Below are 135,775 nucleotides of genomic sequence, written 5' to 3' on the forward strand. Positions count from 1 at the left end.
ATTTAATCAATTTTGTGTGAGATATTGCAGTTGCAGATACCACGTTAAAGATGAAGAGAATTTTTTCTCAGGGTAAGCATATGACGATTATAATTAACAACGAGAAGTATAGCACGTACTTCAAAAACAGAAATAAGATAAAGTTGTCTCTGGTTTGCTTATTCGGAATATTTTGATAATCTTGCTATGATTATTGGGAATATTTTGATAATCTTGCTATGATTATTCGGAATATTTTGATAATCTTGGTATGATCATTCGGAATATTTCGATAATCTTGCTATGATGATTCGGAATATTTCGATAATCTTGATATGATGATTCGGAATATTTCGATAATCTTGCTATGATGATTCGGAATATTTTGATAATCTTGCTATGATTATTGGGAATATTTTGATAATCTTGGTATGATCATTCGGAATATTTCGATAATATTGCTATGATGATTCGGAATATTTCGATAATCTTGCTATGATGATTCGGAATATTTCGATAATCTTGCTATGATGATTCGGAATATTTTGATAATCTTGCTATGATTATTCGGAATATTTTGATAAACTTGCTATGATTATTCGGAATAATTTTGCTATGATCACAAAAGAGCTCGTTAAGACTATTGACAATTTTTCTAATCCAATATTGCATAAAACAAATACACAAAAGTTAAAGTAGACGATGAGCTAATAAAAGGTTACGTTAATAAGACAAGAGTTTCTCATGGAAATTTTATCAAAATGTTAGAACCTGATTCTCTTATCAGCGGCAAAAATTAATTTGTATTTGTTCTGTCTTGATGAGAATTATATTATGAAAAAGCTGAAACGTTAAAAATATTTCGAGCAGTCTCTAGAAATTTTATGTGAAATATCAAAAAATAGATGCATTGAAATTGATAGCAATTACTTAGTAACATTTTGTGTGAAATATACAAGTAGTCTTGTATAAGGGGTGTTTTCGGATCAATTCCCTATTTTGTTTGACGACGGCGACAATTCAATAACATGTCCTCGATTGGTAACCGATTATGAAATACATTTTGTTTTCTCAACAATAGTCTGTTTTCGTATTAGTTTAGAATTACTAGAGGGGGCCATGGAGGGGGGGAAGACTCATGCTGTGGTCCAATACAAAATAAGGTTTTAGGCCAGAAACACCCCTTATATAAGATTACTGATGACTATGGAATTAGATTCTTCTCATGAAGATGTGCGTGTATGTCTCTCTGCGTGTGTGTGTGTGCGTGTGTGCGTGTGCGTGCGCATGTGTGTGTATATAAATGTATGTATGTGTGTGTGTGTGTGTGTTAAAACCAAAATGATAGACGATATGGTCTGAACAATTGCTAATTTTGTCATTTTTTATTTTGTTAGATAGAAATTTGTTCCGTTTAAAAAAAAGGTATTTACAAAAAGATATATTCTCCATTTCAGAGATTTAGTGAAGCATATAAAATGTTTTTCATCATACGCAATTAAAAATATATGTCTTTCTATATTCTTGGGGTAGCGATTCTTTTTCCTTCTTAATCATTTAGTGTACTCGTTGTATGGATGGCACTTTATAATTTCCTCTTTATTTGTTTAAAATTTTGCTTTTAAAAGACTTCAATTTCATAAGTTAAAATGTAAGCTTGATCAATGTGAACATCATTCTAAAAATGGGCACAAATCAATAAAAAGACTTTGGACACAAATCTATAAAGACCTGTATCGTGTTTGGCCGATTAATAGGATGCAAGCTAATACGAATATTACAGTTAGGTCAACCTTCGCAAACAGCAGACTCATTGTAATCAGAAAAAGAGTACCTCAAGTCATATTGACAACCAGTTGAACAAATTTCTGAATGAGCCATGTATCCCGAGGGATAATGATCCGGTGTCATGGTGGCAGATCAATATGGACAGGTTTTCTTTACTCAGTTATTGTGCTCAACGTTATCTAGAAGCGCATCCAACACGTGTCCCATTTGAATGTCTGTTCAATGCTGCTGGCAACATCATGTCAGAAAATAGATGTTGTCTACTGGCAGACATAGCTGAGAAAAAATTTTTTCTCATAAAGCTAACGCATTCTTCATGCAGCAGTAACTGTTGGACTGCATTTGAAAATTTGAATCTTGCTATGCATTGGTTAACATATAAAGCATTATCAGACGTTGAACTGTAGCACTTTGATATTTTGGCAATGCCTTAGATTCTTTGAACCTTCATGATTAATTAATCTCTTTTCATATTCCTATTCGTATTCAACCTAATAGTTATGGGTCTATATTCGTATTCCTATTAGTATTAAACCGAACAGTTATGGGTGTCTATTCGTATTCCTATCCATATTCTACGTAATAGTTATGGGTCACTATTCGTATTCCTATTCGTATTAAACCGAATAGGTATGGGTCTCTATTCGTATTCAACCGAATATTGATGGGTCACTATTTGTATTCAACCGAATAGTGATGGGTCACTATTCGTATTCCTAATCGTATTCAACCTAATAGTTATGGATCACTATTCGCTTTCCTATTTGTATTAAACTGAATAGGTATGGGTCTCTATTCGTATTCAACCGAATATTGATGGGTCACTATTTGTATTCAACCGAATAGTGATGGGTCACTATTCGTATTCCTAATCGTATTCAACCTAATAGTTATGGGTCACTATTCGTATTCCTATTAGTATTCAACCTAATTGTTATGGGTCACTATTCGTATTAGTAGTTAAGTGGGGTACATTAGCGACAATGGGAATTAGCATTACAGAGACCCCTGGGTCAGATTAGCGACAAGGGAAATTTAACATGGTGAAAAATCGTGGGTCAGATTAGCGACAAGGGAAATTAACATGGAGAAAAATCGTGGGTCACTCTAGCGACAAAGGGAATTTAACATGGAACTATAGTGTGGGTCTGTCTAGCGACAAGGGGAAATTAACATGGGGAATAGAGTTTGGGCTTTTGGGATTTTTTTAAAATTTTTTTAAATTTAAATTTAAATTTAAATTTAAATTTTAAAAAAGGGTAGGCAATGGAAAGGCTATCTCTTTTCGAGAAATATGGCTGGCCCTGAAAAGGGCCTTTGGGTTTATGTTAATGTATTCATTAACATAAATGGTACCGCATTGGTCTTCTTCTTGTCCTTAGGCTACGTCTCACTGTTGGTCCGTAAATCAGCACTCTTTTCAGGCATCCTTGTCTTTCAACGTAGATCCTACGTATCCACAGGCTGGTGTTTGTCCTGTGGAGAACGGTCCACTTGGCTCGGACATACATGAGCATGTCCGTCCGGAACATCATGGAAGACACAAGCGTAGAAGATTGCACATCGGTCCACATCTTGAAGCGACGAGAACAAGTGAATCAATGCAGTGAACTGCGCTTATTTATAGGTACAGGAAGGATTGAAACGGATTGAATTCATTTACCAATCCGAACACGCGTTACAAAATTCAGTCAGCTCGCATCCAATCCGAAGAGAGCAGTCTGTGACGTCACGTGGTCTATATAGATTCGTTAGCGCTTGTGTGCAGTCAATCTATGCGACAGTGATTCAACATGACGGAAACTCAGAAAACGATCCATTGGGGTGCAACAGCAGGGGAGACTGCCCAAGGGAACCCGGACTTACTTTCAGAAGAGGTACATTGGGATTTTGTGGATTTTCTTACCTCGCAAGAATTTGTTCCGGAACCTTCGTTACCTTCTTCATTACCGCAAGTGGAGAATTTTAGACAGAGACAGAAAGAAGAATTGGAGAAATTTATGCAACGACAAAAGGAAGCGGAACAAGCTTTTCTCCTACAGCAACAGCAACAGCAACAAGAAGAGGTAAGAAAAAAACAACAGCAACAACAGCAAGAAGAAGTAGCAGCAAAGAAACAAGAGGGTGAAAATCAAACGGCTACGGTACTGTTGGACATTTTAGCGGAGTTAAGAAGTCTGAAACAAATGTATCAGACTTCTTTATCACGACCGAAGAGAATACGACCTTCCCGAGCTAAACACGCCAACCCTGTGACTAAGCCTGTCGTACCACCCTTAGTGATTTCAACCCAATCATCAGAAGTAGGCCTTGGCCGTGGCAAAGGCTTAAGGCAGTTAAAGTTGATTGGTTAAACTCACCCCTACACCAAAATAAAAAGGCCCTTTTCAGGGCCACCCACATTTCTCGAAAAGAAATACAATTTCAATTTGCCAATAACTCAAGAATAAACCCCACCCATTTTACCTTATAGTACGTGTCTGTGTATGAGTGCGTGAGTGTAGCTTCTTATTTTAAAATCAGAACTCAAAGACACTTACCTTATATCATTCATGTATTCTTTTATCCATTTTTTTACAATCCAATTCACAATTCACCACAGAACACTTTAATTAAAAGTTCATTGACTTCTTCTTTCTCCTTGTTTAGTCTCTCTGTTTTTTTAATTTCTTCACCGTTTTTTCCTCATTTTCTTCCCTTCTTCTTTTCTTCTCCTGTTTCTTTGCTTCTTGTAAATAGAATTGTCTTCTTTCTTCCTCTTCTTCCTCTGAAGAATCCCTCTCTTCTTTCGAAGAATCCCTCTCTTCTTCCGAAGAATCCCTCTCTTCTTCTGAAGAATCCTTCTTTTCTTCTGACTCCTCTTGTTTCTTTTTTGGGCAATCTGGAGACCAATGTCCTTTTTCTTGACAATAATAACAGGTATCTTGACTTTTGTCTTTTTTAGCCCCTGTTTTTTTTCTTTTTTTGACGGTCTGGACACTCTGAAGACCAATGCCCTTTCTTCTGACAATTATAGCAAGTATCTTGACTTTTATCTCGAAAGGAAGGAGAGTAGTCCGTCGGCTGGTCTGAAGAGAATTTTCTAATGACCCCTCGCAAAGCTCTGACGAAACGTTCCATCTGGGTAGTCTCTTCCATTGTTGTGCTCAGCTTGAGAGTGAAATGAATAGTGAAAGGACAAGACACACACCCTTTTTATATACGCTGGTTTGCCAAGACTATAAATTAGTCTATGGTGTTTAAACTTGAGTCATTTGACGTTTTGCACTCAAGATGAAACGATCCCATTCATTCGAGAAGAAAGAAGAAGAAGAAAGTAAGAGGCAGAAACGTGATCTATCGCCTCGTACCAGGGGTGAAATCTTGGCACAAATTCATGCCAGTGATTTTGAAGAGGACATGAGTGAACCAGATTCCGAACCCTCTAAACCAAGTTCACCACCCTTAGTCAACCCTGAAAAGTTACTATTCCATTCGAGAGACGGAAAAGCGCTCCTCTAGAAAATTTAGAACCACGGCTTACACCTACACGGTGAAGTTTAAAGATTTCAAGGCCGACGTACCTTTGGAGAAAGCAGAAGGGTTTATCACCGAGATGTGGGATTCTTTGCTCACCGCACTCAAGCGACAATGTCAAGCCAAAGAAGACGATCGCTTGACACTATCCATAGATCACGACGGTTTGAAATCCCCTGTTTGGATCGAGTTTAGCAGACCCGCAGAACTGACCCCTTCCAAAGTCATGGACAAGATACAACAGGTGCAACAATCTAATGACCAGTTTGACATCACCGATGGTAAAGCCACACTGAAAATGGCCCACGTCTCTCCTCCTCAAGGAACTGGATGCAAAAAGATGTTATTGGTGGACGACCTTCGCAACACCAAAAAGAGTCTCGTCCGAATTAACAACCCTCAAGACCAGATGTGTTTAGCCCGTGCCATCGTGGTGGGACGAACCTATGCCAACAAGAACGACACGGTAGAATGGAAAAGAACCTGGAAAACTATTCAACGATGCGATCGAGCCAAACAACGAAATGAAGCAGAACTCCTGTTGCAACAAGCCGGACTGTCCAAAGACACACCCTGTGGCATTCCTGAGATGCAAAAATTGCAAGATGCCCTAGCTCCACGCTACACCTTGAAAGTGCACCCTCAAGAAATGCGTGGAACTCTGTTGTTTCGAGGCCAAGATTTTAAGGAAAATACATTCATGTCTATCATCACGATGACCATTTCGATACCATTACCAGTATCACTGGATTCCTGGGATACAGTTATTATTGTGAGAAATGTGACTATGGTTATAACAATCGAGAGCAACACAAGCATTGTGGAATGAAATGCCCAGGATGTTTGGCCTCTCCACCCTGTCTGAGCGAAGGACCAGTGCCTTGTTCGACTTGTTTGCGCACGTTTGTCAGTCCTACCTGTTACCAACAACATTTGAAAACACAAGGTTCACAGAAGAAATGTGCTTGTCAACTCCTGAGATTGTGCCCTACCTGTGGACAAGGCATACTTACCAATAATGCCAAGGCAAGGCAAAATGTCACATTTGTCACCACATCGTGGACTTGGAACACCAATGCTACGTGCAAAAATACCAACCCCCACCAGAGGAAGAGGACGGTCACAAGAAGAAAGGCAATTTCATCTTTTTCGATTTCGAATGCATGCAAGAGACCGGCATTCAAATTCCTAATTTCTGCGTGGCTCATCGAGCGTGCGAGAAGTGCATTCAAGAACCTATCTTCAGTCATTGCCCTCACTGCAGCAAGATTCCTGGAGGACGTGAAAAAATCTTTCGAGGACCAAACACGTTAGCCGATTTTGCCCGATGGGTCTTAAACCCCATCGACAAGACGTGGAGCCAAGAGGACATCGAACGTTACGGAGATTGTCATCGTCATGCCACGGTGATGGCTCACAATTTCTCCGGATACGATGGACAGTTTCTTTTGAGGTACTATACGGAACATGGCACCGTACGTCCTAAAGTGATTTTGAACGGAGCCAAAATCATTTTCATGCAAGTGGGACAAGTACAGTTTAAAGATTCGATGAGTTACTTAGCCATGCCTTTGAGTCGAATGCCTAAAACGTTTGGAATGACAGAAATGGCTAAAGGGTACTTTCCACACTTTTTCAATACGGAAGCCAATCAACATGCCGTTCTACCCCATTTGCCTGAGGCTCACTATTACGACCCCGACAACATGCGTACCGAACAACGAGAAGCTTTCTACGCTTGGTACCAGGCTCATGCCTCTGACTCCTTCGACTTTCAGGAAGAAATGTCAAAGTATTGTCGTTCCGACGTGGACATTTTACGGCGTTGCTGTGGAAAATTTCGAGAACTGTTCATGGAACACGGAGGGGTCGATCCTTTGAAAGAATCTTGCACCATTGCCAAAGCGTGTTCCTTAGTGTACCGCCAACGATTCATGCCTGAAAACACCGTGGCTGTCATCAGTCCTCAAACGACCCACTATGTCAAGCGTCAATACTCGGTCAAAGCCCTACGTTGGTTACATTACTTGTGCGACAAGGAAGACAAATGGATTCAGCATGCCCGCAACGGAGGAGGCGAAAAGACCATCGGAACGTATTCGGTCGATGGCTGGGACTTAGAAAACCCCAAGATCGTGTACGAGTTTAACGGTTACTTATTTCACGGATGTCCCGTCTGCTACCCTGACCGTGACACTAAAAATCAGTTTTTGCAACGAACCATGGAAGACTTGTACCAGGACACTTGTCAGCGACGCCTAAAGTTAGAACAGCAAGGATACCAAGTGGTGGAAATGTGGGAACACGAGTACGATCACCGTTTGAAAACCGATCCCGAGTTTAAACGCCTCGTGGAAAGTTACCAGTTCATGGACCCGCTGAACCCGAGGGATAGTTTGTACGGAGGAAGGACCAATGCCACCTGTTTGCTGTACCAAGCCGACGAAGAGAAAGGAGAAGAAATCAAATACTTGGACGTGTGTTCGCTGTATCCCTACGTGTGCAAATATTGTCGCTTTCCTGTAGGGCACCCGCAATTGCTGACGGAACACATCGACCTGAAAAACATTCGACAATACGAAGGCTTGATCAAGTGTAAAGTTTTGCCTCCCACGAACCTATACCATCCCGTCTTACCTCACCATTGTCAAGGCAAACTGATGTTTCCCTTGTGCCGTACTTGTGCCGAAACGTGCAACCAGGACCAACCTTGCCATCACAGCCAGGAAGAACGTGCCTTGACGGGAACCTGGGTCAGCGTGGAATTGTTCAAAGCTCTGGACATGGGATACCAACTGTTAGAAGTGTACGAAATTTGCCACTTTCCCAAGACACAACAGTACCACAAGGGTGACCCTACTCAGAAAGGCATTTTCGCCGACTACGTGGATGCCTTTTTGAAACTGAAACAAGAAGCCAGCGGCTATCCTTCCTGGTGTCACACTCCCGAAGACCAAATACAATTCAAAGAGAAATACTATGCACAAGAAGGCATCTCTTTAGACCACATCGAGAAAAACGAAGGCAGGCGATCGTTTGCCAAAGTGATGTTAAATTGCTTGTGGGGTAAAATGGCACAACGACCGTGTTTACCCAAGACGGAATATTTGACAGAACCTTCCCGCTACTTCCAGATGATTCACGACAAAACCAAATACATGAAACACGTGGACGTCGTTCGAGAGGATTTGATCTTGGTCAATTACGAAGAAGATCTGGACTTTGTACAAGACGACCCTTTTGGAAATGTCATCATTGCGGCTTACGTGACAGCTCATGCTCGCTTAAAATTGTACGAAGCTTTAGAACTGTTAGAAGAACGCGTCCTGTACTTTGACACGGACAGTTGCATTTACATCCATCACCCGATTCAACAGCACCCTGACATCGAAGGAGACCGTTTAGGAGCCTGGACAGACGAGCATCCCGACGACAAGATTCTAAGTTTCGTCAGTGGTGGTCCCAAAAATTACGGCTACGAATACCGGGACAAACAAGGAGAAGTGCACACGACGTGCAAAGTGAAAGGACTGACTCTGAATCATCGTACCAGTCGAGTGGTCAACTTTGGGGTATTGAAAGAAGCCTTGCAATCGGGAGAGGATGGAAACTTTAAAGTGACCACCTATCAACCGAACAAGATTGTACGTTTACCCACTCACCACATCGTCAGTCGACCCTTGGAAAAAGTCTATCAAATTGTATACCAGAAGCGAGTGCGACTTCCCAATCACTTCACCTTACCGTACGGTCACGTCGGTATTGGTCTGTATATGAAAAGGAACCCTAGGCAAGATCGATAGTTCATTGTTCATTGAAGTAACTTACCATGTCGTTGACGAAGAAGAAACCAGATTGGTTAGGAGTCAAATGTTGGACATCACCGAGACCAGGGTTTTGAGGCTTGGACACAAGAGGTGGCCCAGTATGCACGAGAGTTATTCAAGGAAAAAAGTTACTTTTCAACCTGTGTTAGTGACGGTGCCAGAAGAACCCGTCACCCAGGACAGGACTGTCGTGGACAGGCCTGAAAGACCCTTTCGGGAGGACACTTGTGTGACCTTACCCCCTACTATAGAACTGGTTAGAACTTTACCCAAAACATGTTGTACAGACACTTGTGTTTATTCCACGTTCATGGTTATCATGTGCCTTTTATTCTTGTACTTAAGCCTTTGGCTTTTATGTATTTTTGTCTTTCGTATTCATGTTTGAAACATTCAATAAACGTGTTCTGAAAAAGTATATAAACTCTTGTCTTGTTTGTTTTTCGTGTCACAAGTGACATTTCTCACACCATGGCTACCTCTGCTGTCTCTGCTCCCTCTTCCTCTACTGTCAAAGTCATCGACGAACACTTAGATCGTGCCAGTTGGGAGGCTTTGTATCTTCGCCATCCCTTTAACATGCTCATTGCTGGACCTAGCGGTTCTGGCAAAACTGAATTCGTCAAACGTTTGATCGAACATAAACATCATTTGATCGATCGGCCACCTCAACGGATCGTGTGGTGTTACAAAGAGTGGCAATCGGCGTACAGCCTCTTGCGAGAAAGTCAAGGCGATATCATCGTGTTTGTGGAAGGCATTCCTAAAGAAGACGACGGCATCGTCTCTGACACCCGTCTAACCCATTTGGTCATTTTCGACGACATGTTATGAGAAGACGAAGAAGAAATTAAACTGTGGTTCACGCGCAAAGGGCATCACCGTAATGCCAGTGTCGTTTACATCACCCAAAATTTGTTTCAACAAAGTAAAGCCCATCGCACCATCAGTCTCAATGCGCATTACGTGGTCTTGTTTAAAAGCCCTCGAGATAAATCGCAAGTGCAAGTCTTAACCAAACAGTTAGGAACGCCTTGGCTGACTCAGGCGTACGACGATGCCACTCAAACTCCACACGCCTATTTACTCGTCGATTTGAAACCTACGACTCCCGAGGATTTGCGATTTCGTACCCACTTGTTTCACCACTGGTGCCAAGACGGAGGGCCTGTCCTGTACACGTCTCCGTCCTCGACTTCATTTCACTCCCCATAAAAAGTCTATAAAAACCTCAGACACTTTTTCGTCTGTCTCACTCTCAGTGCGAACATGACGTCCCTTCAGTCGCATCTTCCCGTCAAATTGATTCGTGCCTTGTATGGCATCAGTCGAGAAAAAGATCCACAAACACGAGCTCGTGTCTTAGAAGCTAGTCTCAAAGAAGTCTTACGATGGTTCACGGTGACGGCACGTCAATTACTCCAAGGAATCATTCAGATTCCTCATCAAACCAAACGCTTTTTCGATCGAAACAAAGTCGCTTTGGTCCAACTGGCCGATCCCCGCATCGACACTCAAACCAAAAAACAAATCATTTTGAAACCTGGAGGGAGCGGTACTCTAGGAGGGGTCATCATTCGCTCACTCTTAAGATGGGATCCTAATGCCCCCAAAGTTATACCCAAGACAAAAGTCCAACGAAGCCCCAAGAAGAAAAAGACCAGGTCCCCAAGGAGAACTTCTCCAGTGGCAGGACCCTCCTCTGACCAGACACCACCCCGGAAAAAGAAAAGAAGCCCCCAGAAAAAGAAAAGTCCACAGAAAACTAGTCGCAAGAGAGGCACTTCGGCCAGGACGCAACCTTACACTCGCAAACCACGACCTGCCACGGCGGTGACTGCGTCTCCGGCAGCTTCACGTTTGTCCACTTCTCCGTTAATGACACCCAGAACGGAAGAGTACTTGGAGACGTTGATCACACCAAGAACTTCTCCGTTGATGACCCCCAAAAGAACTTCCCCAGTGGCAGGACCTTCCAATTTAGTGGCAGTGGCTGCTGCTCACAAAGTACCTTCTCCCAAAATCAAAGTTCAAGAAAGATCGGGCATGTTACAAAGTTTACTGGATTTGTCCAAGCAAGAACTGGCTCGATTTAGTCCGTTGCGTACCCCTGCACGACGTGTCATGCCTGTCCTCAAACTGATACGACGTAAAGACAATCAGTGGCGACGCGTTCCAGTATAAAAAAGGCCTGTGACCAAGTCAGGTATCAGTGTTTTTTCGGTGCTCCTGAAGACTCAAAGATGTCACCCTCCAGAAAACCCCAAGGAAAGAAAAGGAAAGGACTGCCACCACGTTTAGCCAAACATGGGGACATATTATCTGTCCTGTCCAAAGCTTTTCCACCCCTACGAAAAAAAACTCATTCAAACGGCCTCCAAAGAGGTCATCGATACCGTGTGCGAATGTTGTTTGAACGTTTTGAAAGGCACGATCCCTTTGTCCAAACACCAGAAACAATGCTTAAGCAAACATCGTCACGTTCTTCGCCAAATGGTTCGAAAGAAAATTCCCATTCGTCAAAAAAAGAAGATGTTAGTGCAACGTGGAGGCATTTTACCTCTCTTGTTAGGCCCCATACTGAAAGGAGTCTTGGGAACCATGTTGGGAAGACTGGTGGGAGCAAGATAAAAAGGCCTTCGGAAGTCCCAAGATCTCAGAATCGACCCCTGACAACCCCATGGAAGGACGAAAACTAGCTTTAGTGCCTTACAAACGATGGATGGAATACCATCGGTGGCAAGAACAACGCACCCCGCATTTACCTCCCAATCCCCATTTGAGCGAGATGTCCCAGTTACAACACGAATTGCAGTCCTTGATGGATCGCCAAGATTTGTCCGAAACAGAAAAATCGCAAAAGTACGGTCAACTCTTGCAACAACTGCAACTCTTTCACCAGAAAGCTTTAGACGAAACAGCTCTACCCACTCTGAAAGATTTTAAGACCTTGATGAAAAGTCCAGCACCATCACCAGTACCAGTACCAGTACCAGTACCACCAGTACCCGTGACCAAGACAGAAAAAGGAGAAGAAGAGGAAGGGTTTCAAACTCCACCAGAAAAAGTACGCAAGTTAACAACACCACCTACCTCCAGAATTGGATGGATTAAAAAGATGATGGCCACCCCTTCTTCCTCACAAGAGAAAAAGAAAGTGAAGACAGAAGTGAAGACAGAAGTGAAACAAGAACCGATATCCCCCGCTCAGACATCCTTCTCCTCTTCGACGCCTATTGCTGGCCGCACACGCAAAGCATTGCAATCCAAGAAAATACCCCAAGAGAAAAAGAGTAGCATCCTCCAAGAGTGGGTGTCTTATTAACACACCAACCAACACAAAAAAAAATGGAAAAAGTCTTAGCCAGCATTTACTACGATCCCTCGCATCCTGCAGGTTACGCAGGAGTTCAAAAATTGTATCGTGCTGCCAAAACTCGACTGAAAAGTCTCCGTTTACCTCAAGTGCAACGATGGTTACAAGAACAAGCTACCTACACTTTACACAAACCCATTCGACGCAAGTTTGCCAGAAGTCGCACCCGAGTGGAAGGCATCGATCATCAATGGCAAGCCGATTTAGCCGATGTCTCTCATTTGGCCAGCTACAATCGTGGCAACAAATATTTGTTTTGTGTCATCGACATCTTTTCCAAATTTGCCTGGGTCGTGCCGTTGACTTCCAAATCGAGCAGCGAGTTAGTGCGAGCCCTGCAACGAGTGTTGAAACAAAGCGGTCGTCACCCTCTTCGATGGCAAACGGACAAAGGTACCGAATTTCTGAACCAAGCTTTCCAAAAAGAATTAAAGAAACGTGACATTCATTTTTTTACCACCGAGAATCCCGAAACCAAAGCCAGCATCGTGGAACGTTTTCAACGCACTTTGAAAGAACGCATGTGGAAATATTTTACGCATCACCACACTCTGAAGTACATCGACATCTTACCGCACCTGGTGCAAGCGTACAACCAATCTTACCATCGAAGCATCGGACGTGCCCCGCAAGACGTGACTCCCGAGAACGAAGTGCTGGTGTTTGAGCGCCTGTTCGGTACGTCCCCGACGAGGGCTGTCCCCAAGAAAAGTGGAGAGTTGGCCGTAGGAGATTGGGTGCGCATTGGCAAAACCAAACGCACTTTCGACAAAGGTTACTTACCTAACTGGACGACCGAATTGTTTCGCGTCACTGGACGAGTGCATGGCCGTCATCCTGCCGTCTATAAATTGGAAGACATGAACGGAGAAGTGCTCAAAGGAACGTTTTATTTGCCCGAGTTACAACGTGTGACCAAAAAAGAAGACGACGTGTACGACATCGAAAGCATTCTCGAACGCAGAACCCGTAAAGTGGGCAAACGACGTGTCAAAGAAGTCAAAGTACGTTGGAAAGGATATCCACCCAGTTTTGATTCTTGGATCGACGCTTCGCAAGTCATCGACTATAAAAAGAAGTGACCATCATGCCTTTTCACACAGCAGACGCAGCTACGTCGACCACTCCTCCTTCCCCTAGTTCTTCTGTGCAAGATTTACAAAAACAACCCTTGTGGGTGTGGTGTGGAGAACGTGTGCCTAAAACGCAAATCGTCTTTTTCTGCCAAATCTTCGTGGTGTATTGTGTCATCAGGGCAGCCATCGCCAATTTGAGTTTGCAACAAGGAGACAAACAATTGTGGACCATTTTATTGAGCAGTTGCATCGGTTACCTGCTTCCTAATCCCTCCCTGAAATTCACCTCGAACGGGAACCCCGGGAACCTTGTGTCCAGTGCCAGTGCCAGTCACCAATTCAATCACAACCAGAACCCCATTTTAGACGGAGACACGCCTCTGACGTCCAGTAATATCCCCTCGGACAGCCACAGAACTCTGGAATTATGAGTCACCAAAACCAATTTTACTTAACTTTACCTAGTGACAGTTCCATGGAGGTGTTTCCCAAGAACACGTTCTGCTGTTACACGGCCAAATTACCTCAGGCCATCCAGTTAGATCACGAAGCCCATTGGGAAGTGGCTTTAGGAGAAATGATTCACCCGACCCAAGTCCTCAATGTCCTTCCCAATCAAAATTTTTTTGATGTGGAAGTTCATGACGAGCAAATGCAACAGTGGATGGATAGCAATGTCAAATATGACAAGAAAACCCGTACACAAAAGTACACCACCTATCACTTGTTCATTCCCCCAGGCTATTATTTTAGTGGTCAACATTTGGTCAGCACCATAACCTCCAGGTTTAATGGCGTGTTTCTGAAAGCTTTGGAGCATGTCAACAAAAATGTCACCATGGAGTACCACAAAGCAGCTCGTCGCTTCTTGATGAAATTTGAACGAAGTAAAATCGTGTCCATTTTATTTTGTCCTGAATTGTTTGACATGTTGGGCGGAGACATGGACATGAGAAAGGCCATGCTCAAGAAAAACGAATTACCCATCGTTTACGACAACGAGTCTTTTAGCAAGTTATTTCGTGCCCCGGTAGAACTGAACCAAGGACTGAATTTGATGTTCGTGTATTCCGATGTGGTGGAGTACAACGTGGTGGGACACACCTCCGTACCGTTACTGCGTGTCATTCCTTTCAAAGTGGATTCTGCCACGAACGCTGACGAGGAAGGTGGAAACACTTACCACGTCCACCGCGAATTTGTCCATCCTCACTATTTGCCTGTCAGTAAGTCGTATTTGGACACGGTCAACATTGCTATAAAAGGAGATCTGGGACAAAATATTTCATTCACCAAAGGAAAAGTCACGGTGAAACTCCATTTTCGAAAACGGTTCTCTCACGACTCGTAAGTAAGTCATGTATCCAGTGTACCGAGGGGTTGCTCGACAGCGAGGACACGGTTTAGGAGACATGTTAAAATCGGCCTTTCGTTCGGTGGCCCCGGTGTTGAAACCGATGGTGACACGCGGATTGCACGCCTTGAAAGATGCGGCACTGACGCAAGGCAAAGAATTTCTCCAAAATGTCATCATCGACAAACAAAACCCTAAAGAAGCCTTCATGAGGGCAGGCAAAAATGTCTTGCTGCAAACGGGCAAAGACATTTTAGGCCAACGAGAAACACCTATAAATGCCCTGCACGCTAACAAGTCAGGCATTCAGCAAGGACAAGGCAGAAAGAGACGACGAAGAAAACACCCTTTCACCAGACTTCAAGCGAGAAAGGCCAAGAAAAGAAGAACCGTTCGAGACTTAGACGTTTTCGATTATTGAGAAAAGAGACAAAAAAAAAAAATGATGCACCGAGAATCTTGTGCTTGTTCCAAGACGGAACTGGATCTGTTTGCCATGCCCCTCACCATGATGACCATGCAAGAATCCCAGTGGGTGGAATTTCACCCCGTCTCCTCACTGACCGATTCCGCTCCCATCGAGTTTGAAATCAAAGGACAGCCCGAAGATTACATCGATCTGAATAGCAGTTACTTGTACCTGAAAGTCAAAATTCTAGATAAGACTGGAGGTGCTATAGACGATGAAGCAGTAGCTCCCGTCAACAATTTCATGCATTCCTTGTTCAGTGGAGTGGACTTGTACTTGAATAACAAACTGGTCAGTAGCAGCATGGATACTTACCCTTATCGTGCCTACCTGGAAAATCTCTTGACGTACGGAATAGATGCCAAGAACACTCATCTCAATGCCTGTGTGGTATGGGAAGCTGACGAACCTACCAAGTTTGAAATATTGGAAACTGATGAAAAGAAAGACAACAATGATGGATTTCTAGAACGAAGAAAGAGAATCACGGGAGCCGACACAAGTTTAGAAGTGATGGATCGTTTGCATTTGGACATGTGGTTGCAAGAAAAGTATTTGCTGAACGGGGTGGATGTCCGCCTGAGACTGAATCGTAGCATTGCCGCTTTCCATTTGATGGCTGATAGTGACGGTTACAAAACCAAAATCCTAGAAGCCAGACTCTACGTACGCCGTGTGGAAGTGTTACCTAAAGTGGGAAACGACATCAGTCAGACGTTGAGTAGAACGACCGCCAAGTATCCCATACGACGCGTGGAAGTGAAAACCTTCACCATTCCCAAGGGACAGCGATCCATGATCGAAGATCATCTGTTCCAAGGACAGTTACCCAAACGTTTGATCGTTGGTATCGTCGAGAATACAGCCTTCAACGGAGCTGCCGAAAAAAATCCTTTCTACTTTCAACACTTTGGCGTGTCCAAAATCGAAGTCAGTCGCGATGGCAAGACCTTGTGTACCCGACCTTTCGAACCTGACTTTACCAAGAAGAATTACTTGAGATCGTACTTGTCCCTGTACGAAGCCACCGGACAGTTAGGAGCCAATACCAGTCACGGTATTACGTACGAGGATTATGCAGGAGGCTACGCTTTGTGGGCTTTCGATTTCACTCCAGACCAAAAGCAGCGACGAGGGACATTTCCACCCTATAAAATCCGGCCAGATTCGTGTGGAAATTCAGTTTAAAGACCGAGACCCTGATGAAACGGTGAACGTCATCCTGTATGCAGAATTCGATAATACCATAGAAATCAACAGTTTGAGAGAAGTCATCCTAGATTACTAGAAACCATGGAAGACTGTTATCCCTCTTTACCTAGTGGAGAAACTTTTAGTGTTGGATTATTGTTAAAAATGTTAGAGTTCTTGTTGTTTAGTGTTAAGTGATTTTTGAATTAAAAAATGTTGTGTTTTGAAAAAAATTGTTGGATGTTATATTGTTGGATTATTGTTAAAAATGTTAGAGTTGTTGTTTAGTGTTAAGTGATTTTTGAATAAAAAATGTTGTGTTTTGAAAAAAATGCCTTTGTCTTTTGTTTAGCTATAAGAATGTTGGATTGATGCTCTTTCATTTCTTACTATCCCTCTCATGACACTCACTAAACGTTGCGACTAAAAAACCGTGTGGGGGATGTTTTCCTTCACGTCCGCGCTTTAACTTTAAGAACCGGGTTGTTTCCAGTCTAACCATCCATTGTCGACTCATCCTCCTAAGAAGATGTGCTCCAAACTAGCTAAACTCAACGAAGCCTACGTGAATTTGCATAGGGTCAGACACAGTCTGATACCGAAGCCAGAAGAAATAGAGAATGTGAGAATGTTAAAAATCACTGAAGACCTGATAGAAGAGCTCTTCAGAGAAGAAATGAACAGGGAGAAAGAAGAATGGACAGAGAAGTACAGACTTCAGAGACAGCAGCAACAACAACAACAAGAGCAGCAGCAGCAGCAGCAACCTGAACCTGACAGAGGCTTTGTCGATTGCCGTATCGACACCAAAGAGTTCTTCTTTTCTTTCCGAAGAAGCAGACCTATCGCCAGAAAGTCTATCCTCAGAGGACATCGCATTCTTAGAAACTAAAAAAAGAATGCCATAGCAAACAAAAAAAAAAAAACAGCCCTTTTCAGGGCTACCCCAATACTCTAGAAAAGAAATAACGATCGATTTGCCAATGTGTGTAGGTAGAGTAGTGTGAAAATAAACACTAACTCTTTTTTAAAAAATGTGAGGGTATGTGTTTGTGTGTTAGTAAGTGCTTAAGTAAGTTGGTATGAATAGTAGATTAAAATCATGTTTTTTTGGTGTTTGAGGTGTATATTTGGAGTTAGATTGGATTGCTTTGCGTATGTGGATAGTCTAATGAAGTGATTTATAAAAAATTTTAAAATAGTGATGGGTAGCATAAAAAAGTGAGTGAGTGTTTCTTTTAGGTCCGCGCGTTGTTGTTTTTGGTCATGATGTAGGTAACATCAATTTTATGTTTTTTAGGGGGATGTTTTCCTTCACGTCCGCGCTTTCACTATAAATTGAAACTCGCTGGGCAGTCTAGCTACCCTTGTTGATTGATCAACACCAAAAATGAACACGAGACTGTCTAAACTGTTGGAACTTCATGTGCATCTGGAATATGCCAGGCGCCTGTTGAATGAACTGGCCGCGGAAGCCATTGTGGAGGAGGGAAGGATAAGAGAGGAGGAGGAAAGAAGAAAAAAAGAAGAGGAGGAGAGAAGATATAAAGAAGAAGAGGAAAGAAGATACAAAGAGGAGGAGAGAAGAAACAAAGAAGAGGAGGAGGAGAAGGAAAAGAAGAGAAGAAGAATAAATTTCAGAATCCCAGAGAGCGAAAATTGGGATTCTGAAGCGACATATCCTGCCTCTGCTCTCTCCCCCAAAAAAGTAAAAAGTAACTGGGGGATAAGATGTGTATGTGGCGCCAGGCCTGGAAGGTGCCACCATTAACCAGGTGTCCATGAAGTTCCAAAAAAACAGCCCTTTTCAGGGCTACCCAATACTCTAGAAAAGAAATAACCATCAATTTGCCAGTGTGTAGGTAGAGTAGTGTGAATATAAACACTAACTCTTTTTTAAGATAGTGTGAGGGTATGTGTTTGTGTGTTTGTGTTTGTACCCGCTCACGTACGATTGTGTGGATAGTAGATTATGGATTTGTTTATTGTTTCTTAGCGTATGTGTTTGTGTTTGTGTGTTTGTGTTTGTACCCGCTCACGTACGATTGTGTGGATAGTAGATTATGGATTTGTTTATTGTTTCTTAGCGTATGTGTTTGTGTGTTTGTGTTTGTGTGTTTGTGTTTGTGTGTTTGTGTTTGTACCCGCTCACGTACGATTGTATGAATAGTAGATTATGGATTTGTTTATTGTTCTTAGCGTATGTGAAGAGTATAGTTTGGGTTTTGTAAGCGCTCACGTAAGATTGTGTGGATAGTAGATTATGGATTTTGTTTATTGTTTCTTAGCGTATGTGGAGAGTATAGTTTGGGTTTTTATTATATGAAATGAGAAAGTATAGTTTGGGTTATTATATGAAATGAAAAAGTAGGGGGATGTTTTCCTTCACGTTCGCGCGTTGTTTGGTCATGATCTAGGTAAGATCAATTTTACGTTTTAGGGGGATGTTTTCCTTCACGTACGCGCTTTAAGTATAAGAACCCACAGTATTCGTCGTTCAAACCATTCTGCAAAGAATAAAAAAAGAAGATGGCTTCTAACCAAATGGACAAAATACAAACATTACAAGACGTTTTAGACAACTTAGGAATGATGGAGCAGATGTTAATAAGACTGGTTGAAGACCATTATTCCTATAGTCCCCATCGTGTAAAGATGGAAATTAATAATTTAAAAAAGGTAAAGGACAAGATTAGTGGTGTCATGAAAGAGATAAAGGAGGAGAAGGAGGATGAAGAGGAAAGAATAAGAATAAGCAAATGGAACGAAAAGATTGAAAAAGAAGAAGAAAATGAGAAGAGGAAGAAAGAAGAGGAGGAAGAGAAGAAGAAGAAAGAAGAGCAGGAGAAAAAGAAAGAGAAGAAGAGAAAGAGTGTTGGAGATAAAATAAGAACTTGGTGGAGAAAAAGAAGAAATTAGAAGCAGAAGAAGAAGAAAACCCAAAGGCCCTTTTCAGGGCCAGCCATATTTCTCGAAAAGAGATAGCCTTTCCATTGCCTACCCTTTTTTAAAATTTAAATTTAAATTTAAATTTAAATTTAAAAAAATTTTAAAAAAATCCCAAAAGCCCAAACTCTATTCCCCATGTTAATTTCCCCTTGTCGCTAGACAGACCCACACTATAGTTCCATGTTAAATTCCCTTTGTCGCTAGAGTGACCCACGATTTTTCTCCATGTTAATTTCCCTTGTCGCTAATCTGACCCACGATTTTTCACCATGTTAAATTTCCCTTGTCGCTAATCTGACCCAGGGGTCTCTGTAATGCTAATTCCCATTGTCGCTAATGTACCCCACTTAACTACTCGTATTCCTATTAGTATTCAACCTATTAGTTATGGGTCACTATTCGTATTCCTATTAGTATTCAGCCTAATAGTTATGGGTCACTATTCGTATTCCTAATTGTATTCAACCTAATAGTTATGGGTCTCTTTTTGTATTCCTATTCGTATTCAACCTATTAGTTATGGGTCACTATTCGTATTCCTATTAGTATTCAACCTAATAGTTATCGGTCACTATTCGTATTCCTAATCTTATTCAACCTAATAGTTATGGGTCACTATTCGTATTCCTAATCTTATTCAACCTAATAGTTATGGGTCACTATTCGTATTCCTATTCGTATTCAACCTAATACTTATGGGTCACTATTCGTATTCGGCCGAATATTACTATTCGTTACAGCTCTTAAATCTTTAGTTCAGGTAAAATTCATCATAACGAATAAAGATACAATCTCAGTCGCACATGCCCTTCTGGGCGTACGCGACGTAAATCCGATCAATCAATCAATCAATCAATCAATCAATCAATATAATCTCAGTATGTTAAGGCACCAACTTTTGGGTTGAGAACATAAACACCAGGAAAGCTTCGTGTACAAATCGTACAATAATTCCTTTTTTTCTCTTTGATTTCTGACTATTTCTTAGTTTTTTGCGTCTTGAACAGTACCCTTCTCTTCAAACATTTTTTCTTTTTCCTTGCACTAAAACATAACACCCCAAAATAAGTGTATTGTATCTGATAGCTTTGATGACGTGTATTCTGTGCGTTAGCTTTGAATGCAGAGTTCTATAAAATACAACCCCCAAAGACCCTTATTTTATCAGATATATTTCATGACGTGTATTCTATCTGATATCTTTTATCACAGTTACGTAAAATGCAGCCCCCAACAGACGTGTGTTAGTCACTCCACAAATTACTGTTACAAGTGTTTGTATAAGAAAATGCGTTGATTTATTTTTAGTAATATTTATTCAAACCTAAAACATAACTGATTGAGGTTGCCTGTTTTGAATGCAGTTGATTATAAATCAGTTTTGAATGAGTATCAGTTATAGAATAGATGAACATTTACCATACGATCTAATATCATGTGTACTTCTGAAATCAATCCAGATGACTGTAGTCCAAGTAAACAATTTTGACACTTATGTTACAAATGTATGTGTATTTTCATATCCATGAATTAATTGGAAACCCTGGGAATAAACCATATTCAGCTTGCATTCTAGAGTTTCTGATATCGTTTTCTATTGCCCATTTGTACCATGCTTCTTGATTCCTTTCATCACATTTTGGCCGATATCAGAATACCCTTTAAACTCTTCTGCCATAATAAAATATGAGATTCGTTAATGTTGCTGTGGCTGCATTGTCTATAAACTCTATGCTTTGTAAAGCAATTATAAATAAAAGCTATGCCATTTCTGTACTTGTAATTCACTGATTTCACAAATGATTCTAAAGTAATCTTATTGTACTGGATTCAGATGTTTTCCAGTTTATAGTTATGGTTCAGAGGCTTTTGCAAGTGTCATGTTAAATCTGAAAACCAGCAAAAGAGCACAACGACATAGTGGACAATAATGTTAAATCTGAAATCCTGCAGAAGAGCACAATGACATAGTGGACGATAATGTCAAATCAGAAATTCAGTGGAAGATTACAATAATGTAATATCTGAAATCCCGTGTAAGATCACAACGGTACAGGCGACAATAATGTTAAATATGAAATCATCAGGAATATCACAACGATAAAGGAGACACTAATGTTAAATCTAACATCATGCGGAAGAGCACAACGGTACAATGGACAATAATGTTAAATCTGAAATCCCTTGAAGAGCACAGCTATGCAGTGGACAATGATCTCTTTGTATCTAAAAGATACGTGGTATTCAAAACATTTTACCGAATACCATCAACCGTATCGCCGAGTACTGTACAAGTGGTATTGTGCATTACCTACCTCTAATTTGTAACTTTCAAAATTTAGTATTCCTGATACCTTACTCAATGGTATTTGTTGTAAGAGATTCAGAAACAAATACCCTTGTATGCCGTAAATATGGCGCAGTCACTGAGTTTTAAAATAAACTCATCGCGTCTGTAAGATACAGCCATGTCTTTCACAAGCACTAGAATTTAATTGTTTGCCATTAAATTGTAAGCTTCTGTCTTTACCGTCATGTCAATTGTCAGCATTTGTCTTTACCGGTATATCAGTTATCCTCATCTGTTTTTACCGTCATGCCAATAAACAGCATTTGTCTTCAAGGAATATCAATTGTCAGCATCTGTCTTACCGGCATATCTATTGTCAGCATCTGCATTTACTGATCTATCAATTGTCAGTATCTGTCTTTTTCAGTATATCAACTGTCATCATCTCTCTTTACCGGAATATCAATTGTCAGCATTTGGCTTTTATGATCTATCAATTATCAGCATCTGTATTTACCGGTATATGAATAACTACGAAGAAGAAAAAACACAGATGTAATCAACATATTTTGAACCAAGCTTTGAATTGCTTTATGACGTAGAGGCGTATAGAACAATATCATTATTAATGCTGGTCAGTACATAGCTAGCAAACCATAATCTGCCATTCAAGTAATGAAATGTCTAAGCTCAGTTTTTTTATAAACTTGGCCTTTTCATGTTCTCTTCTTGATATTCAGCTAAATCGAATTAATTACCGCGTCACCGATTCTTATTGCTGCTGCCACCATTGTTATGCTCACTGAACGTGAACATGTGCAGATGAGTAGTAAAGAGGGGGCACCATAGGGCAAATGAGAACATATAAGGAAAAACAGGAGATGTACCCTGTGGCAGTATATGGGAATTTAACATGGTGGACTTATCTGGACACTAGGACACATGGATAGGCCTGTATATGAAGAAGGGGAAATTGAACAGGGGTGACGTCACGGTACTGGACACTGGGAGACAATGGCAACAATGTTGCAAGTGGCTGACCTCAATCGAGCGGAACAGTGTTGCAAGGGGCTGACCTGAATACGAGCTACTCTAGGGACAAATAGAGACATAGGCATAGATATGTGGTTAGAGACACAGTTTGGGACAGGGTTGATGACATAGACAGACATATATTTATGGACAGAAATCTATCACACAAAAAGCGACTAAAAATTTTGTTGGCAAGAGGGAATAGGCATCTTTTCGAGGCATTGGAGTGGCCCTGAAAAAGTCATTTGGTGTTTTTGTTAACACCATTCAGTTAACACAGGTGGCCACGTACGGATCTTCTTCTTTTTCTCAAACTTCGTGTGAGCTTTGGACCGTAGATTAAGACTTTCTTCAGATATGTTTGTCCCTCCACATAGATTCTTCATTTCCAAAGGGCCGTCTCGGTGATCTGGGTAATAGCCCATGATGATTTGACATACATGGGATAGTCCGGGTTGAACAGCATCGACGATAGGAGGGTAGACAATTCTACGTTAGTGCACATCTTGTGGCGAGAATAGGTGAATGGAATGAGGTGATCTTCGGTTATTTAAAGTGGAAGAGTCGATCGAAACGGATTGAGTTCTTTCACCAATCCCAACACCCGTTACAAAATTCAGCCACAGGGCGGATTTGGTCTTCCAATCCAAAGAGAGCTGCCTGTGACGTCACATTCCCTATATAGGCGCACTAGCGTCTGTGCGCAGTTAATCAATGCGACAGAGTAAGAACATGACGGAAACTAAGAAGACGATGAACTTAAGGTGCACCGGCCGTGAAGGATGAAGGAATGATGGCATAGCAGCGAATATTTAAACAACAACAGTCCTACTTCCAGAAGAGAACAATTTCAAATGGGATATAGCGGATTTTCTCTCACCACAAGAACTTGTTCCGGTGATAGTACATTCGCCGCTTTCTCATTCCTTACGTTCGTCGCGGATTTTAAACAGAGGCAGAAAGAAGAACTGAATAAATATTTGCAACATCAGAAACAATCACTCGCGTGTACTTCAACGTGAATTAAGGAACCACTTTCTATTTGTAGACAAACAATGAACGCAGACGCCAGCACTTTTGATTTACTTGATCTGTCTGTGGATGAAGTAAACCTACTGTTTGAGCCATTTGAAAGTTTAGATGCCAAAGTTGACAATGTGGATAAATTCATAAAAGAAACTTTCAACGAAGCAGATGACTAAACGTGATATCAGAAAGGTGCAGCGATGGCTGTATGATAACTACTTTGTTAACAAATCATGTACACTCACGTAGTTGGCGCTTTACGTTTTGGTTCATTAAATTTTTATTTTCTGAGCGAACTAAGCCAGATGTTTCGTGGACTGCCACATAGCAGCTGCTTTGCCTTATTCCGCTTTAACTTTTTTAATACATTGTTTCTGATTTAGGCGGAATTCATATAATTTCTGGGTCCCTACAAATAACATGCAAGTGACAAGGCATAAACTGTCTTTTTTAGCTGGTAATATGAATGGCAAAAATATACTTACAATTTTACATCCTGAATTTCCTCAAAATGTACTTTCTTAGTTCTGCAAATCCAAATTACATGAGCCACGTCATAGGTTCTCAAGCTTGGTTACACCTTTTGAAATTGTACTATAGATTTGACTATATTCCAGGTGCAATAGCATCCTCCTTACTGCACTCAAAATGAAATAAACATTATATTCCATAGTGTCTTTTTCATAATTGCAATTGAAAGGCTTCATATTTTTCCCACTTTTTGATTTCAAACATTCAATGACAGAACAGAGACGCACTTGCAGATGTCAACACGCAGCTCGGTCGCCGCTGAAATCCGATGTACTTCTTGTAGAATTGGCACATACAAATCCATTCCATATTCACGAAATTTCGTATATACGACAGAAATACCAAATATTTATTCATTCCAGATGAAATGGAAAAGTTGTTGCAATGCGCATTCATTCACAATATGACTCCAAATTTCAATTTTATGTGTCCGAAAAACGCCATTTTCTTTCGAAAGTTATGTCTATCGAGCAACTAATTTAAATTTATCTGGGTAGAGTTACATGCGCATTAATAATATTGTTGTGTAATGATGACTCAGTGTTTGTGTATTTAGTTTAGAATACGGCATCAATTTAGTTACTTTGTTTATTGTAGAGTATTTTTGTTTATATATATAAGCCTATGGCAGAATACGAAAATGAACATATAATAAAAAGGTTACTGCATTTGCATGGGAAAATATGAACTCGTTTTGTCGGATGGATATACTGCACTCCCAAGGTCGTGCAGTATTTCCATACGAAAATCTTGTTCATATTTTCCCATACAAATGCAGTAATCCATATGTATGAAGTATTTTTCCTATGTAAATTGAAAATTTTACACCTAAGAACTATTTTATACACTTGTTATCACTTATACTTTCTATGACCTTTAGGAAACAAAAACCACCATATGGAAACCTTAGTTCCACGAAATAGTGTACAGTGGGTAGAATATGTATGTAGGACAACAAAAGAGTATTTACAACAGTGTAAGTCCGGTTTTGGGGCAATGTGTAAGTCATCTAGACGCTCCCGCCCCTCACGAGTCTTCCAGCTATGTATAAATAGTGTGATGTTAAGACAGCATCACTGGGCGGAAGAACTTCCGAGACGAAGTCAACGGCCAAACGGAAAGGCTGCCAAACAGCTCAACAGCGACGTGTTCGTGACCAAGGCGAGCCACCAAGTTAGAGGAAATTGGCTGTGGTTAGGCCTGGAGAGGGTTGGGCTTCGCCAGGTGGCAGCTGTCCTAGACACATCACACGAAAAACGACAACCAGTACTCATCCCATACCGGCTCGTTCGTCGCCCAGTTCAACAAGTTACGCGCCTTCCTTTGTGCACCAGGGCGGAAGTGGAAAGTATATGACTGGTGCTGTAAGCAGCAGGATTCTTGTCAGGAACAACATCACCATTGGCACCTGGAGTGTGAGAACAAGGAGTGCAATATGCAATCTTAAGGAACTTACATATGAAATGAACAGATACCGCTGGAACATTCTAGGACCATGTAAGATACGATAGAAGAACATTGGAGAAACAACTACTTTGGAAGGCCACAAACTGTACTTCAGTGGCACAGAAGACAAACATGAGCAGGGAGCTGGGCTCCTTGTACAAGGACAGCGTGCATACTCTCATGGGATGTCGGCCAGTCTCCAGCCGACTCATCAGCATCCGTCCCAGGGCAACTCCATTCAATATCACCATAATACAGGCATACGCCCCAACTTCAGTCTATTATAACGGGGATGTGGAAGACTTCTACGATCAGCTGCAAGAAGTTATAGATAAAACAACGAAGAAAGACATTCTGGTTGTGTACATTAACACAATGTATTATCATGCCATACAGCCAATATAAAGATGCTGACATTGTTCATAAAGAGAGATCAAAAAGATGTTTACTTATTCTCAAGCGAATGTTGTTAGGTAGAACAAAGACTTTTTTGAAGCTATCATGCAAAAGTTTGTTAAGATTATTGCCTTAATTTTACTCAACGATGTAAATTGTTACATTAGTAAATAGTCATGTGTGTGTGTGTGTGTGTGTGTGTGAAGAAAGACCCGGATCAGGAAGTGACCCCAACTAATAATATGAAGGTCTCGAGACAGACGATTGAGATCGGCAAGCGTACTGACCTGATGTAGAATACAGGCCTGAGTAGACATCGCCAAGAGAATTTGTTTAAGAATGTGACAGGCTTTGTCAGGTCCTACAGTCAGGACCTCACGTGTCTAAGACCCTCAGAGGAGTCAGAAACTCTGTAGCATACATTTTAAAAGACTATGTTATAATAATAAAATTTAATTTTGGCATCGCCATATATTATTTAATAATGTTAATATAAAAACATTCGTTTCACTGAAGAATATGTAATAACTCCAATATTATATCCCTAACACACTTAAAAGATATACGCGTCGATAATAAAAGCTGCATCACATATATTTAACCCAGTCAACTTACATTTCAATATTTAATAACTTAACATCATTTTACGCCGTGAAATAAGTTTTTACAACAGCTGGAATAATTATCGTTTATGTCTTTTGTACAAAAAAGCCATAAGATATAAAAGGATACGATACGAGAAAGGAAACATGAGAGAAGAAAAAATGAAACAAAGAATAAATGAAGGAATGAATAAATAAAGTTTAAGAAAGGAAGAGATTATAAACTTTGTTTTTTTTTCTTCTTTCGATGGTGTCATATCTGGAGCTTAGCTAATCATCAGTAGGACCAACAATGAAAAGACGCATCGAAATCATATAACTATTACTATTTGTTTTCGACCAATCGCAGATGACGTTCCTTTGGAAAGTTTGTTTCTGACTGGCTAATAAGGAAAGCAAATTTCTGATTGGCTAATAATTAAAACTCAATCTAAGAGTTTTTGTGATCGCTAGGCCTGATTTGGCGACAGTCGGCCGGTGCGTTAAGTGACGAAAGACCTGGATCTTTTCTTGTTTTTGAGTTGCTAACAACTATACATGTAAAACAAGAGTCACTTGAAGTGGCTGAAGCTCTACTAACTGAAATAATTACCAGGAATACAAAATAAAATAATTTTTTCTCCAACTACTTAGTGTTGAAACCATTTCGGATATTTTTGAGCAATGACAAGATTTTCAGATCTGCCGCTGCTGTGGCCCTATTTGGTGTAAGATCTGCACCACTTTAATTCAGGACCAACAAGAAAAACTTAGACTTCTTGGAGAAAACCTTACGTGAACATGACAATCGATTCAGATGGAATAGCAATAACAAGATCTTTGTCAACCAGACTTTCCAATTAGGACGAGTAGCAACAACATGGTCTTTGTCAACAAGACTTTCCAATTAGGACGAGTAGCGACAACAAGAGTTTAATATGGCCAGCATTGCGGCCATACTGGACATAAGATCGCCATCGTTTTTATAAGGACCAACTTGACACAATAATGATGGCCATATTGGATGTCCATGCGGTACTATTTTTATGTCTGACTAACTAGACAAATTAAAACTCTTCAGGTAAAATCATGATATCAGTATGAGCATCCATTAGGTAGGGTTAGCAATGAGACTGTCAGGACGGCCCCTATGACGACAATCTCTGATGTCTGTTTGTTTCACTCAAGACCAACAAAACATTATAAAAAGTCTTCGGGTAAAACACAATATGACATTACGTTCAGTAGTAGATGCAATAAAAAACATTAATAAAGATGACTGCCGAACCGGCCATATTGTACGTCAATTCGATACCATTTTAACCAAGTTGACGTCATAAAAATATCATTCAGCAAAACGTCCAGACAGAAGGAGAAGCGATAACAAGATTTTAAAGATGGTCACTGTGGCGGCAATATTATTAGAACCAACTAGACCACGAAATGAACACGCTGGTAAAGATTCATCTCGATTCTCCAAGTATTCTAAAAGAAGTAGCGAAATAAAACTTGCGCTAACGGAGGGATGGACGGAACGGTCAACAGACCATCCAATAGGTTTTTCTGGTCCATTACCAGTGGAGCCAACACACGCACACACACACACACACACACATTTCCAACAACACTAGGGGTATGTGTGAAAAGAGGTCGCATTTATTTGGTCTTAAGACTTCACCGAATCAGAATTTTTTCTTCTCTTATGAAAAGACAGCAGAGAGGGGATGGTGTGAATAATGAATGCTACATCTTCGAATGTCTTGGCTTCATGTTGATATTATAAGACTTCCAATGAGGTACATTTCTCTCTGAAATAGTGTGGGCAATATTGAAGACATTTATGGTCAGTCTACGTCAATCTACATTAATCAATCAATGGTATTTAAAGCCTGCTATAAACGGTCCATATGCTTCCTTGCTATTGGTTATAAATTTTACAAGAGTACCACAAACGGCACCAGATACGACCGTTTCGTGACCTTTACTCCACAAATGACCTTGATTCTGAGCCATTGTTTGAATATCGTATGATAAAGTGTGAACCTAACATTTCGCCAGGGATTAAATCGTTAAAGCCTGGATAAGGAAATAATCCACTGACTTAGTTTATCTCATGTTGTCACCTTTACCTTAGGGCAATGTATATGACTATTGATACGCGAGACCCTGGCATGTCAAGATATATAAAAAGGCTAAGGTTTCATTAAAATATACTTATAGGTTCCAACGTTATACCCGTACACAGGGGTCAATGATGTATCTGTGAACTTTAACATAAGGCAGACGGCGTAGTTATGATGCCTGATACACTGTCTCTTACCGATAAATAATTGGTTAACGTTTCATTCAAATATTAAAAGTGGTTCACACGTTATACTCCAGACAAGACTAATATTTAGAGTTACGTTTTACCTGCTTTGACCTTGATCTAGGATAATGAATGGATACAGTACGCAATACATTCTAGTTGTGATATATGCTCAAATTTTCATGGAGGTCTTTCCAGTCGTTAAAAAGTTATTGGCTGGGCAAGTAAATTGTAATGAATTGGACCTACAGACAATACCATAATATAATGTTTTGATGTATTGCGCACAGCAGAGTACCTCCGCAACACATCACGTTATGATAATTCTTTATTATGGTATTATATGGGAAAGATTACAAAGTTATTCCAATGTACTCTACAGTAATCTCTGCTTTCAATGTTGTTGTTGTTGTTCCTGTTGTAGGGTTTAACGCCATTTTCAGCACACGATAGGCTATACATGGCGACCAGTATTAATGGTGGAGGAAGAACCAGGGAAAATCCTGGAAAGAACCACCGACCCACGAGAAGCTACTGGCAAGCTTTCTCACATACCTACATTGGCTGAATCCGAGACTCGAACCCACGCAGACAGAGGTGAGATGGCAGTGATCCGTAACGGTGAGCGCTTTAGACCACTCGGCCCTTCAGTGTTGAAAACCCGCATAAATTTCACCAAAAACAAAAATGAAAGCCTATCATATGCTTTTTTAACTTTCAATTCTTAGTTCAATCTCTTTTGTTTTGGTCTATTTTCGTTTTAACGATTCTGTATGTGATACCTTTAATATTTTATTATATATACATTTTAGTGAATTTTAACATCATTGCGATATTATATATACATTTTAGTGAATTTTAACATTGCGATATATATTTCATCTTGTTGTTTGTACTGTTTACACTAATTTGTAAGAGTTTATCTTTCTACGTTTTTGTGGAAATTGTTTTACTTATATAATTATTTTCGAACTTTGGCACCATATAGGCACTATTTGTTTGGAGGTACTGTAAAACGCTATTGCATAAATTTGTCTATTTTCGAACAATCGCGGACGTTGAAGGCAAAATATTCCCAGGAATTTGTCTTCTTGACTCATTACAGTGTTCATAACTGACTGCTTTGGAAATAAATTTATATTAAGTTCATATTTGTACATTGTAAGTAAATGAAACGCAAAGTGAATACCAAGTTCGCATTTGACCAATTTATGGCATTTGGCTTGTAGACGATGTTTACAATGCCACATTCAATCAAAGCAGAATCTGATTTCTACTGCAAATGTAGTTGAAATTACAATACAATTTTGCGGCGTGTATCAAGTTTTGGAACCCATGCCATTGGTCTTGTAATTGGATTTGCAGATCTGAGAAAGTACATTTTTAGCAAATTCACGATGTAAAAATGTAAATATATTTATTAACAATCTTATTACTATCTAAAGAAGAAATATGTGTATGCCCTGTCACTTGCATGCTCTCTTGTTGAAGAGACCCTAGCTACGTACAAGACCTGTATGACATCTATCGCTAGCCTTCACCCAATCATTTTTATATCAACAAAACAAAAACTTAAACTGGGAAATTTGCAAAACAGCTTCGTCGTCTTGGTTTATTTGCTCCGAGGCTCTTAGTTCTATACCAAAACCTTCTGTTCTATTTTTTTTCCCTCGAATTTAGTATTATGACTGACTTGCAAAATGGTACGTCTCTGATAGATATGCGATTGACCTTGGCCTCAATATGCGTTTCTATGTTACTGTTACAGACTCTAGAGAGCTGCTCTTAGCCTGAACCATTATTGTTTGAGAAAAATTACGAATATTTATCCTAACTAACTGTTTCAATGATGATAATGGTATTTTCGATACTGCCTCTCTCACGTTTGTTGTGAACATTGCGAATATTACGCTCAATCATTGTCTTTTTGAAAGTTTTATTGGTGACCAAGTCCTTGGAGCCCCAAAGTGATCGAGTAATCAAAGCTGCTCGCCTTCTCTGACATCTCAGGTTTGTTCACGTGGGTTTGAGTCTGGGGTTGGCCAATGTGGAGATGTAAGAATGCTTGTATTTAACTTCCCGTGGGTCGGTGGTTCTTCCTCCACCAAATATATGAGCCACAATGTCCTGTAAAAATGGCGGCCAACCCACAAAACCAAACTTGAACCAATCGCTAATTGACATTTCAAGATTAAGCAGTCAATCAAAATTATGTCAATATTTGTTCATTCGATGTTGCTTGGAATTCTTCCATAAGTTTGAGTGAAATCGAGTCTATCCCAGCAAATGGAACGGACTAGAGCTTTGGAAATTACCGCTCATTTGGTGACTCAACCACGTAGTTAACTTTATTATACCTACTTTCAACTGGAAGAAACAACGTATTTAGTTTTTTTCACAAACAACTCTAATAAACCTAAGGCTTAAGCATCTGCTACATGAGAGTACCTGTTTACAATCATAGTTCCTAATACACGATACTATTTTTAGACACACGTGTCGTGCAATATGTAGTCAAGCAGTGTGGAAAAATACTGCCCTATTCCAACATGTAAAGTTAACGGAGGAAAGAAAATGAGTACATAACAAAATGATATTTTGATCGAATACGGAAATCTTCAGTTGGTATTTACCTGGTGTGTCAAGAAGTAATTGTATCAACATGAATTTAGAATAAAGTTGTTAATTTCGTTCCCTTTTCTTTTATTGTTTGCATGAACTGACCATACTGTTGGATACCTGGTGTTGTGTTCCATCTTGGAGTCTTATTTTTGTAATTGTTTTTGCTGAAATCTCTAGAATTATTTCTATGGGTATTCCTTTTAAGAAAGCGTCTGCATATTTGGTTGATATATTTCTTCCAATACTTGGTAGGTTTCTTCCCATTTCTATTTTCTCCTTGATCTTTATGACACTCTCGTCCAATAATTCTTTCCTCCGTTCGTGTGTAGTACGTAGACCCCTTTTCCAACATGGGTTAACGCCTGCATATTTTCTGTGCCTATTTCTTTTGCTACGAGGTAAGCCAGTATGCTCCCGCATGTTGGTCTCTCCTTTGTCTCTACAGCCGACAGACATGTACCCTGTGTGCCAGATTGCCTGGCGAGTCTTGCGAAGTTGAGTTGCATTACTGATATTACATATAAACCTCCACTCTGAAGAGTGCAGAATTTGAGATGCTTCTGTTCATGAAATATCAAGTCAATCTACATGACGATTGTATTCAAAAGTGAAATTGTTCTCTTTTCACTAGCGATTCGTCTATATTTAGAAACTGCTTTTCTCACTTGTTTAGTAGATTAATTAATTAAATATCATTCGTACTTGATTCTTAATATTTTTTACGTCTTAAATCCTAATGTTGTACGTCTTACTGTTTTTGCCTTTTGCTTAGTCCCTAATCTTGGAAGGCTTTGTACATGGCTGCTAGATCATTCAGATCTTTTTGATAGATCATGGCTGATAGATCATTCGGATCTATTCGATATAGCATGGCTGATAGATCATTCGGATCTATTCGATATATCATGGCTGATATGTCATTCGGATCTATTCGATATATCATGGCTGATATGTCATTCGGATCTATTCGATATATCATGGCTGATAGATCATTTGGCTGATAGATCATCCGGATCTATCCGATAGATCATTTGGTTCTATTCAATAGATCATTCAGATATGATCCTCCATTCGACAAATCTCCTTTAACCAGGTTCCGAGATGTCTCAACCAAGCAAGGGTCTGGTAAAAGTCTATACTACTGAATGTAACGCCCAAACGAGGCTTGCTCAAACGCAGTAAAGCCAACATGTTATTAACATGGATAGTTATGAAAGACCCAGACCACTGAATACACACATATATATTTTAGTTTATGTTAAGGACCACACACTTAGTAGTAGACGTATGAAGGTTTTCGCTTCCACACGAAAATCTTGCCAACTGTTGGAATGAGACATTCGTGGGAATAGAAAAAATGGACGTTTTATACGTAGTATCACCAATACATTTGACCACTCCTTAGTAACATAGCAGAAATATTAAGACTTATTTGTCTGTGCACAAAGAGTGTAAACACACTATATTGTTAGCAAAACCAGAAAGCTAAAGAAGATAACTCATTTGCAGAGACTTTAACCTGATTCTCGTTTGGAGCAGAGAACTATTAGCCATATAAATGTCTGGGTGAACGCGACTACAATTCGACTGTTTAAGAATTTAAAATGCAGCTCGTTTTAAGGTTTAAAGATAGGGCCTTATTTTAATATGACTGATAAAACTGTCGTCCGAAGGTGGCATGAAAAGTTTTAAAGACAACGTTTAGGTGACTGTCTGAGCATAACGTCTTACCATTCTATTTTATTCGAAGTTTTGGTTTTTCTCTGACGAAATTACCAGTACGTAATCAATTACCTTAGCGTAACTTTATACGCACAGTGAGACCACCTGATCACCTAGACTCATTCGAGGTCATTCGGTTTCGCAATCATGATGTACGGAAAAGAAAAAGAATGATTTAATCAATTTCATTTTAGTCAGTAATTCTAAATATAAACTGATACTTTAAAAAATATCCACACATAAATTGAGTCAATCTATGCACAATAAAATGCCAGTGGGTTGCTAAGGCAACTGTTTTCCCAAGGTATAGTCCTGGAGTTATAATAAATAACATCTTTGACTGCTCTTGGAGTAGAAAAGCGCTAATGTGTTGTCATGGCAACTACCAATCCAAGGCGTCCTTTTGGAATTTTAGTCTGGGACTATTTTCAGAGTAGAACTGGGAATACCATCTCCTGTGCCTTGCGATCAAGGAGTCCTCTTTGGATTTGACAAATAATGGTTTGTCAATATACTTCTTATTGTTCCATACCATAATGTCTCGCTCAACCTGTGAGAGAACGGAGATAAACTTGGTCATTAATTTTGGAAAAACAATCTTAAAACCGAACATGGATCGACTTGGTAAAATTACAGGATGCAGTTTACATACGCAGATCAAAAGAGAGCTAAAACTATTCGTGAAATGGTATATGCATATTGATAATTTTAAAAATAAATAAAGAATGGCGCAACTTAGTATTTTATAAATACAGAGAGAGAGAGAGAGAGAGAGAGAGAGAGAGAGAGAGAGAGAATGTTTCGAAGATGAAAATAGAGAGAGAGAGAGAGAGAGAGAGAGAGAGAGAGAGAATGTTTCGAAAATGAAAAACCCAGGAAGATTCCGGGAAGAATCACAAACGCACGGGAAGTTACTGGTAAGCTTTCTTGCATATCTGTGTTGGCTGAGCCGAGAATCGAACCCATGCGTACACATATGAAATGCGAATGATTTGTAAAGGTGAGCGCCTTAGACCAGGCAGTCACTTGGGCCCATATCATGAAATAAAATAAAACGTGTGTGTGTGTGTGTGTGTGTGTGTGTGTGTGTTGGGGGTATACACGATATAAAGGACGATAACGGATACAATTAAAATTATGCACAGACTCAGGCTCATGAAGAAAGAATGCGTACCTGAATGGCTTCTCCAAGCATGAAGAACTTGGCTACAAATGTTGGATAGGTCCAGCTGACATAAATGTTGTGCACCATTTTTTGAACCATCGGTTCTATTGGCGTCAGATTGTGAATAAATACTCCTTTACCAAATAAACTCACAAACTCCAGATATACAATACCAGGACCGATCTGGGAAAAAATATGAATATAAATGAAATAAAGCTGTGCTCGTAATGTACCTAGTATACCCCAGTGTTCGTAATGTACCTTGCATACCCCAGTGTTCGTAATGTACCTTGCATACCCCAGTGTTCGTAATGTACCTAGTATACCCCAGTGTTCGTAATGTACCTTGCATACCCCAGTGTTCGTAATGTACCTTGCATACCCCAGTGTTCGTAATGTACCTAGTATACCCCAGTGCTCGTAATGTACCTTGCATACCCCAGTGTTCGTAATGTACCTAGTATACCCCACTGTTCGTAATGTACCTAGTATACCCCAATGTTCGTAATGTACCTAGCATACCCCAGTGTTCGTAATGTACCTAGTGTACCCCAGTACTTGTAATGTACTTAGTATGCCCCAGTACTTGTAATGTACCTTGTATATCCCAGTGATCGTAATATACCTTGTATACCTCAGTGTTCGTAATGTACCTTGCATACCCAGTGTTCGTAATGTACCTAGTATACCCCAGTGATTGTAATGTACCTAGTATACCCCAGTGCTCGTAATGTACCTTGCATACCCCAGTGCTCGTAATGTACTTAGTATACCCCGGTGTTCGTACTGTACTTAGTATACCCCAGTGCTCGTAATGTACTTAGTATACCCCGGTGTTCGTACTGTACTTAGTATACCCCAGTGATTGTAATGTACCTAGTATACCCCAGTGCTCGTAATGTAATTTGTATTCACCAGTGCTCGTACTGTACCTTGTATACCCCAGTGCTCGTAATGTACCTTGTGTGCCCCAGTGCTTGTAATGTACCTAGTATACCCCATTGCTCATAATGCAATTTGTATACCCCAGTGCTCGTACTGTACCTTGTATACCCCAGTGCTCGTAATGTACATTGTATGCCCCAATAATGAAACATTGCTGTTTACATTTAAATTGGGGCTACGTAAAAAATAATGAAAGCGAACGAGCTACATTTACATTGGGTTGAGACCCTTAATAGAACTCCAATACACGTAATGAAACAGTGTTGACAGTTAACATGGGCTCGAGGTCCTTCATGCAACATTGTTGTCTACACTTAACATGGGGCTAGAGTCCCTAAATTAAACATTGTTTAAAATAACATGAGCCAAAGACACGTAATGAAACATTGTTGTATACAATTAACATGGGGCTAGAGTCCCTAAATTAAACATTGTTTACAATTAACATTGTCTCGAGACACGTAATGAAACATTGTTTACAATTAATAATGGGCCGAGACACTTAACGAAACAGTGTTTACAATTAACATGGGCTCGAGACCCTTAATGAAACATTGTTTACAATCAACATGGAGTCGAGACCCGTAATGAAACATTGTTTACAATTAACATGGGCTCGAGACCCTTAACGAAACATTGTTTACAATCAACATGGAGTCGAGACCCGTAATGAAACATTGTTTACAATTAACATGGGCTCGAGACCCGTAATGAAACATTGTTTACAATTAACATGGGCTCAAGACCCTTAATGAAACATTGTTTACAATTAACATGGGCTCGAGACCCTTAATGAAACATTGTTTATAATCAGCATGGAGTCGAGACCCGTAATGAAACATTGTTTACAATTAACATGGGATCGAGACCCTTAATGAAACAAATTAGTATAACTATTTCTTTCAATCGATTTTTTTGGTTAAGTTACTATTTAATGTTGTATGATTGTTCACAAGATCAATTTTTATTGTTATAACTAAAAAAATTGTAATTTTAATAAAGGCAGATTCGTAGTGGTGAGCGTTGTAAAAATACGTTCGAGATTTGGATATATATATATATATATATATATATATATATATATATATATATATATATATATATATATTACAGTGATTCCTCCTATATTCTACATTATTGAGTTAAGCACACACACACACACATGCTACAAGAACATTCTTCTACGTTCACGTCTGTGGGTTGGAAAATAAAAATTGGAAGGTCATAAACTCTGAAGTCACGTGACCATTCTTGGAAAAGGAATGCATTATGCACCAATCTCGTAACATCTCTGAACTCCAGAGCACAAGACCCAGACCACTGCTTTAAACTTTTATGAAGCAAAATATGCATTGCAACCCTCAAGACTCTCAAAATGACCGCCCAAATCCTTGGCAAAAGCTGCTCTCCTTGAACGCCATCTCTGAGTTTTGCCTCGCTTACAGGTAAATGAGAAATAGAATTATTACATATTTTAAAGACGTTTATATCAATGACTTCATGTAATTATTTGATGTTTAAAGACATTGTGGACAGTAATTCAATTTTCTCTTGAAACCTGCTGTTTTCTTTATTTAGTATATAAACTCAGATTTAATCGATATTGTAAGATGGCTTGTTTTAACTTAATTAGGAATTTATATGTATTTTTAATGATAGTACTAAAGTATTGTGAAATAGATTTCTCTACAAACTTCAAGCTCCATAAAAATTAATTTAGAAATAAAATACCTAAGGAATAAAACGTGATATTTCGGTATTTAAGGTCAAGCATTCAATAAATTGTTTTTAGTACAAAACAATTTTAGTATTAGTTTGAAATATAGAAATCCAAAGCAATTTGACTGTCTTTAGTTAAGTCCATATCTAATTATTTACATTATATTCTAAAAGAAAGAAATTCCAAAAGTATATGAAGTTGGTAAGTTTTACAAATATATAATTATTTTATGTGGAATGTTATATCTAGAATGAATAACTTAAACATGTGTAATTTTCTATATATTGTACAGTTTTGGATTGATAATAAAAACAAATGCTGACTGCAGTCTTAAGAGTTTTGCCATTGCTTACAGTTCGAACCTGGTACCCGTATTATTGAAAGGATTAGCATGCTGTATTATTCAAAAGATTAGCCTGTTATTTGTAGGATTAGTATGCAGTATTATTGAAAGGATTAGCATGATGTATTGTTGAAGGAATTAACATGCTGTATTATTCAAACGATTAGCATCCTGTATTATTCAATGGGTTATAATGATGTATTATTTGAAGGATTAACATACTGTATTATTGGAAGGATTAGTATGCTGTATTATTCCAAGGATTATCATGTTCAATGTGTTAGCATGCTGTATTATTGAAAGCATTAGCATCCTGCATTATTCAAATGATTAGCATGCTGTATTATTCAGAGGATTAACATACTGTATTACTGGAAGGATTATAATGCTATATTATTGGAAGGTTAGCATGCTGTATTATTCACAGGATTAGAATGTTATTCGAAGGATTAGCATGTTATTTTTTTGAAAGGATGATCATGCTGTATTATTCAAAGAATTAACATGTCGTATTATTCAGAAGATTAGCATTTTATATTTTTGAAAGGATGATCATGCTGTATTATTCAAAGAATTAACATGTCGTATTATTCAGAAGATTAGCATTTTATATTTTTCAAAGATTAGCATGTTATTCAAAATAATTACCATGCTTTATTATTCCAAGGATTAGAATACTATATTATTGAAAGAAGTATCATGCTATTCGAAGAATTACTATGCTGTATTATTGAAAGGATTAGCATGCTGTATTATTCAAAGGATTGTCCTGCTGTATAATACAGAGGATTATGATGTTATTCGATGGATTACTATCTGTATTATTCGAAGGATTGCCATTTTGTATTATTCGAAGGATTAGCATGCTGTGTTATTCAAAGATTAGCATGCTGCATTATTCAAAGGATTATCATGCTGTATTATTCAAAGGATTAGGATGTTATTCGAAGGATTAGTATCTGTATTATTTAAAGGATTAGCATGCTCTATTATTCAAAGATTAGCATGCTGCATTATTCAAAGGATTATCATGCTGTATTATTCAATGGATTAGGATGTTATTCGAAGGATTAGTATCTGTATTATTCGAAGGATTAGCATGTTATATTATTCAAAGGATTAGCATGCTATATTATTTAAAGGATTAGCATGCTGTATTATTCAAAGAATTTTACTCCTGGAAAATACAACTGCAAAAATCACGCGTTACTCAAAGACGTTACCGTTTAAAGTATGACACAGTTGGCAATGCAGTTCTCATTATGTGACGTTATGTGGAAATTTTTTTGATGAATTGTAATTCAAAATGATATGATGGGAGACTAGAGTGGACATAGTTCCGCCCACTAATTAACATTACATTTCAACTATTACCAAAAGCCTAACTGCCATCAAAACTTCTCGGTGTACATCACACAATTTCGAGATACAGGGTGAGAAACTTATGACCATCTGATTTTTTACGTTGTGTTGTGAAAATCTCGCAGATGTCAGTGCTGCTTCAAACAGCTGTTTGCGCGCACACAATTATGTAGTCATTCTCACCTGGCAAGCGATGGAATTAGTTAGTTAGCCATTATTAATTGCAATGTTGTAATGTTTAACCGATATGAAGACGGTGTTGACCATCTGCTTCTTACCTGTCGAGCGGAAACATTCAAATCCAGGGGTGCCAGACTTTTGCCGAAGAATTTCATACTATGGGATAGGCTAAGAGTGCTGATGTGCTCTTCTGGTGCTGTGTGTGGCTCCCAGCTGGCGTTCCATGCGTGATGGGAGAAACTCCATAACATATTCCACATCTTGCTGAGATCAATTCCAGCTGCAATGCTTGGTTCGTGCACGTGCCGTAAATGTACCACGTCCGCTCCATTCTCTGGGACTTCCTGAAAAAGCATGAAAGATTCCAAATCTCTCTTGACTGTTTCTTTGGGGGTGGGGGTGGATTGAATTGCAAGTTCACTTAACCAGCCGCTTCGACGGCTCAGATGTTGTGAGTTGATTTTAAGGACAAAGAACACGGAAGAAATCATGATATTGGATAGCAAATTATGCAACCTTTAACTGAACATTAGATCTCAAAAGGTGTAAAGCATGCAAGCAGCCACATGTATTGTAATGTTTTTCAAAACTGCTAGTAAACTACAGCAAAACTGAGTGGATGGGGTCATGGGAATAAAAACAGGAATTCATTTTGTTACATCGATAGAAAATAGCCTGATTTGGTGAAAAGTAAAGAAAAACTAAATTTTATTGTGATTCATCCTATGTTCAATGCCTCACAATATACCGCCCCCCCCCCCCAACCCCGCAGTAATAGCCCCTGAGTGAGGAACGACATAACATCAATCTGTCTTGTACAGGCAAAATGATAATTTGTTATAATGACCCTAGTCTGTATTTCCAATTGACGGATGTTCACATAAACATGAGTTTTGAAAGGCATGGATATCAATCAATCAATCAATCAATCAATCAGTACATACATGCATAAAACATGCACATACATTCATAAACACATATGCATGCATGCACACCCAGACGCACATACATACAAACATACATACATACATACATACATACATACATACATACAGACATACATACATACATTGTATCACTGAGATGCACCGGAATAAATAAATAAAACAAATTTTTAAAAAAAAGCATCTAGTCTCTGTGATACCTCTATGTGACAATTTATGATATGTTCAGTTCGACCCCTATAAGTCCAGTTGCCATTGGTAATTTCCTGTATCTCTGGTGGGGTCCAGTTGGGGTCAATACCCTCTGCGTGGTGCCACATGTAAATCCAGCCATTTATCTCCACTGAAGGCCAGGACTTCACCTTCGCTATGTCTGGAACTAGAGAGGATATCGTATATGTTATCTATCTATCTATCGATCTATCGATCTATCTATCTATCTATCTATCTTCATTTTGCTTTGTATCTTTTTATCGATAATGGGAAAAAGATAATTTTTTTTGCTAGCTCCACCGTTCACTGATTTTTTTTCTTCTTCAACTACGCGACTTCGTCTTTGCAATACCCAGGTCTGTGCATCTGCAAAATAGGAAGTTTTTCCCTCAATTGCATTATTCACTGAATTAGCTCATCTTCAATCGGAGCAGCCTCAGTCTTTTCCGTCACATTCTAGAGACAAGAGGAAGAAAATGACAACTCTCCAAGTGAGGTCGAGGGTACATCGATTCTCTTTAGCAAGATGCAAAGTTTATTCCTTATACTTAAAAAAGAACTACTTTATAATACGAAAACTATACATTTCCTGGAGCTCATTGGAGAGTTCTCATTGAAAAAGCAATACTTTCTGCACCATAAAGTGCATGTAAAACATTTGGACCGGCATTGACAATCTAGTCAAATTTCCAGATGTAAGAAACGGCGGTGTCGGTTTTTTGGGCAGTAAATAGCGCAAAGAAATTATGCTTACACATTCGAATAACTGCGGCTGTTACCGTACAAACTCGTGACTCCATGTAAACATTAAGAATATCGAAGACCCACACATCTCAGACGAAGAAATGTGTTTTGTGGAAATCTGCCTGTATATACAGGATTATTTTGACCAAGGAGAAAGATAAAGAAGAAATAGAAGTCAGGTCAAAATATACAAGGAAGCTAGTAGTGAAGTGGGACACTATATGGTCTATGGGACCTACCATTAAAAACACCCCTGGGACACTATAGGGTCTATGTAAATTTAACATGGACAAAACCTCTGGGACACTATAGGGTCTATGGGAATTAACATGGACAAAAACCCCTGGGACTGTATAGGGTCTACGTAAATTTAACATGGACAAAAACCCCTGGGCCTGTATAGGGTCTATGTAAATTTAACATGGAGAAAAACCCTGGGCCACTCTAGCGACAGGGGGAATTTAACATGGAGAAAACCCCTGGGCCACTTTAGCGACAATGGGAAATTCACATTGGGGGGAATAGATTGTGGGCCTGTTGAGCGACAAGGGAAATTGAACATGGGAATAAATCGTGGACCTGTTTAGCGACAAGGGGAAATTGAACATGGGGAATAGATCGTGGGACTGTCTAGGGACAATGGGAAATTTAACATTACGGAAACCCCTGGGGGGATATAGCCTCAAGGGAATTTAACATGGGAAAGTCTTGGGCAACTCTAGCCTCAAGGGGAATTTAACTTATGGAAATTGAACATGGTGGGTCTGTATAGCGTCAAGGGGAATTGAACATGGTGGGACTGTCTAGGGACAATGATGGTAGAGGGTCAAACACAACAGAGACAGAGACATACATACACTAGTACAAGCGTGAGATTTATATATAAAGCATTACCAAGACCTGAAATCTTGCTGGGGTGTTCAAAAATTTGCATAAATGTAATGATGCAAACGCATACAAACCCCAGATATACTATCCATACAAACGTACGCGAACGCATACAAACCCCAAATATACTATCCACACAACGTCGCTAACGCGTACAAACCCCAAATATACTATCCACACAAACGTACGCGAACGCATACAAACCCTAAATATACTATCCACACAAACGTACGCAAACGCATACACACCCCAAAATATACTATCCATACAAACGTACGCGAACGCATACAAACCCCAAATATACTATCCACACAACGTCGCTAACGCGTACAAACCCCAAATATACTATCCACACAAACGGACGCGAACGCATACAAACCCCAAATATACTATCCATACAAACGTACGCGAATGCATACAAACCTCAAATATACTATCCATACAAACGTACGCGAACGCGTACAAACCCCAAATATTCTATCCACACAACGTCGCTAACTCATAAAACCCCCAAATATACTATCCACACAACGTCGCTAACGCATACAAACCCCAAATATACTATCCACACGACGTCGCTAGCGGATACAAACCCCAAATATACTATCCACACTCGGGAGGAAGAAGAAAAAAACAACCAAATATACGATCTACACAACGTACGCGAACACACGCACACACACACACACACACATACACACACACACACAGGGAAGAGGAAAAAACAAACCCCAAATATACTATCAACACAGAAGGGAGATAATACAAACCCCAAATATACTATCTACACATGGAAGAGGAAGAATACAAATCCCATACCTACTATCCACACGGAGGTGAGATGTAAAAAAAATAAACCACATATCTACAATCCACGCAGAGGGAAGAAGAAATAAATAACCCAATATACACTATCCTCAAAGAGGGAAGAGGAAAAAGCCATAATATACTAACCACACAGAGGGAAGAAGAAAACCATTATACACTATCCGACGTTGTGCGCACCAGAAACTGAAAGCCTGAGGGTGGAACTGTCTTCTTCTGGAGGAATTATGACGCTGTGTGGTGAAAGTCCGCGGACGCCATTAAGCACACCACTCTTCTATAAAACAGGAGAATTAACATCGCAACATGGAACGTGAGGACAATGTATCAGGCAGGAAAAACAGCACAGGTAGCAGCAGAAATGAGAAATTACCACCAATCCATACTGGGCATTAGCGAGACAAGATGGACTCCATCTGGGCAAAGAAGACTGGTTACAGAAGAGATGCTACTGTATTCAGGACATGAGGAAGATGACGCGCCTCATACACAGGGGGTGGGGCTCATGCGTTCGAAGCAAACATATAATGCACTGATAGGATGGGAACCACACGAGCCCAGAATCTTCACGGCAACGTTTAGGGCCAAGAAGGAGAGAAAAAAGATGAACTTCATACAGTGCTACGCTCCAGCAAATGACGGCGAAGAAAAAGATAAGGACCTGTTTTACAACAGACTACAGAACGTAATAGAGAACTTCCCAGACAAAGACATCAACATCCTCATGGGTGATTTCAATGCTAAAACTGGGTCAAACAACACAGATTACGAACAAGCCATGGGATCCACGGCCTGGGTGAGATGAACGAGAATGGAGATAAATTCGCAGACATTTGTGCACTGAATAACCTGGTCATCGAGGGTACCATCTTTCCCCACAAGAGAATCCACGAGAACACATAGATATCACCAGACCATGTGACAGAAAATCAGATTGACCACATCTGCATAGCAAAGAAGTTCAGAAGATCCCTGCAAGATGTGAGGGTGAAGAGGGGAGCATATGTGGCATTTGGCCACCACTTATTTGTCCCAAGGCTGAATCTTAAACTGAAGAAGAACTGGATGGGCACAAAAGAGAAGAAAGCAAAGTAAAACATCAGCCTTTCAAAGATGCAAAAACTAAAGAAGAATACAGACTGATGCTTAACAACAAGTGCCAAGTGCTACAAGAGCTTTTCGAAGATGAGGAAGACAATGTGAACAACACATGACAGAACGTTAAGGAGGCTATAAAATCATCATACCAAGAAGTACTAGGCCCCATGAAGCACCAGCAGAAAGAATGGATTTCAGTCGGGATAAGAACTACAAAAGTAAAGGTACAAAAAGAGTATGTACACTGACGCCCACAGAGAAGTGAACAGAAGCATCAAGATAGACAAGAGAAACTACGTTGAAGGACTGGCAGCAGAGGCAGAAGAAGCGGCCGGAAGTAAAAACATGAAGAAGCTGTACGACATTACCAAGAAGCTGTCTGGCAAGTACAGCAAAACAGAGAGACCCGTAAAGGACAAGCAGGGAAAGTCCATAGCAAGTACAGAACACCAAATGAATAGATGGGCAGAACATTTTGAAGAATTGTTGAACAGGCCAGCACCACTAAATCCCCCAGAAATCCACCCAGCCAACTCAGATCTCCTCATAAGCTGTGACAATCCCATCAAAGACGAGACCAGGAAAGCCATCACCCAGCTGAAGAACAGCGAGGCAGCTGGACCTGATGACATCCTAGCAGAAGCCCTCAGAGTAGACCTACAGGCTTCAGTGGAAATGCTATACCCCCTCTTTGAGAAGATCTAGGAGGAAGAAGAAATGCTGACTGACTGGAAGGAGGGATACCTCATTAAGATCCCCAAGAAAGGCGACCTCAGCAATTTTTCCAACTACAGAGGAATCATGCTCCTGCCAGTAACCGGGAATGTCTTCAACCGGGTCCTCTTGGAGAGGATGAAGGAGGCCGTCGACCCAGTTACGAGACGAGCAAGCGGACTTCCGGCAGAACAGATCGTGTAAGGACCAAATAGCGACACTTCGCATCATAGTCGAGCAATCATTGAAGTGGAATTCTTCGCTCTACAACAACTTTGTCGATTATGAAAAGCCATTCGACAGCATGGACCGAGAGACACTCTGGAAACCTCTTCGCCACTACAGCATGCCAACCAAGCTGGTGAACCTGATCAAAAACGCTTACAACGGAATGTCCTGCATAGTCATTCATGTAGGACAACACACAGACAGCGTCTTAGTGTAGACTGGCGTGAGGCAAGGCTGCTTTCTGCCGCCGTTTCTCTTCCTTCTTGCCATCGACTGGATTATGAAGACATCCACCAGTGGGCGGAGAAATGGGATCCAGTGGACATTGTGGAGTCAACTTGAGGACCTGGACTTTGCCGATGATCTAGCGCTCTTGTCCCAGAGTCAGCAGCAAATGTAGGACAAGACCGACGTACTAGGAGCCACACATGCACAGGTTGGCTTCAACATCCACAAAGACAAGACCAAGATCCTCAAGATCAATTTTGTCCGTAACAACTCAGTAACTCTGCATGGAAGTCCCCTGGAAGTGGTGGAGTCCTTTACGTACCTGGGCAGCATTATCAACCAGTAGGATGGCACAGACGCAGACGTCAAGGCAAGGATCGGAAAAGTGAGATCAGCGTTTATACAGCTGAAGAACATCTTCAGCTCCTAAATAAATTTCCTTGACTACCAAGATCATCCTGTTCAACTCCAATGTGAAGTCACTCCTACTGTTTGGAGCAGAGACCTGGAGAACCACCAAGTCGACCGTAAAGAGAGTTCAGATCTTCATCAACAACTGCCTAGGAAGTATTCTCCAGATCGGCTGGCCAGACACCATCAGCAACGCCAACCTGTGGCAGAGAACCTCTCAGCTTCCGGTAGAACACGATATCAAGAAGAGAAGGTGGGGTTGGATAGGACACACCCTAAGTAAGCCACCAACCAATATTACCAGACAGGCATTGAGGTGGAACCCTCAAAGCAAGCGGAGAAGGGGCCGACCAAGAAACACCTGGCGACGTGACCTTGAGGCGGACATCACTAAGCTGGATCACACCTGGAGTCAATTCGAGGGGAAGGCACAGAACAGAAGTCACTGGCTTACTTTTGGGCGGCCGATACCCCGGTAGGGGTGACGGGCATAACTGATAGATTTTATCCTCATGCATCTTTTAGAAAGGTGGGGATTATGTCCTCCTGCCTGTTTGTCTGTCTTTAGTAATGTATTGTATGTCTGATTACATTTAGACTTCAAACTTTGGAATGTGATTGGGCAGTCTTTACGTGTACACGTTGGTTTCAAATTGATGGTTAATAGTTCCACAAAAATCTAAATATTTGAAGTAATGTAGGTGGAAATCTAATAGTCGGTTTTTGTCATTTTCAATGCCAGAGCTATGATATATGTAGTGGGCTTTTGAGTTTGGTTCTCTGATCTGCCCATTGATCATCTTCGCTAATCAAGGTTCCCATATATTAACCTATCTACATAGATCGATTCATATATTTCAGTGTTTCAGTTTTGTGAATTTTATTGAATGCGGCGATAAACCACTGCACCGAATCAAAACATAGTTGTTCAAATTTGAATACTGTTCCTACATGATCGAGACAAGGAGAACATACAACCTGAATGGATTCATAAATATGCAATTTTCAACTGCCGAACCGTGTTGGCACCAATACATCCTTTCTACTTTAATAGCTTCTCTCTGGATTCATACTTTAGACATTAAACTTACAAAGTATCCATTTGAGGTCAGTTGTCTCCAGCATTTTCGGCTGATGTACAAAGTACCGCTATTACACGCTATTGGTTAGTTTGCATTACATATTAAGGGAGGCAACTCATGAAATCCAAAAGATGTCGCTAGAAGATTTAAAGACTACGGTAGAGAATCATGGAACAAACGCATAAGAAATTTGCCCCAAGACCTTTCGCGGTAGATACTTTCACACTTCCGAATCAGGAATCCATACAACTCGTCAACAAAGGACTCGGACTTTAACATGACACTCGTATACCAGAATCCAAAGTTCCATCAACGGGAACGATTGATAAAATTTGGAGAATTATTGTAAAGATTTAAAGCAAAACAACTGACAATACGGGAGTTGTTGTTTAAGCGATCCCTCATTTAGTAGAGGTGAAAGCTCGGTCTTTATCCATCATGCTATCATGTTATCCTTCACTCAGTCATCAAGTTTAGGACATTTTCTTGCAGTGACTTGCGGATTTGGTCAAATCCTTATACTTTATACCTGTAAAGACAGAGTAATTCGCCGTAACAAATGTGGCCCTCCTCACAGGGGAGATAATAAACAATAGCTATTGAATAAGCTCCCCTCCCTATACGATATCATTATCATCAAGAACTTCGGAGATATTTTATCTTATAAATTTCAAATCTCAATTCCATTTCTTTATAGAATCATACATTCATTTCCAGCCATTTCTGACAGGTAGAACGCTTCTTTTTTTGTAAATACGAAATGGTTCATTACGAGGCATGTACACAATGGATCATTTTGCATTAACCGTAAGCACCTTCCTTAAAATATCGTGTTTTTTTACACTAGAAATAAAGGTTCAATCAAAATACATCTACATATATTTACCTGTTATATATATATATATATATATATATATATATATATATATATATATATATATACAGAGAGAGAGAGAGAGAGAGAGAGAGAGAGAGAGTTTAAACTTCCAATCCCCAAAGTAAGCAAGAGGAGGAATATTGTCGCGGTTGTATTTAAGATTTATTGTTCTTTAGTGACATCAAATCTTGCATGACATTAAGCGCTCTTTGTTGATAATGAAGCAAACACCAACCACTTACTGATGATCTTAGGCAATTATTCCTTTAATTGATAAAATAAATTTGGAGACAGGAGGACAAACAGCTAGAATCTCGAATTACATATTCTATTATATTGATGATTCAACATAAGTGCCCATGAGAATTGTTCGATAAGTTTGCGCACTGTGATAATTGCTAACAATGTATGCTAAGCACGTGTGTTGATTTGCGGTTTTTTTAAATAAAAAAAATTAAAATGTTTCTCACCATTTCCCCAGTAAAATTAATTAGATTTTATGAGATTTTGCCGCCAGACCGTAAAGCTAACCTGTACTTCCACGCATTGTTCGAACACATGTTGAGAGTGAAGGTGCTGTTTATTGGTCCATTCATAATAGGTGATGGCTTAATGTAAACATACATTCAGCACCCACTGACAAATTTTACAACGCAAATCTCTCGAGTTCAAGTATTGACAAATACAAATATTTCAGATCAGGGTCATCGCAAGTTTGCGCTGGACAAAACGACGCCCTAGGCGATCGTTGCCTTCTGCAGTTGTCCCCATTCCCGCTCGAAAAAATATACCAAAACTCAGCAAGCATTTTTTCGTTCTTGTTCTTCTTAATGGGATGGTCTTGAGACGCATTTAAATAAACCAATCATTTCAATGATAGAACAAAAAACAAAAAGAAAAATAACGTGTCCGGCATGGCAGGGAAATACAAAAATTATTAGTTTAAGCTTCATGGACACATCATTTCGTACGACACGCCCACCCCCACTATATATCCTTACTGTTATCAGCATACGGAATGTACGTGCACTTTCCGTCGTGTCCCCTAAACCTCCAGCCGTGGAAGGGACACTCAAGGCAATCCCCGACAACTCGTCCCCCTACGGACAGGTTAGCCCCCATGTGGGGACAGTAAGCATCCAGCACGTGCGCCTCGCCTTTTTCATCCCTGAAGACTGCCAAGTTTAGTCCTGAAATAAATTACAATACTTGGGTAATAAATTACAATACTCGGTTAATAAATTACAATACTTGGTTCATAAAGGTACCATAAACAGTTGAGAACATTTGTATGACAACAAAGGCTAGACATAACATAACCAAAGATTTCCAAATGGCGTATAGTAAATAAGAGTGTTTGCAAACACGTGTTCAGTTGATCGGACAGTTATAATGTTATGATACGGTTTGTATCATAACCTTCTTCTCATCTCTTGCTATGAGAAGGAATTACTCATAAGTTAAGAAGTGTCTTTGCCCATGTTCAGAGAGAGAGAGAGAGAGAGAGAGAGAGAGAGAGAGAGAGAGAGAGAGAGAAGGAATTCAGGCTCTCTAACAAGGGTGTCACCAATAACCGTGGAGATTGATTGGTAACTTTTAGAATGTAATATAGATAGTTAAATCTCGATTAACTTTATGATATCCAACGAGTATAAAATTCAATAGTTGCGAATAATGCAACGATCATTTTGAAGAAATGTATCGTGCTAAAATAGGATACTAATTTGGAATAGGTTACTAAACATTACTCAATATTACTTAAAGAATCTTTTATTTGTAAATTAAATCTAAACGTGAAGTTGGTAGCGAATTCATCCTTTCCAATAATACATACCACAAATACAAATAAACATTCCATTATATTATAATATAAAATATAAGAACTCACAAAAATGTTGGAAATTATGAACTTTACCGTTAAAGTCTCAAATATTAAAAAGTACACATTCTTTAAAGAAGTTTGTGAACACAGACGATCCTTACCTGTAAGGAAAAGACAGAGCTGTTCTGACTGGAGCAACGAATTAATTCTTCGTAAGCCTGATTCGTTATTTATACAGTTTTTTCGTTCGCTCAGTCTAGTGAGAACATGCCCCTTGAACGTTTCCATGGCGATCGTGTGAACCATCTGCGCAACGCATCCAATATTGATATTATAATTTGTACGTTCTGCAGCTTCCCCCAAATCTAAATTGATGACATTTAGATACGACCGAAATGTATTTTGTGCTGACAGTTGTTGATTTTTAGTTACGAGCAAAATGTATTTTGCGCTGATAATTGTTGACCTTTAGTTACGAGCGAAATGTATTGTATATTTTGTGCTGACAATTGTTGACATTTAGTTACGAGCGAAATGTATTGTATAGATTTTCTGCACCTGGTCATAAAGTGCGATCTTTATAAAATAGCATACAGTTATATTACACAATTATATAAATTTTATCTCCATATATTTTAGTGGAAAATTATTGTCAATATAAATTAATAAAAAATTACTTTTAATACAATTTAGAATAAATTTCAATCGTAATACTTTTACTTAAAAGTTCTTTCCTAATAAAAACATGAATTGTATAACATCACATGCATTTACCACGAGCCTTCTTCAGCGAGAGACATAATGTATTACTGAAATTTGGGATTCATGTCAAATAATGTATATGGGTTGGAGATTCTATTAATAAAATAGCTTAAAATAGCTTTAGTAACTTAACATAAGTCTCTAATGTTGCTATACGGCACTGCTAAGTGTTACGACAGTGTGAATAACTTAACTCCATATGGTTGTTAAATAGCACCGTTAAAGTGTTACGAAACAGTGTAATTTAAGATTTATATGACGTGATGTTATGCTGCGAATAAATGTGGACGTTTTATCATATAATGAATTATTATATACTCATTTGTTTCTCTCCGTTAACTTTACATTGTCAGAATCGTTCAGTATTTTGCGATACTGAGCACCTTAATATTGCACGTGTGTTTGAACTTCGTCGTGCGCGCGCTCGACATTAGTGTAAAAAAGAATTGTCCTTTGGGTCTACTTCAAATTGAAATTTAGAGTCATTTTGTGAATAAATGAGCATTGCAACAGCTTTTCCAAATCGTCTAAATGAATTGGTCCCAATTCTGCTGTTTACGGACTAGATTTAAATGTGTCAATTCGACACGAAGTACATGTGATTTAGCAGTGAGAGACGTGTCTTGACTCAGCTGCATGCATGTTTCTATTCTGTCATTGAATTTTCGGAATGATAATGTGGGAACAAATATGAACTCTTTCAACTGAAATTATCAAAAAGACGCTATGAAATATCAAGTTCATTTCATTATAAGTGCAGTAATGAGAATGCTATTACAGCTGCAAATGTAGTCTAAATTACAATATAATTTTGCGGTGTGTAACCAAGTTTTAGAACCCACGACAGCTCATGTAATTCGAATTTGAAAAACTAAGAAAGCACAGGTTGAGGAAATTCAAGATGCAAAAATGTAAATATATTTTTGCCATTATTTTTACCAGCTAAAGAAGACATGTTAATACCTTGTCATTTGCTTGCTATTTGAAGGGACACTAATTATGTTATGACGTGTATGACGTTTATCGCCAGTCTTCAGCCAAATCGTTGTATCAAAAAAGTTAACTTGCAATTTGTGTGTGACGGTATAATCAGTCAACAGAAATAAGAATTCGTCGTCGTCTTGGTTTATTGGTTCTGAGGCCCTTCCTTTTCTACCTAAAACTTTTGTTGCATTTTCCCCCTCGAATTTAGTACTTTGACTTATAAAATGGTACGTCTCTGATAAATACGCGAAAGCCCGTGGCCTCAGTATGCTTTTGTATGCGGTTGGTCTATACACTTGGGAACACTGGTCATAGTCTGAACCATTCCATTTACGAAAAGTTACGAACATTGTTCCTAAATAACTGTTTCAATGATGAGAACAGTATTTTCAATTACTGCATCTCTCGTGTTTGCTGTTGACATTGCGGATATCGCGTTTATTTGTGTGCTTGTTTAAAAGTTTTGTTTCTGACTTAGTCAACGCGTCCACGTCGTCAACTTTTTCATCTCTACTTTCAAATGGACGAAACAGCTTGTTTAGTTCATTCACAAAGAAATCTAATCAAACAAAACCTAAATCATTTATTAGATGTGTGTACATGGTTTGTTTACAAAGTATTTACTAGTGCATAATACTAATTTTAGTCACAAGTGTCATGCACGTGGGTGCAATATCAAGGTGTTCAGTATCGTAAAATACTGCACAATTCTGACAATGTAAAGTTAACGGATACAAAACTGAGCATATAATAAAGTGTATTAGGAACTACTGTGTAAACAAAACATGTACACTTGTAGTAGACGCTTTTGATTTTAGTTGATTAGATTTGCAAATGAACTAAACAGTTAAATTTATTTGAAAGCAGAGATAATAAAGTCAACAATATGGACGCGTTTACTGAATCATAATTGCAATGCCAGTTGCTGGTACAGGAAAGTAACTTTTCCATTGGTCAGAATGTTACCACGTGATCAAAACGAATTGCGTTCATTTCTGTATGAACTGCAAGGAGAACTACTTTTCCACTTTTATAAATAGAGTCACGTGTACACAATAAGATAAACACCGCCAGTTAAGGCAGACATGAAGTAAGCATTAAAGAAAAACAACATTCTAACGAACAAACAAAAAATAATTGAAAAAATTGGGTTCCATTGGTTGAAGGACTGGTATTATGATGACCTTATTGAGATCAAGCTGGACATCCCAAGTGCTATAAATAGCTACGCAACAGAAAAACCACAAACATGTATTACTACGATCAATTAAGATTTCTGTTTTTTAATGATGCAAACAAAATAACATAACAAATAATTAAAATTTCAATTATAAGAGTTTAACGTTGTTTTTTCTGAGCTCATCGTGGTATAAACTGTCAGTTGCCGACTCACACGGTTTACATAACGCCCTTCGGGCGTTATTTGCCGTGTGAGTCGGCAACTGACAGTTTATACCACGATGAACTCAGAAAAAACAACATTAAACTCTTACATAAATGAAACTTTCAAAGAAGCAAACGTATGAACGTGATATTCGCAATGTCAACAACAAACGTGAGATGCAGTAATTGAAAATACCGTCCTCCTCATTGAACAGTTATTTGGGAGAAATGTTCGTAACTTTTCATAAATGGAATGGTTTAGACTACGGCCAGTGCTCTGGGGTATACAAGCGAGGCAGCTACCAGTACCATTTTGTAAGTCTTTTGTATGACTCGGCCAGGGTACGAACACGCGACCTACCTCATCCGAGGCGGACGCTCTAACCACTTAGACTACCAGAGCGGTCTTTTGAAAGATTGATTTCATGTCTGAAATGTAAAGCAGTTTCCATGTATTTGTTCTGGCTCACAAAGTAATCGTTTTTGTTCTCTGCAGGCACAACTTCTGTAGAAACACAACATCAGGCGTCGCATGACATGATGGGAAATCTGATATTTTCACATGTGAAAATGAAAATGAAACAAATAGATAGCCAATAAGTCTTTATATATATATATATATATATATATATATATATATATATATATATATATATATATATATATAGAGAGAGAGAGAGAGAGAGAGAGAGAGAGAGAGAGAGCAATCTTACAATATTACGGAATAATATGTTACATTTCCTGTGATCATTTTCAAATGATCTTTGTAAACTTGTTTTTGTCTGATTTAACTTTTCGTTTAACGAAGGAAATAAAGATCGTCCACACCTTATCGTATAGTCTTTGAATATTCTACATCTATGGAAGATTCTCCCACAACAGGTCAAATTAAACTATTACGTTAGGAACACGTAACTACAGAAGGTACATATGCGTGACTTCTCATTTTATTGGTTCGTGTCTAAGCAGGTATAACTAGACGTACTACTACTATTTGTACTTTATGTATATCTCGGTGTCAATTTCACCAACCAAATACCATCACTGGAAAAGGGTCAAAAATGGGAACGTTCAAAGGTGTATGATGTGAAGATAACCTTACTAAATTAGTTTGACAGCTCGATTTACTTGTGGAAATGTGATAACATTTGACATCTTTAGCTGATACATATAAAAATATTTCACTGTTATTATTTTTCGTTGCGGCAGTGGTTGGAAATTGTTTTGTGAATTTAGCGGTACGAGGTCGAGGAAAAGAGTTTTATACACAAAACGTCTATCGTTTACAGCATAGTTATGCGACTTGATGGAAAATTTTATGTCGTACCTACGAGATGTATTTCTTAGTTCCAAAAAAAGTCGTAATACGTCTACGCATCATTCAAAATAAAGACAACTCCGTCGGACATACAGTTGTAGTGTGGTTCAAATCGTGAAGATTTGTATGATGTGGACGACACCATTGGCGTCACCAGGGTTGGTGTCACCCAGTGCGGTAACTCATGGTGTCATCCCCCCCCCCCCCGACCTCCTTCCTGAACAAAAATTCAACAACAGTATGGACTGTCACGTGCGGTAACTCATGGTGTCACCCCCCTTGACCTCCTTCCTGCACAAAAATTTAAATAACAAGATCTTTGTCAACCAGACTTTCCAATTAGGACGAGTAGCAACAACATGGTCTTTGTCAACAAGACTTTCCAATTAGGACGAGTAGCGACAACAAGAGTTTAATATGGCCAGCATTGCGGCCATACTGGACATAAGATCGCCATCGTTTTTATAAGGACCAACTTGACACAATAATGATGGCCATATTGGATGTCCATGCGGTACTATTTTTATGTCTGACTAACTAGACAAATTAAAACTCTTCAGGTAAAATCATGATATCAGTATGAGCATCCATTAGGTAGGGTTAGCAATGAGACTGTCAGGACGGCCCCTATGACGACAATCTCTGATGTCTGTTTGTTTCACTCAAGACCAACAAAACATTATAAAAAGTCTTCGGGTAAAACACAATATGACATTACGTTCAGTAGTAGATGCAATAAAAAACATTAATAAAGATGACTGCCGAACCGGCCATATTGTACGTCAATTCGATACCATTTTAACCAAGTTGACGTCATAAAAATATCATTCAGCAAAACGTCCAGACAGAAGGAGAAGCGATAACAAGATTTTAAAGATGGTCACTGTGGCGGCAATATTATTAGAACCAACTAGACCACGAAATGAACACGCTGGTAAAGATTCATCTCGATTCTCCAAGTATTCTAAAAGAAGTAGCGAAATAAAACTTGCGCTAACGGAGGGATGGACGGAACGGTCAACAGACCATCCAATAGGTTTTTCTGGTCCATTACCAGTGGAGCCAACACACGCACACACACACACACACACACATTTCCAACAACACTAGGGGTATGTGTGAAAAGAGGTCGCATTTATTTGGTCTTAAGACTTCACCGAATCAGAATTTTTTCTTCTCTTATGAAAAGACAGCAGAGAGGGGATGGTGTGAATAATGAATGCTACATCTTCGAATGTCTTGGCTTCATGTTGATATTATAAGACTTCCAATGAGGTACATTTCTCTCTGAAATAGTGTGGGCAATATTGAAGACATTTATGGTCAGTCTACGTCAATCTACATTAATCAATCAATGGTATTTAAAGCCTGCTATAAACGGTCCATATGCTTCCTTGCTATTGGTTATAAATTTTACAAGAGTACCACAAACGGCACCAGATACGACCGTTTCGTGACCTTTACTCCACAAATGACCTTGATTCTGAGCCATTGTTTGAATATCGTATGATAAAGTGTGAACCTAACATTTCGCCAGGGATTAAATCGTTAAAGCCTGGATAAGGAAATAATCCACTGACTTAGTTTATCTCATGTTGTCACCTTTACCTTAGGGCAATGTATATGACTATTGATACGCGAGACCCTGGCATGTCAAGATATATAAAAAGGCTAAGGTTTCATTAAAATATACTTATAGGTTCCAACGTTATACCCGTACACAGGGGTCAATGATGTATCTGTGAACTTTAACATAAGGCAGACGGCGTAGTTATGATGCCTGATACACTGTCTCTTACCGATAAATAATTGGTTAACGTTTCATTCAAATATTAAAAGTGGTTCACACGTTATACTCCAGACAAGACTAATATTTAGAGTTACGTTTTACCTGCTTTGACCTTGATCTAGGATAATGAATGGATACAGTACGCAATACATTCTAGTTGTGATATATGCTCAAATTTTCATGGAGGTCTTTCCAGTCGTTAAAAAGTTATTGGCTGGGCAAGTAAATTGTAATGAATTGGACCTACAGACAATACCATAATATAATGTTTTGATGTATTGCGCACAGCAGAGTACCTCCGCAACACATCACGTTATGATAATTCTTTATTATGGTATTATATGGGAAAGATTACAAAGTTATTCCAATGTACTCTACAGTAATCTCTGCTTTCAATGTTGTTGTTGTTGTTCCTGTTGTAGGGTTTAACGCCATTTTCAGCACACGATAGGCTATACATGGCGACCAGTATTAATGGTGGAGGAAGAACCAGGGAAAATCCTGGAAAGAACCACCGACCCACGAGAAGCTACTGGCAAGCTTTCTCACATACCTACATTGGCTGAATCCGAGACTCGAACCCACGCAGACAGAGGTGAGATGGCAGTGATCCGTAACGGTGAGCGCTTTAGACCACTCGGCCCTTCAGTGTTGAAAACCCGCATAAATTTCACCAAAAACAAAAATGAAAGCCTATCATATGCTTTTTTAACTTTCAATTCTTAGTTCAATCTCTTTTGTTTTGGTCTATTTTCGTTTTAACGATTCTGTATGTGATACCTTTAATATTTTATTATATATACATTTTAGTGAATTTTAACATCATTGCGATATTATATATACATTTTAGTGAATTTTAACATTGCGATATATATTTCATCTTGTTGTTTGTACTGTTTACACTAATTTGTAAGAGTTTATCTTTCTACGTTTTTGTGGAAATTGTTTTACTTATATAATTATTTTCGAACTTTGGCACCATATAGGCACTATTTGTTTGGAGGTACTGTAAAACGCTATTGCATAAATTTGTCTATTTTCGAACAATCGCGGACGTTGAAGGCAAAATATTCCCAGGAATTTGTCTTCTTGACTCATTACAGTGTTCATAACTGACTGCTTTGGAAATAAATTTATATTAAGTTCATATTTGTACATTGTAAGTAAATGAAACGCAAAGTGAATACCAAGTTCGCATTTGACCAATTTATGGCATTTGGCTTGTAGACGATGTTTACAATGCCACATTCAATCAAAGCAGAATCTGATTTCTACTGCAAATGTAGTTGAAATTACAATACAATTTTGCGGCGTGTATCAAGTTTTGGAACCCATGCCATTGGTCTTGTAATTGGATTTGCAGATCTGAGAAAGTACATTTTTAGCAAATTCACGATGTAAAAATGTAAATATATTTATTAACAATCTTATTACTATCTAAAGAAGAAATATGTGTATGCCCTGTCACTTGCATGCTCTCTTGTTGAAGAGACCCTAGCTACGTACAAGACCTGTATGACATCTATCGCTAGCCTTCACCCAATCATTTTTATATCAACAAAACAAAAACTTAAACTGGGAAATTTGCAAAACAGCTTCGTCGTCTTGGTTTATTTGCTCCGAGGCTCTTAGTTCTATACCAAAACCTTCTGTTCTATTTTTTTTCCCTCGAATTTAGTATTATGACTGACTTGCAAAATGGTACGTCTCTGATAGATATGCGATTGACCTTGGCCTCAATATGCGTTTCTATGTTACTGTTACAGACTCTAGAGAGCTGCTCTTAGCCTGAACCATTATTGTTTGAGAAAAATTACGAATATTTATCCTAACTAACTGTTTCAATGATGATAATGGTATTTTCGATACTGCCTCTCTCACGTTTGTTGTGAACATTGCGAATATTACGCTCAATCATTGTCTTTTTGAAAGTTTTATTGGTGACCAAGTCCTTGGAGCCCCAAAGTGATCGAGTAATCAAAGCTGCTCGCCTTCTCTGACATCTCAGGTTTGTTCACGTGGGTTTGAGTCTGGGGTTGGCCAATGTGGAGATGTAAGAATGCTTGTATTTAACTTCCCGTGGGTCGGTGGTTCTTCCTCCACCAAATATATGAGCCACAATGTCCTGTAAAAATGGCGGCCAACCCACAAAACCAAACTTGAACCAATCGCTAATTGACATTTCAAGATTAAGCAGTCAATCAAAATTATGTCAATATTTGTTCATTCGATGTTGCTTGGAATTCTTCCATAAGTTTGAGTGAAATCGAGTCTATCCCAGCAAATGGAACGGACTAGAGCTTTGGAAATTACCGCTCATTTGGTGACTCAACCACGTAGTTAACTTTATTATACCTACTTTCAACTGGAAGAAACAACGTATTTAGTTTTTTTCACAAACAACTCTAATAAACCTAAGGCTTAAGCATCTGCTACATGAGAGTACCTGTTTACAATCATAGTTCCTAATACACGATACTATTTTTAGACACACGTGTCGTGCAATATGTAGTCAAGCAGTGTGGAAAAATACTGCCCTATTCCAACATGTAAAGTTAACGGAGGAAAGAAAATGAGTACATAACAAAATGATATTTTGATCGAATACGGAAATCTTCAGTTGGTATTTACCTGGTGTGTCAAGAAGTAATTGTATCAACATGAATTTAGAATAAAGTTGTTAATTTCGTTCCCTTTTCTTTTATTGTTTGCATGAACTGACCATACTGTTGGATACCTGGTGTTGTGTTCCATCTTGGAGTCTTATTTTTGTAATTGTTTTTGCTGAAATCTCTAGAATTATTTCTATGGGTATTCCTTTTAAGAAAGCGTCTGCATATTTGGTTGATATATTTCTTCCAATACTTGGTAGGTTTCTTCCCATTTCTATTTTCTCCTTGATCTTTATGACACTCTCGTCCAATAATTCTTTCCTCCGTTCGTGTGTAGTACGTAGACCCCTTTTCCAACATGGGTTAACGCCTGCATATTTTCTGTGCCTATTTCTTTTGCTACGAGGTAAGCCAGTATGCTCCCGCATGTTGGTCTCTCCTTTGTCTCTACAGCCGACAGACATGTACCCTGTGTGCCAGATTGCCTGGCGAGTCTTGCGAAGTTGAGTTGCATTACTGATATTACATATAAACCTCCACTCTGAAGAGTGCAGAATTTGAGATGCTTCTGTTCATGAAATATCAAGTCAATCTACATGACGATTGTATTCAAAAGTGAAATTGTTCTCTTTTCACTAGCGATTCGTCTATATTTAGAAACTGCTTTTCTCACTTGTTTAGTAGATTAATTAATTAAATATCATTCGTACTTGATTCTTAATATTTTTTACGTCTTAAATCCTAATGTTGTACGTCTTACTGTTTTTGCCTTTTGCTTAGTCCCTAATCTTGGAAGGCTTTGTACATGGCTGCTAGATCATTCAGATCTTTTTGATAGATCATGGCTGATAGATCATTCGGATCTATTCGATATAGCATGGCTGATAGATCATTCGGATCTATTCGATATATCATGGCTGATATGTCATTCGGATCTATTCGATATATCATGGCTGATATGTCATTCGGATCTATTCGATATATCATGGCTGATAGATCATTTGGCTGATAGATCATCCGGATCTATCCGATAGATCATTTGGTTCTATTCAATAGATCATTCAGATATGATCCTCCATTCGACAAATCTCCTTTAACCAGGTTCCGAGATGTCTCAACCAAGCAAGGGTCTGGTAAAAGTCTATACTACTGAATGTAACGCCCAAACGAGGCTTGCTCAAACGCAGTAAAGCCAACATGTTATTAACATGGATAGTTATGAAAGACCCAGACCACTGAATACACACATATATATTTTAGTTTATGTTAAGGACCACACACTTAGTAGTAGACGTATGAAGGTTTTCGCTTCCACACGAAAATCTTGCCAACTGTTGGAATGAGACATTCGTGGGAATAGAAAAAATGGACGTTTTATACGTAGTATCACCAATACATTTGACCACTCCTTAGTAACATAGCAGAAATATTAAGACTTATTTGTCTGTGCACAAAGAGTGTAAACACACTATATTGTTAGCAAAACCAGAAAGCTAAAGAAGATAACTCATTTGCAGAGACTTTAACCTGATTCTCGTTTGGAGCAGAGAACTATTAGCCATATAAATGTCTGGGTGAACGCGACTACAATTCGACTGTTTAAGAATTTAAAATGCAGCTCGTTTTAAGGTTTAAAGATAGGGCCTTATTTTAATATGACTGATAAAACTGTCGTCCGAAGGTGGCATGAAAAGTTTTAAAGACAACGTTTAGGTGACTGTCTGAGCATAACGTCTTACCATTCTATTTTATTCGAAGTTTTGGTTTTTCTCTGACGAAATTACCAGTACGTAATCAATTACCTTAGCGTAACTTTATACGCACAGTGAGACCACCTGATCACCTAGACTCATTCGAGGTCATTCGGTTTCGCAATCATGATGTACGGAAAAGAAAAAGAATGATTTAATCAATTTCATTTTAGTCAGTAATTCTAAATATAAACTGATACTTTAAAAAATATCCACACATAAATTGAGTCAATCTATGCACAATAAAATGCCAGTGGGTTGCTAAGGCAACTGTTTTCCCAAGGTATAGTCCTGGAGTTATAATAAATAACATCTTTGACTGCTCTTGGAGTAGAAAAGCGCTAATGTGTTGTCATGGCAACTACCAATCCAAGGCGTCCTTTTGGAATTTTAGTCTGGGACTATTTTCAGAGTAGAACTGGGAATACCATCTCCTGTGCCTTGCGATCAAGGAGTCCTCTTTGGATTTGACAAATAATGGTTTGTCAATATACTTCTTATTGTTCCATACCATAATGTCTCGCTCAACCTGTGAGAGAACGGAGATAAACTTGGTCATTAATTTTGGAAAAACAATCTTAAAACCGAACATGGATCGACTTGGTAAAATTACAGGATGCAGTTTACATACGCAGATCAAAAGAGAGCTAAAACTATTCGTGAAATGGTATATGCATATTGATAATTTTAAAAATAAATAAAGAATGGCGCAACTTAGTATTTTATAAATACAGAGAGAGAGAGAGAGAGAGAGAGAGAGAGAGAGAGAATGTTTCGAAGATGAAAATAGAGAGAGAGAGAGAGAGAGAGAGAGAGAGAGAGAGAGAGAGAGAATGTTTCGAAAATGAAAAACCCAGGAAGATTCCGGGAAGAATCACAAACGCACGGGAAGTTACTGGTAAGCTTTCTTGCATATCTGTGTTGGCTGAGCCGAGAATCGAACCCATGCGTACACATATGAAATGCGAATGATTTGTAAAGGTGAGCGCCTTAGACCAGGCAGTCACTTGGGCCCATATCATGAAATAAAATAAAACGTGTGTGTGTGTGTGTGTGTGTGTGTGTGTGTGTGTTGGGGGTATACACGATATAAAGGACGATAACGGATACAATTAAAATTATGCACAGACTCAGGCTCATGAAGAAAGAATGCGTACCTGAATGGCTTCTCCAAGCATGAAGAACTTGGCTACAAATGTTGGATAGGTCCAGCTGACATAAATGTTGTGCACCATTTTTTGAACCATCGGTTCTATTGGCGTCAGATTGTGAATAAATACTCCTTTACCAAATAAACTCACAAACTCCAGATATACAATACCAGGACCGATCTGGGAAAAAATATGAATATAAATGAAATAAAGCTGTGCTCGTAATGTACCTAGTATACCCCAGTGTTCGTAATGTACCTTGCATACCCCAGTGTTCGTAATGTACCTTGCATACCCCAGTGTTCGTAATGTACCTAGTATACCCCAGTGTTCGTAATGTACCTTGCATACCCCAGTGTTCGTAATGTACCTTGCATACCCCAGTGTTCGTAATGTACCTAGTATACCCCAGTGCTCGTAATGTACCTTGCATACCCCAGTGTTCGTAATGTACCTAGTATACCCCACTGTTCGTAATGTACCTAGTATACCCCAATGTTCGTAATGTACCTAGCATACCCCAGTGTTCGTAATGTACCTAGTGTACCCCAGTACTTGTAATGTACTTAGTATGCCCCAGTACTTGTAATGTACCTTGTATATCCCAGTGATCGTAATATACCTTGTATACCTCAGTGTTCGTAATGTACCTTGCATACCCAGTGTTCGTAATGTACCTAGTATACCCCAGTGATTGTAATGTACCTAGTATACCCCAGTGCTCGTAATGTACCTTGCATACCCCAGTGCTCGTAATGTACTTAGTATACCCCGGTGTTCGTACTGTACTTAGTATACCCCAGTGCTCGTAATGTACTTAGTATACCCCGGTGTTCGTACTGTACTTAGTATACCCCAGTGATTGTAATGTACCTAGTATACCCCAGTGCTCGTAATGTAATTTGTATTCACCAGTGCTCGTACTGTACCTTGTATACCCCAGTGCTCGTAATGTACCTTGTGTGCCCCAGTGCTTGTAATGTACCTAGTATACCCCATTGCTCATAATGCAATTTGTATACCCCAGTGCTCGTACTGTACCTTGTATACCCCAGTGCTCGTAATGTACATTGTATGCCCCAATAATGAAACATTGCTGTTTACATTTAAATTGGGGCTACGTAAAAAATAATGAAAGCGAACGAGCTACATTTACATTGGGTTGAGACCCTTAATAGAACTCCAATACACGTAATGAAACAGTGTTGACAGTTAACATGGGCTCGAGGTCCTTCATGCAACATTGTTGTCTACACTTAACATGGGGCTAGAGTCCCTAAATTAAACATTGTTTAAAATAACATGAGCCAAAGACACGTAATGAAACATTGTTGTATACAATTAACATGGGGCTAGAGTCCCTAAATTAAACATTGTTTACAATTAACATTGTCTCGAGACACGTAATGAAACATTGTTTACAATTAATAATGGGCCGAGACACTTAACGAAACAGTGTTTACAATTAACATGGGCTCGAGACCCTTAATGAAACATTGTTTACAATCAACATGGAGTCGAGACCCGTAATGAAACATTGTTTACAATTAACATGGGCTCGAGACCCTTAACGAAACATTGTTTACAATCAACATGGAGTCGAGACCCGTAATGAAACATTGTTTACAATTAACATGGGCTCGAGACCCGTAATGAAACATTGTTTACAATTAACATGGGCTCAAGACCCTTAATGAAACATTGTTTACAATTAACATGGGCTCGAGACCCTTAATGAAACATTGTTTATAATCAGCATGGAGTCGAGACCCGTAATGAAACATTGTTTACAATTAACATGGGATCGAGACCCTTAATGAAACAAATTAGTATAACTATTTCTTTCAATCGATTTTTTTGGTTAAGTTACTATTTAATGTTGTATGATTGTTCACAAGATCAATTTTTATTGTTATAACTAAAAAAATTGTAATTTTAATAAAGGCAGATTCGTAGTGGTGAGCGTTGTAAAAATACGTTCGAGATTTGGATATATATATATATATATATATATATATATATATATATATATATATATATATATATATATATATATATATATTACAGTGATTCCTCCTATATTCTACATTATTGAGTTAAGCACACACACACACACATGCTACAAGAACATTCTTCTACGTTCACGTCTGTGGGTTGGAAAATAAAAATTGGAAGGTCATAAACTCTGAAGTCACGTGACCATTCTTGGAAAAGGAATGCATTATGCACCAATCTCGTAACATCTCTGAACTCCAGAGCACAAGACCCAGACCACTGCTTTAAACTTTTATGAAGCAAAATATGCATTGCAACCCTCAAGACTCTCAAAATGACCGCCCAAATCCTTGGCAAAAGCTGCTCTCCTTGAACGCCATCTCTGAGTTTTGCCTCGCTTACAGGTAAATGAGAAATAGAATTATTACATATTTTAAAGACGTTTATATCAATGACTTCATGTAATTATTTGATGTTTAAAGACATTGTGGACAGTAATTCAATTTTCTCTTGAAACCTGCTGTTTTCTTTATTTAGTATATAAACTCAGATTTAATCGATATTGTAAGATGGCTTGTTTTAACTTAATTAGGAATTTATATGTATTTTTAATGATAGTACTAAAGTATTGTGAAATAGATTTCTCTACAAACTTCAAGCTCCATAAAAATTAATTTAGAAATAAAATACCTAAGGAATAAAACGTGATATTTCGGTATTTAAGGTCAAGCATTCAATAAATTGTTTTTAGTACAAAACAATTTTAGTATTAGTTTGAAATATAGAAATCCAAAGCAATTTGACTGTCTTTAGTTAAGTCCATATCTAATTATTTACATTATATTCTAAAAGAAAGAAATTCCAAAAGTATATGAAGTTGGTAAGTTTTACAAATATATAATTATTTTATGTGGAATGTTATATCTAGAATGAATAACTTAAACATGTGTAATTTTCTATATATTGTACAGTTTTGGATTGATAATAAAAACAAATGCTGACTGCAGTCTTAAGAGTTTTGCCATTGCTTACAGTTCGAACCTGGTACCCGTATTATTGAAAGGATTAGCATGCTGTATTATTCAAAAGATTAGCCTGTTATTTGTAGGATTAGTATGCAGTATTATTGAAAGGATTAGCATGATGTATTGTTGAAGGAATTAACATGCTGTATTATTCAAACGATTAGCATCCTGTATTATTCAATGGGTTATAATGATGTATTATTTGAAGGATTAACATACTGTATTATTGGAAGGATTAGTATGCTGTATTATTCCAAGGATTATCATGTTCAATGTGTTAGCATGCTGTATTATTGAAAGCATTAGCATCCTGCATTATTCAAATGATTAGCATGCTGTATTATTCAGAGGATTAACATACTGTATTACTGGAAGGATTATAATGCTATATTATTGGAAGGTTAGCATGCTGTATTATTCACAGGATTAGAATGTTATTCGAAGGATTAGCATGTTATTTTTTTGAAAGGATGATCATGCTGTATTATTCAAAGAATTAACATGTCGTATTATTCAGAAGATTAGCATTTTATATTTTTGAAAGGATGATCATGCTGTATTATTCAAAGAATTAACATGTCGTATTATTCAGAAGATTAGCATTTTATATTTTTCAAAGATTAGCATGTTATTCAAAATAATTACCATGCTTTATTATTCCAAGGATTAGAATACTATATTATTGAAAGAAGTATCATGCTATTCGAAGAATTACTATGCTGTATTATTGAAAGGATTAGCATGCTGTATTATTCAAAGGATTGTCCTGCTGTATAATACAGAGGATTATGATGTTATTCGATGGATTACTATCTGTATTATTCGAAGGATTGCCATTTTGTATTATTCGAAGGATTAGCATGCTGTGTTATTCAAAGATTAGCATGCTGCATTATTCAAAGGATTATCATGCTGTATTATTCAAAGGATTAGGATGTTATTCGAAGGATTAGTATCTGTATTATTTAAAGGATTAGCATGCTCTATTATTCAAAGATTAGCATGCTGCATTATTCAAAGGATTATCATGCTGTATTATTCAATGGATTAGGATGTTATTCGAAGGATTAGTATCTGTATTATTCGAAGGATTAGCATGTTATATTATTCAAAGGATTAGCATGCTATATTATTTAAAGGATTAGCATGCTGTATTATTCAAAGAATTTTACTCCTGGAAAATACAACTGCAAAAATCACGCGTTACTCAAAGACGTTACCGTTTAAAGTATGACACAGTTGGCAATGCAGTTCTCATTATGTGACGTTATGTGGAAATTTTTTTGATGAATTGTAATTCAAAATGATATGATGGGAGACTAGAGTGGACATAGTTCCGCCCACTAATTAACATTACATTTCAACTATTACCAAAAGCCTAACTGCCATCAAAACTTCTCGGTGTACATCACACAATTTCGAGATACAGGGTGAGAAACTTATGACCATCTGATTTTTTACGTTGTGTTGTGAAAATCTCGCAGATGTCAGTGCTGCTTCAAACAGCTGTTTGCGCGCACACAATTATGTAGTCATTCTCACCTGGCAAGCGATGGAATTAGTTAGTTAGCCATTATTAATTGCAATGTTGTAATGTTTAACCGATATGAAGACGGTGTTGACCATCTGCTTCTTACCTGTCGAGCGGAAACATTCAAATCCAGGGGTGCCAGACTTTTGCCGAAGAATTTCATACTATGGGATAGGCTAAGAGTGCTGATGTGCTCTTCTGGTGCTGTGTGTGGCTCCCAGCTGGCGTTCCATGCGTGATGGGAGAAACTCCATAACATATTCCACATCTTGCTGAGATCAATTCCAGCTGCAATGCTTGGTTCGTGCACGTGCCGTAAATGTACCACGTCCGCTCCATTCTCTGGGACTTCCTGAAAAAGCATGAAAGATTCCAAATCTCTCTTGACTGTTTCTTTGGGGGTGGGGGTGGATTGAATTGCAAGTTCACTTAACCAGCCGCTTCGACGGCTCAGATGTTGTGAGTTGATTTTAAGGACAAAGAACACGGAAGAAATCATGATATTGGATAGCAAATTATGCAACCTTTAACTGAACATTAGATCTCAAAAGGTGTAAAGCATGCAAGCAGCCACATGTATTGTAATGTTTTTCAAAACTGCTAGTAAACTACAGCAAAACTGAGTGGATGGGGTCATGGGAATAAAAACAGGAATTCATTTTGTTACATCGATAGAAAATAGCCTGATTTGGTGAAAAGTAAAGAAAAACTAAATTTTATTGTGATTCATCCTATGTTCAATGCCTCACAATATACCGCCCCCCCCCCCCCCAACCCCGCAGTAATAGCCCCTGAGTGAGGAACGACATAACATCAATCTGTCTTGTACAGGCAAAATGATAATTTGTTATAATGACCCTAGTCTGTATTTCCAATTGACGGATGTTCACATAAACATGAGTTTTGAAAGGCATGGATATCAATCAATCAATCAATCAATCAATCAGTACATACATGCATAAAACATGCACATACATTCATAAACACATATGCATGCATGCACACCCAGACGCACATACATACAAACATACATACATACATACATACATACATACATACAGACATACATACATACATTGTATCACTGAGATGCACCGGAATAAATAAATAAAACAAATTTTTAAAAAAAAGCATCTAGTCTCTGTGATACCTCTATGTGACAATTTATGATATGTTCAGTTCGACCCCTATAAGTCCAGTTGCCATTGGTAATTTCCTGTATCTCTGGTGGGGTCCAGTTGGGGTCAATACCCTCTGCGTGGTGCCACATGTAAATCCAGCCATTTATCTCCACTGAAGGCCAGGACTTCACCTTCGCTATGTCTGGAACTAGAGAGGATATCGTATATGTTATCTATCTATCTATCGATCTATCGATCTATCTATCTATCTATCTATCTTCATTTTGCTTTGTATCTTTTTATCGATAATGGGAAAAAGATAATTTTTTTTGCTAGCTCCACCGTTCACTGATTTTTTTTCTTCTTCAACTACGCGACTTCGTCTTTGCAATACCCAGGTCTGTGCATCTGCAAAATAGGAAGTTTTTCCCTCAATTGCATTATTCACTGAATTAGCTCATCTTCAATCGGAGCAGCCTCAGTCTTTTCCGTCACATTCTAGAGACAAGAGGAAGAAAATGACAACTCTCCAAGTGAGGTCGAGGGTACATCGATTCTCTTTAGCAAGATGCAAAGTTTATTCCTTATACTTAAAAAAGAACTACTTTATAATACGAAAACTATACATTTCCTGGAGCTCATTGGAGAGTTCTCATTGAAAAAGCAATACTTTCTGCACCATAAAGTGCATGTAAAACATTTGGACCGGCATTGACAATCTAGTCAAATTTCCAGATGTAAGAAACGGCGGTGTCGGTTTTTTGGGCAGTAAATAGCGCAAAGAAATTATGCTTACACATTCGAATAACTGCGGCTGTTACCGTACAAACTCGTGACTCCATGTAAACATTAAGAATATCGAAGACCCACACATCTCAGACGAAGAAATGTGTTTTGTGGAAATCTGCCTGTATATACAGGATTATTTTGACCAAGGAGAAAGATAAAGAAGAAATAGAAGTCAGGTCAAAATATACAAGGAAGCTAGTAGTGAAGTGGGACACTATATGGTCTATGGGACCTACCATTAAAAACACCCCTGGGACACTATAGGGTCTATGTAAATTTAACATGGACAAAACCTCTGGGACACTATAGGGTCTATGGGAATTAACATGGACAAAAACCCCTGGGACTGTATAGGGTCTACGTAAATTTAACATGGACAAAAACCCCTGGGCCTGTATAGGGTCTATGTAAATTTAACATGGAGAAAAACTCTGGGCCACTCTAGCGACAGGGGGAATTTAACATGGAGAAAACCCCTGGGCCACTTTAGCGACAATGGGAAATTCACATTGGGGGGAATAGATTGTGGGCCTGTTGAGCGACAAGGGAAATTGAACATGGGAATAAATCGTGGACCTGTTTAGCGACAAGGGGAAATTGAACATGGGGAATAGATCGTGGGACTGTCTAGGGACAATGGGAAATTTAACATTACGGAAACCCCTGGGGGGATATAGCCTCAAGGGAATTTAACATGGGAAAGTCTTGGGCAACTCTAGCCTCAAGGGGAATTTAACTTATGGAAATTGAACATGGTGGGTCTGTATAGCGTCAAGGGGAATTGAACATGGTGGGACTGTCTAGGGACAATGATGGTAGAGGGTCAAACACAACAGAGACAGAGACATACATACACTAGTACAAGCGTGAGATTTATATATAAAGCATTACCAAGACCTGAAATCTTGCTGGGGTGTTCAAAAATTTGCATAAATGTAATGATGCAAACGCATACAAACCCCAGATATACTATCCATACAAACGTACGCGAACGCATACAAACCCCAAATATACTATCCACACAACGTCGCTAACGCGTACAAACCCCAAATATACTATCCACACAAACGTACGCGAACGCATACAAACCCTAAATATACTATCCACACAAACGTACGCAAACGCATACACACCCCAAAATATACTATCCATACAAACGTACGCGAACGCATACAAACCCCAAATATACTATCCACACAACGTCGCTAACGCGTACAAACCCCAAATATACTATCCACACAAACGGACGCGAACGCATACAAACCCCAAATATACTATCCATACAAACGTACGCGAATGCATACAAACCTCAAATATACTATCCATACAAACGTACGCGAACGCGTACAAACCCCAAATATTCTATCCACACAACGTCGCTAACTCATAAAACCCCCAAATATACTATCCACACAACGTCGCTAACGCATACAAACCCCAAATATACTATCCACACGACGTCGCTAGCGGATACAAACCCCAAATATACTATCCACACTCGGGAGGAAGAAGAAAAAAACAACCAAATATACGATCTACACAACGTACGCGAACACACGCACACACACACACACACACATACACACACACACACAGGGAAGAGGAAAAAACAAACCCCAAATATACTATCAACACAGAAGGGAGATAATACAAACCCCAAATATACTATCTACACATGGAAGAGGAAGAATACAAATCCCATACCTACTATCCACACGGAGGTGAGATGTAAAAAAAATAAACCACATATCTACAATCCACGCAGAGGGAAGAAGAAATAAATAACCCAATATACACTATCCTCAAAGAGGGAAGAGGAAAAAGCCATAATATACTAACCACACAGAGGGAAGAAGAAAACCATTATACACTATCCGACGTTGTGCGCACCAGAAACTGAAAGCCTGAGGGTGGAACTGTCTTCTTCTGGAGGAATTATGACGCTGTGTGGTGAAAGTCCGCGGACGCCATTAAGCACACCACTCTTCTATAAAACAGGAGAATTAACATCGCAACATGGAACGTGAGGACAATGTATCAGGCAGGAAAAACAGCACAGGTAGCAGCAGAAATGAGAAATTACCACCAATCCATACTGGGCATTAGCGAGACAAGATGGACTCCATCTGGGCAAAGAAGACTGGTTACAGAAGAGATGCTACTGTATTCAGGACATGAGGAAGATGACGCGCCTCATACACAGGGGGTGGGGCTCATGCTTTCGAAGCAAACATATAATGCACTGATAGGATGGGAACCACACGAGCCCAGAATCTTCACGGCAACGTTTAGGGCCAAGAAGGAGAGAAAAAAGATGAACTTCATACAGTGCTACGCTCCAGCAAATGACGGCGAAGAAAAAGATAAGGACCTGTTTTACAACAGACTACAGAACGTAATAGAGAACTTCCCAGACAAAGACATCAACATCCTCATGGGTGATTTCAATGCTAAAACTGGGTCAAACAACACAGATTACGAACAAGCCATGGGATCCACGGCCTGGGTGAGATGAACGAGAATGGAGATAAATTCGCAGACATTTGTGCACTGAATAACCTGGTCATCGAGGGTACCATCTTTCCCCACAAGAGAATCCACGAGAACACATAGATATCACCAGACCATGTGACAGAAAATCAGATTGACCACATCTGCATAGCAAAGAAGTTCAGAAGATCCCTGCAAGATGTGAGGGTGAAGAGGGGAGCATATGTGGCATTTGGCCACCACTTATTTGTCCCAAGGCTGAATCTTAAACTGAAGAAGAACTGGATGGGCACAAAAGAGAAGAAAGCAAAGTAAAACATCAGCCTTTCAAAGATGCAAAAACTAAAGAAGAATACAGACTGATGCTTAACAACAAGTGCCAAGTGCTACAAGAGCTTTTCGAAGATGAGGAAGACAATGTGAACAACACATGACAGAACGTTAAGGAGGCTATAAAATCATCATACCAAGAAGTACTAGGCCCCATGAAGCACCAGCAGAAAGAATGGATTTCAGTCGGGATAAGAACTACAAAAGTAAAGGTACAAAAAGAGTATGTACACTGACGCCCACAGAGAAGTGAACAGAAGCATCAAGATAGACAAGAGAAACTACGTTGAAGGACTGGCAGCAGAGGCAGAAGAAGCGGCCGGAAGTAAAAACATGAAGAAGCTGTACGACATTACCAAGAAGCTGTCTGGCAAGTACAGCAAAACAGAGAGACCCGTAAAGGACAAGCAGGGAAAGTCCATAGCAAGTACAGAACACCAAATGAATAGATGGGCAGAACATTTTGAAGAATTGTTGAACAGGCCAGCACCACTAAATCCCCCAGAAATCCACCCAGCCAACTCAGATCTCCTCATAAGCTGTGACAATCCCATCAAAGACGAGACCAGGAAAGCCATCACCCAGCTGAAGAACAGCGAGGCAGCTGGACCTGATGACATCCTAGCAGAAGCCCTCAGAGTAGACCTACAGGCTTCAGTGGAAATGCTATACCCCCTCTTTGAGAAGATCTAGGAGGAAGAAGAAATGCTGACTGACTGGAAGGAGGGATACCTCATTAAGATCCCCAAGAAAGGCGACCTCAGCAATTTTTCCAACTACAGAGGAATCATGCTCCTGCCAGTAACCGGGAATGTCTTCAACCGGGTCCTCTTGGAGAGGATGAAGGAGGCCGTCGACCCAGTTACGAGACGAGCAAGCGGACTTCCGGCAGAACAGATCGTGTAAGGACCAAATAGCGACACTTCGCATCATAGTCGAGCAATCATTGAAGTGGAATTCTTCGCTCTACAACAACTTTGTCGATTATGAAAAGCCATTCGACAGCATGGACCGAGAGACACTCTGGAAACCTCTTCGCCACTACAGCATGCCAACCAAGCTGGTGAACCTGATCAAAAACGCTTACAACGGAATGTCCTGCATAGTCATTCATGTAGGACAACACACAGACAGCGTCTTAGTGTAGACTGGCGTGAGGCAAGGCTGCTTTCTGCCGCCGTTTCTCTTCCTTCTTGCCATCGACTGGATTATGAAGACATCCACCAGTGGGCGGAGAAATGGGATCCAGTGGACATTGTGGAGTCAACTTGAGGACCTGGACTTTGCCGATGATCTAGCGCTCTTGTCCCAGAGTCAGCAGCAAATGTAGGACAAGACCGACGTACTAGGAGCCACACATGCACAGGTTGGCTTCAACATCCACAAAGACAAGACCAAGATCCTCAAGATCAATTTTGTCCGTAACAACTCAGTAACTCTGCATGGAAGTCCCCTGGAAGTGGTGGAGTCCTTTACGTACCTGGGCAGCATTATCAACCAGTAGGATGGCACAGACGCAGACGTCAAGGCAAGGATCGGAAAAGTGAGATCAGCGTTTATACAGCTGAAGAACATCTTCAGCTCCTAAATAAATTTCCTTGACTACCAAGATCATCCTGTTCAACTCCAATGTGAAGTCACTCCTACTGTTTGGAGCAGAGACCTGGAGAACCACCAAGTCGACCGTAAAGAGAGTTCAGATCTTCATCAACAACTGCCTAGGAAGTATTCTCCAGATCGGCTGGCCAGACACCATCAGCAACGCCAACCTGTAGCAGAGAACCTCTCAGCTTCCGGTAGAACACGATATCAAGAAGAGAAGGTGGGGTTGGATAGGACACACCCTAAGTAAGCCACCAACCAATATTACCAGACAGGCATTGAGGTGGAACCCTCAAAGCAAGCGGAGAAGGGGCCGACCAAGAAACACCTGGCGACGTGACCTTGAGGCGGACATCACTAAGCTGGATCACACCTGGAGTCAATTCGAGGGGAAGGCACAGAACAGAAGTCACTGGCTTACTTTTGGGCGGCCGATACCCCGGTAGGGGTGACGGGCATAACTGATAGATTTTATCCTCATGCATCTTTTAGAAAGGTGGGGATTATGTCCTCCTGCCTGTTTGTCTGTCTTTAGTAATGTATTGTATGTCTGATTACATTTAGACTTCAAACTTTGGAATGTGATTGGGCAGTCTTTACGTGTACACGTTGGTTTCAAATTGATGGTTAATAGTTCCACAAAAATCTAAATATTTGAAGTAATGTAGGTGGAAATCTAATAGTCGGTTTTTGTCATTTTCAATGCCAGAGCTATGATATATGTAGTGGGCTTTTGAGTTTGGTTCTCTGATCTGCCCATTGATCATCTTCGCTAATCAAGGTTCCCATATATTAACCTATCTACATAGATCGATTCATATATTTCAGTGTTTCAGTTTTGTGAATTTTATTGAATGCGGCGATAAACCACTGCACCGAATCAAAACATAGTTGTTCAAATTTGAATACTGTTCCTACATGATCGAGACAAGGAGAACATACAACCTGAATGGATTCATAAATATGCAATTTTCAACTGCCGAACCGTGTTGGCACCAATACATCCTTTCTACTTTAATAGCTTCTCTCTGGATTCATACTTTAGACATTAAACTTACAAAGTATCCATTTGAGGTCAGTTGTCTCCAGCATTTTCGGCTGATGTACAAAGTACCGCTATTACACGCTATTGGTTAGTTTGCATTACATATTAAGGGAGGCAACTCATGAAATCCAAAAGATGTCGCTAGAAGATTTAAAGACTACGGTAGAGAATCATGGAACAAACGCATAAGAAATTTGCCCCAAGACCTTTCGCGGTAGATACTTTCACACTTCCGAATCAGGAATCCATACAACTCGTCAACAAAGGACTCGGACTTTAACATGACACTCGTATACCAGAATCCAAAGTTCCATCAACGGGAACGATTGATAAAATTTGGAGAATTATTGTAAAGATTTAAAGCAAAACAACTGACAATACGGGAGTTGTTGTTTAAGCGATCCCTCATTTAGTAGAGGTGAAAGCTCGGTCTTTATCCATCATGCTATCATGTTATCCTTCACTCAGTCATCAAGTTTAGGACATTTTCTTGCAGTGACTTGCGGATTTGGTCAAATCCTTATACTTTATACCTGTAAAGACAGAGTAATTCGCCGTAACAAATGTGGCCCTCCTCACAGGGGAGATAATAAACAATAGCTATTGAATAAGCTCCCCTCCCTATACGATATCATTATCATCAAGAACTTCGGAGATATTTTATCTTATAAATTTCAAATCTCAATTCCATTTCTTTATAGAATCATACATTCATTTCCAGCCATTTCTGACAGGTAGAACGCTTCTTTTTTTGTAAATACGAAATGGTTCATTACGAGGCATGTACACAATGGATCATTTTGCATTAACCGTAAGCACCTTCCTTAAAATATCGTGTTTTTTTACACTAGAAATAAAGGTTCAATCAAAATACATCTACATATATTTACCTGTTATATATATATATATATATATATATATATATATATATATATATATATATATATATATATATATATATACAGAGAGAGAGAGAGAGAGAGAGAGAGAGAGAGAGTTTAAACTTCCAATCCCCAAAGTAAGCAAGAGGAGGAATATTGTCGCGGTTGTATTTAAGATTTATTGTTCTTTAGTGACATCAAATCTTGCATGACATTAAGCGCTCTTTGTTGATAATGAAGCAAACACCAACCACTTACTGATGATCTTAGGCAATTATTCCTTTAATTGATAAAATAAATTTGGAGACAGGAGGACAAACAGCTAGAATCTCGAATTACATATTCTATTATATTGATGATTCAACATAAGTGCCCATGAGAATTGTTCGATAAGTTTGCGCACTGTGATAATTGCTAACAATGTATGCTAAGCACGTGTGTTGATTTGCGGTTTTTTTAAATAAAAAAAATTAAAATGTTTCTCACCATTTCCCCAGTAAAATTAATTAGATTTTATGAGATTTTGCCGCCAGACCGTAAAGCTAACCTGTACTTCCACGCATTGTTCGAACACATGTTGAGAGTGAAGGTGCTGTTTATTGGTCCATTCATAATAGGTGATGGCTTAATGTAAACATACATTCAGCACCCACTGACAAATTTTACAACGCAAATCTCTCGAGTTCAAGTATTGACAAATACAAATATTTCAGATCAGGGTCATCGCAAGTTTGCGCTGGACAAAACGACGCCCTAGGCGATCGTTGCCTTCTGCAGTTGTCCCCATTCCCGCTCGAAAAAATATACCAAAACTCAGCAAGCATTTTTTCGTTCTTGTTCTTCTTAATGGGATGGTCTTGAGACGCATTTAAATAAACCAATCATTTCAATGATAGAACAAAAAACAAAAAGAAAAATAACGTGTCCGGCATGGCAGGGAAATACAAAAATTATTAGTTTAAGCTTCATGGACACATCATTTCGTACGACACGCCCACCCCCACTATATATCCTTACTGTTATCAGCATACGGAATGTACGTGCACTTTCCGTCGTGTCCCCTAAACCTCCAGCCGTGGAAGGGACACTCAAGGCAATCCCCGACAACTCGTCCCCCTACGGACAGGTTAGCCCCCATGTGGGGACAGTAAGCATCCAGCACGTGCGCCTCGCCTTTTTCATCCCTGAAGACTGCCAAGTTTAGTCCTGAAATAAATTACAATACTTGGGTAATAAATTACAATACTCGGTTAATAAATTACAATACTTGGTTCATAAAGGTACCATAAACAGTTGAGAACATTTGTATGACAACAAAGGCTAGACATAACATAACCAAAGATTTCCAAATGGCGTATAGTAAATAAGAGTGTTTGCAAACACGTGTTCAGTTGATCGGACAGTTATAATGTTATGATACGGTTTGTATCATAACCTTCTTCTCATCTCTTGCTATGAGAAGGAATTACTCATAAGTTAAGAAGTGTCTTTGCCCATGTTCAGAGAGAGAGAGAGAGAGAGAGAGAGAGAGAGAGAGAGAGAGAGAGAAGGAATTCAGGCTCTCTAACAAGGGTGTCACCAATAACCGTGGAGATTGATTGGTAACTTTTAGAATGTAATATAGATAGTTAAATCTCGATTAACTTTATGATATCCAACGAGTATAAAATTCAATAGTTGCGAATAATGCAACGATCATTTTGAAGAAATGTATCGTGCTAAAATAGGATACTAATTTGGAATAGGTTACTAAACATTACTCAATATTACTTAAAGAATCTTTTATTTGTAAATTAAATCTAAACGTGAAGTTGGTAGCGAATTCATCCTTTCCAATAATACATACCACAAATACAAATAAACATTCCATTATATTATAATATAAAATATAAGAACTCACAAAAATGTTGGAAATTATGAACTTTACCGTTAAAGTCTCAAATATTAAAAAGTACACATTCTTTAAAGAAGTTTGTGAACACAGACGATCCTTACCTGTAAGGAAAAGACAGAGCTGTTCTGACTGGAGCAACGAATTAATTCTTCGTAAGCCTGATTCGTTATTTATACAGTTTTTTCGTTCGCTCAGTCTAGTGAGAACATGCCCCTTGAACGTTTCCATGGCGATCGTGTGAACCATCTGCGCAACGCATCCAATATTGATATTATAATTTGTACGTTCTGCAGCTTCCCCCAAATCTAAATTGATGACATTTAGATACGACCGAAATGTATTTTGTGCTGACAGTTGTTGATTTTTAGTTACGAGCAAAATGTATTTTGCGCTGATAATTGTTGACCTTTAGTTACGAGCGAAATGTATTGTATATTTTGTGCTGACAATTGTTGACATTTAGTTACGAGCGAAATGTATTGTATAGATTTTCTGCACCTGGTCATAAAGTGCGATCTTTATAAAATAGCATACAGTTATATTACACAATTATATAAATTTTATCTCCATATATTTTAGTGGAAAATTATTGTCAATATAAATTAATAAAAAATTACTTTTAATACAATTTAGAATAAATTTCAATCGTAATACTTTTACTTAAAAGTTCTTTCCTAATAAAAACATGAATTGTATAACATCACATGCATTTACCACGAGCCTTCTTCAGCGAGAGACATAATGTATTACTGAAATTTGGGATTCATGTCAAATAATGTATATGGGTTGGAGATTCTATTAATAAAATAGCTTAAAATAGCTTTAGTAACTTAACATAAGTCTCTAATGTTGCTATACGGCACTGCTAAGTGTTACGACAGTGTGAATAACTTAACTCCATATGGTTGTTAAATAGCACCGTTAAAGTGTTACGAAACAGTGTAATTTAAGATTTATATGACGTGATGTTATGCTGCGAATAAATGTGGACGTTTTATCATATAATGAATTATTATATACTCATTTGTTTCTCTCCGTTAACTTTACATTGTCAGAATCGTTCAGTATTTTGCGATACTGAGCACCTTAATATTGCACGTGTGTTTGAACTTCGTCGTGCGCGCGCTCGACATTAGTGTAAAAAAGAATTGTCCTTTGGGTCTACTTCAAATTGAAATTTAGAGTCATTTTGTGAATAAATGAGCATTGCAACAGCTTTTCCAAATCGTCTAAATGAATTGGTCCCAATTCTGCTGTTTACGGACTAGATTTAAATGTGTCAATTCGACACGAAGTACATGTGATTTAGCAGTGAGAGACGTGTCTTGACTCAGCTGCATGCATGTTTCTATTCTGTCATTGAATTTTCGGAATGATAATGTGGGAACAAATATGAACTCTTTCAACTGAAATTATCAAAAAGACGCTATGAAATATCAAGTTCATTTCATTATAAGTGCAGTAATGAGAATGCTATTACAGCTGCAAATGTAGTCGAAATTACAATATAATTTTGCGGTGTGTAACCAAGTTTTAGAACCCACGACAGCTCATGTAATTCGAATTTGAAAAACTAAGAAAGCACAGGTTGAGGAAATTCAAGATGCAAAAATGTAAATATATTTTTGCCATTATTTTTACCAGCTAAAGAAGACATGTTAATACCTTGTCATTTGCTTGCTATTTGAAGGGACACTAATTATGTTATGACGTGTATGACGTTTATCGCCAGTCTTCAGCCAAATCGTTGTATCAAAAAAGTTAACTTGCAATTTGTGTGTGACGGTATAATCAGTCAACAGAAATAAGAATTCGTCGTCGTCTTGGTTTATTGGTTCTGAGGCCCTTCCTTTTCTACCTAAAACTTTTGTTGCATTTTCCCCCTCGAATTTAGTACTTTGACTTATAAAATGGTACGTCTCTGATAAATACGCGAAAGCCCGTGGCCTCAGTATGCTTTTGTATGCGGTTGGTCTATACACTTGGGAACACTGGTCATAGTCTGAACCATTCCATTTACGAAAAGTTACGAACATTGTTCCTAAATAACTGTTTCAATGATGAGAACAGTATTTTCAATTACTGCATCTCTCGTGTTTGCTGTTGACATTGCGGATATCGCGTTTATTTGTGTGCTTGTTTAAAAGTTTTGTTTCTGACTTAGTCAACGCGTCCACGTCGTCAACTTTTTCATCTCTACTTTCAAATGGACGAAACAGCTTGTTTAGTTCATTCACAAAGAAATCTAATCAAACAAAACCTAAATCATTTATTAGATGTGTGTACATGGTTTGTTTACAAAGTATTTACTAGTGCATAATACTAATTTTAGTCACAAGTGTCATGCACGTGGGTGCAATATCAAGGTGTTCAGTATCGTAAAATACTGCACAATTCTGACAATGTAAAGTTAACGGATACAAAACTGAGCATATAATAAAGTGTATTAGGAACTACTGTGTAAACAAAACATGTACACTTGTAGTAGACGCTTTTGATTTTAGTTGATTAGATTTGCAAATGAACTAAACAGTTAAATTTATTTGAAAGCAGAGATAATAAAGTCAACAATATGGACGCGTTTACTGAATCATAATTGCAATGCCAGTTGCTGGTACAGGAAAGTAACTTTTCCATTGGTCAGAATGTTACCACGTGATCAAAACGAATTGCGTTCATTTCTGTATGAACTGCAAGGAGAACTACTTTTCCACTTTTATAAATAGAGTCACGTGTACACAATAAGATAAACACCGCCAGTTAAGGCAGACATGAAGTAAGCATTAAAGAAAAACAACATTCTAACGAACAAACAAAAAATAATTGAAAAAATTGGGTTCCATTGGTTGAAGGACTGGTATTATGATGACCTTATTGAGATCAAGCTGGACATCCCAAGTGCTATAAATAGCTACGCAACAGAAAAACCACAAACATGTATTACTACGATCAATTAAGATTTCTGTTTTTTAATGATGCAAACAAAATAACATAACAAATAATTAAAATTTCAATTATAAGAGTTTAACGTTGTTTTTTCTGAGCTCATCGTGGTATAAACTGTCAGTTGCCGACTCACACGGTTTACATAACGCCCTTCGGGCGTTATTTGCCGTGTGAGTCGGCAACTGACAGTTTATACCACGATGAACTCAGAAAAAACAACATTAAACTCTTACATAAATGAAACTTTCAAAGAAGCAAACGTATGAACGTGATATTCGCAATGTCAACAACAAACGTGAGATGCAGTAATTGAAAATACCGTCCTCCTCATTGAACAGTTATTTGGGAGAAATGTTCGTAACTTTTCATAAATGGAATGGTTTAGACTACGGCCAGTGCTCTGGGGTATACAAGCGAGGCAGCTACCAGTACCATTTTGTAAGTCTTTTGTATGACTCGGCCAGGGTACGAACACGCGACCTACCTCATCCGAGGCGGACGCTCTAACCACTTAGACTACCAGAGCGGTCTTTTGAAAGATTGATTTCATGTCTGAAATGTAAAGCAGTTTCCATGTATTTGTTCTGGCTCACAAAGTAATCGTTTTTGTTCTCTGCAGGCACAACTTCTGTAGAAACACAACATCAGGCGTCGCATGACATGATGGGAAATCTGATATTTTCACATGTGAAAATGAAAATGAAACAAATAGATAGCCAATAAGTCTTTATATATATATATATATATATATATATATATATATATATATATATATATATATATATATATATATATATATATAGAGAGAGAGAGAGAGAGAGAGAGAGAGAGAGAGCAATCTTACAATATTACGGAATAATATGTTACATTTCCTGTGATCATTTTCAAATGATCTTTGTAAACTTGTTTTTGTCTGATTTAACTTTTCGTTTAACGAAGGAAATAAAGATCGTCCACACCTTATCGTATAGTCTTTGAATATTCTACATCTATGGAAGATTCTCCCACAACAGGTCAAATTAAACTATTACGTTAGGAACACGTAACTACAGAAGGTACATATGCGTGACTTCTCATTTTATTGGTTCGTGTCTAAGCAGGTATAACTAGACGTACTACTACTATTTGTACTTTATGTATATCTCGGTGTCAATTTCACCAACCAAATACCATCACTGGAAAAGGGTCAAAAATGGGAACGTTCAAAGGTGTATGATGTGAAGATAACCTTACTAAATTAGTTTGACAGCTCGATTTACTTGTGGAAATGTGATAACATTTGACATCTTTAGCTGATACATATAAAAATATTTCACTGTTATTATTTTTCGTTGCGGCAGTGGTTGGAAATTGTTTTGTGAATTTAGCGGTACGAGGTCGAGGAAAAGAGTTTTATACACAAAACGTCTATCGTTTACAGCATAGTTATGCGACTTGATGGAAAATTTTATGTCGTACCTACGAGATGTATTTCTTAGTTCCAAAAAAAGTCGTAATACGTCTACGCATCATTCAAAATAAAGACAACTCCGTCGGACATACAGTTGTAGTGTGGTTCAAATCGTGAAGATTTGTATGATGTGGACGACACCATTGGCGTCACCAGGGTTGGTGTCACCCAGTGCGGTAACTCATGGTGTCATCCCCCCCCCCCCCGACCTCCTTCCTGAACAAAAATTCAACAACAGTATGGACTGTCACGTGCGGTAACTCATGGTGTCACCCCCCTTGACCTCCTTCCTGCACAAAAATTTAAAAAAAAAATTGTATAGTCATTTTGGTGTCACCCCCTCTGATGGTCTCACCCACTGCGGTCCGCAGCCCACCCCCACCCCCAGTGACGCAACTGCCGTTGTGTCATTGGGACGACTGAAATGTACAAAAATAATGCGAATAACGTCGTGGAAAAATAGCAAATGTTCACAAGATAGCAACTTAAAATTTACTTTCTCCTGAAACGACATACCCTCCTCGTGGAAATGAGAAAGTAGTATCGTGGGAACGACCTATATATATTAGTCGTCACATTCTCAATACGAGCATCACAAAATGCGCATGTTACGCCTCGCTATTGACCTTGTCCGTACAAATGACCTTGACCTTTGTGCTAGAGACATGATTATAGTACGATATCGTGTGGATCTGGATAGAGTTTCATATCAATAGGAGTCAAAAAGCTACGGCCTTGATAAGGAATGAGGTCACTGACTTACATAAACCCTTGCAGTGACGTTGACCACGAGGCAATATATATATAATACATTAGACTTTCATTAAAATCAAAAAACTCTCACAAGTTCTCATTGGTTCAAATGGTAAACATCTACTTGGAGAGTAGTCACTAATTTCTATTTTCCCTTGTCCTGGCTTTAATCTTGAGACAAAGGAAGTAACCAAGGTATGCGACAAACTGTCACGATATGGTTCGTAGCTAGTTAAGTGTCATTAAAATATGTTCAGTGGTTCAAAAGTATTAATTCAGACAAGAGCACGTCAGATTTAAACATTTCCTTGTTGTGACCTTCACCTTGAAACATCGGGCGTGGGTATTGTATCCAACAAAGTCTATACTTGAATATGATTTGTTAAAAGAACAATAAAATATCTTAAGATGTTCAAAAGTTATGCGCCGGACAATAATAAAGGTCACAAAATAACATTTTGTATTGCCATTACCTTGACCTAGACGTGGTGGCATGGTTATGGTACGCGACACTCAATGATATATACTTGGGCAAAGTTTCATTAAAATATGTTTTCTCGTTCAAATATTATATTCCGTACATGGATAAAAGTCAGAGAATAATACGTTCCCTTATCTTAAACTTAACTTTTGAGGCAGAAGGCGTGGCTATGGCATAAGACACACTGTCTTGTCACGATATATATTTGGGCCAGATTTCATGAAAACCTCTCCAACCGTTAGAACGTTATACAAGGATATGCGGTTGTTGGTTTTCATTGACAACACTGTATTTAACTATATCAAGCTTAGAAAATTGTTGCTAAGTGCTGAGGCCCAAGTGGGTATCTAACCCAGGTTATTTGTATTACAAATTCGACTCTCTGCTAACTTAGCTTCAGCAATCCCTCGGACATCGACGTAATGTAATAACAGGTGTGTAACGTCATTGCGTATTTTAATGAATTGCAGCTTTTTACGATTACATTTCCAGCAGTGCAAATAAACCATAGTGACTTTATAATCGTGTTATGTGTTCGTGAAATACCAAATTGGGATTATTTTTTTATTTTTATTAATACAGTAAATATATGATAAACTGCTCTCATCAGACATGTTAAGTTTTGAGTTTGTATAAGTTTAAAACTCTACAGTCACAAAACTTTTTTACGTTGGCATTTCGAACACGACAATTTTGAAGTATAGCAAGAACGTCTCACAAATATGGAGAGAGAGAGAGAGAGAGAGAGAGAGTTACAAGTATTTGAAGCAGCAATCATCAGAAAAAGATCACACTATTTTAATGTGATTTGTGATTTGGATTTTTTAACGTAGCTTCAACAATTTTTCAGTCATATCGCTACGATGTCGTTGTTGTTGACTTTAATTATAGTAGCGTTCGCACAATTGTGCATGTGCCACTTTTTTCTGACTGCACCGCAGCCTGCTAGTTGTTCCTGGGGAAGGGGATGGTGCCACCTCCCCCAGGCTTTTATGGATTCAAGGAACCCTGATAGTTTGGCCTCAATCTGTGGGTCCATAAAGGTCCCTACAGTTGAATGGTTGGCTGTCATTAGTGGGAAGGAGAGCTCGGGAACGGTCCTGCTTGCTTTACATCGCTGGTTTCTTGTTGCATTTGCCCTTTTTTTTTTTTTTTTTTTTTTTTTTTTCGAGATTTTTTTTTTTTTCAAGGTTTTTTTTTCGAGGTTTTTTCTCTTCAAAATGTTCTAAAAGGAGGGGGGATGTTCTATGCTGTTTATAGAGGTTCTTAGTAGATATCATGTATGAAGAGAGATTTTCAAGATTATTATGGTATTACTAGTCGAGGTGTTTAGGGTGTGTGTCCTACGTTATGTTATTTATAAGTTTTTAGATATTACCTCTTTAAGTTATTTATTAATTGAAGTTTTTAGAGATTGAATGTTATTTATACTTTATTTAGCAAGAGACCGGAGTCCTAGCCGATTACATGGTTCGTTAAGGACATCTAGGACAGGAATCCTAGCTGATTACTCGGTTCGTTAAGGACATCTAGGGCATCCGATTTTGCGGTTTCCTTAGTTTTTTATAGGTGCTTCGTAAGTGAATTATTTATTAATACTTTTATAAAATTGAATGATATGTTATGGTTTTTTATGTGGTGGCTTCTACATTTATTTAGCTAGTTACTGGGTCTTTTGGTTTTGTGGGGATAGTAATTATATTTTGTTCCTAAGTCCTGCTGAGTCTATGAATTGATTTATATTTTTATATGCTGATTGTTTATTTTTATTAGAGTCCATAAGTAACTCTGGGTATGTGTGTGGTAATCCAATATCTTTTTGGTTTTTGATAAATATTTTCCGAGCGAATTGATATTTTGGGCATATATTGAATACGTGGTGTAGATCTTCGGTGGTGTGGCAGTTAAAGCAGTTAATGGTTGCTGGTTTGGGTCCTATAAACCTTCCAAAACTGCTTGCTAGTTTAGTTTTTCCAGTTATTATCCTGTTTATGGTTTTCTGTTCTAAATAGGTACCCTTAGGTAGCTGTATGTTCCTATCTACGTTTTTTTGGGTTTCATGGTGATTTTTCCCTTTTGTGGAGGAGTTCCAAAAATCTTGCCATGTTTGGTCTATATATGTTTGTGCGAAGCTTATTGCTTCTGTAGAACTATAGTTAAGCTTGATAGAGTTTTGATCTCCTAGTTTGGGTTTTGCAACTTTGTCTGCTGTTTCGTTGCCAGAGATTCCAATGTGCGACGGTATCCACATGAGCTCGACTAATTGATGTACTGTGGTGATATCGTCGATTAATTGGCATGCTCTGTCGAGGAATTGTTCCCTAGAGTATGTATTGCGATTTTGTATCGATTTGATAACGCTTAGGGAATGGCTTATAATGACTGCTTTAGGTATTTGGTTGTCTTTGATCCATTGTAGTGATTCAAGTATAGCCCAGAATTCAGTGGTGTAAATGGAGCAATAGTCAGGTAATCTGGATCCCGTTTGTATATTGAATTCAGGGATGACTATTGCTGCTGCTGTTCTTGGTGGGTTGTTTGTTTTTGATCCATCGGTATGTATTTTAACATAGTCCGGGTATTTTTGGTTGATTTCGTTTACCAGTACAGGTTTTAGTAAGTTTTCTTGTCCTTCTTTATTGCCTAATTTGGTAGCTTCAATGTTAATCCTTGGTGGTTTTTGTAACCATGGTGATTTGTTCTGGTCTGTATTGTTTGTTACCTGTTTTTTTAGTAGAGGTATCTTTACTCTTAGTTCAAGGATTACTTTGCCACTTGGTGTGATAGGTATGATTTTGGGTTTGAAGACAACAACTTTACACTTATTTATAGCTATTTTGGTGGGATGGTTGTCTGGATGGGTATCTAATCAAATGGAGTATCGGAGGAGCAGTTCTTGCCTACGTAATTTTAAGGGTAGTTCTCCTGTTAGTGTTTGTAGTTCTTCTAATGATGTTGAAGGGAGTGTTCCTGTGCATAATAGCAAGGCTTTTCTCTGGATAGTGTCAAGTTTTTGTAGTACAGGCTGCTTAGCCGAGTTATATGCTTGGCAATCGTAATCCAGTTTTGATCTAATTAGGCTTTTATATATCGTGAGGAGGGTTTCCTGGTTGGATCCCCAGTCAGTCCCTGTGATGTTCCTGAGTAAACTGAGATCTTTGTTACAATTCTGGGTGAGTTGTTCAATGTGCTGTTTCCATGTGAGGTGGTTGTCAAAGAACATTCCTAGGAATTTTACTACTGTTACGTATTTGATTAATTGATTTTGTATATAGAAGTTTGGATAGACTAGGTTGTTATTTCGTTTGGGGGTGAATATGATTGCCACAGTTTTTTCATGAGATATTTTGAAACCCCATTTGTCCGCCAATCTCCCTATGTTGTCTAGGCTCTGCTGGATTTCTTTAACTACTGTGTTATTGGCAGGATTTCCATTCCTCCATATGCCACTATCATCTGCAAATTGTGACAAGTTTATTTTTGTGGAGGCTACATTGAGGTCAAGGTCGTTTACCATTAGGTTAAATAGTAACGGACTTATTACACTGCCTTGCGGTGTTCCATTTTCAAGTGAAAATTCTTCCGAATGGGTGTTGCCTATTCTTGTGGTAATTTTCCGGCCTTTGAGGAAATCGCCAATCCAGTTGAACAAGCGTCCAGTTATTCCAAATTGGTTTAATTTGGCCATTAGTCCATTGGTCCATACTAGGTCGAACGCTTTTTCTAGGTCTAAAAAAACCGCTATGAAAAAAAAAAAACCGCTACGATGTCTGCAATGTGGCAGTTTATAGTGATGTCTAGCACTGGGGCATCATGCCGCAGACATGTAGCATGATGTCCCACCCAGTCACATTATTCTGACACCGGGCCGACCAGTCCTAACACTAACCTCTTAATGCTGAGCGCCAAGCGAGGCAGCTGTTAGTACCGTTTTTGTAAGTCTTTGGTATGACTCGGCCGGGGAACGAACCCACGACCTCCCGCATCCGAGGCGGACGCTCTAACCACTAGGCCACCGGAGAGGTCACTATTTTAATCACTAAATGTATGTAACATGCTCGATTCATCTTGAAATGTCAACATAACTCATCGACGTAGAACACATTCTTCATTTCGAAGGGTTAATCAAATGTCATGTTTTATCACCGACAAACTTGTATCATCCTGCCTTACCACATTATCGCCATGGTAACCGATGTTTCCTTCATACCTTACGTGCGCTGCAGCGCGTAATGAAGAACAACCATGTCATCACGAAGACCAGTAACGCGCTTTAACAGGAATATGGGTGAGTGCTGAATTGCTCTCGATCTAGGATACCAACTGTTTAAAGTGTACGAAATTTACAACAGAACAGTACTATGAAGATGTTTCCAGTAAGGTATTTTTCAGGCTACGTCAACGAATTTGTTAAACTGAAGCAAGAAGCTAGTTGTTATCGGTCATGGTGTCCATCTCCAGAAGACAAAGGGGCTTTACAAAAGAAAGAAAAAGATATACTTCTTAGAAGACATCACTTTAGAATTGGTTATACCATGATATGAGTTTTGTGACATGTAGCATATATTGTTTTTCCCCGAACTGACATGTAGATTGGTTGTACCATGAAATGCCCTCTTTCAAATGTATATTGGTTGTACTACGAACTACCCTCTTTGAAATGTACATTCACTTACGATGAACTGCCCTCTTTGAAATGTACATTGGCTGTACCATAAACTACCATCCTTGAAATGTACATTGGCTGTACTATGAAATGCCTTCCTTGAAATGTATATTGGCTGTACCATTAACTGTTGTCTTTGAAATGAACAATTGGTTGTACCATGAACTATAGTCTTTGAAATGAACATTGGCTGTACCATGAACTGCCCTCTTTGAAATGTACATTGGATGTACTATGAAATGCCCTCATTGAAATGTATATTGGCTGTACCATTAACTGTTGTCTTTAAAATGAACAATTGGCTGTACCATGTCTTTGAAATGAACATTGGCTGTACCATGAACTGCCCTCTTTGAATGAACATTGGATGTACTATGAAATGCCCTCACTGAAATGTACATTGGCTGTACTATGAATGCCCTCTTGAAATGTACATTGGCTGTACCATGAACCGTAGTATTTGAAATGTATATTAGCTGTACCATGAACTATAGTCTTTGAAACGAACATTGGCTGTACTATGAAATGCCCTCCTTGAAATGTGCATTGGCTATACCATGAAATGCACTCCTTGAAATGTACATTGGCTGTACCATGAAATGCCCTCCTTGAAATGTACATTGGCTGTACCATGAAATGTAGTCTTTGATATGTACACTGGATATATCATACACTGCTTTATTTTTTTAATTGTATATTGATTCCATCATGAACTTTCTTTTTTAATATATATATATATATATATATATATATATATATATATATATATATACATACATACATACATACATGAATCTACAGCTGTATATTTTGAAATGTAGACATTGGCTGTACCATGAGGTGTGTTCTATGTCCTGTCAATACAGCGCTGTATCCTCACCATACCTTTGATGTTTTGTATGATTGAAAACATATCGTTCTTGTTCGATCGTCCTCCACAATGCATTGTGTGGTGTTACTAAGAGTGGAAATCCACTTACACGTCACTTCAAGAAAGTCCGAGAGAATTCATTTCGTTTGGGATGGGGTGACTGCATTCAAACACACCTTGTTATCTTCGATGACAAGTTAGGAGAAAACGAAGAAGACCTTAAAATTTCTTTCAGACAAAAATTACATTATCGTTATCTAGCATTGTTAGCATTGCATGTACTTATAATGTATTTAAACTTAAATGTTACAGAAGGATGAAAACTAACTTTAGTTCCTTATTTAAGAAATGGTCAAAGATCACGTAACTACTTTTACTGCTATCGCTGGAACAAAAAGTGACGCATCGCAATCCAAATAAAACAATATAACATGAACCTAATATCAGTATCGAAAAGTGGGCTATCGAAAAGTGGGCTATGGAAAAGTGGGCTATCGAAAAGTGGGCTATTTATTGAACATCATCAGCAATCCCATGGCGGCATTTTAACAAGCGTTAACTACAATCTCAATCATGCCACTGTCTAAGGGCAAATTTTAATATAAAAAAATGCATCGTGCGGCTACAACAAAATTCAAAAGGGAATGCCTGCAAGATGAACGACACTGGGTAGTAAAACATCCACGTACTCCTTACACAAAACCATTCGACGAACATTTTCAAAAACTCAGAACTAAAGTAGCAGGAATCACTCATCCATGACAAACATATTTAGCGGATGTCTCTCATTTAGCTTCGTATACTCTATGTTACAAACATTTTCTTTGCGTCACTGATGCATTTTCAAAATCAGTTCGGGTTGTTCATTTGACCTCTACAGCAAGTTCATAGTGCAAGATTTAAAACTTTTTTTGAAACAAAGCGTGAGATTTTATACGAGTGAAAAATATATAAAGGAACTGAATTCATGAAAGAAGTTTTTTTCACGAATTAAAAAATGACATTTTTTAACAACTGATATTCCTAAAACAAAATATCCTAAAAGGACATTAAAAAATAAGAGTGTATATGGAAATATTTTACACATCGTCATACTGTCAAATACCACGTGTAGTCAATGCTTAGATACAAAAGTACCATCGTAGCAACGGATGTGCGCCTAAGAAGTGATACTTCAAAAGAACGCGATCTGTTGTTGAGAACGTAAAAGATCTGAAGAAAGAAGGCAATGTTAAACACTAGAGATTGCGTTCGCCTTGGAGAATAAAAAGAACATCTGAAAGGTTATTTACCTAACTGGACGATAGAATTCGTGTCACTGGACAAGTTCATGTCTATAAAATGGGAGATATGAATGAGAAAGTGTTGAAATTAACGTTTTATTTGCTCGGGTTACTAGAAGGTTATGTTATTATTACTTACCAAATCAGTTGGCGTCTTTATGGGGCTAAGGGAAAAACAAACTATCATCGGGAAATGAACTGCATAAGCAGTCTATTTTTCTTTCTATTTACTTAACCTTAGGTTCAATATTTTGACGGAAGACCGTAAACTGTACTATCCCGCAGCGGTCGTTGGTGGGGTATACCAATATTTTGGCGACGCCAACACATGGTGAACATCCGGAGAAAAACACCGGTTTGGTATTGTACAGCACAACAACACTCTAAAGGTTATGTACTGAGCAGAGTAATGTGCCTTGACCAACTGACACAACATGGTAGCCGATCTGATAGAGGGAATTGAACCTTGATCGTTCTAGTCACGCCTTACCAACTGGTTGTAACGCGAGTGTCATGTATACACCTGTACCGTAGTGGTCCAGTTAAACCGTAAAGACCACGATAACACTTCACTTATTTATATTAATTCGGGGATTTGGTAAGTAACAATAACATACTCTTTTGATAATTGTTCAGAGAAGATAGATACCCGCCATGGCCAATACCTTTGTGTGTGCGCATGCGTATGTATGTATGTGTGTGTGTGTGTGTGTGTGTGTGTGTCTGTACTAGAGGCGTGCATCATTACCGGTATAACTGTCTACCGCAGTTTTGTTTCTGGTGGTACGTACCACGGTATACTTTCATTCTACCGGTCCTAGGGTAATTTTGGTCAGTACGTAATAAACGGAAATTCGCGAGTAATATTGAATATAAAGATATCATCGGCATGTTTAAAATAATTATATATATATATATATATATATATATATATATATATATATATATATATATATATATATATATATAATGTATATGTTTATAAAATAGTTGCGTTTGTCATAGGTTGATTCGAAATATTACAACTATAATTATATTTATGACCATTTTAAACGCATGTTAGACACATGTTGTAAGGGTGCAAATTTATGTCGATCTGTAAAGAACACATTAATTTGGACAAGAGAACACTTAATTAGATTTATGGGGTCAGGTGCGTGCTAAATGATCTACTGCAATTGCAATGATTTTTAATGTATATGTTGTGAGAGGAAGCCATTATTAATTAAGCCTTCGTTTATTTACCAGTCAGACACTCTGGAAGGAAAACGTTAACTTCGATCTTTGTGTCGAAAATGTCAGAGTTGAAATTGTCCAGAGTCAGTTGTTTGGAAATCGAGAAGTCAGGATCGCCACAATTTTTGGCCTAGTTATAAAAGGTGGTAGATATATTTAATCCGGATTGATTACGTTAAAAAAAGAGGCGTGGTTCCCACACGAAACTGTTTTGTTTTTAATATGCCCCAGCGGAAAATTTAGTCAGTCTACGTGTTCCTGCAAGTGGAAAAAATATAGGAGACTCCGATATTGAATTCATCAGAAGATCTCTTGTAGAACATTTGATCCGAGGGACAGGAAGTCTGGAAAGTCGACGGACACAATTCTGGCGGTAGAAGCGAGCAAAGCTTGAAAGCACAAGGGAAAAAAACTCCAATGACGTATCCACGCATCTGCTTATCCAAGTATCTACGTATCTACCTACTGACGTATCCACCTACCCACACAAAGTTTGAGGGCCGAAAGAGGCGAGACAATAGAGAATTTGGAGAAGAAAAAAGCGAAAGGAACAAGAACAGCCACACTAAAGTTGAAGAGTGAACCGGAAATAAGCAGGATATGAAATTGTACAAGGCAATGACTTCGATTGTTCACTCGATCCTATGATGAACCAATTCTATTTTTTTAAAACAGATCGGCTATTTATAGAAGCATATTTGTGTTTGAAATTCGGTGAATGATTTATTTCAAAGGAGAAGTGTATCTTCCTAATGTAACGTATTATCACAGTTGTTTATGTAATTGATTAAATTGTTTTATTTTATGTACCGGGGCTCGTGTCATTCTGTTCTATATATCTGCCCAGATCTATATTTATTTCATCTTTAAGTGTCACACTTTATATTAATATTTACTCGATCCGGGCAACAACACAGAGGGCGATAACTCTTTAGATAATGATAACTAAATAAAGCGGACACCTTGTAAGAAGGTACAATCCGCCAAACATCCCCACCAACACCTCCAGCGCCCCAGACATGTCAAGTATGTCAGAGTGGTTGCCAAATAGGATGTTGAGAAAGATGTCAATGTGTTTAGTACACTATGTCAGACACATGCCAAGTATGTCAGACACATTTCAAATATGTCAGATACATGTCAAGTATGTCAGATTGGTGGCCAAATAGGATGTTGAGAAAGATGTCAATGTGTTTAGTACACGTATTACTTTGTAAGACTGAGAAACATCCTAAGATTTGCAGGAGAGCAGTTGTTTTCTTTCTGATTTTTCCATAATTTCTCCAATTCACTAATTGTTTTCTCGTTAGTTGAGTAAGTGTGTTGCATCTTTACTAAACCTATGTGACAACTATCTTGCCAGGGTATTGGCATCCCTCTCTAAGTTTCAATAGTGTAGCTTGTTAATTTCAGACTTCATTGTCAACATCAGCAAGCTGTCTAATGTTAGCACAATGTCTTTCAGAGTAAGCTTAATCATTCCACTGTAGTCACATTTTTAAATTACAACATATTTACGATTAATATTAACACAGCAAATTGATCCGCAATAAGGTACGAATCATTTAATTTTAGGCGGGGAGGGGGTGCAATTTTCTATTGGGTCGAGTTACTTTATTACCTTTTATCTATTATTACTCTGTAAAACCGAGAATCACCCTAAGAGTCTCAGGACAACATTGGTTTCTGTCTGTTTTACGTAATTTCTCAAATCCACTAAATATTTCGTTTGCTGAATACACGTATGCCAACTTCAATCAGCCGTTCTGTTGTTACACGGAAAAAATAAATTTCATCATATAAATGAATGACTGATCGAAGTCAAAATGACGATTGCCGGCATGTCAGAATCACCTGGTTGATACTGGTCTTTTCTAAATCACTGGTGGTGATTGGGCGGCGTTGCCGTATTTATTTTCCTTTTATATCTCTTCCAATGGCCTCTTTGGGTCATCAGCAGTCTTGATTGTGGACTGCGCTCTTTTCAACTGTGCTGCAGGAATATGGAGCTAATTTTCTTTCAAATAAAATATAATACCCAATCTAAATAGTGTCAGATTTGTCCCTTCTAGGATCGAAACATATTCCCCCTCTTTTTACGCCGTCTTATCGTAATTCAACATAACTAAGCTAATATGGTCAGTCCGCAGCAAAATATACACTAGCAACCATAGTAGTAAGGTGGGGTACATTAGCGACAATGGGAATTAGCATTACAGAGACCCCTGGGTCAGATTAGCGACAAGGGAAATTTAACATGGCGAAAAATCGTGGGTCAGATTAGCGACAAGGGAAATTAACATGGAGAAAAATCGTGGGTCACTCTAGCGACAAGGGGAATTTAACATGGAACTATAGTGTGGGTTTGTCTAGGGACAAGGGGAATTGAATATGGGATTTTTTTTTAAAAAATTTAAATTTAAATTTAAATTTAAATTTAAATTTAAAAAAAGGGGTAGGCAATGGAAAGGCTATCTCTTTTCGAGAAATATGGCTGGCCCTGAAAAGGGCCTTTGGGTTTATGTTAATGTATTCATTAACATAAATGGTACCGCATTGGTCTTCTTCTTGTCCTTAGGCTACGTCTCACTGTTGGTCCGTAAATCAGCACTCTTTTCAGGCATCCTTGTCTTTCAACGTAGATCCTACGTATCCACAGGCTGGTGTTTGTCCTGTGGACAACGGTCCACTTGGATCGGACATACATGAGCATGTCCGTCCGGAACATCATGGAAGACACAAGCGTAGAAGATTGCACATCGGTCCACATCTTGAAGCGACGAGAACAAGTGAATCAATGCAGTGAACTGCGCTTATTTATAGGTACAGGAAGGATTGAAACGGATTGAATTCATTCACCAATCCGAACACGCGTTACAAAATTCAGTCAGCTCGCATCCAATCCGAAGAGAGCAGTCTGTGACGTCACGTGGTCTATATAGATTCGTTAGCGCTTGTGTGCAGTCAATCTATGCGACAGTGATTCAACATGACGGAAACTCAGAAAACGATCCATTGGGGTGCACCAGCAGGGGAGACTGCCCAAGGGAACCAGGACTTACTTTCAGAAGAGGTACATTGGGATTTTGTGGATTTTCTTACCTCGCAAAAATTTGTTCCGGAACCTTCGTTACCTTCTTCATTACCGCAAGTGGAGAATTTTAGACAGAGACAGAAAGAAGAATTGGAGAAATTTATACAACGACAAAAGGAAGCGGAACAGGCTTTTCTCCTACAGCAACAGCAACAAGAAGAAGAGGTAAGAAAAAAACAACAGCAAGAAGAAGTAGCAGCAAAGAAACAAGAGGGTGAAAATCAAACGGTCACGGTACTGTTGGACATTTTAGCGGAGTTAAGAAGTCTGAAACAAATGTATCAGACTTCTTTATCACGACCGAAGAGAATACGACCTTCCCGAGCTAAACACGCCAACCCTGTGACTAAGCCTGTCCTACCACCCTTAGTGATTTCAACCCAATCATCAGAAGTAGGCCTTGGCCGTGGCAAAGGCTTAAGGCAGTTAAAGTTGATTGGTTAAACTCACCCCTACACCAAAATAAAAAGGCCCTTTTCAGGGCCACCCACATTTCTCGAAAAGAAATACAATTTCAATTTGCCAATAACTCAAAAATAAACCCCACCCATTTTACCTTATAGTACGTGTCTGTGTATGAGTGCGTGAGTGTAGCTTCTTATTTTAAAATCAAAACTCAAAGACGCTTACCTTATATCATTCATGTATTCTTTTATCCATTTTTTTACAATCCAATTCACAATTCACCACAGAACACTTTAATTAAAAGTTCATTGACTTCTTCTTTCTCCTTGTTTAGTCTCTCTGTTTTTTGAATTTCTTCACCGTTTTTTCCTCATTTTTCTTCCCTTCTTCTTTTCTTCTCCTGTTTCTTTGCTTCTTTTAAATAGAATTGTCTTCTTTCTTCCTCTTCTTCCTCTGAAGAATCCCTCTCTTCTTTCGAAGAATCCCTCTCTTCTTTTGAAGAATCCTTCTTTTCTTCTGACTCCTCTTGTTTCTTTTTTGGGCAATCTGGAGACCAATGTCCTTTTTCTTGACAATAATAACAGGTATCTTGACTTTTGTCTTTTTTAGCCCCTGTTTTTTTTCTTTTTTGACGGTCTGGACACTCTGAAGACCAATGCCCTTTCTTCTGACAGATATAGCAAGTATCTTGACTTTTATCTCGAAAGGAAGGAGAGTAGTCCGTCGGCTGGTCTGAAGAGAATTTTCTAATGACCCCTCGCAAAGCTCTGACGAAACGTTCCATCTGGGTAGTCTCTTTCATCGTTCTCCTCGGTTTGAGAGTGAAATGAATAGTGAAAGGACAAGACACACACCCTTTTTATATACGCTGGTTTGCCAAGACTATAAATTAGTCTATGGTGTTTAAACTTGAGTCATTTGACGTTTTGCACTCAAGATGAAACGATCCCATTCATTCGAGAAGAAAGAAGAAGAAGAAGAAAGTAAGAGGCAGAAACGTGATCTATCGCCTCGTACCAGGGCTGAAATCTTGGCACAAATTCATGCCAGTGATTTTGAAGAGGACATGAGTGAACCAGAATCCGAACCCTCTAAACCAAGTTCACCACCCTTAGTCAACCCTGAAAAGTACTATTCCATTCGAGAGACGGAAAAGCGCTCCTCTAGAAAATTTAGAACCACGGCTTACACCTACACGGTGAAGTTTAAAGATTTCAAGGCCGACGTACCCTTGGAGAAAGCAGAAGGGTTTATCACCGAGATGTGGGATTCTTTGCTCACCGCACTCAAGCGACAATGTCAAGCCAAAGAAGACGATCGCTTGACACTATCCATAGATCACGACGGTTTGAAATCCCCTGTTTGGATCGAGTTTAGCAGACCCGCAGAACTGACCCCTTCCAAAGTCATGGACAAGATTCAACACGTACAACAATCTAATGACCAGTTTGACATCACCGATGGTAAAGCCACACTGAAAATGGCCCACGTCTCTCCTCCTCAAGGAACTGGATGCAAAAAGATGTTATTGGTGGACGACCTTCGCAACACCAAAAAGAGTCTCGTCCGAATTAACAAGCCTCAAGACCAGATGTGTTTAGCCCGTGCCATCGTGGTGGGACGAACCTATGCCAACAAGAACGACACGGTAGAATGGAAAAGAACCTGGAAAACTATTCAACGATGCGATCGAGCCAAACAACGAAATGAAGCAGAACTCCTGTTGCAACAAGCCGGACTGTCCAAAGACACACCCTGTGGCATTCCTGAGATGCAAAAATTGCAAGATGCCCTAGCTCCACGCTACACCTTGAAAGTGCACCCTCAAGAAATGCGTGGAACTCTGTTGTTTCGAGGCCAAGATTTTAAGGACGGAAAATACATTCATGTCTATCATCACGATGACCATTTCGATACCATTACCAGTATCACTGGATTCCTGGGATACAGTTATTATTGTGAGAAATGTGACTATGGTTATAACAATCGAGAGCAACACAAGCATTGTGGAATGAAATGCCCAGGATGTTTGGCCTCTCCACCCTGTCTGAGCGAAGGACCAGTGCCTTGTTCGACTTGTTTGCGCACGTTTGTCAGTCCTACCTGTTACCAACAACATTTGAAAACACAAGGTTCACAGAAGAAATGTGCTTGTCAACTCCTGAGATTGTGCCCTACCTGTGGACAAGGCATACTTACCAATAATGCCAAGGCACACGTATGTCGAGGAAAGAAAAAATGTCACATTTGTCACCACATCGTGGACTTGGAACACCAATGCTACGTGCAAAAATACCAACCCCCACCAGAGAAAGAGGACGGTCACAAGAAGAAAGGCAATTTCATCTTTTTCGATTTCGAATGCATGCAAGAGACTGGCATTCACATTCCTAATTTCTGCGTGGCTCATCGAGCGTGCGAGAAGTGTATTCAAGAACCTATCTTCAGTCATTGCCCTCACTGCAGCAAGATTCCTGGAGGACGTGAAAAAATCTTTCGGGGACCAAACACGTTAGCCGATTTTTCCCAATGGGTCTTAGACCCCATCGACAAGATGTGGAGCAAAGAGGACATCGAACGTTACGGAGATTGTCATCGTCATGCCACGGTGATGGCTCACAATTTCTCCGGATACGATGGACAGTTTCTTCTCAGATACTATACGGAACAAGGTACCGAACGTCCTAAAGTGACTTTGAACGGAGCCAAAATCATTTTCATGCAAGTGGGACAAGTACAGTTTAAAGATTCGATGAGTTACTTGGCCATGCCTTTGAGCCGAATGCCTAAAACGTTTGGAATGACAGAAATGGCTAAAGGGTACTTTCCACACTTTTTCAATACGGAAGCCAATCAACATGCCGTTCTACCCCATTTGCCTGAGGCTCACTATTACGACCCCGACAACATGCGTACCGAACAACGAGAAGTTTTCTACGCTTGGTACCAGGCTCATGCCTCTGACCCCTTCGACTTTCAGGAAGAAATGTTAAAGTATTGTCGTTCCGACGTGGACATTTTACGGCGTTGCTGCGGAAAATTTCGAGAACTGTTCATGGAACACGGAGGGGTCGATCCTTTGAAAGAAGCTTGCACCATTGCCAAAGCGTGTTCCTTAGTGTACCGCCAACGATTCATGCCTGAAAACACCGTGGCTGTCATCAGTCCTCAAACGACCCACTATGTCAAGCGTCAATACTCGGTCAAAGCCCTACGTTGGTTACATTACTTGTGCGACAAGGAAGACAAATGGATTCAGCATGCCCGCAACGGAGGAGGCGAAAAGACCATCGGAACGTATTCGGTCGATGGCTGGGACTTAGAAAACCCCAAGATCGTGTACGAGTTTAACGGTTGCTTATTTCACGGATGTCCCGTCTGCTACCCTGACCGTGACACTAAAAATCAGTTTTTGCAACGAACCATGGAAGACTTGTACCAGGACACTTGTCAGCGACGCCTAAAGTTAGAACAGCAAGGATACCAAGTGGTGGAAATGTGGGAACACGAGTACGATCACCGTTTGAAAACCGATCCCGAGTTTAAACGCCTCGTGGAAAGTTACCAGTTCATGGACCCGCTGAACCCGAGGGATAGTTTGTACGGAGGAAGGACCAATGCCACCTGTTTGCTGTACCAAGCCGACGAAGAGAAAGGAGAAGAAATCAAATACTTGGACGTGTGTTCGCTGTATCCCTACGTGTGCAAATATTGTCGCTTTCCTGTAGGGCACCCGCAATTGTTCACGGAACACATCGACCTGAAAAACATTCGACAATACGAAGGCTTGATCAAGTGTAAAGTTTTGCCTCCCACGAACCTATACCATCCCGTCTTACCTCACCATTGTCAAGGCAAACTGATGTTTCCCTTGTGTCGTACTTGTGCCGAAACGTGCAACCAGGACCAACCTTGCCATCACAGCCAGGAAGAACGTGCCTTGACGGGAACCTGGGTCAGCGTAGAATTGTTCAAAGCTCTGGACATGGGATACCAACTGTTAGAAGTGTACGAAATTTGCCACTTTCCCAAGACACAACAGTATCACAAGGGTGACCCTACTCAGAAAGGCATTTTCGCCGACTACGTGGATGCCTTTTTGAAACTGAAGCAAGAAGCCAGCGGCTATCCTTCCTGGTGTCACACTCCCGAAGACCAAATACAATTCAAAGAGAAATACTATGCACAAGAAGGCATCTCTTTAGACCACATCGAGAAAAACGAAGGCAGGCGATCGTTTGCCAAAGTGATGTTAAATTGCTTGTGGGGTAAAATGGCACAACGACCGTGTTTACCCAAGACGGAATATTTGACAGAACCTTCCCGCTACTTCCAGATGATTCACGACAAAACCAAATACATGAAACACGTGGACGTCGTTCGAGAGGATTTGATCTTGGTCAATTACGAAGAAGATCTGGACTTTGTACAAGACGACCCTTTTGGAAATGTCATCATTGCGGCTTACGTGACAGCTCATGCTCGCTTAAAATTGTACGAAGCTTTAGAACTGTTAGAAGAACGCGTCCTGTACTTTGACACGGACAGTTGCATTTACATCCATCACCCGATTCAACAGCACCCTGACATCGAAGGAGACCGTTTAGGAGCCTGGACAGACGAGCATCCCGACGACAAGATTCTAAGTTTCGTCAGTGGCGGTCCCAAAAATTACGGCTACGAATACCGGGACAAACAAGGAGAAGTGCACACGACGTGCAAAGTGAAAGGACTGACTCTGAATCATCGTACCAGTCGAGTGGTCAACTTTGGGGTATTGAAAGAAGCCTTGCAATCGGGAGAGGATGGAAACTGTAAAGTGACCACCTATCAACCGAACAAGATTGTACGTTTACCCACTCACCACATCGTCAGTCGACCCTTGGAAAAAGTCTATCAAATTGTATACCAGAAGCGAGTGCGACTTCCCAATCACTTCACCTTACCGTACGGTCACGTCGGTATTGGTCTGTATATGAAAAGGAACCCTAGGCAAGATCGATAGTTCATTGTTCATTGAAGTAACTTACCATGTCGTTGACGAAGAAGAAACCAGATTGGTTAGGAGTCAAATGTTGGACATCACCGAGACCAGGGTTTTGAGGCTTGGACACAAGAGGTGGCCCAGTATGCACGAGAGTTATTCAAGGAAAAAAGTTACTTTTCAACCTGTGTTAGTGACGGTGCCAGAAGAACCCGTCACCCAGGACAGGACTGTCGTGGACAGGCCTGAAAGATCCTTTCGGGAGGACACTTGTGTGACCTTACCCCTACTATAGAACTGGTTAGAACTTTACCCAAAATATGTTGTACAGACACTTGTGTTTATTCCACGTTCATGGTTATCATGTGCCTTTTATTCTTGTACTTAAGCCTTTGGCTTTTATGTATTTTTGTCTTTCGTATTCATGTTTGAAAAAAACATTTAATAAACGTGTTCTGAAAAAGTATATAAACTCTTGTCTTGTTTGTTTTCGTGTCACAAGTGACATTTCTCACACCATGGCTACCTCTGCTGTCTCTGCTCCCTCTTCCTCTACTGTCAAAGTCATCGACGAACACTTAGATCGTGCCAGTTGGGAGGCTTTGTATCTTCGCCATCCCTTTAACATGCTCATTGCTGGACCTAGCGGTTCAGGCAAAACCGAATTCGTCAAACGTTTGATCGAACATAAACATCATTTGATCGATCGGCCCCCTCAACGGATCGTGTGGTGTTACAAAGAGTGGCAATCGGCGTACAACCTCTTGCGAGAAAGTCAAGGCGATTCCATCGTGTTTGTGGAAGGCATTCCTAAAGAAGACGACGGCATCGTCTCTGACTCCCGTCAAACCCATTTGGTCATTTTCGACGACATGTTAGGAGAAGACGAAGAAGAAATTAAATTGTGGTTCACGCGCAAAGGGCATCACCGTAATGCCAGTGTCGTTTACATCACCCAAAATTTGTTTCAACAAAGTAAAGCCCATCGCACCATCAGTCTCAATGCGCATTACGTGGTCTTGTTTAAAAGCCCTCGAGATAAATCGCAAGTGCAAGTCTTAGCCAAACAGTTAGGAACGCCTTGGCTGACTCAGGCGTACGACGATGCCACTCAAACTCCACACGCCTATTTACTCGTCGATTTGAAACCTACGACCCCCGAGGATTTGCGATTTCGTGCCCACTTGTTTCACCACTGGTGCCAAGACGGAGGGCCTGTCCTGTACACGTCTCCGTCCTCGACTTCATTTCACTCCCAATAAAAAAATCTATAAAAACCTCAGACCTTTTTCGTCTGTCTCACTCTCAGTGCGAACATGACGTCCCTTCAGTCGCATCTTCCCGTCAAATTGATTCGTGCCTTGTATGGCATCAGTCGAGAAAAAGATCCACAAACACGAGCTCGTGTCTTAGAAGCTAGTCTCAAAGAAGTCTTACGATGGTTCACGGTGACGGCACGTCAATTACTCCAAGGAATCATTCAGATTCCTCATCAAACCAAACGCTTTTTCGATCGAAACAAAGTCGCTTTGGTCCAACTGGCCGATCCCCGCATCGACACTCAAACCAAAAAACAAATCATTTTGAAACCTGGAGGGAGCGGTACTCTAGGAGGGGTCATCATTCGCTCACTCTTAAGATGGGATCCTAATGCCCCCAAAGTGATACCCAAGACAAAAGTCCAACGAAGCCCCAAGAAGAAAAAGACCAGGTCCCCAAGGAGAACTTCTCCAGTGGCAGGACCCTCCTCTGACCAGACACCACCCCGGAAAAAGAAAAGAAGCCCCCAGAAAAAGAAAAGTCCACAGAAAACTAGTCGCAAGAGAGGCACTTCGGCCAGGACGCAACCTTACACTCGCAAACCACGACCTGCCAAAGCGGTGACTGCGTCTCCGGCAGCTTCACGTTTGTCCACTTCTCCGTTAATGACACCCAGAACTGAAGAGTACTTGGAGACGTTGATCACACCAAGAACTTCTCCGTTGATGACCCCCAAAAGAACTTCCCCAGTGGCAGGACCTTCCAATTTAGTGGCAGTGGCTGCTGCTCACAAAGTACCTTCTCCCAAAATCAAAGTTCAAGAAAGATCGGGCATGTTACAAAGTTTACTGGATTTGTCCAAGCAAGAACTGGCTCAATTTAGTCCGTTACGTACCCCTGCACGACGTGTCATGCCTGTCCTCAAACTAATACGACGTAAAGACAATCAGTGGCGACGCGTTCCAGTATAAAAAAGGCCTGTGACCAAGTCGGGTGTCAGTGTTTTTTGGTGCTCCTGAAGACTCAAAGATGTCACCCTCCAGACAACCCCAAGGAAAGAAAAGGAAAGGACTGCCACCACGTTTAGCCAAACATGGGGACATGTTATCTGTCCTGTCCAAAGCTTCTCCACCCCTACGAAAAAAACTCATTCAAACAGCCTCCAAAGAGGTCATCGATACCGTGTGCGAATGTTGTTTGAACGTTTTGAAAGGCACGATCCCTTTGTCCAAACACCAGAAACAATGCTTAGGCAAACATCGTCACGTTCTTCGCCAAATGGTTCAAAAGAAAATTCCCATTCGTCAAAAAAAGAAGATGTTAGTGCAACGTGGAGGTATTTTACCTCTCTTGTTAGGCCCCATACTGAAAGGAGTCTTGGGAACCATGTTGGGAGGACTGGTGGGAGCAAGATAAAAAGGCCTCGGAAGTTCCAAGATCTCAGAATCGACCCCTGACAACCCCATGGAAGGACGAAAACTAGCTTTAGTGCCTTACAAACGATGGATGGAATACCATCGGTGGCAAGAACAACACACCCCGCATTTACCTCCCAATCCCCATTTGAGCGAGATGTCCCAGTTACAACACGAATTGCAGTCCTTGATGGATCGCCAAGATTTGTCCGAAACAGAAAAATCGCAAAAGTACGGTCAACTCTTGCAACGACTGCAACTCTTTCACCAGAAAGCTTTAGACGAAACAGCTCTACCCACTCTGAAAGATTTTAAGACCTTGATGAAAAGTCCAGCACCATCACCAGTACCAGTACCAGTACCACCAGTACCCGTGACCAAGACAGAAAAAGGAGAAGAAGAGGAAGGGTTTCAAACTCCACCAGAGAAAGTACGCAAGTTAACAACACCACCTACCTCCAGAATTGGATGGATTAAAAAGATGATGGCCACCCCTTCTTCCTCACAAGAGAAAAAGAAAGTGAAGACAGAAGTGAAGACAGAAGTGAAACAAGAACCGATATCCCCCGCTCAGACATCCTTCTCCTCTTCGACACCTATTGCCGGCCGGACACGCAAAGCATTGCAATCCAAGAAAATACCCCAAGAGAAAAAGAGTAGCATCCTCCAAGAGTGGGTGTCTTATTAACACACCAACCAACACAAAAAAATGGAAAAAGTCTTAGCCAGCATTTACTACGATCCTTCCCATCCTGCAGGTTACGCAGGAGTTCAAAAATTGTATCGTGCTGCCAAAACGCGACTGAAAAGTCTCCGTTTACCTCAAGTGCAACGATGGTTACAAGAACAAGCTACCTACACTTTACACAAACCCATTCGACGCAAGTTTGCCAGAAGTCGCACCCGAGTGGAAGGCATCGATCATCAATGGCAAGCCGATTTAGCCGATGTCTCTCATTTGGCCAGCTACAATCGTGGCTACAAATATTTGTTTTGTGTCATCGACGTCTTTTCCAAATTTGCCTGGGTCGTGCCCTTGGCTTCCAAATCGAGCAGCGAGTTAGTGCGAGCCCTGCAACGGGTGTTGAAACAAAGCGGTCGTCACCCTCTTCGATGGCAAACGGACAAAGGCACCGAATTTCTGAACCAAGCTTTCCAAAAAGAATTAAAGAAACGTGACATTCATTTTTTTACCACCGAGAATCCCGAAACCAAAGCCAGCATCGTGGAACGTTTTCAACGCACTTTGAAAGAACGCATGTGGAAATATTTTACGCATCACCACACTCTGAAGTACATCGACATCTTACCGCACCTGGTGCAAGCGTACAACCAATCTTACCATCGAAGCATCGGACGTGCCCCGCAAGACGTGACTCCCGACAACGAAGTGTTGGTGTTTGAGCGTCTGTTTGGTACGTCCCCGACGAGGGCTGTCCGCGAGAAAAGTGGAATGTTGGCCGTAGGAGATTGGGTGCGCATTGGCAAAACCAAACGCACTTTCGACAAAGGTTACTTACCTAACTGGACGACCGAATTGTTTCGCGTCACTGGACGAGTGCATGGCCGTCATCCTGCCGTCTATAAATTGGAAGACATGAACGGAGAAGTGCTCAAAGGAACGTTTTATTTGCCCGAGTTACAACGTGTCACCAAAAAAGAAGACGACGTGTACGACATCGAAAGCATTCTCGAACGCAGAACCCGTAAAGTGGGCAAACGACGTGTCAAAGAAGTCAAAGTACGTTGGAAAGGATATCCACCCAGTTTTGATTCTTGGATCGACGCTTCGCAAGTCATCGACTATAAAAAGAAGTGACCATCATGCCCTTTCACACAGCAGACGCAGCTACGTCGACCACTCCTCCTTCACCTAGTTCTTCTGTGCAAGATTTACAAAAACAACCCTTGTGGGTGTGGTGTGGAGAACGTGTGCCTAAAACGCAAATCGTCTTTTTCTGCCAAATCTTCGTGGTGTATTGTGTCATCGGGGCAGCCATCGCCAATTTGAGTTTGCAACAAGGAGACAAACAATTGAACCATTTTATTGAGCAGTTGCATCGGTTACCTGCTTCCTAATCCCTCCCTGAAATTCACCTCGAACGGGAACCACGGGAACCTTGTGTCCAGTGCCAGTGTCAGTCACCACTTCAATCACAACCAGAACCCCATTTTAGACGGAGACACGCCTCTGACGTCCAGTAACCCCTCGGACAGCCACAGAACTCTGGAATTATGAGTCACCAAAACCAATTTTACTTAACTTTACCCAGTGACACTTCCATGGAGGTGTTTCCCAAGAACACGTTGTGCTGTTACACGGCCAAATTACCTCAGGCCATCCAGTTAGATCACGAAGCCCATTGGGAAGTGGCTTTAGTAGAAATGATTCACCCGACCCAAGTCCTCAATGTCCTTCCCAATCAAAATTTTTTTGATGTGGAAGTTCATGACGAGCAAATGCAACAGTGGATGGATAGCAATGTCAAATATGACAAGAAAACCCGTACACAAAAGTACACCACCTATCACTTGTTCATTCCCCCAGGCTATTATTTTAGTGGTCAACATTTGGTCAGCACCATAACCTCCAGGTTTAATGTCGTGTTTCTGAAAGCTTTGGAGCATGTCAACAAAAATGTCACCATGGAGTACCACAAAGCAGCTCGTCGCTTCTTGATGAAATTTGAACGGAGTAAAATCCTGTCCATTTTATTTTGTCCTGAATTGTATGACATGTTGGGCGGAGACATGGACATGAGAAAGACCATGATCAAGAAAAACGAATTACCCATCGTTTACGACAACGAGTCTTTTAGCAAGTTATTTCGTACCTCGGTAGAACTGAACCAAGGACTGAATTTGATGTTCGTGTATTCCGATGTGGTGGAGTACAACGTGGTGGGACACACCTCCGTACCGTTACTGCGTGTCATTCCTTTCAAAGTGGATTCTGCCACGAACACTGACGAGGAAGGTGGAAACACTTACCACGTCCACCGCGAATTTGTCCATCCTCACTATTTGCCTGTCAGTAAGTCGTATTTGGACACGGTCAACATTGCTATAAAAGGAGATCTGGGACAAAATATTCCATTCACCAAAGGAAAAGTCACGGTGAAACTCCATTTTCGAAAACGGTTCTCTCACGACTCTTAAGTCATGTATCCAGTGTACCGAGGGGTTGCTCAACAGCGAGGACACGGCTTAGGAGATATGTTAAAATCGGCCTTTCGTTCGGTGGCCCCGGTGTTGAAACCGATGGTAACACGCGGATTGCACGCCTTGAAAGATGCGGCACTGACGCAAGGCAAAGAATTTCTCCAAAATGTCATCATCGACAAACAAAACCCTAAAGAAGCCTTCATGAGGGCAGGCAAAAATGTCTTGCTGCAAACGGGCAAAGACATTTTAGGCCAACGAGAAACACCTATAAATGCCCTGCACGCTACCGAGTCAGGCATTCAGCAAGGACAAGGCAGAAAGAGACGACGAAGAAAACACCCTTTCACCAGACTTCAAGCGAGAAAGGCCAAGAAAAGAAGAACCGTTCGAGACTTAGACGTTTTCGATTATTGAGAAAAGAGACAAAAAAATGATGCACCGAGAATCTTGCGCTTGTTCCAAGACGGAACTGGATCTGTTTGCCATGCCCCCCACGATGATGACGATGCAAGAATCCCAGTGGGTGGAATTTCACCCCGTCTCCTCACTGACCGATTCCGCTCCCATCGAGTTTGAAATCAAAGGACAGCCCGAAGATTACATCGATCTGAATAGCAGTTACTTGTACCTGAAAGTCAAAATTCTAGATAAGACTGGAGGTGCTATAGACGATGAAGCAGTAGCTCCCGTCAACAATTTCATGCATTCCTTGTTCAGTGGAGTGGACTTGTACTTGAATAACAAACTGGTCAGTAGCAGCATGGATACTTACCCTTATCGTGCCTACCTGGAAAATCTCTTGACGTACGGAATAGATGCCAAGAACACTCATCTCAATGCCTGTGTGGTATGGGAAGCTGACGAACCTACCAAGTTTGAAATATTGGAAACTGATGAAAAGAAAGACAACAATGATGGATTTGTAGAACGAAGAAAGAGAATCACGGGAGCCGACACAAGTTTAGAACTGATGGATCGTTTGCATTTGGACATGTGGTTGCAAGAAAAGTATTTGCTGAACGGGGTGGATGTCCGCCTGAGACTGAATCGTAGCAGTGCCGCTTTCCATTTGATGGCTGATAGTGACGGTTACAAAACCAAAATCCTAGAAGCCAGACTCTACGTACGCCGTGTGGAAGTGTTACCTAAAGTGGGAAACGACATCAGTCAGACGTTGAGCAGAACGACCGCCAAGTATCCCATACGACGCGTGGAAGTGAAAACCTTCACCATTCCCAAGGGACAGCGATCCATGATCGAAGATCATCTGTTCCAAGGACAGTTACCCAAACGTTTGATCGTTGGTATCGTCGAGAATACAGCCTTCAACGGAGCTGCCGAAAAAAATCCTTTCTACTTTCAACACTTTGGTGTGTCCAAAATCGAAGTCAGTCGCGATGGCAAGACCTTGTGTACCCGACCTTTCGAACCCGACTTTACCAAGAAGAATTAGTTGAGATCGTACTTGTCCCTGTACGAAGCCACCGGACAGTTAGGAACCAACACCAGTCACGGTATTACGTACGAGGATTATGCAGGAGGCTACGCTTTGTGGGCTTTCGATTTCACTCCAGACCAAGGCAGCGACGAGGGACATTTCCACCCTATAAAATCCGGCCAGATTCGTGTGGAAATTCAGTTTAAAGACCTAGACCCTGATGAAACGGTGAACGTTATCCTGTATGCAGAATTCGATAATACGATAGAAATCAACAGTTTGAGAGAAGTCATCCTAGATTACTAGAAACCATGGAAGACTGTTATCCCTCTTTACCTAGTGGAGAAACTTTTAGTGTTGGATTATTGTTAAAAAATGTTAGAGTTGTTGTTTAGTGTTAAGTAATTTTTGAATAAAAACTGTTGTGTTTTGAAAAAATTGTTTGATGTTATATTGTTGGATTATTGTTAAAAATGTTAGAGTTGTTGTTTAGTGTTAAGTGATTTTTGAATAAAAAATGTTGTGTTTTGAAAAAAATGCCTTTGTCTTTTGTTTAGCTATAAGAATGTTGGATTGATGCTCTTTCATTTCTTACTATCCCTCTCATGACACTCACTAAACGTTGCGACTCAAAAACCGTGTGGGGGATGTTTTCCTTCACGTCCGCGCTTTGACTTTAAGAACCGGGGTTGTTTCCAGTCTAACCATCCATTGTCGACTCATCCTCCTACGAAGATGTGCTCCAAACTAGCTAAACTCAACGAAGCCTACGTGAATTTGCATAGGGTCAGACACAGTCTGATACCGAAGCCAGAAGAAATAGAGAATGTGAGAATGTTAAAAATCACTGAAGACCTGATAGAAGAGCTCTTCAGAGAAGAAATGAACAGGGAAAAAGAAGAATGGACAGAGAAGTACAGACTTCAGAGACAGCAGCAACAGCAGCAACAACAACAACAGCAGCAGCAACCTGAAGCTGACAGAGGCTTTGTCGATTGTCGTATCGACACCAAAGAGTTCTTCTTCTCTTTTCGAAGAAGCAGACCTATCGCCAGAAAGTCTATCCTCAGAGGACATCGCATTCTTGGAAACTAAAAAGAATGCCATAGCAGACAAAAAAAAAAAAAAACAGCCCTTTTCAGGGCTACCCAATACTCTAGAAAAGAAATAACAATCGATTTGCCAATGTGTGTAGGTAGAGTAGTGTGAAAATAAACACTAACTCTTTTTTAAAAAATGTGAGGGTATGTGTTTGTGTGTTTGTGTTTGTAAGTGGTTAAGTAAGTTGGTATGGATAGTAGATTAAAATGATGTCTTTTTTGGTGTTTGAGGTGTAAATTTGGGGTTAGATTGGATTGCTTTGCGTATGTGGATAGTCTATTGAAGTGATTTATAAAAAATTTTAAAATAGTGATGGGTAGCATAAAAAGTGAGTGAGTGTTTCTTTTAGGTCCGCGCGTTGTTGTTTTTTGGTCATGATGTAGGTAAGATCAATTTTATGTTTTTAGGGGATGTTTTCCTTCACGTCCGCGCTTTCACTATAAATTGAAACTCGATCGGCAGTCCAACTACCCTTGTTGATTGATCAACACCAAAAATGAACACGAGACTGGAGAAACTGTTGGAACTTCATGTGCATCTGGAATATGCCAGGCGCCTGTCGAATGAACTGGCCGCGGAAGCCATTGTGGAAGACGGAAGGATGAGAGAGGAGGAGGAAAGAAGAAATAAAGAAGAGGAGGTGAGAAGATATAAAGAAGAGGAGGAAAGAAGATACAAAGAGGAGGAGAGAAGATACAAAGAAGAGGAGGATGAAAGGGAGAAAAGAAGAAAAAATTTCAGAATCCCAGAAACCGAAAATTGGGATTCTGAAGCCACATATCCTGCCTCTGCTCTCTCCCCCAAAAAGGTAAAACGTAACTGGGGGACAAGATGTGTATGTGGCGCCAGGCCTGGAAGGTGCCACCATTAACCAGGTGTCCATGAAGTTCCAAAAAAACAGCCCTTTTCAGGGCTACCCAATACTCTAGAAAAGAAATAACCATCAATTTGCCAATGTGTAGGTAGAGTAGTGTGAATATAAACATAACTCTTTTCTAAGATAGTGGGAGGGTATGTGTTTGTGTGTTGGTGTTTGTAAGAGCTAAGGTATGTTTGTGTGAATAGTAGATTATGGGTTTCTTTATTGTTTATTTTGTGTGTTTGTGTTTGTGTTTGTAACTGCTCACGTAAGTTTGTGTGAATAGTAGATTATGGGTTTGTTTATTGTTTCTTAGCGTATGTGGAGAGTATAGTTTTGGTTTTATTATATGAAATGAGAAAGTAGGGGATGTTTTCCTTCACGTCCGCGCGTTGTTTGGTCATGATCTAGGTAAGATCAATTTTATGTTTTTTAGGGGATGTTTTCCATCACGTCCGCGCTTTCACTATAAGAACCCACAAAGTTTGATGTTGGAACCATTCTAAGGAATAACTGAGACAAAAATGACTCAAGTATCAGTTCTATTTAATTTATTGAGAGACATCTATTTCTGGATAATGGATGTAGAATATGTTTTAGGAAGAATAGAAGAGGAATGGAGGCATGGAGATATGAAAGACTTTGTAACGAGTCAAGTTCAAGGCCTAAAGACAGCAAGAGATATCATAGCAGGGATGATTGAAGAAGAAGTCAGTAAGTCAAGAGGCTTCATTAACCCACCTTACTTCAGAGTGGGAAGTTTGAAGGAAGCACTGGATCATATCATCCAAGTCCGGTGCTTCCTAGAAAAAATATTGTACTGGACAGAGTGGAGAAATGTAAAATGGGGATTGGAAAAGGTGAAGAAAGGGGAAGATCTGATGAGAAAAGTAATGGAGGAAGAAGTAGAGAAGATTAAAGTGAAATGGAGGGAAGAAAGAAAAGATGTGGAAAGCAAAAAGAAACAGACAGAGTTTGAGAGGATGAATGAGAATTGGATCAAAGTCCAGGAAAAGTTTAGAGCCTTGGGCCATCCAGACTGGATGCCAGAGGAGAAAAAGAAGAAGAAAGGAATAATGGAAAAAGTGAAGACTTGGTGGAAGAAGTTAAGGAGTTAGAAGAAGAAGAAGAAGAAACCCAAAGGCCCTTTTCAGGGCCAGCCATATTTCTCGAAAAGAGATAGCCTTTCCATTGCCTACCCCTTTTTTTAAATTTAAATTTAAATTTAAATTTTAAAAAAAAAAATCCCATATTCAATTCCCCTTGTCCCTAGACAAACCCACACTATAGTTCCATGTTAAATTCCCCTTGTCGCTAGAGTGACCCACGATTTTTCTCCATGTTAATTTCCCTTGTCGCTAATCTGACCCACGATTTTTCGCCATGTTAAATTTCCCTTGTCGCTAATCTGACCCAGGGGTCTCTGTAATGCTAATTCCCATTATCGCTAATGTACCCCACCTTACTACTAACCATATTGTAATAAATCGACGTCTTTCCTAGCTGCTACTCACATTCCTACTGGAACCATTACATAATTAGACCTCTTAGACTAACCATTACACCCCGCTGTTGGCTGTAAGTTACTAGATGAACTGTGTCAGTCGTTACACGTTCTTGATGCTAACTCCATCGGTTTTCTCGGTTGAAAAGAATTTACAACTTAATTACAAAAACGAAGTAATGGACTATACTCCTTGTCCCTAATCTGTTACTTAGTTAAGTAGATATTCATTGACATACATTTCCTAAAATAGAAATATCAATTCTCAGCGCATATGATACAAATCATTCAAGACAGATAATTTACACCTAACCAATCGTATCAGAGTAATGCGTGAAATCTTTAGGATATACGATTCCTATAACATTCAATACAAATAAATTATTCTCACAATTCGTATCTCAGTAATGTATGAAACTCCTAAACTGGATGATTTATATTATATTCAAGACAGATGAATGTACGATTATTTTCTGAACTCAAGGAAAATTGAAGTATGAATTTAAAACGAAAAAAATCAACAAATAATTTCAAACTTACATCAAAGAACATATCTGATGCAGATCAGACTAACCTTCCGCTTTACTAAGACTCGTTCTTACTGAGAAGTTGAAGCTCTCTTTTTCGGGCGCCCTCAACTTTCCGACATACATCAGTTGGACAGTCTAACGAGAAATCTTGTTATTTCCCGGAGCTGAATTATGGCTCCCCTCAGGGTGGCGCTCTACAGTTTCGTATTTTGCATACGGTTAGAATTTTTTTTTTTAAAAAAGAATTTCCCCGGGTTTCCTCATTAGTTATATTGGCTATTTAAAAAAATACCTTGTATATCTAAAGATTGTTCAAAGAACCTTTAATTCCTTTTATTTTGGTGTATGATTGATGAGTGTAATATGGGTTATAGAAAATAAATCTTGGGCTCACTTGAGATTCGCACCTCTCAAAAACTGCGAGTTCTGCTTGGTTATTTTCACTTCCTGGACTCCAGAGGTAAATTGTAATAAAAAGAGCCGATACCTTTTTTTGATATATATTTTACATGTTTGGTAATTAATTAATTGCACTTTCAGAAGCTGGTATTATCTAGTCTGGCAGAATTCATTTTCCCTATTTCAATAGCTGCTAAAGATAGTGTACTTTAGACTCATTCAGGCTGATTTTTTAGCGCAAGGGAGCAGTCATTTTAGTTAGCTGTGTGCTTAGATCATGTACAATTTTCAAAGGTACAAATATCCAAAGATAAGTCAGCCATAGTACATGAAAGTAGCATAGAGATATGTCAACATTCTCTCCACTGTGCGTGTTTCAAACGCAAACAACTTCACCTTACATACGTCACTCTCTCAAAGTGCATAATAGCTGGTGAGCCCCTCCCCCCCACGCAGACTGACTCATTTCGCGAGTGAGCTTATTTAAAACTTTGAATTTTGTCTGGGAACACATGCCTGCCGTTTACTTTAGCTAATCAGGATTAGTTTCTCTAACTGCCATTTTTTTAACACTGCCATCTAAGTCAGAATAACTCTCTCTAGACCGCCTTTATTAATAACCATGCTGGAAAATGTTACGTTGTGATATATGTTTCAAATAGCCCAAGATTTCGCAAATGTTGGCTCTGGTTTGTCTTATCATTTTCCGCTAAAAGAGCTTGTGTTAACATATCTCTCTCACCGTTATCGAACAGACTCTAACTAAAACTCAATTATGCCTCCAAATAAGAGAAGTTAAATGTCATAAGTTACCAAGTTATTGCGAGGCAAGCCCATACGTCAGTCTTAATGGTTACTTGTCACGCTGACCAAGACAGAAAGTAGTGCGAAATTATTAAAAAAATTGTGCACCATTTATGTATGTATGTATGTATGTATGCATGCATGCATGCATGCATGCATGCATGTATGTATGTATGTATGTATGTATGTATGTATGTATGTATGTATGTATGTATGTATGTATACGGGGTGTGCTGGTCAGATCTGGGACCGATTCCGAATATTACCCTATGGATGGTGGTGTTCGCTCACCTGTGCGATCTCTCTCTCTCTCTCTCTCTCTCTCCATGTAATAAATCATGAAGTCATCATTCAAACATTCGAAAAATAAAAATCATATTACAAAATCTTGTTTTACGTTCTATTTCAGCTGTATTTTGTTTGTATTGTTTTATTGTTTTGTTATATATTCTAGTCATGTTAACGATATAGCTTTTGTCAGTATCATAACGCTACCCTTCTTATATACATTTCGGCTTTACATTTGATATATACTTATGCCTATTCTTATGTTTTCATCTTGAAACTTAATTTGATCTTTTTTGTACTAACTTTTCGTATCATGTTCAGTGTTCACGATACAAAATGTGGGACGCATGTGACTGAGAGGCTGAGCAAAAGTGCAAATAGCAGTTTTGATGGACAACGAGTTTTACGAGGTTTGCATAAAATAGGTAAAAACTCTCCAATGTCGTGGGCCTCTCTTTCATAGTAACATTACACACCGTCCAGTGTTATACGAATGGCCTATCTTTCTCAAAAACATGACACGCCTCCGTTGTAATATGAATTGACCATATTTCTCAGTAACATTACACCCCTCCGTTGTAATATGAATGGCCTTTTTTCTCAGTAACCTTTCACGCCTCCGTTGTAATATGAATGGCCTTTTTTATCAGCAACATATCACACTTTCTTGTTGTTGTTGTAGGGTTTTCAGCACATGTTAGGCTATACATGGCGGCCAGTATTAATGGTGGAGGAAGAACCAGGGAAAACCCCGGAAAGAACCACCGACCCACGAGAAGCTACTGGCAAGCTTTCTCACATACCCACATTGGCTGAATCCGAGGCTCGAACCCACGCAGACAGAGGTGAGATGGCAGTGATCCGTAACGGAGAACGTTTTAGACCACTCGGCCACTCGGGGCCCCCACTTCCGTTGTAATATGAATGACCTTTCTTCTCAGTAATTTCTACTTTAAAAAATCCTGTCAAAGAAAATATCCGGTCTCTCTTGAAAGATAAAATGGTCGATTTATAAAATATGTACACGAAAATGATTGGCACATAAAGAAGAGAAAAGTGGAAAAAGGCAGACAGGCAAATGGATATACAATTTACCTAATACTGATATGCTCTTGCTCTCTCCTTTCTTAATCCTGAAGGATTCTGTTAAACCAAACCAGCCATTTGGGTACACTGGTGGAATTTCACCAACTAGCCTTCTTTTTCGCACTGAGTTTGCAATTTCTTTCATATCCCATTTTCCGTCTGCTTGATATCCTATATCCCCAAGCAGTCGAACTCGATCTAATGGGTCGAATAATAACTTTTTTCCAAAGAATACCAGAATTCCAAATACACCCAGAAATATGTAAAAATACAGTGATGTATTGTCAAATAGTGATAACAAATAGCTCCATGTCTCTCCGACTCCGGGCAGCGGAATCTCCAGTAGTTTGTCAGTTACTGAAGCGGACACTGCTACAATGAACAATATAAAAAAAATCGCACTAAAAGTATTCATCCTCACAGTTGTAAAGCTTATACAACGACAGCATGTAAACTAGAGCGCTTTGCCACCGGTGCAGTGGTAGTCCAACTACCCGTCAAATGTGGATCCAGCAGTTCAATATAAACCACGGATTAATCGTGTGCTGATCATCCCTACCGACTATGCCCAAGAGGGTTTTCATAACACGTCACCAATTATGCGAACCAATGGTTACGTGGAGTCACGTGATCCACAAACTTATACACAATGTGGTTTAGACCTTGGTATTGATTTAAAATATTCAACTTATATTTAAAGAAGCTGTATTGAAAATGGTATGCGATTGTATCGTAGTTGGTTGTAGCAATAACAACATAAAACATCCGGACAAAAGATTTTGTGTTATACCGGTTCTTAAGAAGCACGAAGACAAATAGGCGTTGAGTGAAAGAAGACGGCAAGAATGAATATGCAGAACAAACAGAAAGACAATCAACTCAAATGTTGTGAAGCCATGGCACAGAGTTTGCTCTGACAGCTTTATTTCATGTATGTTAAATGCCACACAATCCATATATTCCATTATATACGTAATGCACTCTCAGATGAGTGGTTCGGTATATACTGATGGCGGAAGTGTACATAATGTTGATACACATAATAGCAATATATTTTACTTTGTTAATTCAAGTTTAACATTAATACACTATGGTGTGTATCTATAATTTTTTAGTCTGATATGTATGTGTGCACACATTGATACACAACTTGCATTATTGTTGTGTATCTGCCTGTCAAATGATATGTATGTCCACGTGTATGTATGTATGTATGTCCACATGTATATATATATATATATGTTCACGTGTACATGCAAAGAGGGTTGTGTGCATTGATGCACTACTGGTAGTAATTGTGTGCATCTGCCTATCATGTATGTTTGCATGTATGTATGTACATGAAATGGTGTGCGTTTTGATTGACTAATCACGGTTGTCAAAACGCGCTATTCCATCACACACTCGTTTAACAACCTGAAATGGCCACATCCACCATGACTGCAGTTTGCTTGACAGTCGTGGTTTCCTTTGCGGAATGTAAACCCAAACCAAATCACCCAATTAGAACTGTTTCGGTTTCAAATGATTGACGTAGAATATCTTCTTGTGCAACATCCTTTGGTTTCGGTAGTAGTGAACAATTGATGGGCTAAACGCACATATGTTGGGCATACGTATATACGAGTTGGCCGTCCAAAACTGAATGTAGAGATAAATGGCACCAAGGATTTTTGGAGTGAAATTTTGTAGACTCCTGGACAAATACACATTTTCCCTGAGTTTTAAGGGGACATCTGTTTGATGACGCCCACATTTAGCATCACATGGTTGTTATCTCTGCCACAGAAGACCTTTGTGGAACTCAAGGGGCTCCCTTTGGGCCCATAAACTTTTAACTTCACTGCATTGGCCTGAAACTCCACTCCAATCAATCTCCTGAGCCTGGCTATGGATAGGTCATTATTCCTGCACTGACACTATAGCAGCAATGATACCGTATCGGCCGATATATATGTTACCGTATTAATCACTTTTCGAGCCTAACTTAAGCAACTGTGTGTAGCTCATTTTTCTATATTTTCACAACTTGTTTATGTCTCATGCGGTGTCGGCATGGCTTTCTTCATAATGCGTCTGCATTTCTATGGCTCATTTCTTGTCAATGTAGGATTTCAATGTCGTAGAAAACCAGCATCTCAAGCCACCTGACCAGTTGACCTTCTGTTCTTTAGCGTCATGAGCCAACAGCATGCTATGTACTCAGTAAGAAATGGGGCCCATGTAAGTATGGTTTGAAATGTTTCACAAAGTATACTTCAACAAGTAATTATTTCCTTTTCACAGAATAGGATAACTCTGATTTAGACAGGGTCCTACTTACATAAGCCAAGACGTTCTTCACACTCACGTACCAATGATATCACTTCACCTGTTCCATTTTCACTTGCGTCAGTATCCAGAATGAAATGTTTCGTCATGTTTTATTCACTATTGTTCATTGTGAGTCTAAGTGAAACATAGGAGGGGAAAAGTAAGGACGAATTTGGCAACTCTTCTAATGGATTTAAACATTCTGATAGTTAAGAACAATGTTAGGGGTAGAAACAGCCGGAGTGTCTGTTTTTGCTAAAGACAAGTTACTGAACTCTGGTCGTGTGAGATGCATATTTCCTCATTTTGACAATTGTGCATTTTAATACAATGTTATTCATTAACGTTAAAGACATAATTCTATGTTGTTTATACATTTCTCCTAAAGGATGTCCTTTATATGACCGATGTGAAGAGAAAGATGGCGTTGTTCGAATCATGATAAGCGAGAGTAAGATCACTTTTTTCCAGATGCGCCCAGGGGCGTATCTACCGAATAACAAGAGCATGCATTACATAGGGGCCCCCGAGCACAGGGGGCGCACAAGCCCATCCAAGCAACTATTTTTTTAAATTAAAAATACTAATGAAAGAAACTAGGAACAGGCTATATACCACCCCTCAAATACCGTAGATCTGGACTCGTAAAATTGCTATTAATATTGCTGGCCCATCGGTAAGCTTTGCATAAGGGCCCAAATATCCCATTTTCGCTAGCCGAGGTTCCGTTATGTTAACCCTATCTACACCTTGGCGGATCGAGCAGACATTTCTATACTTCGGATCTGTGAATTTCATTGGATACATACGACGGCAAGCCACCACATCCAATCAACATTAAGTTGTTTGAATCCATTAAATCCAATAGATTTCGCTACGACAAAGCATTAAAATATCTGATCGATTTGCCAAGGTGTAGATATTGTTAACATTTCGGAACTTTGACAAGCGAAGAGCCAAATATCCTAGCTAATAAAAATTGCCAGAGGCATATAGGCAAACCGTGCATACTGGCCCACATATCCTGTCTACGCCACTATTAGAAAAACCATTTTCCCAGCTATTAACAATTGCAGAGGCCTATAGGTAAACCGTGCATACTGGCCCATATATCCTATCTACGCCACTATTATAATAACCATTTTCCTAGCTATTAACAATTCCAGAGGTCTATAGGCAAACCATGCACACTGGCCCATATATCCTATCTACTCCACTATTAGAAAAACCATTTTCCTAGCCTATCTACGGCACTGGATGCGCTACTGTTTTTGACAGGCGATTTTAATACAAAAATTAGGAATTTGAAAGACCTTATCACTGATGATAATGTAGAATATGTATATACTGTATGAAAGGGATTCGTTTTCATCACCAAGAAAAGGCAAAAATTGTGCGAGGTATACTTTCGGTGCATTAAATGTGTTGTGCATTTGGAATACTCGCTTTAAATCGCAGGTTGAATGATGATTTTGATGGCAATGTTACATGCATGACTAACAAAGGTGCGAGCATTGTAGACTACGTGATTGCTTTCTCAGGACTTAACCAGTTTATAATATACTTTGAAGAAAGAGATTAAAGCGTACTTTTTTCATTAAAATATCTTAAATTTTCCATATAATTGTTTAGAAGATAATGCAAACAATGATTATATAGACGGTAGTTTTTGAAACAGTTGATATATCTTTTAAACTTTGCATACTGGCCCAGCTTTTAATGAGAGGTTCCTACTGAGGTGTGTGTGTGTGTGTGTGTGTGTGACAAAATATTAACCACAGTGAGTCTGTACACGTGTCACTGAATTTGTTTTATACGTCTGCGGATTTATTAAAGTTCGACATAGGCTCTTCTATAACAAGTTAATCTCAACCTGTTTAGTGGGATACTGATTGTGAAAATAGCAAAGGTGATAAAAACAAATTGTTATAAAGTTTAGGTATAATTAACTCTCTAGTTAATCTTGAGCTGTATAACATGCAAAAAGTAAATTCAGATGTATATTTAAGTAAAGAAAGAAAATAGCAAGAGAAACAGAGGAGCGTTCTCATTTCTGTGAGAGATAACCTACACACATTTTGGAAAACGCTCTTAGATCCTGTTGTAACAGGGCTTATTTTAGCATATAAAGAAATTGCTTCAGAGTGGAATAATTAATAATTAGTTTAAAGACATACTATATTCAGAAAAAAGTTGTTGATGGAGAGGAACTATTTTAGATATACATCGAAATGAAAATATCTTTGAAGAGAAAGTTGTACACATTATACTTAGACTAAAATCTGGAATAGGTTGCAGTCCAGATGAAAAAAGAATTGACTATGCCGTTTCTTACACCATTGTCAGTAGCAACGTTTAACAAAAATTTGAATGCTGGTATCATTTCTAGTTTATATGGAGAATGTATTATATGGCCACTAGAAGGTATTATAGGGCCACGAGAAGGTATTAAATGGCCACGAGAAGGTATTCTATGGCCACGAGAAGGTATTATATGGCCACGAGAAGGTATTATATGGCCACGAGAAGTATTATATGGCCACGAGAAGTATTATATGGCCACGAGAAGGTATTATAGGGCCACGAGAAGGTATCATAGGGCCACAAGAAGGTATTGTAGGGCCACTAGAAGGTATTATATGGCCAGGAGAAAGTATTATAGGGCCACTATAAGGTATTATAGGGCCACGAGAAGGTATTATATGGCCACGAGAAGGTATTATATGACCACGAGAAGGTATTATAGGGCCACGAGAAGGTATTATAGGGCCACAAGAAGGTATTATATGGTCACGAGAAGGTAGTATATGGCCACGAGAAGTATTATAGGGCCACGAGAAGGTATTATAGGGCCACGAGAAGGTATCATAGGGCCACGAGAAGGTATTATAGGGCCACGAGAAGGCATTATATGGTCACGAGAAGGTATTATATGGCCACAAGAAGGTATTATAGGGCCACGAGAAGGTAGTATAGGGCCACGAGAAGGTATTATATGGTCATGAGAAGTATTATATGGCCACGAGAAGGTATTATATGGCCACGAAAAGGTATTATATGGCCACTAGAAGGGATTATAGGGCCACGAGAAGGTATTATATGACCACTAGTAGCTAGCATATGGCGACTAGAAGGTACTATATGGCCACGAGAAGGTATTATAGGGCCACTATAAGGTAGTATATGGCAACTAGAAGCTATTATATGACCACTAGTAGGTAGTATATGGCGACTAGAAGGTAGCATATGGCCACTAGAAGGTAGTATATGGTCACTAGAAGGTATCATAGGGCCACGAGAAGGTATTATAGGGCCAGTATAAGGTAGTATATGGCCACGAGAAGGTATCATATGGCCACTACAAGGTATTATAGGGCCACAAGAAGGTATCATAGTGCCACGAGAAGGTACTATAGGGCTACGAGAAGGTATTATATGGTCACGAGAAGTACTATAGGGCCACTAGAAGGTATTATAGGGCCACGAGAAGTATTATATGACCACGAGAAGGTATTATAGGACCACTAGAAGGTATTATAGGGCTACGAGAAGGTATTATAGGGCCATTAGAAGGTATCATAGGGCTACGAGAAGGTATTATAGGGCCATGAGAAGTATTATATGGCCACGAGAAGGTATTACAGGGCCATGAGAAGGTATTATAGGGCCACAAGAAGGTATTATATGGTCACGAGAAGGTAGTATATGGCCACGAGAAGGTATTATATGGCCACGAGAAGGTATCATATGGTCACGAGAAGTATTATATGGCCACGAGAAGTATTATAGGGCCACGAGAAGGTATTATAGGGCCACGAGAAGGTATTATAGGGTCACAAGAAGGTATTATATGGTCACGAGAAGGTAGTATATGGCCACGAGAAGGTATTATATGGCCACGAGAAGGTATCATATGGTCACGAGAAGTATTATATGGCCACGAGAAGTATTATAGGGCCACGAGAAGGTATTATAGGGCCACGAGAAGGTATTATAGGGCCACTAGAAGGTATTACAGGGCCATGAGAAGGTATTATAGGGCCACAAGAAGGTAGTATATGGCCACGAGAAGGTATTATATGGCCACGAGAAGGTATCATATGGTCACGAGAAGTATTATATGGCCACGAGAAGGTATTATAGGGCCACGAGAAGGTATTATAGGGCCACTAGAAGGTATTACAGGGCCATGAGAAGGTATTATAGGACCACGAGAAGGTATTATATGGTCACGAGAAGGTATCATAGGGCCAAGAGAAGTATTATATGGCCACGAGAAGGTGTTATATGGTCACGAGAAGGTATTATAGGGACACGAGAAGGTATTATATGGTCACGAGAAGGTATTATATGGCCATGAGAAGGTATTATATGGTCACGAGAAGTATTATATGGCCACGAGAAGGTATTATATGGTCACGAGAAGGTATTATATGGTCACGAGAAGGTATTATAGGACCACGAGAAGGTAGTATATGACCACGAGAAGGTATTATAGGGCCACTAGAAGGTATTATATGGCCACGAGAAGGTATTATATGGTCACGAGAAGGTATCATAGGGCCACGAGAAGTATTATATGGCCACGAGAAGGTATTATATGGTCACGAGAAGGTATTATATGGCCACGAGAAGGTATTATATGGTCACGAGAAGGTATTATATGGCCATGAGAAGGTATTATATGGTAACGAGAAGTATTATATGGCCACGAGAAGGGATTATATGGTCACGAGAAGGTATTATATGGCCACGAGAAGGTATTATAGGGCCACGAGAAGGTATTATAGGGCCACGAGAAGGTATTATATGGTCACGAGAAGGTATCATATGGTCACGAGAAGTATTATATGGCCACGAGAAGGTATTATATGGTCACGAGAAGGTATTATATGGCCACGAGAAGGTATTATAGGGCCACGAGAAGGTATTATAGGGCCACGAGAAGGTATTATATGGTCACGAGAAGATATCATAGGGCCACGAGAAGTATTATATGGCCACGAGAAGGTATTATATGGTCACGAGAAGGTATTATAGGGCCACGAGAAGGTATCATAGGGCCACGAGAAGTATTATATGGCCACTAGAAGGTATTGTATGGCCACGAGAAGGTATTATAGGGTCACGAGAAGGTATTATAGGGCCACGAGAAGGTATTATATGGTCACGAGAAGGTATCATAGGGCCACGAGAAGTATTATACGGCCACGAGAAGGTATTATATGGTCACGAGAAGGTATTATAGGGCCACGAGAAGTATTATATGGCCACGTGAAGGTATCATAGGGCCACGAGAAGGTATTATACGGTCACGAGAAGGTATTATATGGCCACGAGAAGGTATTATATGGTCACGAGAAGTATTATATGGCCACGAGAAGGTATTATATGGTCACGAGAAGGTATTATATGGCCACGAGAAGGTATTATATGGCCACGAGAAGGTATTATATGGTCACGAGAAGGTATCATAGGGCCACGAGAAGTATTATATGGCCACGAGAAGGTATTATATGGTCACGAGAAGGTATTATAGGGCCACGAGAAGTATTATATGGCCACGTGAAGGTATTATAGGGCCACGAGAAGGTATCATAGGGCGACTAGAAGGTATTAGAGGGCCACGGGAAGGTATTATATGGCCACGAGAAGGCATTGTATGGTCACGAGAAGGTATTATAGGGCCACGAGAAGTATTATATGGCCACGAGAAGTATTATATGGCCACGAGAAGGTATTATAGGGCCACGAGAAGGTATCATAGGGCCACTAGAAGGTATTATAGGGCCACGAGAAGGTATTATTGGGCCACGAGAAGGTATTATAGGGCCACGAGAAGTATTATATGGCCACGAGAAGGTATTATAGGGCCACGAGAAGGTATTATATGGTCACGAGAAGGTATTATAGGGCCACGAGAAGTATTATATGGCCACGTGAAGGTATTATAGGGCCACGAGAAGGTATCATAGGGCGACTAGAAGGTATTAGAGGGCCACGGGAAGGTATTGTATGGGCACGAGAAGGTATTATAGGGCCACGAGAAGTATTATATGGCCACGAGAAGGTATTATAGGGCCACGAGAAGGTATCATAGGGCCACTAGAAGGTATTATAGGGCCACGAGAAGGTATTATTGGGCCACGAGAAGGTATTATAGGGCCACGAGAAGTATTATATGGCCACGAGAAGGTATTATAGGGCCACGAGAAGGTATTATATGGTCACGAGAAGGTATTATATGGCCACGAGAAGTATTATAAGGCCACGTGAAGGTATTATAGGGCCACGAGAAGGTATCATAGGGCCACTAGAAGGTATTATAGGGCCACGGGAAGATATTATAGGGCCACGAGAAGGCATTGTATGGTCACGAGAAGGTATTATAGGGCCACGAGAAGTATTATATGGCCACGAGAAGGTATTATAGGGCCACGAGAAGGTATCATAGGGCCACGAGAAGGTATTATAGGGCCACTAGAAGGTATTATTGGGCCACGAGAAGGTATTATAGGGCCACGAGAAGGCATTGTATGGTCACGAGAAGGTATTATAGGGCCACGAGAAGGTATTACAGGGCCATGAGAAGTATTATATGGCCACGTGAAGGTATTATAGGGCCACGAGAAGGTATCATAGGGCCACTAGAAGGTATTATAGTGCCACGGGAAGATATTATAGGGCCACGAGAAGGCATTGTATGGTCACGAGAAGGTATTATAGGGCCACGAGAAGTATTATATGTCCACGAGAAGGTATTATAGGGCCACGAGAAGGTATCATAGGGCCACGAGAAGGTATTATAGGGCCACGAGAAGGTATTATTGGGCCACGAGAAGGTATTATAGGGCCACGAGAAGTATTATAGGGCCACGAGAAGGTATTATAGGGCCACGAGAAGGTATTATAGGGCAACGAGAGGTATTATATGGCCACGAGAAGGTATTATACGGCCACGAGAAGGTATCATAGGGCCACTAGAAGGTATTATAGGGCCACGAAAAGGTATCATATGGCCACGAGAAGGTATTATAGGGCCACTAGAAGGTATTATAGGGCCACGAGAAGGTATTTAGGGCCACTAGAAGGTATTATTGGACCACGAGAAGGTATTATATGGCCACGAGAAGGTATTATATGGCCACAAGAAGGTATCATAGAGCCACGAGAAGTATTATAGGACCACGAAAGGTGTTATATGGCCACGAGAAGGTATTATAGGGCCACTAGAAGGTATTATTGGACCACGAGAAGGTATTATATGGCCACGAGAAGGTATTATATGGCCACTAGAAGGTATCATAGGGCCACGAGAAGTATCATAGGGCCACGAGAAGGTATTATATGGCCACGAGAAGGTATCATAGGGCCACGAGAAGTATCATAGGGCCACGAGAAGGTAGTATATGGCCACTAGAAGGTATCATAGGGCCACGAGAAGGTAATATAGGGCCACTATAAGGTAGTATATGGCCACTAGAAGGTAGTATATGGCCACTAGAAGGTATCATAGGGCCACGTGAAGGTATTATAGGGCCACTATAAGGTAGTATATGGCCACTAGAAGGTATTATATGGCCACTAGAAGGTAGTATATGGCCACTAGAAGGTAGAATATGGCCACTAGAGGGTAGTATATGGCCACTAGAAGGTATCATAGGGCCACGAGAAGGTAGTATAGGGCCACTATAAGGTAGTATATGGCCACTACAAGGTATTATAGGGCCACAAGAAGGTATCATAGTGCCATGAGAAGGTATTATAGGGCCACGAGAAGGTATTATAGGGCCACGAGAAAGTATTATATGGCCACGGGAAGTATTATAGGGCCACGAGAAGTATTATAGGGCCACGAGAAGTATTATAGGGCCACTAGAAGGTAGTATATGGCCACTAGAAGGTATTATAGGGCCACGAGAAGGCATTATAGGGAAACGAGAAGTATTATAGGGCCACTAGAAGGTATTATAGGGGCACGTTAAGGTATTATAGGGCCACGAGAAGTATTATATGACCACGAGAAGGTATTATAGGACCACTAGAAGGTATTATAGGGCCACGAGAAGGTATCATAGGGCCACGAGAAGGTATTATAGGGCCACTAGAAGATCCTAATAATTTAGGTAGATATTGATTAATGATATGTGTAAGATCTTTACCTATGTATTAAACAAACGTTTATGCAAATGGACTCAAAATATTTGCGAATTGACGAAGCACAAGACCACCGAGTCTTAACATGGGGCACATGTATTCAGAATGTACCGAGTGTATCCCAAAACGGTTTCTGTAAACAATATTTATCCATCTCACGTAATGTGAATAATTATGTTGTCCTTAAAAAATATGACAGGCTACCGTTGTGTGCTACCTAGTACTATATTTACATTAATTAGCGATTTAAGTTGTTACATATGGGTAGGAGCAGATATCCGGGAGAATGCGACAACATACTGATATCATTATTCGATAACATACGGGCACTTGAGCATCGCACGTGAGACATTTTTATTTAGCTATGGTTTGCAGTATATGGATATCGCAAGATGTTGCAAAATGCTAGGTTATTAGTACCAGCATACTCTTAAACAATTGCACTAGTAAAAGCTTTCATAAAAAATAAAATCATATAGTCGTCAAAATGTAAGTATTCTCAAAATGATAAAATATTAAATGTTGAGAAGTATTTCTCCATATGTATACCTAATGTACGCAAGCTTTTTCAAGATTCACATGTTCCTCCAAAGGTATACCTAATGTACGCAAGCTTTTTCAAGATTCACATGTTCCTCCAAAGGTATACCTAATGTACGCAAGCTTTTTCAAGATTCACATGTTCCTCCAAAGGTATACCTAATGTACGCAAGCTTTTTCAAGATTCACATGTTCCTCCATAGGTATACTTAATGTACGCAAAGCTTTTTCAAGATTCACATGTTCCTCCAAAGGTATACCTAATGTACGCAAGCTTTTTCAAGATTCACATGTTCCTCCAAAGGTATACCTAATGTACGCAAGCTTTTTTAAGATTCACATGTTCCTCCAAAGGTATACCTAATGTACGCAAGCTTTTTCAAGATTCACATGTTCCTCCAAAGGTATACTTAATGTACGCAAAGCTTTTTCAAGATTCACATGTTCCTCCAAAGGTATACCTAATGTACGCAAAGCTTTTTCAAGATTCACATGTTCCTCCATAGGTATACTTAATGTACGCAAAGCTTTTTCAAGATTCACATCTTCCTCCAAAGGTATACCTAATGTACGCAAGCTTTTTTAAGATTCACATGTTCCTCCATAGGTATACCTAATGTACGCAAGCTTTTTCAAGATTCACATGTTCCTCCAAAGGTATACTTAATGTACGCAAAGCTTTTTCAAGATTCACATCTTCCTCCAAAGGTATACCTAATGTACGCAAAGCTTTTTCAAGATTCACATGTTCCTCCAAAGGTATACCTAATGTACGCAAGCTTTTTTAAGATTCACATGTTCCTCCAAAGGTATACCTAATGTACGCAAGCTTTTTTAAGATTCACATGTTCCTCCAAAGGTATACTTAATGTACGCAAAGCTTTTTCAAGATTCACATCTTCCTCCAAAGGTATACCTAATGTACGCAAGCTTTTTCAAGATTCACATGTTCCTCCAAAGGTATACCTAATGTACGCAAGCTTTTTCAAGATTCACATGTTCCTCCAAAGGTATACCTAATGTACGCAAGCTTTTTCAAGATTCACATGTTCCTCCAAAGGTATACCTAATGTACGCAAAGCTTTTTCAAGATTCACATGTTCCTCCAAAGGTATACCTAATGTACGCAAGCTTTTTCAAGATTCACATGTTCCTCCAAAGGTATACCTAATGTACGCAAGCTTTTTTAAGATTCACATGTTCCTCCAAAGGTATACCTAATGTACGCAAGCTTTTTCAAGATTCACATGTTCCTCCAAAGGTATACTTAATGTACGCAAAGCTTTTTCAAGATTCACATCTTCCTCCAAAGGTATACCTAATGTACGCAAGCTTTTTCAAGATTCACATGTTCCTCCAAAGGTATACCTAATGTACGCAAGCTTTTTCAAGATTCACATGTTCCTCCAAAGGTATACCTAATGTACGCAAGCTTTTTCAAGATTCACATGTTCCTCCAAAGGTATACTTAATGTACGCAAAGCTTTTTCAAGATTCACATGTTCCTCCATAGGTATACCTAATGTACGCAAGCTTTTTCAAGATTCACATGTTCCTCCATTGGTATACCTAATGTTCGTAAAGCTTTTATTAAGATTCACATGTTCCTCCAAAGGTATACCTAATGTTCGTAAAGCTTTTATTAAGATTCACATGTTCCTCCAAAGGTATACCTAATGTACGCAAGCTTTTTCAAGATTCACATGTTCCTCCATAGGTATACTTAATGTACGCAAGCTTTTTCAAGATTCACATGTTCCTCCATAGGTATACCTAATGTACGCAAGCTTTTTCAAGATTCACATGTTCCTCCAAAGGTATACCTAATGTACGTAAGCTTTTTCAAGATTCACATGTTCCTCCATAGGTATACCTAATGTACGCAAGCTTTTTCAAGATTCACATGTTCCTCCATAGGTATACCTAATGTACGCAAGCTTTTTCAAGATTCACGTGTTCCTCCAAAGGTATACCTAATGTACGCAAGCTTTTTCAAGATTCACATGTTCCTCCAAAGGTATACCTAATGTACGCAAGCTTTTTCAAGATTCACATGTTCCTCCATAGGTATACCTAATGTACGCAAGCTTTTTCAAGATTCACGTGTTCCTCCATAGGTATACCTAATGTACGCAAGCTTTTTCAAGATTCACATGTTCCTCCAAAGGTATACCTAATGTACGCAAGCTTTTTCAAGATTCACATGTTCCTCCAAAGGTATACCTAATGTACGCAAGCTTTTTCAAGATTCACATGTTCCTCCAAAGGTATACCTAATGTACGCAAGCTTTTTCAAGATTCACATGTTCCTCCAAAGGTATACTTAATGTACGCAAGCTTTTTCAAGATTCACATGTTCCGCCAAAGGTATACCTAATGTACGCAAGCTTTTTCAAGATTCACATGTTCCTCCATAGGTATACCTAATGTACGCAAGCTTTTTCAAGATTCACATGTTCCTCCAAAGGTATACCTAATGTACGCAAGCTTTTTCAAGATTCACATGTTCCTCCATAGGTATACCTAATGTACGCAAGCTTTTTCAAGATTCACATGTTCCTCCATAGGTATACTTAATGTACGCAAAGCTTTTTCAAGATTCACATGTTCCTCCATAGGTATACCTAATGTTCGTAAAGCTTTTTTAAGATTCATATGTTCCTCCATAGGTATACCTAATGTACGCAAGCTTTTTCAAGATTCACATGTTCCTCCAAAGGTATACCTAATGTACGCAAGCTTTTTCAAGATTCACATGTTCCTCCATAGGTATACCTAATGTACGCAAGCTTTTTCAAGATTCACATGTTCCTCCATAGGTATACCTAATGTACGCAAGCTTTTTCAAGATTCACATGTTCCTCCATAGGTATACCTAATGTACGCAAGCTTTTTCAAGATTCACATGTTCCTCCATAGGTATACTTAATGTACGCAAGCTTTTTCAAGATTCACATGTTCCTCCAAAGGTATACCTAATGTACGCAAGCTTTTTCAAGATTCACATGTTCCTCCAAAGGTATACCTAATGTACGCAAGCTTTTTCAAGATTCACATATTCCTCCATAGGTATACCTAATGTACGCAAGCTTTTTCAAGATTCACATGTTCCTCCAAAGGTATACTTAATGTACGCAAGCTTTTTCAAGATTCACATGTTCCTCCAAAGGTATACCTAATGTACGCAAGCTTTTTCAAGATTCACATGTTCCTCCACAGGTATACCTAATGTACGCAAGCTTTTTCAAGATTCACATGTTCCTCCAAAGGTATACCTAATGTACGCAAGCTTTTTCAAGATTCACATGTTCCTCCATAGGTATACTTAATGTACGCAAGCTTTTTCAAGATTCACATGTTCCTCCATAGGTATACCTAATGTACGCAAGCTTTTTCAAGATTCACATGTTCCTCCATAGGTATACCTAATTTACGCAAGCTTTTTCAAGATTCACATGTTCCTCCAAAGGTATACCTAATGTACGCAAGCTTTTTCAAGATTCACATGTTCCTCCATAGGTATACCTAATGTACGCAAGCTTTTTCAAGATTCACATGTTCCTCCATAGGTATACTTAATGTACGCAAGCTTTTTCAAGATTCACATGTTCCTCCAAAGGTATACCTAATGTACGCAAGCTTTTTCAAGATTCACATGTTCCTCCAAAGGTATACCTAATGTACGCAAGCTTTTTCAAGATTCACATGTTCCTCCAAAGGTATACCTAATGTACGCAAGCTTTTTCAAGATTCACATATTCCTCCATAGGTATACCTAATGTACGCAAGCTTTTTCAAGATTCACATGTTCCTCCAAAGGTATACTTAATGTACGCAAGCTTTTTCAAGATTCACATGTTCCTCCAAAGGTATACCTAATGTACGCAAGCTTTTTCAAGATTCACATGTTCCTCCATAGGTATACCTAATGTACGCAAGCTTTTTCAAGATTCACATGTTCCTCCAAAGGTATACCTAATGTACGCAAGCTTTTTCAAGATTCACATATTCCTCCAAAGGTATACCTAATGTACGCAAGCTTTTTCAAGATTCACATATTCCTCCAAAGGTATACCTAATGTACGCAAGCTTTTTCAAGATTCACATGTTCCTCCAAAGGTATACCTAATGTACGCAAGCTTTTTCAAGATTCACATGTTCCTCCATAGGTATACCTAATGTACGCAAGCTTTTTCAAGATTCACATGTTCCTCCATAGGTATACCTAATGTACGCAAGCTTTTTCAAGATTCACATGTTCCTCCATAGGTATACTTAATGTACGCAAAGCTTTTTCAAGATTCACATGTTCCTCCATAGGTATACCTAATGTTCGTAAAGCTTTTTTAAGATTCATATGTTCCTCCATAGGTATACCTAATGTACGCAAGCTTTTTCAAGATTCACATGTTCCTCCAAAGGTATACCTAATGTACGCAAGCTTTTTCAAGACTCACATGTTCCTCCATAGGTATACCTAATGTACGCAAGCTTTTTCAAGATTCACATGTTCCTCCAAAGGCATACCTAATGTACGCAAAGCTTTTTCAAGATTCACATGTTCCTCCAAAGGTATACCTAATGTTCGTAAAGCTTTTATTAAGATTCACATGTTCCTCCAAAGGTATACCTAATGTACGCAAGCTTTTTCAAGATTCACATGTTCCTCCATAGGTATACCTAATGTACGCAAGCTTTTTCAAGATTCACATGTTCCTCCATAGGTATACTTAATGTACGCAAGCTTTTTCAAGATTCACATGTTCCTCCATAGGTATACCTAATGTACGCAAGCTTTTTCAAGATTCACATGTTCCTCCATAGGTATACCTAATGTACGCAAGCTTTTTCAAGATTCACATGTTCCTCCAAAGGTATACCTAATGTACGCAAGCTTTTTCAAGATTCACATGTTCCTCCATAGGTATACCTAATGTACGCAAGCTTTTTCAAGATTCACATGTTCCTCCATAGGTATACCTAATGTTCGTAAAGCTTTTTCAAGATTCACATGTTCCTCCATAGGTATACCTAATGTTCGTAAAGCTTTTTTAAGATTCATATGTTCCTCCATAGGTATACCTAATGTACGCAAGCTTTTTCAAGATTCACATGTTCCTCCATAGGTATACCTAATGTACGCAAGCTTTTTCAAGATTCACATGTTCCTCCATTGGTATACCTAATGTACGCAAGCTTTTTTAAGATTCATATGTTCCTCCATAGGTATACCTAATGTTCGTAAAGCTTTTATTAAGATTCACATGTTCCTCCATTGGTATACCTAATGTACGCAAGCTTTTTTAAGATTCATATGTTCCTCCATAGGTATACCTAATGTTCGTAAAGCTTTTATTAAGATTCACATGTTCCTCCAAAGGTATACCTAATGTACGCAAGCTTTTTCAAGATTCACATGTTCCTCCATAGGTATACCTAATGTACGCAAAGCTTTTTCAAGATTCACATGTTCCTCCATAGGTATACCTAATGTACGCAAGCTTTTTCAAGATTCACATGTTCCTCCATAGGTATACCTAATGTACGCAAGCTTTTTCAAGATTCACATGTTCCTCCAAAGGTATACCTAATGTACGCAAGCTTTTTCAAGATTCACATGTTCCTCCAAAGGTATACCTAATGTACGCAAGATTTTTTAAGATTCACATGTTCCTCCAAAGGTATACCTAATGTACGCAAAGCTTTTTCAAGATTCACGTGTTCTGGTCATAAACATTTTTATAAAGGCTGGTAGATATTATGTTGTTACTCCTTTATGTTATTTGTGTAATTTGTATTGTTGCAGTACATTAAGGTTCATAGAAAATGAATATCCTGTATTTTTCATTTGTAAAAATTATAAAGATTTAAGAGAAAAGTATTTAGACAAATCTTGGTTTAATGATCCATTTCTAGAAACGTTTTAACACTAAAACAGTTTGTTATTCACAGAATTGCGGTATTTATTTACCATTTTCTGCGTGCACAAAAAAGTACATCAAGTATTTAATGAAACACATTATGTGTAAGTTTGCTTCGAGTGATGGACTTCATCATTGCATATATCATTGAATAATGGGTCAGTGACATACAATGCGAATTAAATTACAGAGCGACAGTTTCTACGGATATGGTTCCCTAAAGCAAATTGTAGTGTTTCAAGGCCAAACTATCTCAGTCCATACATTTGGATCAATGAGCTCATTGGGAAGTTGCTTTGCTTGAAACCATTCATCCCACTCAAGTCTCGAATGTTATCGAGGTCCAAAGTTAAAACCATTCATCCCACTCAGGTCTCGAATGTTATCAAGGGCCAAAGTTGAAACCATTCATCCCACTCAAGTCTCGAATGTTATCGAGGGCCAAAGTTAAAACCATTCATCCCACTCAGATCTCGAATGTTATCAAGGGCCAAAGTTGAAACCATTCATCCCACTCAATTCTCGAAAGTTATCGAGGGCCAAAGTTAAAACCATTCACCCCACTTAAATCTCAAATGTTATCAAGGGCCAAAGTTAAAACCATTCATCCCACTCAAGTATCGAATGTTATCGAGGGCCAAAGTTAAAACCATTCATCCCACTCAGGTCTCGAATGTTATCAAGGGCCAAAGTTGAAACCATTCATCCCACTCAAGTCTCGAATGTTATCGAGGGCCAAAGTTAAAACCATTCATCCCACTCAGATCTCGAATGTTATCAAGGGCCAAAGTTGAAACCATTCATCCCACTCAATTCTCGAAAGTTATCGAGGGCCAAAGTTAAAACCATTCACCCCACTTAAATCTCAAATGTTATCAAGGGCCAAAGTTAAAACCATTCATCCCACTCAAGTATCGAATGTTATCGAGGGCCAAAGTTAAAACCATTCATCCCACTCAGGTCTCGAATGTTATCAAGGGCCAAAGTTGAAACCATTCATCCCACTCATTTCTCGAATGTTATCGAGGGCTAAAGTTGAAACCATTCATCCCACTCGAGCCTCGAATGTTATCGAGGGCCAAAGTTAAAACCATTCATCCCACCCAGGTCTCGAATGCTATCAATGGCCAAAGTTGAAACCATTCATCCCACTCATTTCTCGAATGTTATCGAGGGCCAAAGTTGAAACCATTCATCCCACTCAAGTCTCGAATGTTATCGAGGGCCAAAGTTAAAACCATTCATCCCACTCAGGTCTCGAATGTTATAAAGGGCCAAAGTTGAAACCATTCATCCCACTCATTTCTCGAATGCTATCGAGGGCCAAAGTTAAAACCATTCATCCCACTCAGGTCTCGAATGTTACCAAGGGCCAAAGTTGAAACCATTCATCCCACTCAGGTCTCGAATGTTATCGAGGGCCAAAGTTAAAACCATTCATCCCACTCATTTCTCGAATGTTATCGAGGGCCAAAGTTAAAACCATTCATCCCACTCAAGTCTCGAATGTTATCAAGGGCCAAAGTTGAAACCATTCATCCCACTCATTTCTCGAATGTTATCGAGGGCCAAAGTTGAAACCATTCATCCTACTCATTTCTCGAATGTTATCGAGGGCCAAAGTTGAAACCATTCATCCCACTCAATTCTCAAATGTTATCAAGGGCCAAAGTTAAAACCATTCATCCCACTCAAGTCTCGAATGTTAACGAGAACCAAAGTTAATACCATTCATCACACTCAAGTATCGAATGTTATTGAGGGCCAAAGATGAAACCATTCATCTCACTCGAGTCTCGAATGTTATAGAGGGACAAAGTTGAAACCATTCATCCCACTCGAGTCTCGAATGTTATTAAGGGACAAAGTTGAAACCATTCATCTCACTCAGATCTCGAATGTTATCAAGGGCCAAAGTTTAAACCATTCATCCCACTCATTTCTCGAATGTTATCGAGGGCTAAAGTTGAAACCATTCATCCCACTCGAGCCTCGAATGTTATCGAGGGCCAAAGTTAAAACCATTCATCCCACCCAGGTCTCGAATGTTATCAAGGGCCAAAGTTGAAACCATTCATCCCACTCATTTCTCGAATGTTATCGAGGGCCAAAGTTGAAACCATTCATCCCACTCAAGTCTCGAATGTTATCAAGGGCCAAAGTTAAAACCATTCATCCCACTCAGGTCTCGAATGTTATAAAGGGCCAAAGTTGAAACCATTTATCCCACTCATTTCTCGAATGTTATCGAGGGCCAAAGCTAAAACCATTCATCCCACTCAGGTCTCAAATGTTATCAAGGGCCAAAGTTGAAACCATTCATCCCACTCATTTCTCGAATGTTATCGAGGGCCAAAGTTGAAACCATTCATCCCACTCATTTCTCGAATGTTATCGAGGGCCAAAGTTAAAACCATTCATCCCACTCAGGTCTCGAATGTTATCAAGGGCCAAAGTTGAAACCATTCATCCCACTCATTTCTCGAATGTTATCGAGGACCAAAGTTGAAACCATTCATCCTACTCATTTCTCGAATGTTATCGAGGGCCAAAGTTGAAACCATTCATCCCACTCAATTCTCAAATGTTATCAAGGGCCAAAGTTAAAACCATTCATCCCACTCAAGTCTCGAATGTTAACGAGAACCAAAGTTAATACCATTCATCACACTCAAGTATCGAATGTTATTGAGGGCCAAAGATGAAACCATTCATCTCACTCGAGTCTCGAATGTTATAGAGGGACAAAGTTGAAACCATTCATCCCACTCGAGTCTCGAATGTTATCAAGGGACAAAGTTGAAACCATTCATCCCACTCGAGTCTCGAATGTTATCAAAGGACAAAGTTGAAACCATTCATCTCACTCAGATCTCGAATGTTATCGAGGGCCAAAGTTTAAACCATTCATCCCACTAAGTCTCGAATGTTATCGGGGGCCAAACCACTTTCACCGTAGAAATACTCAGCGCACAGTCCAAGAACACTTGGACAAAACTTATCCTGACTCTTATGAAACTAAACAGCACCACTTGAATATCTATCCCATGAGAATTTCTTCCGGATATTTATTTAATGCTAGACATCTCGTCGAACCGACATCAGCTCTTGTCAACAGTCAGTTTTGCAAAGCATTAATTAAACCGACTAAAGTATACCGATCGAGTACCGTCCACCTTCTCATCGTCTCAGACTGGAATTTTCGACGACAAAATTATGTCCGTCACCGTTTGTCACAGTTTGTTTTCTATTCTGTGTGGAACCATTAGTAATATTACTGGCCGACTCTTCGAATATTTCGATACCATATCAAAGTGAACAACAACAAAGAAATGAATGTGAGTACATCGTAGTGGGAAATATAGCCGGTGCGTACCCGAGGGCAGTTCCTTTCAAAGTGGATTCTGCCAAAGCTTCTAACGTTGAAGGAGGAAACGCGTATCACGTTCATAGATAATTTGTGCATTCTCATTATCTCCCTGTCACTAACACTTATTTTGACATGGCGAATATTAAAAGAGACCTTGTACAAATATTTTATTCCCACTGGTGAAAGTTAGCTTGATAATCACATTGATTTCCAAACAAGGCTTAATGAATGGAAGAAAATCCGTATTCCTACAGACAACAAACTAAATCCATTAAATGCGCTTCATACCTCTGTCGAAGGTATTAGTTTCTCCTCTACGCCTCCGAAATTCTTGTGAATATTCCAAGACAGATCTCGATATGTATGTCATGCCACCGACAACGATGACGATGCATGCATTGTTCAGTAAGGTTGATTTATATTTGTACATCTGCTATGTATATTTAATTTAATTTTTTGTCTGTTAGTTTTATTTTTTCAAATTTGATTACATGTTATTGTAAGGTAACATTGTTTGCTGGACTTGACCTTGTACAGCATTGAGTTCATTTCTGCTTGACCTGATTGACTTATTTTTAATAAAAAATTAATTTCATTTATGTAAACAACTAATAATATATTCATTATTCTCTATATGTATGAGCTTATTAACCGAATTATTATGCAGGTAAACATATTGATTTGGGTCAGGGTTTTGGAAATTCCCCAACTGAATCTTTTGGCTATTGTGTTGTAACTAAACAGAGCTCATTAGATCATTCTAGAAGGTTATTTTCCATCAGGTAATGGTTGTTTTTAGAAAATGCTAATGTGACCTGAGGTCAAGTAGAGAACTATATTATCTTGTGACTGCGAGGATTTTACCAGTCGTGCTTTAACATCTAGCACTTTAAGTTGTATTATGTTGTAACCAGTTTGAGCTGAATTTTATTTTCTTCAAATTATTGAATTCAAGTGATTATTTTCTCTGGAAATACAGAATTGCTCTGACAAAATTCTGGGATAAAGACATTCTTTGGAATGTATACTGAATTCAAACCCGGAATAATATTTCTGTGATTCAACAAGAGACTGTTGACACATCAGCACTTCGCAGGCCATAACTGACACTTCATCACCTTCAATTTGGGATCTCTTCGGGACTTAAACTGAGTTTAATCCAGGACTTTTTATTAATAGGACTTGTGCCTTTAATTCGTGCAGGAGCATATAAGACACGCCGTCATAATGTGATCTATTTCATCAAAGTGCCAGTAAACAATGGTCTACGTCTACGATAAGCTCATCTTTGGTATTTGTAATGTAGTACCAGCGACCGAAGTGCTCGAAAGCATCCCTGAATACCAAAGAGAATTGCATTCATTTTGACGTATGCAGAATAGCACATAGTCAATACAATAGTTAGTTACAGTTGATATTCAATGCATTATTGCTTAAATGAATAAATAATGGCTATAAAAAGTGTGCAAATAAATCCTCGGAGAGAGAGAGAGAGAGAGAGAGAGAGAGACATATAGGTCAGTCTAAGCATGAGATAAATAATGCAATTCTCACATTAAAAATCCAGTTATTATAATTCTTTCGCAATTGGTAAGATTTAATTGACATATTTTTTATAATTATTTTGTGCTTGGCAATTGGAACCCGTACTTAATAATACGCACATGTCTAATTAATTAAATAAACATGAAGACTAAATACTGGTACTATATAGCATATTAAAAGAAGGATAATACTGATGCTATATAGCATATTAAAAGAAGGATAATACTGGTGCTATTTAGCATATTAAATGAAGGATAATACTGGTGCTATATAGCATATTAAAAGAAGGATAATACTGATGCTATATAGCATATTAAAAGAAGGATAATACTGATGCTATATAGCATATTAAAATGAAGGATAAATCCTGATGTATCACAATATTATAATCCAAAAGTATACTTGTCTGAATTCAATATAATTCCAAATTACTGTTTCTGTCCAAGAATATTATTGATGAGCACTTTGTATTTCAGTGAATGATAATTTGTATAAATTAATGAATCCAAGATTAGAAACTGAACACAAGAATAAGACTGAATATGCTTCAAGATGCTAAGGCAAGAATGGGTCATTTTTAGATAAACAAGATCACATAGCCCTCTACTTGACCTAGGTGTAAATTACCAATTCTTGGAAATACTATGTCGCTTAATGGAAACTTCCATTCTAGACATTTATAGGGTCATAATCAAAAGTAGGAACATGTTTACCGTTAATAATGATCTGAATTCTCACTCACAGAGAAATGTCTAGCTATGTATTATGTCGCTTACAAAATAAATGTCCCTGGTTAGGTACAAAGTGAATTTGATTTTGGACAACATCAAGTACAAATGACAGGTATAATTAATATACAATCAGTACGAAAAGTGAAAAAATAATATAAATTAATTATACGTAACAATTGGGCATCACCCTAAGCATGCTGATACGTGTATGACTTTGAGTGTTGTGCGATGACAAATTAATTGGTCGATGGTTCATTGGAATTTATGTGATATTGAACTGACAGCTGCAGGGATCAGCAAGTCATTTCCATGAACAAGTACGAAATGAAATGAATGAACGTATTACACACTAAATGAGTTTGGAAGGAAATATTATTTTTTATATATATAAACGGAACATGCAACTTTAAATGTTATGTTCAATTAAATAAAAGAAATTTCACGTGTGAAATCTACCGTAACTGGCCTGATGGCGTAAGAATTTGAATTCTTACATAACCAGGATAGTTTTACAAATTTGAAGCAATAGCATGGCACATGTTCGTAAACAGATGGGCGCCGCATAAGCGTCATAAAGGATAGGGTGAGATTTAATGGTTCAATGCAGGGCCGGATTATGGCCTTTACGGGCTCTGGTCACAACCAACATAGGGGCCCATAGCTATCCTGCCTTGTCCATAGATATGGTTACAGGACTATTAACAACACTGCCTGTGAAATCAGACGATAATATACGGGGCTCCATGAGCCTCGGGGACCTGAGCACCTTTCCCACTTTGCCCTATGGATAATCCGGCTCTGGTTCAATGAGTTTAGTTATTCGAGTTGTCAGCACACGCAAAGACATACAAAAGCATATTTTGTTCAAGATATTTTATTAATAATATTAATCATTAATTATACAAAACTGTATTTTCTGAAATAAAGTATGTTTTTGTTTTTCATGTAAACATGAGAAAGAGAATATGAACCATGTCGATCGACATTACCAGTAACTTTTAATCTCCAACACGAATAAGGAATCGATAATTAAAAAGTGTGCATATTTTAATCGATAATTAAAAAGTGTGCATATTTTAATCGATAATTAAAAAGTGTGCATATTTTAATCGATAATTACATTTTAAATTTCTTACATTTATCTTCATTTTTTAATTTGTCTACTGAAAAAAAATTAGAAATAAAATTTTGATTGCGATCGTTATTCGCAACAAGTAAATATATATATACACTGCTGCTTATGAATTCATATTTAACATTTACGAACTTAACGCTTCAGAAATTTAATAGACTGAAAGAGGAATGAGTGAGCATTACTGTAATAACAGTCGAGACGACGTTAGAATTAATAGATAACGTTAAAGATAGACAGAAAATATAGGGATTTACAACCTTTGAAGCCAAAACCTCTTCCACCTCCAGTATGGAGTGAACGAAGTTTTACAAGAGATACATATTA

The 135,775-nt window shown here is 39.3% G+C and overlaps 2 protein-coding genes across 3 annotated transcripts; both read right to left on the reverse strand.

The window, feature by feature from the left end:
* Positions 1-33,636: 33,636 nt before the first annotated feature.
* Positions 33,637-49,777, reverse strand: LOC149777699 (cholesterol 7-desaturase nvd-like). The gene is made up of 6 exons (XM_089938750.1): positions 49,430-49,777; positions 48,448-48,636; positions 40,339-40,517; positions 39,293-39,538; positions 34,654-34,827; positions 33,637-34,029 (listed from the first exon to the last, which is right to left on the reverse strand). Exons 1-6 carry the CDS (start codon positions 49,572-49,574, stop codon positions 33,862-33,864), a joined length of 1,101 nt encoding a protein of 366 aa, XP_089794876.1. The 5' UTR covers positions 49,575-49,777; the 3' UTR covers positions 33,637-33,861.
* Positions 49,778-60,003: 10,226 nt separating this feature from the next.
* Positions 60,004-112,333, reverse strand: LOC149777700 (cholesterol 7-desaturase nvd-like). Of its 2 annotated transcripts, none has more exons than XM_089938751.1 (6): positions 111,749-112,333; positions 74,845-75,033; positions 66,720-66,898; positions 65,676-65,921; positions 61,025-61,198; positions 60,004-60,396 (listed from the first exon to the last, which is right to left on the reverse strand). In XM_089938751.1, the coding sequence occupies exons 1-6, from the start codon at positions 112,152-112,154 to the stop codon at positions 60,229-60,231; spliced, it is 1,362 nt and encodes a 453-aa protein (XP_089794877.1). In that variant the 5' UTR covers positions 112,155-112,333; the 3' UTR covers positions 60,004-60,228. The 2 variants fall into 2 exon arrangements, with proteins under 2 accessions (XP_089794877.1, XP_089794878.1); XM_089938752.1 differs by lacking the exon at positions 111,749-112,333 and adding an exon at positions 75,823-76,104.
* Between the last annotated feature and the right edge of the window lie 23,442 nt (positions 112,334-135,775).

Source organism: Sinohyriopsis cumingii, chromosome 17 (genome assembly GCF_028554795.1).
Source record: "Sinohyriopsis cumingii isolate HCF-2022 chromosome 17, ASM2855479v2, whole genome shotgun sequence".
Taxonomy (NCBI): domain Eukaryota; kingdom Metazoa; phylum Mollusca; class Bivalvia; order Unionida; family Unionidae; genus Sinohyriopsis; species Sinohyriopsis cumingii.

Excerpts from the sequence above, each read along its gene's own strand:
- LOC149777699 (XM_089938750.1), bottom strand. The coding sequence starts at position 49,574 with ATGGTTCACACGATCGCCATGGAAACGTTCAAGGGGCATGTTCTCACT. Across the intron at positions 40,518-48,447 it reads CATTCCGTATGCTGATAACA|TTCCAGACATAGCGAAGGTG; the intron begins GTAAGGATATAT and ends TATCCTCTCTAG. Across the intron at positions 39,539-40,338 it reads TCATAAATTGTCACATAGAG|GAAGTCCCAGAGAATGGAGC; the intron begins GTATCACAGAGA and ends ATGCTTTTTCAG.
- LOC149777700 (XM_089938751.1), bottom strand. The coding sequence starts at position 112,154 with ATGAATACTTTTAGTGCGATTTTTTTTATATTGTTCATTGTAGCAGTG. Across the intron at positions 75,034-111,748 it reads CAAGAGCATATCAGTATTAG|GACTAAACTTGGCAGTCTTC; the intron begins GTAAATTGTATA and ends AATTTATTTCAG. Across the intron at positions 61,199-65,675 it reads TGAATGTTTCCGCTCGACAG|ATCGGTCCTGGTATTGTATA; the intron begins GTAAGAAGCAGA and ends ATTTTTTCCCAG.